Raw genomic sequence first — 144,179 nt, 5'->3', positions numbered from 1 at the left:
TTTCTCAACATCACATAGAACTTTTATAAAAATTCACCAGGTATCAGGGCAGATTCAAGTGTTTCTCTTTTGCTCATTATTTTTGTGGTGCAGGCCATAAATTCTACTCTCATAATCCTCATTTCCTTTAAACTAGTCAGGAACAGCATGTTGTGGTTCCATGTTCTCAAATTCCACAGGGTCTTTTGTCTTATCAAATGTTAGATCGTCTTTTGTTTTCAAGGATCTATTTATAAATGTCTTAACTTATTTTTTAGATCTAGAGGCCATATTTCCTTTTGCAATGTTTTTCTGTTGATTTTACGCTGAACAGTACAATATCCTTCCTATGGAATCTCACCCCTATGCTGCATCTCTGGGTTTTATAACTGTAATTCAAGTCCCAAAGCCCATATGTATAGGACTCTCTTCATTGGTGAAGATCAGTGTCTCTTTCCTGCAGAGACAGAGCAGAGCTGGAAGGAGAGTGCAAGAGAAGAGGGTTCTGGTCCCTTCATCCTCTCAAGTCGAACCTCTTCAGTCTCTTGGGTTTTCTCCAGGCCTTGTAGTTACTTAGGGTGAGCCCTGAGAGACAGAAGATAGATGATACCAATCTTCAGATTGCTGAAGGGAGAATAAGATACTTGGAAGAAAATAACACAAGAGGGACTGGCAGCCTCCATTATATCCCCAGCTTGCTACACCTGAGACTTTGGGGAATTTTCCCTTGGGTGAGATTTAGGACTTTTTTCTGGTTGAGCTGAGTTACCTCATTCCCAATGGGGAAACTTCTTGAATTTGTATTGATTAATGTGTATTCTCCTATGTATACTGTTTCTGATTTCTGTTTTTATTATCAACTTGGATAAATGTATTCCTTTGCTGCTTATATGAATGTTCATTGTGGAACTAATATTTGGTGGGAAGGTTATACCCTTGGGTATGAAGTTTAGGTCCTTCTTTTCCCATTAATAAACAAGGGTCAGGGATTTAGCCTGAACAACCACATCCTCTATACTAACAATATATAAGGAAGCAGACAGATGTAATTCTAGCCTGGCACCCCTTTTCTCTAAGGAGAGCAAAGTGGCCAAGCTTCTGTCCTCAAACTTCTACTTCCCCTCCTGGCAGGAATTAAAGTCTCCCTTAGAGAAGGTTGAGGATAGAAAGGGAAAACACACACACACACACACACACACACACACTCACACACACACTCACACCCATTGTTCAATGCATTTGCTGACCTCGCCTGAACCTAGACCAACAAATTGCCTGAGGGTGGTGGAAATCAGTTAAAGGAGGACTATCCAAACCACTTTGAAAAAAGAAGGTGGAATGCAGACATCAGAAGGGGCTACCTGGTTTTGATCCCAACTGACCCCATGATTGGAGCAGGTTCAAACTAATTTCCCCATTGCTGCACCTGGAGCCCAAGCCTGCTATTCTGACCAGATGTTGCCCCTTTCCCCTAGCCTTCCCTATGGACTTTGGTTACCATGCAGAACAACTTACATAACAGCTTCTTGAAGCTGTACCTCCAATGAGTCTCCTTCTCTGTTGAAATGTATTTAATTCTACTCACTCCTCCCCACCCCCATACATACCTTGGCGCTCCAGTACCTTGGTGCGGTCTGGTGACCCCGAATTGCAATTCCCTTGGCTTGATTAACGATTCTAGTTTTTGCTATTTTGGTAGCTTTATTTCAGTTTGAATACATATATGTGCATGCACATATGTGTATATATGTATGCACACACATACATGTGCACACGTACATATATTTTGACCCCCTTCAAGCTATACAATGATGCTGCCATGCAGAGGTACAGCCTAGCTGCATAAACTTTTTAAGCTATTTTTACAAACATGATTCTAGGCTGTGAGACCTTTATGTCTAGTACAAAGCCAATCAACTCTTTCTATTTCTGATGCCCACTAGAGCTGTAATGTTATAGCATGCGGGTTAGTCCAAGTCTCTCATTGTTGTTTTCTTGGAAGTATGTTCTGAGAAAATCCCTAACTTGGATCTCTCTTTATTTTCCCTTCAATTTTATTTTATTAAATTTGTTTATCTACTTTTAGTTTACAACATTCAGTTTCACAGTCCCTTGAGTTTCAAATTTTCTCCCCCCCCCCAGCATGCAATCAAATATAGGATCTACAAATACCTTCACGTTAAGCATTAGGCAGGTTGTAAAGAAGAATTATAACCAATGGAGTGAACAACGAGAAAGAAGGAATGAAACAAAACTAAACACAAGAGAGAAAGCAGGTAGTTTGCTTCAGTCTGCATTCAGATGCTATGGTTCTTTCTCTGGATGTGGATATCTCTTTCCATCATGGATCTTTTGGAGTTGTCTTATAACCTTGCATTGCTGAGAGGAGCCCAGTCTATCAGAGTTAGTCATCACACATATAATGTGTCTGTAATTGTGTACAAATTTCCCCTGGTTCTGCTCTCCTCACTCAGCATCAGTTTATATAAGTTTCTCCAGGTTATTATGGAGTCCGTCAGCTCCTCATTTCTTATAGCACAATAGCATTCCATTACATGCATATACCACAACTTGTTCAGCCATTCCCCAATTGATGGGCATCTCCTTGATTTCTAATTCTTTGCCACCACAAAAAGAGCTGCTATAGATATTTTTGTACATATGGGTCCTCACACTTCTATGATCTCTTTGGGATACAGCCCTAGAAGTGGTATTGATGGGTTAAAGGGTATGCATTTTTTTATAGCCCTTTGGGCATAGTTCCAAATTGTTCTCCAGAATGATTTAATCGGTTCACAACTCCACCAATAATGCATTAGTGTTACATTTTTTCCACATCATCTCCAGCATTTATCATTTTCCTGTTTTGTCATCTTAGCCAATCTGACTGGTGAGGTGTGGTACCTCAGCATTGTTTTGATTTGGGTTTCTCTAATCAATGGTGATTTAAAGCATTTTTTTCATATTCTTATAGATATCTTTAATTTCTTCCTGTGAAAACTGTTCATATCCTTTGACCATATATGAATTGGGGAAAACTTAGATCCCTCTTACAAAAGAGAACTGGCCTTGGCCTTACATACAAAGGAAGTCTGTTTTTCAGAGTTAAGTATGGCTCTCAATTTCTCTACGGGCAAGTGTTCTTTTCTTATAAAAGCTTCTATATATTTTTTTCAAAGCAATTCCTCCTCTTCCTCAGAGAATGGATTGAAGATAATTCTCAGGTATAATGACTTATTGTCATTATATCAGGAACATTTGAATGCTCAAATGAGTTTGGTAATTTACTGAGTACTTCCCAAAGTTGTCTCCCTTGGTTTAGCTTTACTAAACATTATTTTGTAATTGTCCAACTTCTTTCTTTTCAATGTTTTCAAAATGTCAGCAGACTCATGCACCTATCTATTCTCAATACCAGGAGAATTCTATATATTTCTATTTTTGTAATACTACAATACTTTTAAATCAATTTAGCACTCATCATTTCAAGAGTTGTTTGTGTTTAATATATTCAACAAAACTAGTAATATTAACTGAAGTAGTAAATAGGTTAAATGGTACTACTGTTAATTGGGTGGTGAAGAAATGAACTTTTTTTTCCTTTTTCTTTTCTTGAGGGGGTAAGGCAGGGCAATTGGGATTAAGTGACTTGCCCAAGGTCACATGACTAGTAAGTGTTAAGTGTCTGAGGCTGGATTTGAACTCAGGTCCTCCTGACTCCAGGGCTGGTGATCTATTCACTGTGCCACCTAGCCGTCCCAGAAATGAATTTTTGATTGGTTGCTGATCCAAAAAAGCACATTCCCAGTAATCTGAGTTCTAAAGATCTCACCATCTGGTAAACTATGGGAGTCTCTTACCTGTCTAATAAAGATACCTGATCTGGGACCACAGAATCCAAGAGCTACACAAACTTTAGCTAGGTTTGGAGAGCTGGGGAGGAAATTACTTTGACTTCAAATGAGAAAGTACAAAAGGCAACTTAAAACAAGCCAAAGTCAAAAAGCTTGCTTTTCATTTCTCCCTAGACCAGAGGTTCTTAACCATTTTTGTGTCATGGATCATTTTGGCAGTCTAGTGAAATCCACACATCCCTACTCAGAATAATGTTCTTAAATGCATAAAATAAAATACATAGAATTACAAAGGAAACCAGTTATATTGAAATATAGTTGTCAACATAAAAAAAAACCAAGTTTCTGATGTCTGTTTTGTTCTCAACTTGAATAAGTGGGTTCCTTTGCTGCTATATGTGTGTTAAGACTCCAAGTTAAGAACCCCTGTTCAGTTAAGTTTGTGTGGAGTTGGGAAAGTATTGGTGAATGGTTATACAGAGGATCATATAAACAGCAGAAAAAGACCTACTTTGCAAATCATAAAAGACAATATTTCATAAAGGGACCATTTCTGAAATTTGTATTCCTTTGTTCAAGATATCTCATTGTATCACTAATGGTGTTAAGACCATCAAAAATTGGCTTTTTTCCTTTCTTGCCCAGGCCTCTAGGCTACATTCTTTCTCATACTATATCACCTGGTAGTGATTTGTAGAACAGCTCTACTTTGGGACAAATTAATCTCAAATTTTTCTTACATAGGAAGAGAAATTGAACCCTGGGTATGTATACCGTTGACTAGGGGTTCCCGAGGCCTGGGTTTCTGTTTTGTCTCTGACACTTTTAGAGTAGTGTGACCTTGGTCAAGTTACTTAATCTCCCTGGCACTCATCAGTAAAATGAATTGATTATTCTAGATGAACTCTAAGGCTTCTTCTAGCACTGACATTTTACACTGCTATGATTCCATATTGGTTGGATTCCTATCCTCGCTTCCTCTTCTGATTTTTTTATGTTTTTAAATTTCTCTTTGCCATACATTTCTGTGTAGGGGATCTGGATCAAGACAGTGAGATAGTAGATAAGAAATAGGAAATACATATTTAAGAAAACTGAAGAGTAGCCATAATTAAGATTTTAACTGGAAAAGTACATGAAAATAAATTGTGAAGTTTTATTGATAGATAACTAAACTGCATGCTGATTTTATAACGTATGCATTTTATACCAGTTTTCATGCAAATTGTATATTTGGGTCTCGTATTTCATATAACTGCCCCCAGTCTTTAGGAAAAGCTAGCAGAATCCACAGTTGTAAAAGGTGTAATATTTCAAAAAAACATATGCACATATTTGTACCAAAATGCCCTGATTCTGAATAGCTTGAGCATGACTGTCATCCAGATTTTTATTTTAAGGTGGTGATGTTTAACTTAAAATCAGAAAGTCTGCACAATTCTTTGTAGAGTCATTTAAGCAGAACCAGTTACCCCCTACACTAGAATAGTGGTCCCCAGTGCTAATTTTGCAATATTCCTTGGTGTTTGTCTCTCCAGAGATATTTTTAATTTTTAGACAAAGCTAATTTATTTCATTTTTTAAAAAAATAATTAGCATAGAGCGTTGGAGTTTGGAGATGAAGAACATAACTGGAGAACGAGAGCCATAGATGAATCCTCATGCTTCTGTCCACTTCAGTCTAGCTGAAGAAGCTAGAGACAATTGGCATCATGTGCCTGGGAAGTCAAAACATTACCAGCACTTTAACCCTCTTCTCCCCCCACATCCTGGTGAAAACAGCCCAAGACCCTGAACCTAAGGGTCTTGGGAATAGCCTTGTCCCACAAGCCCCTAGACCTGTTTCCAGACTATTCCCTACAGCCATCATTGAGGGGAGAAATCATTATGGACAAGGGTCTCACTTTGACCACCAGAGATGATTACTGAGCAACTTCCATTAACAGTAGGATAAGCAAATGAGCCCTGGGAGTGGCAGCATCACCCCCCCCCTTCCCCCATGCTCCCCACCCACTCCACCCCCACCCCCGCCCCAACACCAGTCCTGCTTCTAGCCCAACCCTCATAGCCATTGTTTGGGGAGGCTATTCTGGTGGACCAGCATCCAATTATCCCTACCAATTTCCAACCAATTGCCACTCACAGAGCATGCCAATCAAGCTACTTGAAGCAGCAAGTCACCCTGACGGAGAGACGAGGCAATGTGCATCAGTTAAATCAAACTACCACCACCACCACTTTGACCACTGGACTCTGATGGAGAAAGCTCAGGTCCTTGAATCCAAGAGCCTTTGGAATAACAATGGTTCTATGCTGGTGCCCTCAGCTGTCACTCTGAGAAGCAACTCCTGGGGCTATGTAGCCCGCAACTGCTTCTACAGGGCTACAACCACAGCTGCTGAAGACCCAAGGAAGAAAGGCTCATTATCAAAACTTGATAGGATGTTTTCAGTGGAAATGATGTTAAAGAAGAAGTATTATGAGATTTGCCACGGCGTCCTCAGGACCCTGGGACTTTTCCATCTGACAGGAAGCTGAAACCTTCCATATTTGTTGCCTCTACCATTAGACAGTGAGTTCCTTGAGAGCAAAGACTGTCTCACTTTTCTATCTCTATCCTCAGGGCTTAGCACAGTGCTTTGCACAGCGTAGGTTCTTAATTAATGCTTCATTCATCCATTCATTCATTCATTCAATAATTCATTCATCCTTACCAGGACCATTGCCCTGAGTATTGACAAATGCAAATACCATTCAGAGAACTGTGCTAGATTTTGGGGAAGAAGCAGACTTTGGACAAGATTTAGCTAGTTTCATTCAGATACAAGAAGCAGGAGAAGCATGAGAAGGTAAACAGGGAAAAGAAATTATAAGGAACTTATCAAAGTTGAACTATTTACATCCCTGCATGGAAAAATGATAATTGTAACTTAATGAAACTTTTCTAAGTATGAGAATAGTTGAAGGGAATAGAAATGTGTGGACCAGTTTAATAGGAAGGATATTCAAAAGGTGAAATTAAGAGATGAGAGAGGAATATGATGAGAGGAGATGGGGAGAGACAGAATGTTGTAAACTATCTTATATAGAAGAGGCAAGGGAGAATGGTCACAGTGGGGGGGAGGAAGAACAGGAAGGCAAAAGGGAATGGGTCAACCTTATTCTCATTGAATTTGGCTCAGGGAAGGAATGACATACGCACTAAATAGGGTATCTCACCCTTCAGGAGAGTAGGGGGGGAAGGGATAAGACAGGGGATGATGGAAGGGAGGGCAGGCTGGGGGGGAGGAAAGTTGGAAGCACCCACTTTTAAAAAGGGACAGGATCAAAGTAGAGAATAGAACGAGTGAGAGGGGGGATAGGAGGGAGGGAAATATAGTCAGTCTTTCACAATGTATCCACTATGGAAATGTTTTGCATAGCTACACATGTACAACCCATATTGAATTGCTTATCTTCCCAGTAAGGGTGGGTGGCAAGGGAGGAAGGGAATGAATCTGGAATTCAAAGTTTTAAAATCAAATTTTAATATATATATTTATATACTATTATTAATATTATTTTACATGTAACTGGGAAATAAGATATACAGGCACTGGGGCATAGAGATCCACCATGCCCTACTGGAAAAGTCGAAGGGGGTATGGGAGAAGATATGGGAGAGAGCAGATTGGGGGAGGGGATATCCTGTGGGACTGTTATTTTGGGGCGGTGGGTAGGGGAAAAACAGGGAGAAAATTTGTAACTCAAAATCTGGCAGAAATGAATGATGTAAACCAGAAGTTAATAAAGCATTTGATTAAAAAAACAAAACAAAACTGAGAAGAGCCTTACACATCATCTTCTTCAATTTCTTCATTTTACAGATAAGGAAACTGAGGCCATAAAAGGTTAAGTGACTTATCCACAGACAAGTATAAGTAGCAAAGTCTGGATTTGAACCCAGATTCTCTGACGCCAAACCCAAGGCTTGTTCCATTGCTTATTATTTATGTTGTTCCTATTAATTTACATGGCAGTCCTAATCTCTAATGCTTTACTATAGCACTATCCCTTTGTCATAAGTCGCCAAATAAATCTTTTAATACCCAAGAGGTATGGCTCCAAATTAAGTGATGCAGTGGATAGATCGCCAGGCCTTGAGTCAGGAAGACTGGAGTTCAAATCCAGCCTTACCCACTTACTAGCTGTGTGACCTTGGGTAAATCAATTAACCTCAGTTTCCTTATCTGTAAAATGGAGAAAACAACAGCACTTACCTACCTCCCAGTGTTGCTGTGAGATTCGAGTGAGATAGTAATTGTCAAGCACTTGGCACGGTGCCTAAGTGATATATAAATGTTAGTTATTGTTACTCAAGTTATTGTAGAGCATCATTCATTAAACAAAGCATAGCTCTACACACACAAAAACAACAACAGAAAGATTTAGCTAGTCTCTGCCATGGTGCTTATCGTCTAGTAGGAGCTCACAGTGACTAGGCAGTCACAGGCAGGATTGGAAGAAGCAATGGTAAATCATCAGTTAGCTATAATATTGTTGGAATATAGGTTCCCATGTGTGAGCAGATTCTGGAACATCCAAAGCAGAGAGGTACATGAGGAGGGGTCTCTTGGTTATCTTGGCATCCTCCTCTTCTGTCTTTGCTGTGTACATGCCTGGACACTAACCCTCTGGGAGAAGTGATCAGAAGCATACGTGGTGTGTGCATGTTTTCTAGATATCTCTGTGGGTTCATATTTGTATGTTTAAATTGTTCCATAACCAAGACACGATACATCCTAACGTAAAGGCATGGGACAGCATGGAGAGAAAGCCCATTTGGACTTTGATTAGGCCTGTTCTAACTTTGAATGGAGCTGGAGAGGTACTATCCCCCCCTCTCTGGGCACTACTCTAGAAAGGGGAGTTGAGTCACCTTGACTTTTGTGTCACATACTCAGCCTAAAGTCTGAATCTTATTTTTCTAATTGAGTCCGCCTGCCTGTGAGCACTAAGAGGTACATGGCCGTAGATCCTGGGACATGATGAAAGAAAACACCTGTCATGCAGCGCTGTCAGAGAACATGGGAAGGGATACGTCATCAATCACATGAGCAAAGCGCGTCCACTCCAGAGTTTAGCGATCCTTGCCCTCCATACTGCTTTTCTGTTTCGGTTTTGCATCCAAACGTAGCTAGATGTGAAGAGGATTAGAGGCGAGAGAAGCAAAAATCGCTCCCGATACCTGTTGGTGGAAATCAGAAATTTGAACAGATTCTTTACGGTTTTTCCTGATGTACATCAATCAATTAATATACATTAATCAGCACCTGCTTTATGCCACACACTATGCTAAGCATTGAGTACTTCATTTAATCCATGTGAAAACAACCTATGGTAACACAAATTAGGGCTCAGCCAATTCTGTGCTATTCAACAACTGCCTGCCCGTGTTGGGGATTGTTTCTGCCTTGCTTTCCTCTAGGAGCTGTGGTTTTTTTTTTTTTGGGGGGGGGGAAGGCAGGGGGAGGACATTTGACTGTTACTCAATAGAAGGAGCCTGAAGAAGTAAAAAGAGGGAAATTATAATTAGTTCTATGCAATTCTGCTAATAGGTTTGATGTGTGAAGGAGATTGGATCTCTGAATTAAATTTTTTTAAATTAATTGATTTGTTTACTTTTAGTTTACAAGCTTCAATTCCACAATCCCTTGAGTTTCAAATTTTCTCCCCCTCCCTCTCCTCCTTCCTCTCCCACCCATGGCAGCATGCAATCAAATATAGGATCTGCAAATACCTTCACATTAAACATTAGGTTGTAAAGAAGGATTATAGTCGAAGGAATGAATAATGGGAAAGAGGAAACAAAACACAACAAGAAGAAGAAAGACAGCAGGTAGTTTGCTTTAATCTGTGTTCAAACTCTGTCGTTCTTTCTCTGGATGTGGACATCTCTTTCCATCGTGAGTCTTTTGGAGTTGTCTTATAACCCTGCATTGCTGAGAAGAGTCCAGTCCATCAAAGGTGGTCATCACACATACGTTGTGTCTATAATTGTGTACAAATTTCTCCTGGTTCTGCTCTTCTCACTCAGCATCAGTTTGTATAAGTTTCTCCAGGTTATTATGAAGTCCATCTGCTCCTCGTTTCTTATAGCACAATAGCATTCCATTACATCTGAATTAAATTTTTGATATTGTCTATGGTTTTCATTTATCTGTGCTGGGATTCTTAACCTGAGATCTGTGAACTTTTTTTTCATTATTATATTCATTATTATTATATTAATTTTCATTTATATTTCAATGTAAATTATTTTATTTGTAATCCCATGTATTTTATTTTATGCATTTAAAAACATTATTTTGAGAAGGTTCATAGGCTTCATCAGAATGCCAAAGAGGGTCTATGTCACAAAAGTCTGAAAACCACTGATGTATGCTATTAGAAGCCTGCCTGCTTAGATATTAGCAAATGAAACTTCTTTTCATGGTAAATATTTAGAAGGTCAAGGAAGGGTACATGAAGGTCCTTTTCCTTCTATCACAGGCACGCCCAGAAGGGGGGACGGAGGCTCAGAAGGTGTTACAGAAACAGCTGTTGCTATCTTTGTGATGTGGAATCCTCATCTACCAACCCTCTGCTGTTTCCTGTGTCTAAGATCTCCGGCAGTTTGCTGTGTGCATTAGACGTTTCCCAGGGATACATACAGCAAGATGTAATGACTATGTATCACCATCTACGCATTCTATTTGCTACATTATATAAGTATTGCATATTATATATGCATTTCTATGTATGTGTGTATGTGTGTATATGTGTGTGTGATATATGTGTTTGTAAATCACTACTACCCCATAGGCATTTCTCAGGGATGCCTGCAGCAGGAAAACACAGGGAAAGCACCAGGGAAAGACAAACAAACAAACTAGGACAGACAGCCCAGGTACCCTCTCTTCATGGCTGCCCTACCCTACCAGCGGAAGGGTCCTCTATCTTTCTGGCTCTCCTTCCAATCAACACAGTAACACAGCGTAAGACCTGCCAGTCCGGAGGCTTGGACTCTCTCTGCTTTACAATTCTGTCTATAGGCCCCCTTAGAGAGATAAAGACAAAGATCCTCTCTTAGGACTAAGGAGAGCAATTACTTTATCCTAGCTCTCAATTCAGTCCAATTAAATCCAATGAGAATGAATCAAGTACGTCCTATGGGCCAGGCAGTATGCTTGATGTTGGGATTTCAGAGAAGAGAATATAACAGTTCTTGCCGACAAGGCATTCACATTCTATTGGAAGGGCAAATATGTATATAGAAAAATACAAAATATGTACAAGTTAGTTTCTAGGGAGAGGTAGTCACAGGCCTGATTAGAAGGACAGTGTATTAGCAATGGAGTGGGGTTTCTACAAGGCACAGTAGAAGGGTGGGGTAGAATGGCTAGGAATGTAGGAAGGATGAGGGAGCACAGATGGATATCAGGGAGTCGGTGGTGGTGGCCAGGGAAGCCTACACCTAATCACAGAGATTCTGAATGGAGCCAGAGGATAGATCTAGATGGCCGCAAACCTGCTGTTATTGGGAATGTCTACCCCAAACATGTGAATACTTTCCCCAGTGCAATGAGTGAATGACAACCATTTATTCCAATGGCCATGAAGGCAGCTGAAGCAGGCATTATGGAGTGCTTAGAGCTTGGTCAGGCCTTGAAGGTCATCCACCACATCCTGTGTCCTAAGTTTTGTTTTGCCACTGGACTTCAATGACTCAGGAAGAGAGAGTGAGGCTGATGACTGTGCAGCTCCACGTCACTTAAAGCTGGTTCATATGCAAGTCATGATGGCACCTATCATCACACTGTCATGTCATTGGTCCTCTTGAAAGTGAAGGACGAGTAACAGTTTTTCAATAATAGCTTGCTGGAAACTTCATCTTCAGTATTTAGTGATATATTTTTTATTTACTTCTGGTAAATAAAGTAAAAAATTTAGTAAATAAGTAAAAAACTTTTAGTTCCACGATCCCTTGAGTTTCACATTTTCTCCCCCTCCCTATGCCCCTCCCCATGGCGGCATGCAGTCAAATATAGGATTTACAAATATCTTCACATTAAACATTAGCAGTGACTTATTGATGTGCTAAAAGTCTGTCACTGAGAAAAGAGAAGCAATGGGGCAAGATCTATTCATGATTAGCAAATCTGGAATATTTTACTTATTGAAGTTTCATGTATACTACTATTTATAGAGATATCAGTGTCTTTTGAAATTCCTATCTGACTAGAGAACAATACCACCTGGGGAGGAATGGGCACTATGCCTCCAGCTTGACTGATTGCCAGGGTTTGCAACGACAGCAACATTGCATGAGAAGTCCTCCCCAAGCACATTTTAATAGTCAGATACCTGTGAAAAAGGGAATAAATAAACATGGAGAATTTATTTATGAACATTCTGCTCAAAGAGGCATTTGTTATCTATGATAAGACTGTCAAAACAAGAAATGTTCTAAAGTTCATTGGACTTTTGATGTTTGAGTCAGCAGACCACCTATGTGAAGACACTTGGAAAACATATTAAGACAAAAATGTCAGCAATTTCCAACCTTCAAGGAAAATATTGATGGAATTGTACATGCCTACTGATTAGCAAATACAAAATGTATAAACAGGAAACACAAAGTAATTTTGATGGGAGAAGGTGTAGGGAGTAGGGATCCAGAAAGGCTGCCTAAGGGTTATGGCCCTTGAGTTGAGGTGAGCCATGAAACAATGTGGGGTAAAAATGAAGAAAAAGAGTTCAAGAATGGGGCACAGCCTAAGCAAAGGCATAGAGATGGGAGAGGGAATATTAAGTACATGTTATATTAAGTAGGCCACTTCAGTTGAAGCATAGAGTGTGTGAGTGGAGATAAGGTGAAATTGGTCTGTTAACTAGGCTGGAGCCTGGCTCTGAAGGTCTCCATATGGCAAAGAAAACTATTTGTATTTTAGTTAAGAGGAAATAGAGAGCCATTGAACGGTTAGGTGGCACAGTGGATAGAGTGCCAGACCTGGAGTCAGGAAGACTCATCCATCTTTCTGAGCTCAAATCTGGCCTCAGACACTTGCTAGTTATGTGACCCTGGGCAACTCACTTAACCCTGTTTGCTTCAGTTTCCTCATCTGTAAAATGATCTGGAGAAGGAAATGTCAAACCACTCTAATATCTCTATGAAGAAAACCCCAAATGGGCTCATCCTTAGGCATATCTTAGGACAGAGTGAAAAAGGGAAAGAAAGACATGATTGTGAGCAATGTTGGGGAGATAGAAGGCTTGGCAGGTGCTCTGGGGAAGAAAGAAGCTTATTACTTTTATCAAAGTTAATTGAATATTATTAGTGCTGTACATAAAGCAGTAGGTTCTCAACGCTGCTATAATGTCTTAAGCCTGGAGGATTCAGTGGTTTTAGCCACACTTCAAAAAAAATCCAAGTTGAGCATCTTTTGGATAGTGAATTAGGGCCTTATTTGGAAAAGCTTGTCCTAGAGGCTCCATAGCTCAAACAGCAGATATTGAATTTGTGCGTATATTAAAGCCCTTTGTTATCAGAGCTACAAGTTGAAGTAGAAAACTTCCTCAAAGCACACCTATGTGATTTGTTTTTTAAAATTACACGTATGTAGAAGTTTCAAAAAGACAGTTGATAAAATGCTTGATGCCATTTCCAGATTCCCTCACCCCCAGGGATATAAATGACCATGAAGTAATTGTTATCATTGGGATAAGTTTTAACTAACCTTAATATTTAAGGTCAATATGTGGGAAAATGAGTACTTCCATGCAGAAGAGTTTGTCCAGAATACTGTCAGTTCCCTAGAAGAAAAATGATCACCTATATTTATTGCAGCTGTTTCATTATTTTCTCAAAATAATGTAAAGCTTATTTAATAAATAGAAGAATTTTTTAATCAAGTCACAAGACAGGAAGTATAAACTTTATTATTGATTTATAAAAGATTTCTCAATAAAGCAACCAACATTTACTTCTCTCTCTTGCGTTTCTATTAGGTAATTTAATATGTCTAACTCTTACTTTATATTGTTTTTCTTTTTATTACTTTATATTACAGTACATCTTTGTGGCCACAAATTGAATAGCATAATTGTTTGCCTGAGACAAAATGTGCTTTTCGTTCAAGCAGGTAATAATTTTAGACAAACCTTATTGTTTTTATTGGAAAAAAAGTTGTACCAAAAACTTATAGCAGACATTTATTTTCTTTTTTGATCTAAAACTTGAGGACTTCATGTTAGTAACAGTCAGTTTTGGAAATAATAAAACCAGGACTCTGTAAACAAAGTAGCATTCTTAAAGTCTGCATTTTGTAGCCCATAGTTTCCATCACCTCTAGACCTCTGGGATTCAGGTTTAAATTCTGAGGAATCCGTCAGGATTCACTCCCCCCTCCAGTTTTCAGTTGAAAACTGAGAACTTCTGGAGTTATTTCAGGGCTAGGTATTCAACTACTCACTAGACCAGCAGACTAAAGTGAAGAATGGGTTTGAAAGTATAGAACACTGAAATGGGACAGAAATGATTGTCGAAGAAACCTTTCCTGCTACCCCAGAGCAGTAATGGCTTTCTGCATAGGATCTTACATTATTCTGGGCATTTCTAATATTATCATATAGGATATTTTATTTGCTTTACTGGGCAATATGTTCCTTGATGGAAAGGATTCTGCCTTACTTAGACTATGGTGATGGTATTGATTACATTATTACAAAATTTTCCACCTTTCTTGGTCTGTATAACATGACTTTCAAGGTACCTGATAAAGTACCATCCCCAGGGGTTGACCACCTTTAAAAAATTAAAATTTTCATTCTGAACTTAATAAACACCCAATATAACAGACATTTCTAAATACTCAATAGAACAACCAAAAAAGGAGATCGTACATGAAGCTACACGTATGTATACATGTATACCTATATGATGTATGTCTTGCTTTTCTTTTAAAGCATACAATAAATTCACTCTATAGCTTTCCAACTTGTATGCTTGTCTGCCGTTTCAGGGCCTCACTGTGTTTTCTTATCTTTTTTAAAAAAGACTTCTCAATAGCATTCTTTCCTTCTTGTTCCTCTTTTTTTTTTTTTTTTAAAGCAATAGGGGTAAAGTAACTTGCTCAAGGTTACACGGCCAGTTATTTCTGGGTGGGTGCTAAGTGTCTGAGCCCGGGATTCGATCTCCAGGTCATCCCGACATTGGAGCCGGTGTTCTTACTCGCTGTGCTACCTGGCTGCCCCTATTCATCTTTTTTCTATCTTATTCCCGTTCCCTATCCCTACACTGATAAAAGAAAAAAGACAAACAAAGCCTTTGCAATAAATATAACTAATCAATAAAGACTAATTTCCATATTAGCTATTTGCAAAAATATGTCTTATTCTGGTGTATGGCTGGTATGCTGTGTCATCAATCCTTTGGAATTGTAGTTCTACTAAACCACTTAGAAAACATCTGAAAAAAGTCTGGCATTCAAAACATAAAAAAGGTAGGATGTAATAAAGTAAGCATTGTTATATAAATTGTAGACATTTTCCACAGCATGGATACTGTCCTCCACACTCACTGTCATTAGTTATCACAAGTCTCCTCTTTATTTCCTGTTCCCTTTGCATCTCGGGTGAGCTTGTCATCACAGACTTGGCTTAACTTACAAAGCAACATTGTGGGTCATGAGAAGAGGAAAGTTCAGCCATTAGCTCGATTTTTATCTGAAGGGAGTCTGGTGTATTGGATAGAGCACAGGCCTTGGAATCAGGAAGGCCTGGGTTCATTCCCTACCTCTGATACCTATTCTTGCATGACTTGGCAAATCATTTCACCTCTTAGTGTTAGTTAGGTAACTCTCATAGGCTATAAATTATAGAACAGTTGTTGATCTGAATTGCTAATAGGAAGGGGGAAAAGAAAATAAGGGAAGAAACATTGACTTAGCACCTACTATGAGCCAGGCGCTGCACTAAGTGCTTTAAAAATAGATAATTTGGTCCTCACAACAACCCTGTGATGCAGAGGCTATGATCATTCCCATTTTACAGATGAGGAAATGGAGGCAAACAGAGGTTACATAATTTGCCCAGGGTCACATAGGTAGTAAGTTTCTGAGGCCAGATTAGGGACTCAGGTTTTCCTGACTCCAGGTTCAGTACACTATCCACTGAGTCATCCAGCTCCTAGAAGATGATTCCTTACCATGAGTTTCCCATATGAATGAAATCAGACACCTAGATTTTTAAAAATTTGGATAACTCAATTCATGGAGATAATTTGATTGAAGAGAATTCGTTTTATAAATGGTAGATCACAAATTATTCAAGACGTGGTACTTTTATCCACCTCATTCAGGTAATTGAGCCTATTCAACTGGTTTGACCTAATCTCCTTGGGCATGTCCTTTTTGGCTCAATCCTGCCTCATTTAAATCTGATTAAATAGTAAGAACCAGGGGATAGGTAGATATTTAGGAAGTACAGAGTGATTTTTTTTTTGTTGTTCTATGGAGTATTTGATTGGAAGAAGTGCGCTTGCAATTTCTAGTACAGTGGGAAGAGATCTGGATATGGGTTTTTATCTTCACTCTGCAACTTGCTGGATGTATGACTTTGGGTAAGCCACTTCACTGAATCTGGGACTCAGTTTCCTCATCTAAGGAAGTAAGGGGTTAGATTAGAAGATCTTTAAGGTCATTTCCATCTCCAAATCTATGACCCCATGATTCTAGAACAAATTATTCCACTGGAAGTGGAAAATTCTCTAATGAGAGGGGATTTTATAGGGTTTTTGACAGAAAAATGTTTTACCTTGGTTCTTGCCTGTTTGACTGAGGGCAAAGAAATCCAACTTGTTCCTATGGAACAAACATCTTAAGACAAGGGGGTATATTGTCAATGTGATATCCACAGTGGCTGCTATGAATGTGCAGGTGTATTTCCAGGTTTGAATCACAGGATATAACAGACTTTCTTCTTCAAAGACAAAACCAAGACATTTATTCATATACCAGAAAGCCAAATCCTCTATGGTAATAACGAAGTTGGTACACATTACCAATGCAGGAAGCACTGCCATCCCCAAGCCTTCCCTCCATCAGGCCTCCCCCCAAACAAGCTCCCTTAGGCAAAATGCCCTTCTCTCACCTGAGCTACCTGCTCTGCCTCTCTGCCTCCTCTCTCTCTCAAATCCACTTCCCTCTCCCACTTCCTTCTCCACCCCTTCCTGCTTCACTCATTCGGCAAGCTTCTCCCACCACAAGTTCTATGTGACTCATGCTCAAAGCAGGTCATAGAGGCCTATTAATAGGCAAGAAAGATCTTCCCATTCAATTAACAATACATTAACAACACAGGCGATAACAGAGACAGGTGCCACTTTAAGTATTTAGGATTTATTTATTGTAAAAGGTCCTTGATAATAATCTATTGTTCATGATAGATGACTAAATTCTCAAAATAGCCACTAAATAAAAATTGTCCAAATAAGCCAAAGTGTAACATATACTATTCTAATATCTTCTCTGAAGTGAGCTCAGTGTTAGAAAAATGCTTTTTTTACAATGAGAACAATTTTTACATAATTCAGTCCTTCTCCCTTCCTTTTCTTTTCTGATTTCCTACCTAAAATGAACTTCACAACTCCCTTTTCTCAGGGTGGCTAGGTGGCGCAGTGAATAGAGCACCAGCCCTGGAGTCAGGAGGACCTGAGTTCAAATCCAGCCTTAGATACTTAAAACACACACACAAAACTAGCTGTGTGACCTTGGGCAAGTCACTTAACCCCAATTGCCCTCCAAAAAGCAAAAAAACAAAAAACCCCACAAGTCTCTTTTCTGTTGTCCAGAGGAAAAAGAAGTCCTTCATGATGCTTAGAGTCACAGATTTTAAAGCCAAGAGTTCACTGCCAGGTTCAAACATGTCCAGGTCTGCCTAAACCAATATATCTGACTGATTTTTTTCTGAAAGAATCCAAAAGAAGGCCGAGAGGAGCTTTTCACTTTAGCTATCTGAACCCTTATGAGCGAGAGGAAAAGAATTTGAGCAAAAAGTAACACAAAGGTGGTTCATTTAAGAAAAATTGATGCGAAAACAATTAGAGAAATGTAATACCAAATGCTAGCAAAGAAAAAAAAATATCCTGAGGAAAGAGGAGGGACTTTATAAACAAGACATTGTCCTAAGGATTTTGTTGGCCATCTATATTGAGTCCTTTTCAAATGCCAGTTATGATACATTTACAGAAGTCTTCTTTGGACTCCACTGGATGAAATATTTCATTGTCCTAGCATTGATCCGGAATGTTGGCATCCAGCATGGAAGTGTGGTGGAGTAGCATCGGCCAAGGAATCTGAAAAATTAAATGCTAGCCTGGATTCCCCAATAACTGGTTAAATAAAGCTGAACAAGTCCATGTCACCCCTCTGGGTCTCAGTTTCTTCATTTAGAAAGTGGTCAAAGATTATCTTAAAGGTCTGTTCCAGCTCTAATATCACAGGAGTTGATGAAACGTTAAACTCCTGGTATTTGGGATTATATTCTGGGCAAGGAAAGAAATACAAATCTTTCTTCTCTGTCCTATGAAATTACAAACGATCCTACTCAACAAATTTTTATTAAGCACATGGTACTGTGTTAAGCACTGAGTAATACAGGAATAAATAGGTCAATGGCCCTGACCTCAAGCAATATGCAATATGGTACTGGGGTTAAGAAAGGTAAACAGATAATTCTAATACAATCGAGAGTAGGATAGGTAACTAGAACATATACAATTAAAGTGCCCCAAGATTGCTGAGGAGAGAGAGATGACTAGGGGATCAGGCAGGGTGTCATGGCACTTGATCTTGAAGGATGTATGGAATTCCCCATATGGATGGGAGGTATTGTGATTAGGGGAAGGGTGAGAGAAATGAGGAGGGGAGAAAGGAATTCTAGATACAGGGTATGTTATGAGGAAAGAATTCTTTTATATGATTATTGGTATTAGGGTCAATGTGTAAAGTGGATATGGCTGTGGACTCAAAAATTTGAGTTCCAATCTTACCTCTGACACTTGCTGGTTGCAGAACACTGGGTAACTAATTTACTTAACTTCTCTGGGCCTTGGTTTCCCTCCCTTGCAAAATGGGGAGCATAATACTTTGTACCGATGGCACATGTTTATTGTGAGGATAAAATGAGAAAACATATGTAAAGCATTTTGCAAAGTGCTACCCAAATGTCAGTTACTATTATTTATTATTATTATCAGTTTGCTATGCCAAGTTCCATGTGGTACCTCGTATCAATTGCTCTTCTTTGCTGTGATCACATGGTAATAGAGGAAGAGAGGGACAAGGAACTCTCAGTATGAGACAGGAACAAAGTTTCTTTGTTTTAAAATCCTCTGATCTTAAAGTTTAAAGTGTTTTACAGCCTGACTCCTTCCTTTCATTCTCACCCCTCACCTCCAAATTCTCTTTTCCAGCAACAGCGGCTTCCTTGTGGCCACTTGTACGCTAACTACACTCTGTCTCCCGACTCCGTTCCATTTCATTGACTGACCCCCACGGCTGGTATGCTCTCCCTTCGCACCTTTGCCTGTTTACTTCATTAGCTGCCTTTTAAATTCACTCAACTTCCACCTTCTGCAAAAATCCTTTCGTTAACCTCCCTTACTGCTGGTGTCTTCCCCTTGAATTACCTCCCATTTACCCTGTAACGTCTTATATAATTTTCTAAATGTTGTTTCCCCAATTAGAACATGAGCGCCTTGAGGGTAGGGATCAAGTTTTTTTCTTTCCTTTGTTTCCCTAGAGCTTAGCATATAGTATACCCCTAATAAATGCTTGTTGATTGACTGACTAAACAGAAATTTGTAGTCTAATACAGAAAGGGGGGAAAAGTCTGCAGGGGTGCTATTGAAGGTATGCTGTAGAAAGGAACAGAGGGCAGGCCCAACTACAAGGCATGGAAGCTTAACCATTCACAGACATTAATCCTGTTGGTCATGCCTGATAGCCCTCAGAGGCAGAAAATAGGATCTGATCCATTCCTGTTCATCAGATGAATCAGCTTCCTCTCAATACACTAATTTCCAAATATGTGGATTTCCAGAATTTCCATCTGTAATATCTCCTGCTGTTACCTGACATATGAAGCTGTCACTTGCATGACAGATTGACTAACCAAAAATGACTGCTTCTCCCATCAAGGTTTTAAATTTTTTTTAAAAGCCAAATCGGAATTTGATGTAGCTTATGATCAATTCAAAATATGTCAAGATAATCAAAACATTTTAGACTCTTTTACCAATAGGTTATCACCAATTACTCTCATTACCAATTCCTGGATTAAGGTCCTACTCTAAGGAGTCACACAATATTTTATTATGCCACATGGAGTTACCACAGATAGATTAGACCGAACAGCTAATATTTAATAGCTCTTTAGTCACTTTTATGCCCTTTATAACTGCTTGCCATCAGTGTCTCAGCCTAGAAGCTGCCAGACAGCAAGGGACCATCTCCATACACAGGTATAGTTAATAAATACTCTTGAATAATTATCATAAGAAAGAAAGGTAACAGAAATTAACTCCACTTTTCCTGACTCTTTGAAAATAATTCCTCTTTACTTTTGAGGGAAATCTGCACTTTTTTATGCACAATCTGAAGTAAATGCCCAGACATGTGTGGTAATCTGAGAGTAGTTCCCTGATAAATTTACATGGTCAGAGTGCCTCTCCTGTCTATGGGAAAACATCAGTATCTTCCAAGTCTTTTAGAAGACATTGATGGGGTGGTAGAAGAATCTGATTATTCTGTATAATCATATGAAACAACTGAAATTCATACAAGAATATGTAGGTATATATGTACACACACATGAATAAACGCATGTTAATACATTCTTAGATACTGAATAAGACAACTATATCCCATAAAACATTTTAGTTGCAACAAAAGGAAAGATCATTGCATGTAGTAGGTGCCACCTAGTGGACAAGAGGAAAATAAATAGCCGAGACCAGGTATGCCAACAAGTTGTAATTTTTCTTCTGACAATTGGGACTTATTATACCTTATAGTTTAAAAACTTTGAAGGGATTTTTTTTCGGGGGGGGGGCAGTATTTTCCATGAACACCAAAGCTTGTTTTCACATTTGATCATCTATGTTAAAACTGAAATTATTTCAGTGAAATAATCAACCTCAAACATTTATTATCATTCAACTATTCAAAAAGCATTTATTAAGAGCCTATATGTATCAGACACTGGGGATATAAATACAAAAAGTGAGGCAGTACCTGTCCTTAAGGCACTTATATTTCATTGGATGTCAATTTGATTTGATGGCCAAATGGCTTTGCTACCATGAGTGCCCGACAAATGTTTATTTTTTAAAATATCAAATTGATTGTAAGAAAAATGGGATACTAACCTAAGATAGACCTTAAAGTAGCTTTTCTTAAAGCATGGGTCATGACCCCCAGTGGGATTGGAAAGATTGTCGGTAAGTTCCAAAGGATATCTCTGAACAGCTGTTCAGGGACAGTGGCAGCTGTTCTCAAAACTTTCTTAGCAAACTTTTCCCCCAATAGTGATGGCCTCTGTTCTCCTCCCTCTTGTCAACAGTCAGTCAACAGCATTTATTCCTCTCTGTGCAGAGTTGTTTATCATCTCCCCTTTTTGTCACCTGTTATGGCCTGCCGTTTTCCCCTTCAAGCCCTGCTACTTTCCTGAGCTAAAAAAAGAAAGGTGGTTACTATCTGTTCATCTTCAGATATGGAAATCCTGTTGCAGTGTATTTGTTTTAGGAAAGGAGACGTACAGGATAGGAAGAGATCAAAGGCGCCCTCAGTGAATTGGCATATTTAAAAGTTTGGAAGCTGTAGCCTCGGATAAACAATTTAAGATGGAAAGCATCAGAATACTTACTGAAACAGAATTCTCAAACTGGAAGGATCTTGATAAATAGCTAGTCCAATCCTCATTTTAGAGATGAAAAAAAAAATGAGGCCACAGAGAATTGATCATTTGCCCATGGTCACCCATTCAATTATGGGTGGCAGATGAAAGTTTAGATACTAGGTGTCTAATTCCCAATCTATTGTCCGATTGACTACCTAGCCTGCCTATTATTAATTCTTTTGTTGTTCACTTCATTCTGGGTAATTTTTTTTATATAGCTCTTTTTTTTTCTAACTATAAATTTAACAGAGGTAACTAGAGTATCATGAAGTAGTTAACCGGAAAAATAAACCAACAAACCAAATTGTCTTTCAGGCCACTATTATTATGCCTGGGATTTTGTATAATGAGCTGAAACCACACTGTCCCTTTTGCCCTCAGAACTCAGGAAAGAAGGATATAGTCAGGGTTGTGGGTAAATACTAGAAAGTCTCAATCATAGACATACACCATTAAGAGAGGGAAATGAGGTCATGGCCTGTCCTAACTAAAGCTATCACAACCTTGAACAATTTCTACCTGGGGGGCTCTCCAAGGTTGCCTCTAGTAAGTGGCAAGGCAATTATCTCAACCAGCAGGATTCGAAGCAGACTTCTGGCTGTAGAAGAGATCTCCCATGGCACCTTTCTAGTTTCTGAGAGCTACTGTTCTCAGTCTTGTAAATAACGTCAGAAAAAAAAAAGCCTCAAGTCTGCATCCAAGTCACTGGACTAGAAATGGACCATCTTAGAAACTGGCTCCGTCTGGTGATATTTTTGATAACGTCCCTTCCCCCAGTTTTTCCTTTCATTCTCCTTTTTATTTCTTTCTCTTCCCTTTGCTTATAGGGAAACTGTGGTTAGAGTACTATTTGCTGAAGGAAATACTCTGTAGAGGAGGTTTTGCAATATTGAAGAGAAGAGAGTATTTGAGATAAAGAAAGTGGGGTGGAAGGAGGGAATTGGAAGTCAGTCATCAAGCGTTTATTGGGTGTGCTAGAAACTTGGCTAAGTGCTGGGGTGATAAAGAATGGCAAAAAACATATTGCCTGCCCTCAAGTAGCTTACATTTTAATGGGGGAGACAAAGTATAAAAAATTGTATATGTAAGCTATATATACAGTATAAGTGGAAGGCAGTCTCAGGGGGGGAGTCCCTAGCAAGGGGGAAAGAGATACAAAGGGCAATTATGCTATAAATATATAGTGTATACTTTATATATATGTGTGTGTGTGTAACTATATACTCTATATAGTATATATAACTGTATACTACATATAACATACCATATTATATGAAAATAATTATATTGTAAATATATAGTATATAAATACATATAATATATAAAACACAGTTATGCTGTATATTAGCATAGATCTATAGGTTTAGGGACTGAGATTATATGAGAATTAGAAGGAAAAAAAAGACTGCTAGCAAGTAAGAATTTTATAAAAATGGAAAATACATCGAACAGCACTAGACCTCTGCTTCTTTCAATTGCTGATGCTTATCAGTATCAGAAATTTCATTACTATTATTCTGGTGAGTGTAGAATGATGTGGGGAAACTTTTATAGGCTAGTACAATATTTTTTTAAGGGGGAGGGCAGCCATAGATATGTTAGAACTATGAAAAATGACAATGGGTAGGGATAGATTTGGGGGAGTGAAATATATAGATATGCCATCATTATTTTAAAAATGGCAATGGATAAGAATAGCTTTGGGGAGTGAAATATGAAGAGGAATGAACTTAGTTTCCCTGGCAAGTGCAATTTTTTTGCAATTTCAACATATAGGAGATTAACATTTTAAAAAGGATTGAACAACGGTGAAGGAGAGGAGCAGGAATGAGGATGGGAGCTTTTGGTATAGCTGTTTGCTCTTTAAATGTTACATGTTTTGACATATTTTGAAGGCAGAGGCGATGCCCTGCTATACTTGCTTGGTGGCACTTCAAGTAAGAATGAAACATTTTTCTTCTTCAGTTTGAACCAGGTTATTAAAAGTGAAACCTGGAAGCCAAGTTTCTTTCTCTTTTACAATTCCCAACTGCCCTGAAGGCTATGCCATTAGGACAGTCTTGTCAAAGGATGACCTCTCCAGCAGAGGACATTGAAGATCTGTGAATGACTTCTCTTATCACAAGCCAACCTTTGTCTCAGTCCCAGGAGAATGTATCACTCTCAGATTTAGAATGGAATTGGATCCCACCTACAGAAAAAGCCTCTCCCCCCTTCCGCCACAGTTGCTGCTCTCTCAGTCTGTTGATGGCTGTGTCCACTGGCAGCTGAATATCAGCCAGAGGAAAGCTGTATGCTTTTGGTTCGAGACTTGAGGAGTCTCCTAGAAAAGTTAGCATAACATCCTCCTTAGACGTGCTGCTGGAATAACAGGCTCTTGCTCTATTTTGGGCACTTAATTCTCAGTTCCTGGACATATCTTGATAAAAAGAAGAAACATGCTTTTAAGAATCTGTCTGGACTCACTTGTCCTCATCTGTTATGGTAATTGTCTGTTTGTGCTATTGTTGCTATGGAAATACTTATGAAATCATAAATAGGAGAGTATAACTTGAAGACAAAAATAGGGAGCAGATGCAAATCACCTCTTGAGAAACAAAGGTAACTCATGTAAACAGCAACACCTTACCCTTTCCTGCTGCATAGGATAGACTCTGTTATCATGGAAAATGGTTTCAAAATGGGATGCTTTCTAACTTTTCTGAGAAATTCAATAAAGTAAGCAATAAACACAACAATCCTGTTAATGATAATCACAACAAAATGACTATCAAACCAGAAAATTTTAGAGAGCTTTGTACTCTGTAGCAGTAAAGTATATGAAAAATGTGGATGTAGTCTAATAGATTGAAAACTTGAAGGGACCTTAGAGGTGATCTAGTCCTAGCCTCTCATTTGACAGCTGAGGAAAGTGATGCTTCCAGAAGTTGTAACTTGCCTAAGTTCCTAAAGGTAGGACATATCAGAGTCAGGATTTGAATTCAGATCATGTGACTCTAAAGCTGTCATCATGTCCATTGTACCATGCTTTCTTTGCCAGTGACCAATCTACTTTTCATTTCTATAGTAAATAACTTTAATTCAATTCTTGGGTCTAAAGTTATTATGAGAAAGTTTGGTAGAAGAGTTAGTTAAATTGAAATGATTTTTATAAAGTTTATTATTTATATCTCACTTAATTTCTCTTCTGAATTAAATATGTATTAGCTCTTGGTATTTCTTCTTGGGAGAGAAATTTTTTTGCAGAAAAGCAGGGAAATGGATATTCATCTGTGTTGTTGCAGCTTAGATAATTTTCTCCTAATTCTTAGGACCATGACATTACAAATTGATCTTTAAACTTCAACAATTTAGGTTTCAAATGCACTTTATGACAAGCAAATACACTGTTCTAGAGGTAAATAAAATACTTTCAGCTCATTTTGGAATTTCAAAAGAATCTAAGAGGAAGCCTGATGTAGCAAATCCTGCCTGTCTATCCTCCGTGCTGTAGTAAATGCTTCATAAATACTTATTTTCAATGTTTTGATTTTTTTTGCTAGATACATGTTGAATTTATTACATATTTAAAAGCAAAAGCATTTTGTATATAATAGAGACTTACAGCTTCAAGTACAGTCCCCTTTTCTGTTCTGCTTTGTATAATATGGACATTTTCATTTTATTCACTGTTGGTAAAGTACTCAATAAGAAAATGAAAAATTTAAAAAAATAAAATAAATGTTTTGATGGGAAAAAAAAGCAAGACCTCATAATAGTCAGACAAAGGTTAACAATGTGTTGATTGATAGAGAACTGACCTTGAAGTCAGGAAGATTTCTTATCATTGATTAATTCATTCACTTCTATCTATCTATCTATCTATCTATCTATCTATCTATCTATCTATCTATCTATCTATCTATCTATCTATCTATCTGCAGGGCAATTGGGGTTAAGTGACTTGCCCAAGGTCACATGTCTAGTTTTTTGTGTTAAGTGTCTGAGGCTGATTTGAACTCAGGTCCTCCTGACTCCAGGGCCGGTGCTCTATTCACTAGCTGCCTCATGGGAAGATTTCTTCATCTGATGCATATTAACTCTGTGATCATGGGCAAGTACCTTAACCTCATGATTTACTGGGCAACTTTTAAAGATAATAAATTATAGAGGAGTTGCCAATCTGTGTTGGCAAAGAATATTTCTACATACAGAGTTCCCTATGTTGAATAAATTGGAGTCTAGGTAAAGGGAAAAAATAAAAATAAAATTAGAAAAGAAAAGGATTTGTCAGGGCTTTTTTCAAATACTGAACTTTTTGCCATTTAATTAACAGTGAATATCAAACTGTTATCTCTGCTTCAGGATTAGGATTAATTACTAGTTGCCCAACTATGGACAAGTCACTTAACTTTTACTCTTCAATTTTCTCATTTGTGAAATGGGGATAATACCTGCAATATTTACTTCACAGGGTTGTTATAAGGAAAGTGCTTTGGAAATCTCAACACTATACAAATATTAATTATCATAATTAACAATAATATAATTTGGAGAACGTGCAATTGAAAAATACCTTGGATAAGGTAGGTGGTGCAGTGAATAGAGCACTGGCCCTGGAGTCAGGAGGACCTGAGTTCAAATATGGCCTCAGACATTAGCACTTACTAGCTGTGTGACCTTGAGCAAGTCACTTATCCCCCATTGCCCTACCTTTCCCCCTCCAAAAAGCAATAATACAATTATTAATAAAATAAAATAAAAAATACCCTGATGTTCAGTTCTGGTTGGCATGTTTCTGGGAAGTCAGTGACAATTGTGACCAAGAAGGGTCTTGAGAACATCTCATAAGAGAAATAGGTAATAAATCTATTTACTCTGAATGACTGGTATGAAAATATTAAAAGAAAACTTAATTGGATTGCAAAAATAAAATTATAATAATGGAGGATCTCTATGTACCCCTTTTAGACCTAAGAATAATTTAACAAATTTATAAATAAAGTTAAAGTCCTAAAGAGAACTTTAAAAAACTTAGATATGACAAATCTCTGGTGATAACTGAATGAGAGCGAAAAGGAGTTTACATATTTCTCAGATTGGTAAGGGACCTTTACAAAAATTGGTCATGGGCACAGAAATTTCACAAATAAAGTCAGAAAAGCAGAAATAATAAAGAAACCATGTATTGACCATAAGGCAATAAATTATATTGAATAAAAAGCCTTTGGAGAAAGGATTGAAAATTAGAGACTAAATAATTTAATACTAAAGAATTGGTGGGACAAAGAACAAGTCATGGAAACAATAGAATTTCATCAATTTCATCATTGAGGTAACATATGGAATGTATGTAAAGTAGTCAATAGAGGAAAATTTATATTTCTAAATGCTATGATTAAGAAAAGAGAAAAGCACAGATTAATGAATTGGGTATGCAATTTAAAAAATTTCTAGAAAAACATCAAATAAAAAACCACCAACTTGGCACCAAAATTAAAATTCTGAAAATCAAAGTGAAAGCAAAATGATCAATGAATTAATAAATAAAACTCAGTGCTATCATGTTTATTATTTTTTTCTCTCTGGTTTAATAATGTATTTTTAAAAATTAAAATGATTTTTCTCCCTCCCACCACCATAATTAAAAAAAAACCCTTTGAAACAAATATGCATAGTCAAGTGAAACAAATTCCTTTATTAGCCAAAAATTTTAGATTAAATTTTATTTTTTCATTTATAGAATTTATTTTTCCCTCCTTCCTCCCCCTAAATACACACACACACAATCCTTTTTATAAATAAGCATAGTCAAACAAAACAAATTTCCATACAAGCCAAGTTCAAAAATGTGTGTCTCATTCTGCATATCAGTCAGGATATTTGTGTCACAGATTGTACGTTAGTCACGTTTTCATCAGTAGTCTTATGGGATCATGGTAGATCATTGCATTGATAAAAATTCGTGTATCTTTCAGAATTATTCATTTTTATAATATTAATATTATAGTATTTTTTCCTCCTCTTTCTGCTTGTTTCATTCCGTATCAGGTCATAAAAGTTTCCCCAGGTTTTTTGGAAACTGTCTTTTTTCTTCATTTCTTATAGAACAATAATATTCCATTATATTCACACATTCTAATTTGTTTAACCTCTTCCCAATTGATGGACATTCTTTTATTTTCTAGTTCTTTGACACTAAAAAAAAGCTGGTATAAATATTTTTGGTACATATTTTCCTTTTCCTATTTTTTTAAAATATATTTGGGGAGCTGGGGTGGCTAGGTGGCACAGTTAATAGAGCAACAGCCTTGGAGTCAGGAGGACCTGAGTTCAAATCTAGTCTCAGACACAACAAAAACTAGCTGTGTGACCTTGAGCAAGTCACTTAAGCCCAATTGCCCTACCTTCCCCCATTAATAATATATATATATATATGTATATGTGTGTGTGTGTATGTTTACATATATATATATATATATATATATTTTGGGGGGTATAGACCCAGTAGTAATATAGCTGGATTAAAGATTATGTACAGTTTAACTTGGGGGGCATAGTTCCAAATGGCTTTCTTTTTTAAAAATTTAATTTTTTTGGTTACATTTTAAGTTCCAAGTTGTCTTCCTTTCCTTCTTCTCCCCCCTCCGTCACTAGAGAAAGCCATCATTTCTCTCTGTCTTTCTGTCTGTCTGTATGTCTCTCTCTCACACACACATACACATATGTAAAACCATACTGTCCATACTTCTATTTATCAGTTTTCTCTGAAAGTGGTCAACAGCAACCACACTGGCATACCCAGGATGGCTGCTAGCACAGGTTCTTAGATCTGCTTTACTAGGAAAGACTGCTCAAAAAGGTGTCAATAATCTTCTTTTAATTACATTCACTAATTCAAGGGAACTTCAGAGAAAATATAAGCAGAGAAATAAAGACCAACAGACAGGGCTCTCTTGCCGGAATCAAAGCAATATTGCTATACACTTTACATGCACCACTGGACCAAGAGAGCTTTTACCTCTGAGCAGTCGGGGAGTCTGAACATATGGCCACTCAGAGTCTTGACCACAAGATCCTTCTCATAAGCGAGCCCCCAAAGCAAAATACCAACTCAGAATATATTTACACTTCTCAGAGCCAGAAGGCATCACAACCCTTGTGACTCAGAGCCTAATTAAAAATTAGCAAAAGCTGTGAAAGCCTTCCTACAAGCAAGCCTCCCCTAAGCAAGCTTCCCTTAATGGGCTCCATGTGAGGCCTGCTAATAGGCAGGGAAGATCTTACATCTCATTAACATTACAAATGGACATCATCTTCCTTCATAGGTCCTTTGTAGTTGATTTGAATATTTATAATACTAAAAATAGCTTAATTGTTCAAAGTTATTCCTTGAAAAATTTTGCTGTTACTATATATGACGTCTTGGTTCTGCTTATTTCACTCTTCATTATTTCTTGCTAGTCTTTCCATATTTTTCTAAAATCAGTCTGCTCGTCATTTCTTGTATCACAGTAGTATTCCATCACAATCATATATCACAACTTGTTTACCCATTCCCATCAATTTCCAGGTCTTTGCCACTACAAAGAGTGCTGCTATAATATTTTAGAACATATATGTTCTTTTCCTTTTTCCCTGATCACTTTGGGAAATGTATCTAATAGTGCTATTGCTGGGTCAAAGGGTATACACAGTTTTAGAACTCTTTGGGCATAATTCCAGATTGCTCTCCAAAATGGTTGGATCAGTTCACAGTTCCACCAACTATGTATTGCTTTCTAGAATGTCTGTAACAATTAATAGCTCCATCAATAGTGCATCTTATTTCTGTTTTTCCACAACTCCTCCCACATTTGTCATTTTCCTTTCTTTTTTCAACTTTGACAATCTGATGGTTGTGAGGTCAAACCCCAGAGTAGCTTTAATTTGTATTTCTATAATTATCAGTGCTATGTAGTATTTTTTCTTATGACTATAGATAGCTTGATTTCTTCTTTTTAGATTTGTTCATGTCTTTTGATCATTTATATCAATTAGTGATTGGATTTTATTTTTATTTCTCATATATCTTGGAAATAAGATTATTAGAGGAATTTGCTCCAATTTTTTTTCTAATTACCTGTTTCCCATCTAATTTTAGCTCTATTGGATTTGTTTGCATAAAAACTTGAAAATTTTAGGTAATCAAAATTATATACTTTATCTTCTGTGATCCTCTCTGTCCTTTGGTCATACATGCTTCCTGTCCATATATCTGAATGGTCATTTTTTAATTCTTTTAAGTTGTTTAAGATGTGACCTTTCTATATCTAGATCAAGTTTATATTTGGAGCTTATCCTGGTATATGGTATGAGTTGTTCATTTAAACCTAATTTCTGCCAGGTCGCTGTCTAGTTTTTGCAGGAGGTTTTTTTTTTTTTTTAAAGTAAATAGTGTATCTTTTTTCTTTTATTCTTCAATCATTTTAGTTATGTCCAATTCTTCATGATCCCATCTGGGGTTTTCTTGGTAAAGATACTAGAGTGGTTTGACATTTTCTTCTCCAGCTCATTTTACAAACGAGTGACTGAAGTAAACAGAATTAAGTGACTTGCTCAGGGTCACACAGCTAGCAAATGTTTGAGGTCAGATTTGAATTTAGGAAGATGAGTCTTCCTGACAGCAGGCCCCTTACTCTATGCACTATGGCACCACCTAGCTGCTCCTAAATCTTTACTCTAGTACCTGGAGTTTTGGGGTTTATTGAACACTATGCTACTGTTTTTGGTTTTCTATGCTGTATGTCTAAACTGATCCACAGCTCGAATTCAATGTTTTTTTAACCAGTAATTGTTTTGATTATTGCTTTGTAGTAGAGTTTGAGATCTGATGACACTAGGTCCCATTCTTTCCCATTTTTCTTTCATTGTTTTGTGTGAGATTTTTCACATGTGTTCCTCCAGATAAATTTTGTTATTTTCTTCTAGTTATCTAAAGTGATATTTTGGTAGTTTGGTATGCTACTGCATAAATGAACTAATTTAGGTATTATTATTATTATTATTGTATTGGCTCAGTCTGCCCGTAAGCAATTAATATGTCTTCAATTATTTAGATCTGTTGTTATTTGGGTAAAGAGTATTTTGTAGTTTGTATTCATTTAGTTCCTGTGTGTATCTTTTTCTTTTTCTTTTTGCTTTTGGAGGGGGCAATGCAGGGCAATTGGGGTCAAGTGACTTGCCCAAGGTCACAGAACTAGTAAGTGTTAAATGTCTGAGGCCGGATTTGAACTCAGGTCCTCCTGACTTCAGGGTTGGTGCTCTATTCACTGCACCACTTAGACGCTGCTACTTTATGTTATCTTATAACACAAACCTAAGTAAGGTGAAAGTGAATAATCCTCCTAAGTCTAAAAGGTAATATCATTAAAACAATTAGAAAAGAACAATATCATCTACTTTTCACAGCTGCTGGCTAATGGAAGAATTCTTATCTGAGAGAGACATAGAAGTGATCCCCCAAATAAAAGAGCTTATCAGGAACAAACCACGCCAGACTAACTTTATTTCCTTTTTCTTTTTTTTTTTTTTTGACAAGATCACTAAACTAGTCAAGGAAATACTGTGGATATAGTTTACCTTGAATTTTATCAAAACTTTTGATAATGCATCTCATATTATTCTTGTGAGAAAAAGAGAAATATGGATTAAATGAAAATAAAATCGTATGGATTCAGAACAAGTTGGCTGACTGGGAAGTAGTAGTTGTTACTGAATGACTGAGTATTGATGTGGTACGAGGCATTCATTGGCGTAACCCAGAGATCTGTGCTTGCCCTATGCTGGTTAATATTTTTCTCAATGACTTGGATAAAGTCATATATGGTAAGCTCATTAAATTTATATAAAGCAGGGTAGGATTGTTAACACACTGTATGACAGAGTCATGATTCAAAAGGATTTTGACAGGGTAGAGCATTGATCTGAATCTAATAAGATAGAATTCAATTGTAAGAGGTGATAACCCCATACTTCCTTTTGAAGTCCTATATTTAATTCTAGACATCATGGTTTAAGATGGACATTAATAAGCTGGAGGTCATCTAGGAGGGTACCTAGGATGGTGAAGAGCCTTGAGTTTACGGAAAGAACTAAGAATAGTTAGCCTGGACAAAAGAAGATTCAGAAAGTACATGAAAGCTGTGTTCAAGTATTTGAAAAGCTATCATGGGAGGAAAGATTAAACTTATGTTTGGCTTCAGAATACAGAATGAGGAACAGTGGGTAGGAGTTGAAAACAGGTCATTTAGATTTGTTGTCAGGAAAAAAAAAACAATTAACGTTGTCCAAAAGGGGAATGGTTTGCCTTAAAAGATGATGAAAGTCTTCCTCACCCCTTCTTTGAAGTCTTCAAGGAGAGGATAGCCAACTACTTGCTGGATATTTTGTAGTGAGGATTCCTTTGTGTATGGGTTGGACTAGGTGGCTGCCGAGGAGCCCTTCCAAATCTCAAATCCTTTTGTTGAAGAGATGGAGTGTGCAATGTTGTATACATTGTTATAAAAAGTCACTGTTTTGCTCAATTGCTTTTCTTTGTGGTGAGAAGATTCATTGCAGGGTGGAAGGAAGGGGGTGATATATCCAAAAACAAAGGTTATCAACAATCCTTTTTTTAACAAAAGGAAATGACATATTTGATTTGTTATGACAATAAGAACATAGATTTGTAGCTGAAAAGGGTTTCAGAGATCATCTGATCCAATCTTATTTTATACATTGAACAAACCAAGACTCAGTACGGCAAATGATTTTCTCCAGGTCTTTAGGTATTAAGTGATAGATATTAGGATTTGAATCTTGGGTTTTTGGCTCCAGATACAATGCTTTCCCCATTGCACCAAAAAGTGTATCTTAAAATAGTTTAACCTACTGGATAAAGAACTACCAAAAATATTGGTGTAATTAATGTGAAGTTGTTTTTTTTTTTCTAGCAATAGCTAACCAAAAAATATCTAGCTGTATCTACAAAATGCTTCTAGAAAAAGCAGTAGAACCTATCATCTGCCTAAAAAAGGAGCATAATAATGATTTTATTTCCTATAACAGGAAGATGAGCCTCTAATTCCCTTACCAACTGTGCCAAGTTGTTAAAACACGGACTAAAGAGGAGGACTGTCCAGGCACTGCTGTCTTTGACACCATTTAAAACTGGTCTGTCATAAGACTATTCTTGATAACTAAGTTCTTCCATTGGCATTTTGATTTATTCTGTAAAGAATTATTAATACTCTAGAGTCTATACCAAGGCTCTACACTTTGTTTATTGATTCAAAAGCTGATGATAAATTAATAAACATTACAAATAGCTTTCCCCACCAATTTAGAAAAAAAAAACATTTTTATGTAAAGTTTTGAGTTCCAAATTCTATCTATTCCTCCCTTCCTACGTTTCTTCTCCCCTCCCTCCCTGAGATGGTAAGCAATCAGATATAGTTTACACATGTGCAATTATGTAAAATATTTCCATGTAAGTAATTTTGTACAAGAAGACTCAAATAAAAGAAAAAAATTAAAGAAGGTAAAAAATAGCATGCTTCAATTTATATCCAATCAATATCAGTTCTTTGTCTGGAGGCAGATAGAACACTTCATCATTAGTCCTTTGGGATTGTCTTGGATCATTGTATTGATGGGAATAGCTAAGTCATTCACAGTTCTTCATCGAACAATATGTTCTATGTTACTAAGTTACTACGTACAACATTCACCTGGTTCTGTTCACTTCACTATGCATCACTTCATGTAAGTCCAGGTTTTTCTGAAATCATCTTGCTTGTAATTTCTTATAGTATAATAATATTCCATTACAATCATGTAACACAGCTTGTTTAACCATTCGCCAATTGATGAGCATCCCTTTGATTTCCAATTTTTAGCCACCACAAAAAGAGCTGCTGTAAATATTTTTGTACAAATAAGTCTTTTCTCTTTTTTGGGGGGGAGATGTTTTTGGGGTATAGACCTAGCATTGGTATTGCTGGATCAAAGGCTGTACACAGTTTTACGGTCCTTTGGCCATAGCTCCAAGTTGCTCCCCAGAATGGTTGGATCAGTTCACAATTCCACCAACTGTGCATTAGTGTCCCAGTTTTCCCACATCCCCTCCAACGTCCAACATTTTCTTTTCTTTGTCATATTAGCCACTCTAATAGATATGAGGTGGTACCTTAGATTTGTTTTAATTTTCATTTCTCTGATTAATACAGAGCATATTTTCACATGACTATAGGTAACTTTGACTTTTTTTTTTTTTGCCTTTTTGAGGGCAATTGGGGTTAAGTAACTTGCCCAAGGTTACATGGCTAGTTTTTTTATGTGGGTGTTAAGTGTCTGAGGCTGGAACTGAACTCAGGTCCTCCTGACTCTGGGGCCAGCACTTTACTCACTGTGCCACCTAGCCACCCCAATAATTTTGATTTCTTTGTCTGAAAACTTCCTGTTCTTATCCTTTGACCATTTATCAATTGGAGAATGACTTGAATTTTTATAAATTTGACTGAATTCCCTATATATTTGAGAAATGAAGCCTTTATCAGAAATTCTTGTTGCAAAATTTCTCCCCAGTTTTCTGCTTTCCTTATAATTTTGGTTGTACTGGTTGTGTTTGTACAAAACCTTTTAAATTTTATATAATAAAAATTACTTATTTTGCATTTTGTAATGTTCTCTATGTCTTCTTTGGTCCTAAATTCTAAACTGTTCCATGCTCTTTTAATTTCCTTAAGGTATCACTCTTTATGTGTAAATCATATACCCATTTTGGTCTTATCTTGGTATATTGTGTGAAGTGTTGATCTATAGCTAGTTTCTGCAATACTTTTTCCTAGTTTTCCCAGCAGTTTTTGTCAAATAATGAGTTTTTGTTCTAAAAGTTTGGATCTTTGGGTTTATGATATACTAGATTACTATGATCATTTGCTAAAATTTATTCTGGTACTAATCTATTCCACTGACCTACCACTCTATTTCTTAGCCAGTATCAAATTGTTTTGATAATTACCAATTTATAATATAGTTTCAGATCAGGTATGGATAGACCTCCTTCTTTCAATTTTTTTTTTCATTGATTCCCTTGATATCCCTGAGCTTTTATTCTTCTAGATGAATTTTATTATTAGTTTTTCTAGATCTATCAAATAATTTTTTGGTAGTTTGATTTGGTAGCACTGAATAAATAGATTAATTTAGGTAGAATTGTCATTTTTATTATACTGCCTTGGCCTACCTATGAGCAATTAATATTTTTCCAGCTGTTCAGATATGACTTTATTTGTGTGAAAAGTGTTTTATAGTTGTGTTCAGATAGTTCCTGGGTTTGTCTTGGCAGGTAGACCTGCAAGTATTTTATATTGTCTGTAGTTATATTAAATGGAATTTCTCTTTTTCTCTCTTGCTCCTGGACTTTGTTGGTAATATATAGAAATGCTGATGATTTATGTTTGTATCATGCAACTTTGTTAAAAGTTGTTAATTTTTTAAAGTAGTTTTTTTATTTGATTCTCTAGGATTTTCTAAGTATGCCATCATATCATCTGCTGAGTTTTGTTTCCTTGTTGTCTTTTCTAATTCCTTTAATTTCTTTTTCTTCTCTTATAGCTAACAGTTTTAGTACAATATTAAATAATAGTGGTGAGAATGGGCATCCTTGCTTCAGCCCTTGTACTGGGAAGGCTTCTGGTTTATCTCCATTACAGATAATGCTTGCTGATAATTTTAGATAAATATTACTTATAATTTTAAGGTGAGCTCCATTTATTCTTATGTTCTCTAGTGTTTTTTAATGTGAATGGGTGCTGTATTTTGTCAAAAGCTTTTTCTGCATCTATTGAGATAATCACATGATTTCTGTTGGCTTTGTTATTGATATGTTCAATTACGCTGATAGTTTTCCTAATATTGAACCAGCTCTGCATTCCTGGTATAAATCCCATCTGGTTGTGGTTTATGATCCTTGTAATATATTGCTGTAATCTCTTTGCTAATGTTTTATTTCAAAATTTTCCCTCAATATTCATTAGGGAAATTGGTATATAATTTTCTTTCTCTGTTTTGGCTCTTCCTGGTATGGGTATCAGCACCATATGTGTCACAAAAAGAAGTTGGTAAAAACTCTTTTTTTTTTCTAATAGTTTATATAGTATTGGAATTATTTGTTCTTTTAATGTTTGGTAGAATTTGCTTGTGAATCCTTCTGGTCCTGGGGATTTTTTCTTAGGAAGTTTATTGATGGCTTGTTCAGTTTCTTTTTCTAAGATTGGATTATTTAAATATTTTATTTCTTCTTTTGTTAATCTGGGTATAAAAACAGCTTTGATTAGTTATGAACTATTTTCTTGATGAGATGGGATGGGACATTATGGTGATAAATAGTAGTACTCTGGTTGCTCCAAATATAAAATATTTTCTGGAGGGCATTAAATGACTACTTATATGAATGTATTCATAAGTAAAAACTATTCAAGTGATTTAGTCAACTTTAAAAAAGAAACAGTAATAGAGCTGGTAAAGTCTCACTAACTTCCTGGAGCTTACTAAATCAACAGAATACAGAAAACCATATTTTATTTTTGAATGGGGGCCTGGGAGAATTGAATACAATGTTCTGGGAGATTTTAGTATCTTCAATTAAGCCATTTATTTGGTCCAGATGGTGGATAAACTATTCTAATAACTAATAACTATTCAAAAAAGTATAGGACAATGGAATTCAATACTTTTTCAGTCATTTGAATGAAAACATAGATGGCATGCTTACAGATATCATTGAGGTGAGAGGGATAGTTAGCTTGTGAGATGATGGAATCAGACTCCAAAAGGCACTAACAAGTTATAATTATGTGGTTGAATCTAGTAAGATGAAATTTAATAGGGATAAATATAAATAATAAATAAATATAAATAAAGTTTCCTACTTGAGTTCAAAGAATCGATTGTTCAAGAACAAGATGAGTGAGTCATGGCTAAATAGTTGATCATGGGAAAAATGAATAAATGCATTGGATAAAAGGCCACAAATTCAGTGGGAATTATCAGGGTGACAAAAAAAGCCAATGGCTACTTTATACATTCCCAGAATCCTCCAAATCCCAAAATTAGAATGTACCTCATAGACTATCTTGTCCAATGTGAACTCAGACAAAATCTCCTCTCTGACACAGCTCACAAATGGTCATTTGGCCTTTTCTTGAAGAGAAACTGATGCAACATATTCCACTTTTAAATAGTTCTAATTATTTGTCTTCACCTTGGTTCCAAATTATGTTCCTTGTAACTTCTACCCAGTAGCTCCCAGTTCTGCCCTCTGGGGACACATACAATAACTTCTTCAACAATAACTCTCCCAAGAATCTGATCTCTCTTGTGCAAGGGAACCCTTTGAAAACTTAGACTTAAAAGTATTTGCTTCCTTTCCATTCCAAACCCATTTTTCATTCTTCTCTTTTCTAGATTAAATATCTCCAATTTCTCTAAACAGTTCTCATGGAGGGTCCTTAATCGTACTATTTTTCTTCCTCTGGATGCTCTTCAATGTTTTTCAATGTCCTTTCAAAAATGGTATACCAAGAACATTATAGAATTTTCTAGATGTGGCCTGACCAGAAAAAAGTGCAATAATACATTCACTTCCTTAATCCTGAGTACTATCTCTCTTCTGATTTAGCTCAAGATTGTATAAGCTTTTGGGCCACCATCCAATATTGACTCATACTGAGTTTGTAGTCCCTACTTCTCCAGAAAGACTAGCTAGACTTATGAAATCCTAAACTCTTAAAATTGATTTTTAAAAAAATGTATGAATATAATATTATACATTTGACTCCATGAAATTTCAATTAATCAATCCTATATCATCAAAAAATGTTTGTAATTTGACTCTGTCATTCAACTTGTTGGCTAACCCTTCCAGCTTTGTGTCATCTGCAAAGCTGCTGAGCATGCCACCTCTATCTTTATTCAAGTAATTGATAAAAATGTTAAATAGCACAAAGTCCCTAGAGTACTATAGCTAATAAATGTTTGAGGTAGGTTGTTGTTATGGGAATGGGAATTTCAAAATCTTCCCTGCCCCTTAATAGCCCTGGGGGGAATTTGAAAGCCTTCCCTTCTTTGAAAGTAAACTCTTCCCCCTAATAGGCTGAATGTAATTACATGGAGCCTATGATGGAGGGAATTGGCTAAAGAGTGGAGCAGAAGCCACAGGAAGCTTCTCTGCTGTGAAGATAAACTGTGCTCCCTGATAAACTGAATGCAGTGACATGGAATCTGTTGTGGGATTAGTTTGCTGAAGTGAAGCAGAGCCCATATACTGGTGGTCAGAGCCAGAGAGATGGTGGGAAGGAGAGGTGCACAAGCAAGGAGTCTCAGAGAGAGAGGTTTGTGAGTAAATATTGATTGATCTTGCATTGGTTTGTGGGAAGGCTGAAGGATGCTGTGGCTCTTAGTGTTATTAAGGCTTCTGAATATCTTTGGTATTATGATGGAATTGGCTTACTGGTTTTGGGATTTGGTTTTCTGGTGTCTAAATAAATGCTTCAGTTCTGTCCTCTATATGGAGAGTTTGGTATATTTTACTATCAACTGTCATACAATATTTATAGTCACGGTCTTCATTGTGATCATGGGTGCTGTAAATATTGCATTGGCACTACAGTTGTGAATTCAGGTTTTCCTGATTCCAAATCCTATTCTCTAATCACAATCCCACCTTGCAGCCTATTTTTCCATCTGGTCCACAAGAATTGTAAGAGAGACCCAAGTACGCTGTAATATTTATAGCAGCATTTTTTTCTTTTGTGGGAGCAAAGGACTGAAAATAAAATAGATGCCTGTTGATTGGGTAATGGCTAAACAAACTGTGGCACATGAATATAATGGAGTATTACTGCTCTGTAAGAAAAACAAACCAAATATAATGAATGTAAAGAAGCATGGGAAGATTGACATGATCTGATGAAGAGAGAAACAAGCAGAACCAAGAAAACAATATGCTCAATGACTAAACAGTGCACATGGAAGGGACAACTATGAAACAAACCAAAGTTAATGTTGCAAAGTGACCAAGAACAAGCATGGCCTCAAAGAAGATATATAAGAAGACACCCCCACTTCACTCTTTTGCAGACATGAAAGGCTCATAGATGAGACACATTTTCTATGCCTTCAGATTTTTTTCAAAGTAATGATTGGCTTTGCTGACTTTTCTTACTTTTTTTTCTTTAAAAACTGTCATTTATTATATGGGATGGCTCTCTGGGAGGAAAAGGGGAAGGAAACTGGGAGAAATTCTAGTGATATCAAGAAGATTTTAATAAAATTTTATTTAAAAGAAAATTGCGTGAGAGATATTTTTAAATCTTTTGCTAAAATCTAGTTAAGTTTCATCTACTGTATTCCTTAAAACTTCATGTCAAAAAAAGAAATTGAGGTTAATCTGTCACTTTAAAAAACTTTAAAGTACATTTTTTTTTTTAAAGAAATCAGGGTTAAATAACTTGCTCAAGGTTACATGGCCAGGTGTTTCTGGATGGGTGTTAAGTGTCTGAGCCCGGATTCGGATTCGATCCCCAGGTCATCCTGACACTGGAGCTGGTGCTCTTACTTGCTGTGCTACCTGGCTGCCCCCCAAAATAAATTATTTAAAAAAATTTGATATAAAATTTTGAATATAATAGACACATCTCAACCAACATATATTATTCAAAAGAAGTTAGGAAAATAGTTTAAAACAGTGGTCATAGTTGATAATACACATCAATTTCCATTTTTGCAGTTTATTATTTCTAACAGAAAGGAGAGATTTGTGCTTTAACTTTGAGCATTTGGCACTGACTTTTGCAGCATGGCTTCTTCTTATTATCACTGCTTCCTTTTCTGAATTTTCACTAAAACATTCTAGATGTTAATAATATAGTTTTACCAGGAATATAAGTCAAGTTGGCTTTTAGTTTGTAGACTACTCTTTTTTCACTTTTGAAAATTTGAAAATCCTTTGCCCTGTTTTAGTTCTATGGCATTAGTTTCATTCTGTATAATCTTTCAAATATGTCTGAGAGTGGTTTAGTAAATATATCTTCTAAGTCCTAAGGTATTGAGATTTAGCTTATCTAATCCTAGTTACTTGAATTCATCACATCCAATTAAGTGCTTTCTTGCTTATCTCCCTACTAATTTTGTATTTTAACTCCCTATTAACCATTTTTCATTCTTTTAAGTCCAACGATCATTTTTAGCAGAGAAAAAAAATAGAATTGAATAACTCTGTCATCTATGGTCATTGTCCCATCCTTTCTTTGACCATCCTCTTTTCCTGATTATAGCTTTAAAATTCCCCATTTAGTGAACTTAGCTTTGCTTGTCAATCTCAGTTCATTCTGACCTCTGCCATTTCCGACACTATTCTTACAGGACCATGCTAAGCTTTTGTCTTCATCCTTCATTACTGGTCTTTGCTGCCATCTTCTATATATAGAGCTGATGAAAGAACTGTAACCACTTTATCCATAGTGATGTTGATTGGGGTATTTAGTGATACTGAAGACAGCTGAAGTTGATGACCAGCTGGGCCACAGAGCAGCATCTGTTGGGAGATCTGATGATCTCAGTAGAAGACAGAGGCTATTTCGCAGTGCAGAGACATGAATTACTCCTTCATTGTGTGTGCCCTGGCTACAGGTATTGCCCATGCATGTATACCCCCTACATATCATCTATGATGATCTACTCTTCCCATTGAGAGTGTATATATTGGTGGGAGAGTAATTTCAAGATTTATGGGAGAAGGTTGTTCTGTTCTTTATTTACATTGCTTTTTAATTAAAATGCCTTTGTTATGAACTGTTTGTCTTCCGGCTGATTGGTTAAAAAAAATTATAACATAGTGGCAACTCTTAAAATGTTTTAGAGTGAATTTTTTTCTCACCAAATACCTAGAACATGGGATACAAAACTGGACATCAAGGCCAGAGTAAGGTGGCCCTGTGGGCTGGAAGGGAACTTATTATAGTAATAATTTAGTCCCATATCCTCATTTTATGGGTGATGGAATTGAGGGCCAAAGAGGTAAAGTAACTTAATAAATTCATATAATTAATAAGTTGAAGAGCTGGTGTTCATATGTAGGTCATTCAGCCCCAAGTTCAGTGTTCTTTCTACTATATCACATTGCTTCAAATATTTTGGAATTTAATTGTATTTGCTGCCTTGCATTATTATTTAACTGCTTCATTTATCTATGTCTTATCTCCCTGAACTGCTTCTATTTATCTGGAGGGAAAAAACAAATCAAATAAAGAAACAAAAAGATGCTTCATATTTCTTTCTTTTAAAAAAGACAAGTTTAAATTAATGTCTTTTTCATATCACCACCATTTCCTTCAGTATCCTCTCTCCCTAAAGCTAGAGAGCTATCCCATTTAACAAGTAATATTTTTAATGATTAAAAAAAGGAAAAAAAAATCAAAACTGGCCATTACATTGAAAAAAAATTGGAAAATATGTGCAATGTAATGAATTTGTGGACTTTTTGCCTCTGCAAAGGGATGGGGTAGTGATACCTTCTCATATTTATTCTTTGTAATTTCCCAATATTCAATTATATTTATTGATTTATTTTTGCTCTTTCCATTTGAATTATTGTAATCATCATATAGGGCAGCTAGGTGGCCCAGTGGATAGATCACCAGACCTAGATTTAGGAAGACATATTCCTGAATTCAAATTTGGCCTCAGATACTAGCTGTGTGACCCTGGGCAAGTCACTGAACCATGTTTGCCTCAATTTCCTCAGCTGCAAAATGAACTGTAGAAGGAAATGGCAAACCACTCCAGTATCTTTGCTAAGAAAGCCCCAGGTGGGGTCACAGAGTGAGACATGACTGAAAAAAAAAGTTACTGTGTGTATTGTTTCCTCTGGTGTATTGTTGGCTCTGCTTACTTCAATTTTCAATATATCCTACATTTAAACAAAGTTCCCCAATGGTGCTATGTGCATGGTAGTTTGCTTAATGAATGCTTATTGAATGTGTTGACTCAAATGCTATACTCTACTGATGGGAAGAGGGTGGAGAATTGTTGTTTATAGACTGAGATTCCCCTGGACTTTCCCAGTACTCCTAGCAAGCACTCCAGAACTTTGCAATTTCTACTCTTATTCTATTTAATCCCATCCTAACTCTGCCTTGGGGCTATGAAGCTCCTCTTTTCAGAGAAACAGTATCCAGAAAACAAGGAATGACATCCCCTCTGTACTCTACCACAACATTACATCTGAAGTATTGCATTCTGGCACCACCTCTTAGCAAGAACACTGAAAGACTATCCTAGGATATCCTATATGCTGGGATAATGAAAGTCCTTGAGATCAAGTCATATGGTTGGGTTTTTTTTTTTTTGTCTTTTTTTTTTGGAGGGGGGAAAGCAGGACAATTGGGGTTAAGTGACTTGTCCAAGGTCACACAGCTAGCAAGTGTTAAGTGTCTGAGGTTGGATTTGAACTCAGGTCCTCCCAACTCCAGGGCTGGTGCTCTATTCACTGTGCCACCTAGCTGCTCCCAAGATCAAGTCATATGGGAATCAGTGGGGACCATCACCACTTGTCCTGACCTGTGTCTTGCCATTGGACTCAGATGACTCTAGAGGAGAGAGTGAGGCTGATGACTTTGTACAGCTCTTCCTCACTTAAATACAATTCACTTGCAAGTCAAAACATCACCCTCCAGATGCTATTGGTCTTCTTCGAGAAGGAAGGACAAACAACAACGTGGGAATCAATCTAAGAAATTGAAGCTGTTTAGCCTGAAGAAGTAAATTCTTGTGGGACAGGGAAGGAAATGGGATACTTGTCTTCAAGCATTTGAAAGATTATCATATGTAAGAGAGACTAATTTGCCCTGCTTGGACCCAGAGGGGTCAAGTGTTAGAAGAAAGGATGGAAGTTTTATACAGGCAGAGTTAGGGAAACTTTCAGACATGGAAGGACTGTTCAAAGTGGGAAGGGGCTGCTTTAGAATGTAGTGAGTCTCCTCTAACTACTGTAGATGACTTCAGGCTTGTTAGAAATGCTTATGAAGCATTTCCTGAATAGGGCTCGTGGGGTGGAGGACATGGTTTCCAAGTTCCTTCCACTGCTGAGAATCCTGGTAATGACTTGCTGAGGGAAAATGTGGGGTGCTACTTTCTATGACCCCATAGAAATATGGGAAGTATATACACATATAGTGTGTATGTGATGAAAACCACAGAGGAGAGTAGAATATATTGATATCTATATACTACATATATCTATGTAAGCATGTATTTATCTACATATCTACATATGCATGCACGTATGTATCTATCCACATATCTATCTACATATGTATGTATGTATGTATCTGTCTACACATCTATGTATGTATGTATCTATCTAAGTAAGTATGTATGTATATATCTATCTGTCTACATATGTATGTATGTATGTATGTATGTATCTACCTACCTACCTAGCTATCTAGCTATTGACGTATCTATCTATTTTCTACTCTTCTCTGTGGCTTTCCTCTGGTCAATGGGGAAAGGTTTACCTTTTGGTGCCAAAGATTCTAGAGTACAGGTTCTTCATTTAAGGTCCATGAACTTATTTTAAAAAAATATTTTAATAACCATGTATGAATGCAATTAGTTTCCTTTGTCATTCCAAATATTTACGTGTATATTATACATTTTATGTAGTCTATATGTATTACAATTTTTTTTGAAAAGGCTTCACCAGATTGCCAGAGGGGCCCAAGGGACAAAAAAGATTACTCAGATTCCAGGAGCTCAATCTAAACTCTGTTTCTTAAAATTTTGTGTTTGAGTATAAAAAAGCCATAGAGAGGAGATCTGATAGAGTGAGGAGAGAGCTGGCATTCATCCAGGGAGGCCTGGGGGTAGGTCCTCTCCCTCTGGACAAATCACTTAGCGTCTTGGTGCTCTCGGCAGTTCTCTAAGTCTAGAGTTTGCAGAGAAGATATTGACCTACGTTGGTAAAGGGAGTTTCCTTACCTGGCAGTTGCCTATAGTAATGAAATCACAGGCCTATTTTTTTTCCTTATGAAAAGCCATGCTGTTAAATATAATAAATTTGACCAATAACCCAGTCCCCTTGCAGTTGCAAAATAATAATTACTATGCCACTCTAAATGCTATAATAAAAGTTAGGTAGTTAGCTGCTCACATGCTAATAAATGTTTGTAGCTTTCTCTGTATAAGCTTGATTATGTACTGGAAACTTACTAATATTTTATTGGACCATAAAACTGCTCAGAAAGATACTTCCTCTCACCAAGAGCTCAGAGAAAGATACATTGAGCTACCTTCCCCTACTCATTTTCAGAATCCATTAGCTACTTACTAAATCGGCCACGAGCATTGGCTTTTAAGATATATAACCACATTGAGAAGAATTTCTCATCTCCGAAAGATTGAGGCGATGTGATGAGAATCTATGGCATCAATGTGGTTCCTGGGCATATCAATTCGGTCCTCATGACTACAGTACGCGAAGGGTGCATCTGAGCACAAGATTGCCACTTTGTATAGAGAGTGTTCTCAATATGTCCTCTGAGAAATTCATTAGCACTTTGACAGGGACATTGCATAGAGGGGTCATTCAAGAAGCATTATCTTTGATACACGTTTGTTAATGATGTGGTCACATTGTACTCTCTGCTTTAGGATGCAAACCTGAGAACAATTCAGGCTTCTTCCCTGAGAGGCCGTGATCATCATCTTTAAGTGCATTTTTCTCCACTTTTCTCAGTTGCCACTTCTGCTTTACCGTTCCGTTTTAAGAAGTCCCAGGGCAAGTCAAACCTTAGAGATACTTTATCGTGAAGTAACCTTTAAATAAACAACAATAATGCAAGTATATTTGCAATGGGTATTGTATTCTTTGACTTTAACCACAACCATTCCTTTTCGCAAAAGTCGTGAAGGCCAAATAAAAACCAAGTGGCTTGGAAATTATTTTTCTATTCCTCCTGTGAGAATAGAATTAAATGTCACGGCAACTCTCCTTTACGTTTTCAACAGTCTCAAAACTTTTGAACTTCCTGAAATAAAGATGAATTTTTTATCTAAGTTGGAAGGTGGGGTCAGCTAGGTGGGACAGTTCTGGGCTTGAAGTCATCTTCCTAGGTTTAAATTTGGCCTTAGACACTTACTAGCTGGGTGATCCTGAGCAAGTCACTTAACCCTGTTTGGCTTAATTTCCTCATCTATGAAATGAACTGGAGAAGGAAATGGCAAACTACTCTAGTATCTTTGACAAGAAAAACCCCAATTGGGGTCATGAAGAATTGGACGTGAAATCATTAAATAACAAATCAGAGGAAGAGAGACAGCATGGTGAAGTAGATAGAAGGCCGGTCTTAGAATCAAATACTGCATAAAAGACAGAAAGTCTTGGATTCAGGAGTCAGGAAGACCTGAATTCAAACATTCTCTGACACATACTGTGTTACCATGGAATGATCACTTTATCTCTCAGTGCCCTAGGTAGTCCTCTAAAGCTCTTCAGTTATAATTCAATCTGCATTGGTGCCCATGGGATAGGTCAGGCAATTCCACTTCTCCCCCCTCCAAAAAAAAGAGATGGCAAATAAATTTTTCTCTGATCAAATGTTTTCTCACTAGATTCTTCTTCCCCTCTATTCCTACAGTTCTTTTTACTATGATAGAATAGAATTTTTAGTCACAAAATATGTTATGATGTAATATAAATCTAAAAAATAAGCAAATTAAGTGAAATGTTTTAACTTATACTTGCCTATGTTTGCAAAAGCAGAAATTCGTTGTGTATGCAACAAAACCTCTTTTTTGGGGGGAGGGAGGAGGATGCCACCGAATTAACCTTGTTGTGTACAGTGTCAATAATTGTGAAAATGATGAGTTGACAAAATTATACAATATGACCATGTTTGGAATTCTAACTAGCATTGATCGGTATTTGCTATTTTTGTTAGCTAAAGAAAAATGCAAAATCCTTTTGAAAAATCTTAATTTTTATTGTGGAATTATATTATAAAGAAGTAACACCTGAATGACATTAGATCCCATGGAAACAGCGTTATTTGAGTGATCTTTGATTCACTGTTCTTTCTCCTCAACTTGGCTGTGATAGTATTTGACATATAGTCAATAATTAAGAGACTACAAAAAATGATACTTTTGCTTAAAAACTAATGTAAATGAAGTAAAGAACTCCGATGGGTTTCTATCGATTTTGGCTTATGAATTACACATTTCTTCCTCTCACATTCAAGAATAGTCTTAAATATGCTTTATAATCATTTTTCTATTTAAGACTATTTCCTACCAGTCATCCTATAACTAAGGAAATTTACGATTTAAAAATCAAGAAACCCCTTTGTATTAACTTTCTAAGCTGCAGTTACAATTGCTTTTGGGTTGCCCACAGTTACATTACTTAATGTAATATAATTAACAGTGGCTTAATAAGTATTTTCATGACCTATTGATTCACATATAATTTAACTGTAAATCATGTCTTAAACTTCATTCCTTTTCCTATCCTGTTTCTGAATTCAACAGATCATTTCTCCTTTTGTATATTTATTTATTGATGTACCCAGCATCGTTAAAAGTATAATGACAGTTCTGGAGATAGATCCCCCCCCCTTTTATTTACTTTTTCAAAAATTGAGAACAGTGTGGCCCAAAGGAAACACAGTATCTAATGGTACCATTTCATTATTAATTGTCCAGTAGTTAACATGGCTATTGAAAAAATCCTTCTAAAATTAATTTCTCCCATTAGATTGCAAAAAGTTGCAAATGTTGAAAAATGTATTCATTTTACCTGTTTTTAATTTACTGGACTTAGGTACATTATTTGGTGCATGTCCTTACAACAAAAACTAAGTAAGGTTTATATTACCTAAGATGCTGGGGAATTTAAATTAACACAGGGGTAATATGAGGCACAGATAAAAGAGATAACCAATTTTCTCTAATTGATTTTCATTCCTAAATCCAACACTGCAGGTAGGGAAGATTCACATGGACCTCAAGTCAAATAAGTAGTTTTAGAATTGTCCAAAGTATTTGGCTGCAAGTAATTATATGGCCAAAGAAAAATAAATGAAATTTGACCCATCTGTCTGAAGAATGCTATTTAATTCTTGCTATTTATTTCAATAGTGAAAATGAACATGCCTGGGGATTTAAAAAAATTGGACTACATCTGAAAAAAAGTAGGCAGTGAGACTAAAATATATGAGGCAGTGTCACTAAAATAATTTTTAATAAACTGTACCTATCACTTTGCTTACTTAACTTTTTCTTTTTTTTCACAAGTCCTGTCTTTGCCACTCTTCCTCTTCATGTTGAAGTATATCAGTTGGAAATGCATTTGTCTAATCTCGCATCTTCTTTTCTCTCTTAGCACTGTTCTATTAGCTTTTCAAGGAAATATACATCTGTGGATATACTGAGCATACTTCACTGTAGACAGATGCTAATGTTTTCCTTGTCGAGGGATGTGAGAGAAAGAGGAGGGGATGGGTGGGATAGAAGTGTATGTGTGTATGTATGTATGTATGTATGTGTGTAGGGGCATCACTGGTAAGTATGGGTGGACTGGTAAAATTTTTATATGGGTAGGTGAAATAAAAAAACACACACACACAGAAATATTCTGAACCTATTTTTGGCCTTTCCTGCAATTACTCTTTGTGCCCTGATTGCTTGTCAGTATTTCCTGAGTGTGACTAGCAGCCTCTGAATGGAGCCCTATTATTTATCCTTTATTAAGTGCCCATAGAATGCTGAGGGCTGTGTCTGACACAGGGAACGAACCCTTCCCCCAAGGATAGAAGTGTTTTAAATTAATTCTGAATAAATTCTCCTGGGCATCAACACAAAAATAGATCCCAGAGTTTTCCTAATAGCTGGGCTTGAGAAGAAAGTGACGAAAATCATAACAGTATTCGATCCCAATTTCCCTTCTGACTTCCTGGGCTCTAGCTTCAGAAATTCATACTTCTCTGACCAACCCATAAGAGAGCGAACCATCCACTTAGAGGCTGTTGAAGACAATAACTGCCATTCCAATATTAAGTTGCTTTCTTCTACTTGGCAGGGCTCACTTGGAAGCTTTTTGGCATCCCAAACTTTGCTCGCTCACCCTCCTTAATACCCCGACTCTGTTCCCTCCTATTCTACCCTGCCATATCCAACCCTCATATTTGACTGAGAAAACTGAGGCCAGATCATAGAACCATAGGATTATAATATTAGGTCTAGAAGGAAACTCTGAGACCAATGAATCTATCCCTTCCCTCTCACTCATTTAAAGATGAGGAAACTGAGACTAAGAGAAAGGAAGGAAACAAGTATTTATTAAGTAAACACTTATGTGCCAGGTGTGCTAAGTGATTTAAAAATATCTCATTTCATCCTTGTAACAACTTGGGGAGGTAGATGCTTTTATTATCTCCATTTTACAATTGAGGAAACTGAGGCAAAAGTTAAGTGACTTACTCAGAGCCACATGGCTACCAAGTGTTTAAGGCTGAATTTGAACTTAGATCTTGACTCCGAGTGCAGCTTCTATCTACTAAACCATGGTATCTCTCAAGGGAACTCCTTGAAGCTCACCCCTCCTCCACCCTGGCCTTCTGCTACTCCAAATTTCTTAGCATCTTTTCCCATTTTCTTTTAGCTCCTTCATGTCTCTGGGGCAGACACATTCCTATTTTCAGAGACTAACACTTTCATTTCTACAAACTGATTTCATCCTATCCTCCTCTAGGATCTTGTTCCAGAAATCTCCAGTCCTCTATAGCTTCTTACACTTTCATCACCTTAGATTTATCCCTCTGCACTGTCTCCCATCTCTCTATAAATGTCTTCCTACCCTTTACTACCAAATTTTTGGAAGGTATTTGCCCCACATTCCTTTGCTTTACTATCATCCATTCCTTATTCAAACCCTTGTAATCTATTTTCCATCTCCACAATTCTTCTTTTCCTGCATATTCTTCTTTTGTGTTCTATGACAAAACATGTTTCTTCTACTTCTCTAGTCACTTAGCTTTTTGCCTCGTTCTTTCTTTGTCCTTGTGTGGTGCCCAAAGTCTATGAATTCCATTTTCCCTTACCTCTCATATCCAGTCCTCTATAAAGTTGTGAATTATACTTCCAAACTATATCTTTCCTCTATACCCCTGACCTTGATTCCTGACTATTTAAATCACCTCCCAGTAGACTGTCGTGGCTCTGCTCTCTCCCCATCCTTCACTGCTTCCCTCACCTTATTGCCAGACTAATTATCCTTATGCACACAAGTCACTGCTCAAAACTTTTTGATGGTTTCTGACTGCCTACTGAGTAAACTCTTAGCTGAATACCCTACCTTTCTTACTTTATCTCATGCTCCTCTGATTTATGACTAAATGCTCTAGCCAAACTGAGCTACCCACCATACCTTAATCCTGCCCTGTGTTTTCTTCTATGCCTGGAAAACCATCCCTTCTTCCCTCTATAGACTTTCTACCCTCTCTTACTTTCTACCCATTGTTTAAGGCCTGAACCAAATGTTATATTTTCCAGGAAGCCATCCCTGACCCTCCTCTCACTTCCTTCCCAACTGGCAAAGACCTCAGCTTGTTGAATATTATGAAACACTTTGGTTGCTTCTCATTTATGTACTAATGGTGTATTATTATATTTTATAGTATTTATGATTATGGTCAGGCGTGTGTATGAGCATATATTGTGTTTGTAATAACCTCGTTCTGGAATGTGAGCTCCATGAGATGTTATCTTATTATGTCTAGCAAAGTGCCCTGCACACAGCATAAGCTTAAGAATGCATGTTAAATTTTAATGTAAGTCCACTGGTTGTTGCTTTTTAATCTAAATACACAACTTTACAATTAACCTTATTTAAATTCATTTTACTAGATTCAAGTAGTCCCTCCAGTTTATTGTAATATTTTTGGATCTCAGTTCTTTTATCCAATGTTAATTATTCCTCCTAGCTTCCTGTCAAATGCACATTTGATAAACATGTCATTGACACCTCCATTGATATAATCCAAGGAGCCCAATCCTCTGCACACAGTAGCTACTAAACTCATGTTTGCTTAATACAATTAATCGTTGGAGTGAGATTATAGATGGATACTATCAACCCAGTAATAACTTTGACCACTTTGAGTTTTATCTTTTCTCTGGTGGAGTTTTTCACAAGGAAAGTCCAAAAGGTAGGTAAGAGGAAGAAGAAATGAATCCACAAAATGAATAGCCAACTACTGATTAAAAGAGAAGTAACTAGATTTCGCTTCACTATTCACTTCTAGAGTCTGAGGGAAATAACAATGGCTTCAGCAATTCTGCAGTAATTTCCACCACACATTGTGTGGAGACCAGAGCACCAGATGGGCTCAATCAGTCATCCCTCCTTACTCTTATTGCCACTTTAAATTATGCCATCTTTGAAGAGTGCTATACAAACATCATAAATCCTGTTAAATCACTATATTCCTGACAGACAAAGTCTGTGGTCTTTATTTAGAATCCTTTGAATACTGAGAAAACAAATAGCTCCTGCTCTTAGAAAAAATATTGTTCGTGAAATGCATGTCTCCTAAAATAAATAACATCTTTATTCCTATGTCAGAGTGTTTTTGTTTAAAAAAAGCAAAACGCTTCTTTTCTAGGCCAGGGGAGTAAGAAGAGCTTTTACATAGGCCCTCCCACACTTACATTGTGGCACATTAACTTTCTTTCCTTCTATTTAGTCCTCTGCACCATGTAGGATGTCTGTGGTTTACTTGGGGTTTATGTTCTGAAGTCCTTGGGCAGAGACCGTATCTCTATGCTATTTGCAATATTGAGCACAGAAGAGGGGCTTACCCCATCAATCATTCTACTGTCTCTCCACCATTTCTCTTTCATGTTTTAGGCATTAATTCTTAGATAAACCAGTCTTTATTGGATTGTGAACACAGGGTACAAACCAACCTAGAATGAGACTAAAAGATAAAACCAGACTTTACAGTCTTAAAGTTGGAGACCTTATAGTGGCAGCATCTGGGCATTCCTTCATATGTGGGCCCCCAAGAAAGGTCTCCCATGTTTGGGTGTTAGAACATTTAAGGGACACTATGGGGTCAGCACTCACCTAAAAATCATAGTTCAAGAGCCTGCCAAAAAGGACATATTAATTAATTAATTAATTATTTTTTTGGGATGGGGGAAGGCAGGGCAATTGGGGTTGTGACTTGCTGTAAGGGTTATGGGATTTAAAGATCTTCCATGCCTCATTGGACTTGCTGATGTAGTAGGAAGGGGCAGAGCAAGAGGAAGCGGAAGCCAAGCTAGAGTTCCTGCGGTGGCTAGCAGTGGTGGCGACGGCTGTGGCAGCAGCAGCAGAGGCAGCGGCAGCGGCAGCACGAACCCCTTTTTGAGTCAGCCAGAATTTCTGCTAAGGACTCCTGCTGAGGACTGCCAGGGGCCGGAGCTGCTGGGAGCACGCTTCCTGGATGCTGGGTGGTTGCTGTGAGTGGGGAGAGGAGGACCTTTGCCTGAGGTAGCCTGTTCTGTTTTAAAGGCTTGAGAATGTGGCTGCTTTCTACTTTATTTGCCTGTGCCAATGTCATAACTACTCTGATGGCTTTGACTTTCTGGTTTTGGGACTCAGTCTTTTGGTATTTTAATAAAGTATCTAGCTTATTCTCCCATAGAGCAGGCCTGATATATTTTGTGATGGATAATTACATCAGCATATCTGTAATTTCCATAGGCATTGTGAATATTGCATTGCTGATACACTTGCCCAAGGTTACATGGCTAGTAAGTGTTAAGTGTCTGAGGTCACATTTGAACTCAGGTCCTCCTGACTCCAGGGCCAGTGCTCTATTCAATGTGCCACCTAGCCACCCCAACAGGCATATTAATTTTAAAAGACATTCAAACAAATGGCACCAAAAAGCCAAGATTGTCCCTTTTTCTCATGCACACATGGTCTCCCGCAGGTTGCCTTACTATGATCTTTGGAAGAGTTTACATATGCAAGGAACACATATAGAGGTCATGCACGTCCAGAGAACATGTATGATGGATTAACCATGTGGAAGGAACAGTCAGGAGACTGTGTGATGCAGGATAAACAGATGGAGGGAACACATATGAGGCTATGTCTGGTCAGGACACATCCATGGCCAAGGCAGCTTAAATCTTCAATGCTCCCACACAATGTTCAAATGCATGTTTTCTTTTTTTTTTTTTTTTGCTTTTTGGAGGGCAATTGGGGTTAAGTGACTTGCTCAAGGTCATACAGCTAGTTTCAAATGTATGTTTTCGAAAGTATCTGACATCTTTATTCTTATGTCAGAGTGCTTATGTTTAAAAACAAAACAAAGATAAACAAAACCAAATGTTTTTCCTGGGCCGGGAGAATCAGAGGAACTTCTCCATAGGTTGCCTTTACGTTTGCTCATATTGTGGCATATTAACCTTATTTTCTTGCTTCTGTGACCCTCTGCACAAACAGGATGTCTGTGGTTTACTTGGGGTCCTGACGTTCTAAGGTTCATACTTTTCTCTTCTACTGTCCTGCCTTAAGTCTCCACTCTCTGCTGGGCAGTGAATGATTTCAGATGGTTATGATGTCTCTGTACTCGGTAGGTCCGTGGGCCTTGTGGTTGCTGAATTCTCTCTGCTGGGCTTAAGAAACCTGGCTTCTTCCGAGCTGGCTGCTACTCTCTACTGCCATCTTCTGGGCTGCACAAACGAGGACTATGAGCCATCATACCCAGCCAGGCAGGCAATCGAATTCCCCAGAATCTGAAAATTCCTTTTTAAACTTCTGGCCCATTGCTGATTGGAATTCTGTGTCCCATTCTATCGACTATTCCAGAAAATCCCACGGGAACTGAAATACAATGAAGATTTAAATAAATCAGTCTTTACTGAAATAAATTAAAACAATTGAAGAGATATTAATTATTCATAGCTAAGCTGTGCCAGTGCAACTATATAATAAAATGATCATGCTCAAATTAATTTTTAAGTTGAGTGCTATACTGACCAAATCACCAAAGGGCTTCAAAACTACAAAAAAATTCATCTGGAGGAAGAAAAAGTAAAAAATCTGAAGGAAAATATGCTAGAAATGTGAGGATGAAGAAGATAAAATATTATCAGATCACAAATTATACAACAAAGCAGTTGTTGTCAAAGCAATTTGGTATTGTTTTTAAAAAAGTAGATCAGTAGAACATAATAGACCAACGTGATCCAGGAGAAATGGAACATACTAGCCTGGTGTTTGATGAACCTAAGAATGCAAGTGAATAAGGCAAATAATTTCTATTCAAGAGGAACTATTGGGAAAACTGGAAGGCAATTTGGCAGAAAATCTCATCATATTCACTAAGTTCTACCTGGATATAAATGTAAAATTAACCTAAGCAGTTCAGGCAGCTAAGTGTCTCAGTGAGTGGAGTGTCAGACACAGAGTCAGGAAGACCTGATTTCAAGACTTATACTAACTGTGTGACCTTGTTCAAAGTCACTTACATTATGTTTGCCTCGGTTTCCTCATCTGTAAAATGGGGATAATAATAGCACTACCTCCCTGTGTTGTTGTAAAAATCAAATGAGATAATAATTGGAAAATGTTTAGAACGGTGCCTGGAACATAATAAGCACAACATAATTATCATTTATTATTATTAAACATTAAAGGTCAAATCATAAAAAAGAGAAGACTGCACCTTGTCCAACTATGACCAAGTGAAGAATTCTTAAGCAAATAGTGTACAGAGAAAATAAAAAAGATTTACTGATTTTACTGATAAAAACCTAATTTCTAAAATAAAGAATTGCCACAAATATACATCAAAGAGCCTTCCCCAAGAGTGAAATGGTCAAAGAATAGAAACAAATGCTTTTAAAAAGAAGAAATTCGCATGAAAATATGCTCCAAAAATGCTAACAATTAGTGAAGTAAAAATCAAAACAACTCTGAGATTTACCTCTTGATGAAATTAGCAAAAATGAGAAATGATGTCATCACTCAAATGAGCTTTGGATAAAAGAGTCAGTGCTTGAAGGGCTTTGGAAAGTCTGACACACAAATATAATGTCAGTAGACTTGTGGACTGGTCCAAAATAATTTGGAATTATTTGAGAAAAGTGACTAAACTATTCATAACTTTTGACCTTGTAATCCCTCAGTGCATCATGTATGCCAAGAAAGAAAAATGCAAAAATAAAAGTCACATATATCCAAAAATTATCCAAAGCAGCAATATCTGTGGCAGCAAAAACCTAGAAACAAAGTGGGCACCCATTGATTGGAGAGTAGTTGAACACACTGTGAAATTATTCTGAAAGTAACAGGATATTCTTGTGCTATAATTTGAGGAATTCAGAGAAACATGGGAAGACTTCTGTGAAGTGATAGTGAAGTAAGCAGAAACAGAAGAAGGATATACACATAGGGAAAGAGGGGGCCTTACACGTATAGAGAGATCCCCTTGTGGTAAGGGATTTGTCCTTGTGTATATGTGTATCAAAGGAAGGTAGAATAGACATCTCTAGTCTCCTCTTTCCCAACCGTTTTCCAAAGGAGACTTTCATTCCTTCCAGGAGAAGCAAGTGGTTGAGACTGGAGGACACCACTCTATCCTCCTGATGGGGTGGGGGGCGGAGATGCTAGGCTACAAATATCTCTATCTGCTCCCTTAAATATTGTTCAAATATTGTGATGGCTTTGACATTTGGGCAGGGTGGGGAAGGGAACCCCAAGCTCTGTATTTAAGACTTGAACCCTTCCCCACCTCACCAGTTCAACAGTGAACACACATAGCAAATAGCAAAGAACCCTATTCAAATCATAGCAAAACAGAAATCAGAGAAAGTATTCCTAGTAGAATGTATACCAGAAAATATAGAATGAAGGAGCTCTTTCCCTGGAAGTGAGGTAACTCAAATCAACCAAGAGAGGGGTGCTGGATCTCACCCAATCTCTAGAGTAGCAAGCTTGGAATGCGGACATGATAGAGATTGCCCACTCCTGTCACATCTTTCCAAATTCTTTTTCTTCAGCAACCTGAAGTGGGGTTGACCTCTTCTATCTTCTTTCTCAAAGCTGGAAGCCAGGAGTGCCTGAAGTTGGTCAAAGCTTGAAGAGGAAGCTTGAAGTTGATCGATCTTTGAAGAGCACCTAAGGGAGACTAGCAAGGACTGGAGCTCTGTGGCCTCTCACCAATTCTGTCCCATTTCTCACACAGGGCAGGGCATTCATCTCTACCAATAAGGAGGGTCCATACCAATGGCCTTTGGGACAGGGGTTAACAAGGAGATTACCTAAAATCTCATCACCAGCGTTGCATGACTCAGTTTTTGACACCCCACACTTTCCCTCAGTTGCTTCTCCCATCAGATCGGAGAGCAGAAGTTAAAGCAATAAACTCCTTCCAAAGCCTTCCTTTATTGAGAGCTCAGAACTTTCTGAACTTTTCAGGTTAATCTCTGTTTTCCATCATCAGCTCTGCTTGTTTTGATTCCATGGAACATTATTCCTCCTCTACCCTCTAACTCTACCCTCACTCTTCTCCCCCTTTTCAGCTTCCTTTTGTGTGTTGTCTCCTGGCATCGGATTGTAAGCTCCTTCAGGCAGTGGCTGTCTCTTTTTCTTGTCTGTATACCCTATGTTTAGTGCACATAGTAAGAACTTAATAAATGTTTAACTGAATTGGAAAAAGACCTCCTAAATACTGGCATACAGTGACAAAATGACCTTAAGGAGCTTACATTTATTTAAATTTTTTTTTAAACTTTTTGGAGTAGGAAAGGCAGGGCGATTGGAGTTAATTGACTTGTTCAAGGTCTCATAGTTAGTGTTAAGTGTCTGAGGCCAGATTTGAACTCAGGTCCTCCTAACTCCAGGGCCAGTGTTCTATTCATTGCACCACCTAGCCACATCAGGAACTTACATTTAAAGGATAATATTTGCAAAAGGTAGACAGAGAGAGTTTTCTACTCTCTGGGTGTGGTAGGTCATGTTTCTACTTTCTTCCCAGATACAAAATGTCAGGAGCAAGTGTGGGCTCCTTGGCATTTTTAAAAATCAAATTTGCAGATGACAAGAAGGTAGGAGGGAGAGATAATTTGTTGGATAAGAGAATTAACACTTAACTACATCTCCATCAGCTAGAGTGGTGAATTGAATCCAATAAGAGGAGCTTGAACAAGGACCATTGTTCCATGCTTGGATTAAAAAATGAAAAAGCCTGCTCAAGTACATTATGTGTATGTGTGGTGTGTTTAGATAGTTGTTTGGGGGAAGGAAAAACGATCGAGGATTTAGCGGACTGAAATTACAATGTGAGCCAACAGCATGATGTAGCACCGAAAAAAATTAATGTTATCTTCGGCTATATTAATAGAAAGTCAATATCTAGAGTGAAGGAGTCAGTTGTCCTGTGCTCTGTCCTGGTCAGATTAAATCTGTACTGATATGTCTAGTTCTGAACATCGCATTTTGGGAAGGTTATTGACAAGTTGGAATAAATCCAGAGAAGGGCAATCAAGATGGTGAGGGAATCGAAGATTTCATACAGAGTATTCCCAAAGTCTTTGTTTGAAGCTTAGCACAAGCTTACTTAACTAAGCTTACTTAAATAAACTTACCTAAGGAAGTAAGCTTAAGCTATTAAAGCTTAAAACTTACTTAAGTAAGCTTAAGTATAAAGACATCTTATATGAGGTAATGGGAATATTTGTCCTAGAGAAGATGACTCAGGGCAGACAAACATCGTGAACAGAGAGTATGTTTGTTTTGCTTTTCCCTGGATAGGATTCTAGGATCAATACATGAAAAGTTAGAAAAAAAAGTAGATTTTGGCTCAGAAGATACCGAGACAGAAAAAAGGCAAAATAAAAATATGAGTGGACTGATCAGTAGTAAGAGGAATGAAGAGAAAGGAAGAAGTCAGGAATATTAGGACTCATCTTGTAGCCAAGAGCATATTTTCATGAGAAGGACCTAATAGCCACACCTGAGGGGACAAGTGGCATCATACAGCAAGAAGAGGTAGGGAAAGTCCCAGAAAATGGCCAAAAAGCCACGTGTAGTAAAACTTTGCTCAAGGCTCCTGGTATGGCCATGGCCTGCCGATGGTCTGCCCTAGAATTTAGCCACAAACGCTGAACATAAAAGTTAGTAATGAGAGCAACAGAAACGGGAGGATTTGAGCTCCAGCAAGTATAGAGAGCGAGAGAAATCCGCCAACGACCCCAACAGAGTGTACAATGTTCATATTTCTGTCCGTAGCAAGTAGTAACAACTATGTACAGAATTCAGGTTGGTCTATCAGCTAGAAAGGGAGGTGAAAAGACTAGAGGAACAAGGCTCAGCTTTCAAGTTATAGGGAAAATGAATTGCTCCTTGAAAGAATGGAAGATTGTACTTCAAAAGAAAAATGGAGGGAAATGAAATCTGAAGAAGCAGAGAGATATCCTAATTCATGTCAGGAGGCTGGGAAATAAAAGAATGTCAAACAGAAGGAAGGAAAGAAAAAGGACTGTTGAACTCACGAAGTGAGGAGGCAGGGTATTTTCTAGAGCTGACTGCTTGTCTGATTCACCTTGCCTCCTCATAGCTTTGGAATGTTGTTGTGATTGTTTGTGTTCTAAGTGACAGGGATAGAGTGCCAGTCCTGGATCCAGGAAGACCTGAGTTCAAATCTGGCTTCAGATACTTCCGAGCTGTGTGACTCTGGGCAAGTCACTTAACCCTGTTTGCCTGAGTTTCTTCATTTGTAAATAAGCTGGAAAAGAAAATGGCAAACCACTCCAGTATCTCTGCCAAGAAAACCCCAAATATGGTCATGAAGAGTCAGACGTAATTGAAAAGTAACTCAAAAATAACTATGTTCCAAACCCATACTTCAAACTAATGTGTTGGTGTGTGATGTATTGCTCATGTTTATCAAGTTTTTCAAGATCCACCTGCATCAGAAATTCCAGGAGCAGATAGATGACAGTATAGTTAGGAAGATTCTGAATTAATTGAATGTCTAGATTCCCCCAAATAATGATTAATGGATCAACGTCTACCTAGAGGGATGTTTTCTACAGAGAGCCCTTGGGGATCAATCCTTTGTCCTATTCTCTTCAGCATCTTTGTCAATCCCTTAAATGAAGGCACAAATAGCATGTTTATTCAATCTGAGATCTAGGAGAGATAGTTAATATATTAGATGATACTGTTGGGCTCCACAAAGGTCTCAGTAGACTATAAAAATAAATTGCATCTGTTAAAATTGAATGTGAACAATTGCAAAGCCCTACACTTGGGTTCAAAAATAATTTTAACAAGTAAAGTCACTTCCTCTTATAGTTAAGAGACCAACCTGAATTTTGTACAAACACAGCTATTACTTGTTGAGAGATGATTATTAATAACCAATGATCTGGGGAGGTCCGGAGATTCCCGTTTTTCTGTTCTACTCATTTCAGAGCCTCAGGCTTTGAAGGTTGACCTAACTTTTCACCTATCTGATCCCACCCAACCTTATAAGGAATCTCTAGGCTAAGATGAATTCCATTCACTCAAGGTTGGGTGGAGATAGATCCTTTTGTCTAGATTGCTCAAGGCTGGGTATTGTCTGGGTGTAGGATAGTCTCTCTGTCCAAAGAGTAACATGACATTACTTTCAGCCCCTCATTGGAGTGAGCTCACTTCTATGATGTCTCTCTCTGCTCCTCCTTGGAATGAGCTTACTTCTTTTTGTAAAGTCCACCTCTCACTAATTGTTAACCAGAGGTGATCTCAGTCTTCTGGATCGCCTATCATGCAAGGGCATATAAACCTTAAGAAGTGGCCACGCTTCCTGTTTGACCATTGAGAGGATGAAGGAACCCCTTTTTGTCCATCATTTGATGGCAGTGATTGACAAAATGGAGTACAATTTACCCCAGAACTTTGTCTCTCGAAGTTATTTTATTTGCCATATGCTGCCAACAGAAACATAACTGCAGTCAACTCTGTAAGGATGGCTGGAAAATTTCCCTTGCTCTCTCTACTTGCTGGAATGCAAGTCCTCAGTTTTCTATTGCTCAGACTGCTCAGTTCTCATGTTTACCTCTTATGGCAAATTTCCAGGGCAAACTCCTATGGCCGTACCTGTTTTTTGCGCTGAAGGCTACGTTGCTAGGGATCCTTGATCAGTTTTACTACGAAAAGCTAGGCTGTAATTTTCTTAGAAGGCATAACTCTGCAAAATTGAAAAAAGATATAGCCAGTTCTTGTCAGAGCACATCTGGAGCATTGTTTTCACTTAGGGGCATCACATTTTAGGAAAGACTCGGGTAAATTTAGTGTCCGAGAAGGGGGTTTTCAGGATGTTGTGGGGATCTGAGACAATGTCACTGCCCTTACTCATTGTTTGGGTTCTGATGCTTCAGAATGAGATGGTTCAGAATAGCAATTGTTTCTGTTCTGTTCGGAAATTCTGGGGATCTTCCCCTGCCAGACTGATTCTTTCATGAAGGCAAACTAAGCTGTCTTCTGCCCCAATTCCTGCATAGCCTTTAACTACTGAATGGGTGTTGTGTCAGATAAACTTAAAGACCTCAGTTTAAAAAGGCCAAGGTCTCCCACTGCATCCTGGTCCATCACCAGTTGTCCTGACCTATGTCTTGCCACTGGACTGTGATGACTCTGGAGGAGAAAGTGAGGCTACTGACTTAGCACAGCTCTGCCTCTCTTAAATCCAATTCACTTGTAAGTCATGACATCACCCTTGTGATGTCATCGGTCCTCTTTGAGAATGGGGAATGAATGAAAACAACAACAGTAAGTCTAGAAGAGGAAAGACTTGGGTGGAAGGTGATATCAGTCTTCCATCATTGGGAAGGTTGACATATCAATCTGTTCTGAATGGTCCCCAAAGGCAGAATGAATACCAATGGATGATCTCTCCTGGCTCAGATTTTTGTAGAACCTGCATCAGGATCTTTCCTTTTCTTATTCCATTTTACCTTGTGTCATATTGTGTGTCTGCATGTTTTGTATTTATTACTATTTAACTGCCCTCCTTTAAGGGCTCAGACTGTCTCCTGTCTTTGTGTCCCAACACTTAGCATAATGCTTTTACACAGTAATTGATGTTTAATCAGTTTCTATTAAAGTGAATGAATGAGTGAATGAATGAATGAATGAATTGAAGTGAATTCTATTTTGACTTCATGTCAGGAAGATCTTACTAATAGAGTTGTCCCAAATTAGAATGGGCTGCCTCTAGAGATAGTATTTTTTTTCCATTTTAAAGGAGGTCTTTAAGTGGAGGCTAGATGGAATGTTGTAGGAGGATCACTATTTAACGATGAGCTTTAATCTTCTTTCCAATTAAAAAATTATGTGATTGTCTCCAAAATGTATATCTCAGGCTTAGTCTTTGTAGTAAGCCAAGAGGTTATATGATAAATCGTGTGTGGAATGTAGGAATTGAAGAGGATAATCTAATACAGCATCCTAATTTTAAAACTGAGCATACTCTAGCTCAGAGATGTTAAGTGACTGATTTAATGTCATGCCAGTTACTCAGTGGCAAAGCCTGGAAAAGAACCCAAGTCCCTTCACTTCTAGTCTGTGTTTACTTCTTATCTACCCAAGGAGAGGCACAAAAGTACAAGATGATATTATAAGGAGCAGTGCCAAAATCCATGTTGTCCAGGGGTGGGGAACCTGCAGTCTCAAATTCACATATGGCTTTCTAGGTCCGTGGGTGCACTCTTTTGACTGAATCCAAGTTTCACAGAACAATGTTTTGTGAAGTTTGGATTCAGTCAAAGGGCCACACTTGAGGACATATAGGGTACATGTGGACTCAAGGCTGCAGGTTCCCCCTTCCCAGCACTATACCATAACCTTACCAAGTTAGACATATTACAGGAAAAAATACTGTGATGTCCCAAACAGGCTTTCTATTTCCAGCTCTCTCAAACACATTTTAAGGTAGGGAATTCTATTATTAAAAAGTTTACTGAGCTTTTAAGGGCAAACTCATGAGCATATGACATCTGTTGGGAATTTCTTTTTCAGGGGTGTCCAGTTATTTGAAAAGAAGACCATTACTACTTAGCATTAGCTAAGGGGATAAAATGATAACAGAACACTACAATGATGAGAACTAAGATTCAAAGTAATACACATGGATAAACTTGTGCTTCTGGCATTTAATTCTTAACTCTCACCTATTAATAGTTGATGAGTCTTCTGTATGGAAGATTCAGACCACATTTGCTATCTGGTCAAGGCAATATCTGCTTTGAAATTAATTTTCATACAACTGGAGAGAAGAAAGTTCTGCGATCAGCATAATGACAGAAAAAGTAGGAACCAACTTTTCCCTCAATTAAAAATTACTCAGAAGTCCCTAAATCAATACAAGTTTGACTCATGGCTATTAAAATTCATGTGGGCTGGCTCTGTTTCTTACAATAGAGCTTAGCTAACATGTGACTTTGACGACAATGGACAACAGCAGATAGATGAGCTGTGATCTATGGCAATGAGTTGTTGGATATTAAAAAAAATTGAATGCTTTCCAAATCAGGCTGGACATTAATCATTTTAGAGGCATTAGTTTGGATATTATTCTTATTTTTTTTTCCTGAAGGGTCATTTGCAGGGTTGAGTGCCAGGAAAAAGAGGATATCCAAAAATCCTTACCTCACAATTCAAAAGCACCCAAGGGCTGCAGACAAAGTACATAGGTCAAAAGAGCCAGAGATGGTTATTCCAGCAACTATGGAAGCTCAGTGTTGAGAAACATAGAGAACAATGACAAAAAACAATCAGTATACTTAAGCACGCAGGACTAGTCTTGGACATGGCTATGAAGTAGGTAAAGTTTGCTTTTGTTTTTCCTCTATTCTTTTTTTATTTGTAAATTTTTTTTTTTTTACATTTTGGAGGGCAATTGGGGTTAAGTGACTTGCCCAAGGTCACACAGCTAGTTTTTGTGTTAAGTGTCTAAAGTGGGATTTGAACTCAGGTCCTCCTGACTCCACGACCAGTGCTCTATTCTCTGCGCCACCCAGCCGCCCCTCCTCTATTCTTTAAATCATCAGTTCTCCCACGTCATTTTTGATTTTCTTACTCCCTGATTACCTTGCCCAGTGCCTCCATGCTGCCCTGTCTATACTGAACTCTTTCACTATGGATCTAGGAAAGCCTTAGTCAGTCTTTCATGCTCTGTACTTTTCCCTATCTGTGTCAAAACTTGTCTTGGGTCTCATTTATTTTAATTAAGCCCAACTGGGTGGCAGGCTAACTAACCTGATAAATCTGTGCCCATGTCTTAATTGCCAATAATGACTTAATGTGTCTTACTTTCCAGGTAACTTTGTATTTTTGCAATTGCCTTTAATGCCTTACATCAAACCAGGGATAATTGTAATTGCAGACAGGGCTATTTAGATAGACAGACCTTTCTTGGTGCCACTTAAATAATATCTTGAAGCTGGCTATCATTCCACTTATGTTAGACATCCTGCCTTCTCCACTCATGAATCCCCAGAATACTACCCCAGTTTTCAGCTATTTTCTAGATCAGAAACCTCTCTGAACCATAGATCATGAGCCCCCACGAATGTGTTTACTTTTACTTGTCAATCAGAAGGTACACTCAGTTCAAAGCAAAGGCATTCAATGAAATAGCATAGTAATAAAAGTAAAAATACAATGTTCCCCCCACCCTCATAAATCTAGAGCATACTCTCCAACAAATATATATACTCTCAAGAAAAGTGGATATGCAAAGGAATCACATGTAATACACATATATGGTGAACATATATGGTTAGGGCGTACATGTTTATAGGCAACTCACATCTTCATTATTACAGGGATGCAGACACGATGAGGTCATCATTCTGCTTACAGATGGGTTTGTTCTCTCATGCACATTGTGTCTTTGCTGCTCTCCACCAGATGTCATATCTGTTGGTGTTGTTTAATGGTGCCAACTCTTCATGATCCTGTTTGGTGTTTTCTTGGCAAAGACACTGGAGTGGTTTGACATTTTCATCTCCAGTTCATTTTACAGATGAGGAACTGAGGCAAACAGGGTTAAGCGACTTGTTCAGAGTCATAGATAGTGAGTGTCTGGGGCTAGATTTGAATTTAGAAAAATGATTCTTCTTGTCTCCAGTCCCAGCACTCTATCCATTGTGTCACCCAGCTGCTACAATTGTTCTTTGTAATCCAGCTATCTTCAGGGTCACCTAATTCTCTACCTATCATCAACAATGGGTGATGTAGTTAGTAAGCCTCTCACCTGCAGGGGAAGGCTGTTGATGTTTAGTCATTTTCAGTCATGTCCAACTCTTTGTAATACCATTATGTTACCTGAAGAGTCAGCCTCTTTTGTTGTTGTTACAAGTATAAAATATTGGCCCTTTTGTGCATGAATAGTTTGATTTCTGAAAGGGGGAGAACAATAAGTTTTGTGCACTAAAACTGTTAAAAATCCATATGTGAAGAAGCACAGCCTTTCCATTAACATTTGAGGAGAGATGCACATTTCTGAGAGGATCATATGGAGAGAGCATCTCTTCATATGAATGAACTATGAGGACCTGTTTGAGCAGGAGGAAATAATTGAGGCTGTAGGGCATTGTTATCTCTCAGCTCATTTGCATGTGAGAGGTCAAAACTAGTAAATAAATAATTATTTGGAAACTATGGGATTAAATGAGACTTTGGTTTCATAACTGACAGAAAGGCATATTTCTTGAGTTTCATCTCATAGATGAAAGATGACTACCAGGAGACTCTTTTTGGGTCATGGAGAATGGTGAAGAAATCAGAAGGTGAAAAAAGTCATCCGTGAGGGAGCTAAGTTAACAAGCCCAGAAAGAACACTGTGAACATAGCAGGAGAGTCAGTTGATGAGAAGACTTCGATTGTTGTGCCAGGAGACTACTGATTGGAAGAGAGCAGAACTCTGTTGCAATTGGAGCTATTGATTTTTATTTCTTCCTCTGGTACGAGAAAGAGAAACTTAGGGGGAAATGCTTATTTTGCATTTGTTTTGCTATAACAAGGTGTTGAGAGATGATTGGATAATTCAAAATCCTATTGGGTGAAGGGCTAGCTGGGCCTGAATTCTCCAGGGAGCCAACGGGAGGAATTTTGTAGTTTGCTGACTTAAAGAGAACAGGATTTTTATTATTAGAGAATTGGCATAATTATAGAATAATGCTATCAGCACCCTGACAAGGGTGCTTGTAAAATGAAAGAGCTTGTCTGCTTAATCAGTTCAAGAGTAGAAAAGGAGGGGATTTGCAGTGAGAACCAGATGAACAATTGGCAGAGAGGTGACCTTATGTAGTTCAGATAGTTTCTGACGGGACCAAGGATATTCAAAGTCTACAGTACAGAATCGTGAATTGCCTTAAGCCCATTGATTTCCCTACCTACTTATCTTTCTATAAGTGTATGCTAAGGATGAGATGGACAGATAGTGTCATGGAAATAAAAAACATGTTCTCAGAAAGACTTTGAGAGATAGTGGAAGATAGAAGGACTTGGAGTGCTATGGTCCATGGGGTCATTGGACATGACTGAGTGTCTGAATAACAAACAACACTTTACCCTACAGATATTGGATGTGTGTGTGTGTGTGTGTGTGTGTGTGTGTGTGTGTGTGTGTGTGTGTGTGTGTAGGAAGTGACTCAGGCTTATGGGTGGGCTGTGATTTAAAGATTATTCTTCCTTTTTTATTATTAAGTACATGTTTTATGTTTAAGAATTAATACGACTCACAGATTTTATGTATTTGGGAAACACATTGATGGGGATTCAGGAACTCTAGTGGTCAGTAGGAGAAGTATATACCACCAACTCCCCTGAACCCAACAGATACAAACATATAAGAGGTTAACTCCCAGGATCCTGAGAGAATTCGAGTTCTAGTAGTACCTGTTCTTGGGGAACCCCAGAATTGCCAAAGTGAGGGCAGATTGATTGAGTGAGCCAGCCCAGAAATAGAGGTGGCAATGAATCCTCCAGGTGCTCCATAAGGAAGTAAAGTCTAGAAGAGCAGGAACTGAGACATGGGTCTAGAATTTGTTTTGGCACAAGTGTGGGGTATTAGAGAATCTGTGCAATAAAATGTTCTGCCTTTTGTCACTGTCTCTACTGATGCTATTTCCTCATATTACCCTTTATATCTGACCTTAGTCATCTAGAATGTCTGTAACTTTAGGGTATTTTGAATGAAGTTTTAAACTTATGATTATGTAATATCTTGATTCTTCTCTATTTAGCACAACAAGGAAGCCATCAGATTCATCTGTGGAGGCTGTCAGCCTACATATCAAATGATCATCTGTCTTGAGAAGAAAAAGAAAGATTACTTTTGGGGGACCAACAGGCAATCTCTATTTTTTTTTAGTATGTTGGATGATAATGCAGGCATATTTTAGGGATGTAGGGTAGGAAAAAGTGGGGCAAGTGCCGTTAAGCCACAATGATGACTTTTTCTATTTGTACACACCAATCTTTTAAATCCGTTCCTTCATGTTTTATGCTTTTCGATGGCTCAGTTTTCCTAGTTAGAGGCAGCACAACTCTGAGGTGAAGAAAGCTGCTAAATTCAGGTCCTCACTCCTCATTTTGTGATCTTTTGTTTTAATGTTTTCCCTCGAGAGCTCAGTAAATGGACTCTCATTGCCATAATTGCTCATTTAGTTTGAGGTATTATTTTTCTTTTTTTTAATTATTAGCAATTATAGTCTAATGTTGATGAGTTTACATCATTAAATCCTGCTTTTCAAATGCCTCACATATTTGACACTTGCTGGATATGAAGAGACAGCTTCTTTGCCCTCAAGTTGCTTATTTTCTAGGTGTGTGTGTATCCAAATAGGAGAAATCCATTTCTATCTGGGAGGCATTAGCCACTCTCCTTCCTGAAGGCAGAGCATCAGCCTGGATGACCTCATGTCTCCTTTGGGCTCCATGGAATGAATTTGAGTTGAATTAAAAAGAATGCTGTTGCTAAAGTGATCTTTCTTTTCTCTTCTGGATAATTTCATTTACAGAAATATATAAAAGCACTAGTATGGACAAATTGGAGGGTACCATGGTAACTCGTTAGTGACAGGTGGAACAACAAATGTTTAATTAAGAATAATATCTTTCCATTAGGTGTCAGTTCCAGAGGCAGCTTGATGCCTGCCTCTTACACTTACATCTAGGTTAACACATCAACTCCAGTGCATAGCAGTCAAATATAGAGTCATTGTTGCTTGGATAAATGCATCTGGCAACAAGGAGGGGACAATTATTTTGACCGGGGATAAAACAACAAATTGGACTGAGCTGCAGGAGTCATATGCCCATGATATCTCATCGCTGCCCACTAATCACATCATAACTCTTTTATGCATACCTATAAATGGCAAATCACTCCAGTATCTTTGCCAAGAAAATGCCAAATGGAGTCATGAAGAACTGAGCATGACTGAGATGACTGAATAACAGCAAATATATATGCAGAAAATCAGTGTGGTGAAGTGGACAGAGAGCTGACTCTCCGAGAGTCAGAAAGATCTGGGTTCTAGTTCCAACTCTGCCACGTAACTTCTGTTAGCGAATTCCACACTGGTGACTTTTGGTTACTTATTTATTCAATCAATAAGCTTTTATTAAGAGGCTTGCCATATTAATGTCTCTCTCAGCTTCTTTATATGTATAATGGGGATAACGATAGCACCTTCCTCTCAGGGCTATTGTGAGGATCAATGAGAAAACATATGTAAAGCACTTTGTAAACCTTAAGGTTCTTTAAATGCTAGTTATTACTACTATTTCTACTACTACTATTAATTACTGCTTCTGCTAACATTACTACTACTTAACTACCACCACCACCACCACCACCACCACCACCACCACCACCACCACTACTACTACTACTACTACTACTACTACTACTACTACTACTACTACTACTACTACTACTAGAAAGTGCTAACTTGCCTTGTGGAGGAAGTTTTCTCATCTAGGAATTCCTTACACCAATGAAATCATAGGTACAATCCTTAAAACTATCTATATATGTACATGTTATCTTCCCTGAAAGAATGTAAGCCCCTTGAGGACAGGCAGGCAAATGGCATTATTAGTAGAAGACTAGATTTGGAATCAGGGCAACTAAGTGGTACAGAGGATAGAGTGCTGGACCTGGGGTCAGGAAGATCTGGGTTCAAATCCTAAAATTCTAGCTAAAAGATTATATACATTATGATCAAGTGGGATTTATACCAGGAATGCAGGGATGGTTTAACATAAGGAAAAGTATAAACATAACTGATTATATCAATAATAAAAGTTAAAAAATAACAATTATATCAATAGATGCACAAAAAGCTTTTGATAAAGTTCAGCATTCATTTTTATTAAAAACACTTGAAAATATTGGTATAAATGCATTTTCCTTAAATTGATAAAAAAAAACCATTTATCTGAAACCATCAGCAAATGTTATTTGTAATGAGGATAAACTAGAAGACTTCCCAGTAACATCAGGTGTGGAAGAAGGATGCCCAATGTCAGCAATATTATCCATATTGTATTAGAAATCCTAGCAATAGCAATAAGAAAATCAAATAGAAGGAATCAGAATGGGTAATGAGGTAATAAAACTATCTCTTTTTGTGGATGATATGATGATATACTTGGAAAATGCCAAAGATTACAAAGTTACTTGAAAGGATATTCAATTATCTGAATTCAGATTTGTATCAACTAAAAATTTACTTGAAACAATGAATAATTTTAGCAAAATAGCAGGATTTAAAGTAAATCCGCACGAATCATCAGCATTCCTATATATCACATACAAAACTCTGCAAGAAGTTAGTAGAAAATACTCCATTTAAAATAACTTGAGCATGAAATACCTGGGAGTATACCTGCCAAGCAAACCTAGGAACTATATAAACAAAATTATAAAAAGCCTTTAAAAAATACAAATCTGACTTCAGATACTTACTAGATGTTTGATTCTGGACAAATCTCTTAACTCTGTTTGCCTCATTTGTAAAATGAGCTGGAGAAGGAAATGGCAAAGTTCTCTAGCATCCTTGCCACGAAAACCTTAAATGGAGCCACAAAGAATTAGACACAATTGAAAACAAGTGAACAACAGATTTGGAATCAGGAAGATGAATTTGAATCCTGTCTCGGATACTTATTATCTGAATGTCCATGGGTAACTCAACTTCTGCCTTATTTTCCTCTTCTGTAAAATGGGGATGATAATAAAATAATGGGGAGACTGGCTAACTGGAAGTCCAATCTTCAGAGCACATGCTGATAATGCAGATAACTTCACCAGAAGGACTGGTGAAGCTTCTTCTGGAAGTGTATCATGATATGTAGCTATGGGACCCTGCCTTTGATTCAGAGCATGTACAGATATTCTATGACTATTTCCTGTCTACTTACTACGGGGTGAAATTCCTTTTCATTGGATGCTGAGCTAGACTGAGTGAATATGAAAGGTTTCAATAGAGAAAGTCTTTCCTTCCTTATGTCCGTGAGGTGTAAGTGTAACTCCCTGAGTTCACTGGCGGGAGATGGGGGTGCCCTTCCCCTACTAGGCTGGCCTGTGAATGCCTGGCTTCCTATACAAGCCTGTGTCTGAGATGGGACCACCTTCGGTTTGTATCTCTTTTCTTTTGGAACAGGGTCTTGGGAGATTTCCAAAGGATGGAAGAGTTTCCGGTAGCTAAGCGCCACAGGGAGCCAGCCCTGAAGACCAACCAGTTTAATCCAGTCCAGCAATGTATTGCTCAGGCAGCTAAGATGTCCTAGAGGTAAGGGAGTGACTTATGTTGCATGCAGAAGTAAACTCTGTAGTGGGAAGAATGCCTGAGGTTGCTGCTTTAAGTCTGGACCACTCTCCCAGGGACCAAAGTATGGAGGAGAGAGCAGACTCCATTCTGGTGAAGGTGGAGGGAAGGAGGGAATGTTTTTCTACTTTGGTTCTTCTTATTTTTCAATAAATATACTTTTCTCAAAGCTAATTGATATTCGTTATAATCAATATTTAGAAATCAATGGATAAAATTGATAGAAGGGCACTAATCACTGGTATTGATAATATAGAAGAGATAGTAATTGGCACTGGCAAATGATATTGGAGAAAATGCACCAAAATAGGGGTTCAAGCTGATAGAATGAGAGAAAATCCCATATTCCCTTTAGGGTTCTAGCAGTAACTCTGGTGAACTGGGTCAACAGTATTAGCAGGGCTCGAGTGTGTTAATGCAGAGCTTATGTGGCCTTCAGTAACATCACAGAGGCAAATGACTGGATTGCCTTGGAAACATTCAGGAGCAGGAAGCAATCTTAGCATAGGTATTGTATCTCATTTGGAGGGGAGAGGTTTAAATCTGTTTTTATCTGTTATCATTTCTCCCAGCATAACCTTGGCTACTTCATCTCATTTCTCTGAGCTTCATAAAATGAAAGGACTGATGATTCCTAAGGTACCTTCCTATTCTAAATCTTAAGAAAGGCAGAGAGTGGGGTTAGATAACTTTTGAATCTCCGTAAAAGCCTATCTCACTACTATGTACATAGTAGGTATTTAAGTGGGTGTTTGGTGAATGAAGAATGAATGAATATTGTAATTGTAATCTGTAATTCTGTACAGTTGAATAAACCTTGCAGAAAGGTCCCAATTTAAAGAGGCAGCATGGTATATGGATGGAGAGTTGGCTTCAGTGTCTAGAAGACTTTCGTTCAAGTTCTCCCTCTAAGACAGGCTGTAGGACTCTGGCAACTCTTTAAGACTTTGAGTTGCAGAGAAGATGACAAAATGACTTGGTGGAGGGAGTTTTACCTTCACAAAACCTTTCATATTTGTTCCTTTCTTTGCACTCATACAGCCTCTAATTGAGGCCTTCATCTCCTCTTACCTGGATGTTTGCAGTAGCTTTCTAATTGGACTTGAGGGTAGGGATTATTTCATTTTTGTCTTTGTTTTCCTAGTGCCTGGGATAGAGTAGATTTTTAATAAATGCTTGTTGATTGACTGATTGATTGATAGAGAACTACACAAATGAATCTAGTTTATGGTAGCCTCTATTAAATGAGATTCTGACATGGATGGAAATGGAGGGAGGAATAGAGTTAGTAATGAAAAAATAAGAGAAAGAAAAAAAGCTTCAGTGAAACACATAGAAAAATACATAGAAGGCACCAAAGGATATTTAAAAGGGGTCACAGACAAGGACAGTACTGGTGTTTTCATGTTAGAATTCATATATACTTAAATAAAACTAATCTGTACATAGTAGATTAATAGTTTCACATGCAATCTTTTTTTTTCTTTTACATATTGTAAAGCCAAGTACAAGCAGCTTTCCAGAGGACTGCTGCTGTGAACAGCTTAAAGATTCTAATTACACATTATAGTAAACTTTCTATTTATTCAGTAACAAAGACAAAACATTCACAGAAATCAAAGTACATCATTCACAATGTTATGGCATAACTTATCACTAAAATGGCCACATGGTTTTCACCAAAGTGGTCACATAGTTCTAAACAAAGTACATTCATTTAGTAACTCAATCATTTAATAAGTCCTTAATTCAGTCATCCTTAAGGAGGCTTGTCTCCTTAATGGAGACAAACAAAGTACAAAGGTCAAAGTTCTCCACCCCTAGGTCACATTGTCTTAACCTCTCCAATCAAAAAGTCTTCTTTCTTCATCATTGTCTTCTTCTTCTTCATTTTGCTTTTTGGAGGGGGGAAGGCAAGGCAATTAGGGTTAAGTGACTTGCCCAAGGTCACACAGCTAAGTAAGCATTAAGTGTCTGAGGCTGGATTTGAACTCAGGTCCTCCTGATTCCAGGGCCAGTGCTCTATTCACTGTGCCACCTAGCCACCCCAAGTCTTCTTTCCTCTTAATTGGAGAAGTCCTTAACTCAATCATCTAAATATAAAAGTCAAAGTTCTCCACCCCTAGGCCATAGTAAATCATAATCTTCTCAATTTGCATTAAATACCCAAGGAGAGGTCTTTTCATCTTGACTCAAGGTGGACTCTCAGCTTCCATGGTTCCTATTCCATGTTCCCAGCTCCTGGCCAAATCTATCCGACTGTCACCTGAATTCAAAAGCAGACATCTCTCAGTTCTTTGTCCAGCTCCTTGTGCAGCTCCTGTTCCATATTGAAGCTCACTGTGTCTAGTCTACCTCAAGTCCTTCACAGTTTCTGTCCCCGGGAAGACAAAGCTTAACAAAGCCACAACAACATTCACTCACATTGCCAGCATCCTCATCAATTCACATTCTGTCTGTGAAATCAATATAGACCCAACAATAAGGTCTGAGAAATCAACACAAGCCATAAGTATAGTCCCAGGTCTTCTGAAAACATCAGTAAGACCCTCCTCCAGGATTTCTGTAAACATACAACAAGAAAATCCTCTTTCAGGGCTTCTGAACCAGCAGCAAGGTCCCAGGGCTTCTGTAACAACAGCAACATCCTCTATCAACAGATGAATCTGACAAAGTACCGTCAAAACAGACAGACAAAGTACCAGCACCACAGCCTTGCTTCCTCCCAATTCTCTTCTGTTTTCATTCCTCAGTTCTTCTCAATTCTCCTCTCAGTTCTTCCCTCTTCTTGGTTCAGCTCTCAGTTCTCCATTCTGCCACCACAAGTTCTATTCTGCATTCTGTTCTCAATTCGTAGTAGTCCTTAGGATCCTAGCAGCTGTCTCTTCTCAGCAGTTCTGGCTCTGAAGCTTGGGCTTGTCCTTATATATGGTATCCACTCCTCCCTGTTCTGCCCCTTCCTTCAGCAACTTCCTCCCACTGTGAGATTCACAAGTTCTGTATCTTAATACCTGATACAATCATGAACTGAAACAAGGTGCTAAATACCTGTTTGATTGCCAATATAAGGGGCAGGGAAGATCTTCAAGCCCCCATTACCATTACAACATTCAATCTTGACATTTCTGCTCCAGCTTTTTATCTTTACTCTGTAAGTATCCCTCTGCTTCAAATGTGTTTCTTGTAAAAAACATATTATAGGATTATGGTTCTTAATTCACTGTGCTATCTGATTCCATTTTATGGGAGAGTTCATCCTTTTCACATTCACAGTTAAGATTACTATCTATGTTTTTCCCTCCACCCTCTTTTTGCTCCTGTATGCTTTTCCCTATCTTTTCTCCTTTCCCCTCCTCACTAGAGTTTTGCTTTAGCCACTACCTCCCTCAGTCTCCCTTATATCAGCCCCCTCCCTTTTCTTTCCCTTTTCTTCTACTTCCTATAGGGTAAGTTAGATTTCTATACCTAACTGATGATGTTATTCACTCTTTAAGATAAATCTGATGAGAGTAGGGTTCAAATAATGCGTATCTCCCTCCCTTCTTTCCCTCTACTTTAATAGGATTTCGAGCCTTTTCATGTAATGTAATTTATCCTTGTTTGTCTCCTTCTTTTGTCTTCTCCCAGTACAAGCCATTTTCACCACTTAGATTTTTTTTTATTGTCACATCAAGGTCAACTTATACTCACACTCTCTGTCTATGTATACCCCCTTTAAATGGTGTAACATTAATATAATTTTCAAGAGTTACAAGTATCATCTTCTCTTGTAGGGATAGAAACAGTTTGTCCTTATTAATAAAATGTTTTTTTTGTTTCCCTTTTTATGTTTCTTTTTAGTCTTGTATTTGAAGATCAGATTTTCAGTTGAGTTCTGGTCTTTACATCAGGAAGGTTTGTAAAGTCCCCTATTTAGCTGAATATCCATCTCCTCCCCTGCAAGATTATGCTCAGTTTTTCTGGGTAGTTGATCCTTGGTTGTAATCCAAGCTCCTTTGCCTTATGGAATATCTTATTCCATGCCCTCTGGTCTTTGAATGTTGAAGCTACAAGGTCTTTTGTAAACCTGACTGTGGTCAAACCCACATTCTTAAAATATAGAGCTGTCATTCCTCCTACTCAAGCATCTTTACTGGCTCCTCATTGACTTTTGGATACATTATGAAGTTGTCAGTCTGGCTTTTGACGTTCTTTGCAGTCTAGCTCCCTTCTATTTTTTCTAGTTCTATTTCATTCTACTCCTAATTCACACTAATCTAAGTAACTTCTCGGCTGTTCCTTATACATGTTATTCCATCTTTTTTCTCTGTGTTTTTGCATGGAGCAATTCCTGATGTCCAGAGTGCGTCTTCTCATTCTCGAACTGGTAGAATCCAAAGCTTCTTTAAAAATACAGATCATGAGACCTAAACTAGTGACTCAGTGAGTAAGAGTGCTAGACTCGGAATCAGGATGACTTGAGTACAAATCCTGCTTCAGACATTCACTAGCTGTGTGACCCTGGGGAAGTCACTTAACTTCTCACAGGCTCAGTTTCCCCATCCATAAAACTGGGATGATGATGATAGCACTGACCTCCTAGTGTCATTGTGAGAATCCAACTAGATAACGTGTGTACAGTACTTGGCAAAGCGTAAAGCCATAGAAACGTACTAGCAGTTGTTAGTGATACTCGTCCCTCTTGAAACTGTTATATATTAAATAGTTATTTACTTAGGTACATGTGCTTTCTTCCTACTAGAAAGCAAATTCCTGGAGGTAGGCCTTTGTCTCCCTAGCATCCAGCACATTTTAAATTCTTAATATACATTTTAGTTGAAATTAATTCTAACCTTTTTGCTCATCTCCCCACCATCCTAGATTTTCAGAGGGAAACCCCAAAGATCCAACTTATTATTTTTATTTGACCCACAGCTTTGCTTTATGGGTAGGCTGTTGCTACAACCACTTGAACTTTTTTTTTCGTCAGTTAGTAGCCTTTGGCCTTCCTTCTTTCCTTCCTCCCTCCCTCCCTCCCTCCCTTCCTCCCTCTCTTCCTTCCTTCCTTCCTTCCTTCCTTCCTTCCTTCCTTCCTTCCTTCCTCTATTTCTTTCTTTCTCTCTTTCTTTCCCTCTCTTTCTTTCTCTTTCTTCCTCTCTCTCTTTCTTCCCCTCTCTCTTTCTTTGTTTCTCTTTCTCTCTCTCTCTCTTTCTTTCTTTTTGCTTTTTTGAGGGGAGAATGCAGGGCAATTGAGATTAAGTGACTTGCCCAAGGTCACACTGCTCTAAGTGTTAAATGTCTAAGGCCCGACTTGAACTCAGGTCCTCCTGACTCCAGGGCTGGTGGTCTATTCACTGAGCCACTTACCTGCTCCAAGCTGCATTTACTTCAATGCCACCTGATACTACCATTCAGTAAGATGGCCACCTTGACTACATCTTTAGCCTAGACCCTGGAATGGATAGAACAGCATATGTCTTGAATAATGTATTTTTGCCATGAGTGCAGCTAATTTTTTTCTTAATTGGTAGAGTTTTCTGTCTTTGCTGCATATAGCATCCTCTGTGGCCCTTTAATCCATTGATTTTTTTCAGTGACCCTTGTCACACATGACATATTGGCAAGGAATATGTCCCAAGTGGTAGGAATTTTTTTTGAATGAATATTTTAGCTGTTTCAAGTTGTGGCAGCTTGTCAGGAAGATTTGGACTTTGATTCATTGATATATAACTCAGTTTTTGAATCTTTGTCTTTTTCTCATCCCTACCCCCTTATCTTTTTTTTTTAATCAACCAGTGGGGGAACAAAACGAGGCAGAGATTCTAGGTGCTGGTGTCTGACTCCCCCATCCACCCTACTTCCAATTGTGATTCACATCATCAGTCTTTTTTATGACCTGGGTTTATTGCTGCTCAATTGGTACAGTCCTAGTACTTGGTCTTGATCATGAATCCTGAACATTATCATGAATTGATTATGACACAACACAATGAATAGGTGATCGATGCCATGGTTTAGCTCCTTCTTTGTGTATAATAACATCAGTTCTTATTAACTTTGGTAGTCAAGAATTCCTTGCCTTGTGTTTTATGTTTCTTAATGTTACAAGGCTCAGCTCAAATGCTACTTTTTCCATGTGACCTTCTTTGATAACCACAGCCAGAAATAATTCATCCCTTTCTGAACTCTTGTAGCATTTTGTGCCAATCATGCACATCCATACTCTGCTTTGTATTTCAGATACTTGTCTATGTGTCTTATATCCCCTACTAGACTGTAAACTTCTTGAAGAAAGGCCCACAGTTTATTGTTCTTAGTACCTCTCCCCCCAATCAGGTCCTTACACAGGTGCTATCAAATTAAATAAAGATTGGTAAACAAAGCAAAACATAAAATTTATTAAAGAGATCTGATAACTTTATCCCTGAAACAAAAAGTCTATTGCTGTACCATTCTGGCTATTTCCCCCTCTTGATTCATCAGTTTCATCAAACTAGATTTTTAAAAATCATACATTATTAATTACTGCATTATCATTATCATTCTCAGCACCATTTCTTTCAAAGCCATATAATTAGTATTTTCATTATCATCATATTTGATGCTGGTTTGAATATTCCTGTAAGTACTTCCCATGCTCAGACCATTATTTTCCAATACTCTTGTGTGTTTCTGACCTAAAGCAATTGTCCAAGGTGACTGCATTCTTTGATTGTTCAATGTTTTCATTCCTTTGTTTGCATAATGATACTTACAAGTGGCCCTTAAATTCCCTGTTTTCCTATGTATAAAACTATTTATCCCACTTTTTTTGACCCTCAAGATGGGCTTCCTCTATTACCTACTGAGTTGATATGCATTGCTTATGAGGAGGAGAGAATCACAGATGTGAAGAACACAGTACTGAGATTGAAAGGACCTTCCATTAGGTCATCTTGCCCATCCCCTGAGGTCCTACTGCAGGACTATATCCTACAGAATATATTTTCTAGTGCATTTTCATTAAAGCGTCAAGCATTGGGGAATCACAGTTGGCTTAGTTGTTTTCTCTGAATGCTAATGCTATGGCAGAAGACCTCAAATGACAAGAAGGTAGCAGTACCTGAATTTGGCCCGTGTTGACTCAAGCGGTTTATTTTGCATAACAGCACTCTGGGGGCTGTGGGAGTGGGAGTGAGAGAATCGCTAGTCCCTGAGACAGTCTAGCTTTTGGACACAAGCCAGGGTTGGACATATTCCAGGGACCACCAGGACTAAGCCACTTTTGGTTGAAGAAACAACACAAGGAATGCCCATGATGGGAAGCGGAAACAAATGGAAGCATGGGGCCAGCTGAGCTCCCTTCTTGATCCAGCTGATCCTGTTTGAACTCTTTTAAATGTTACCCTGATGAGATACCTTATCTCATGTGAGTTAAAAATGCATCTGTCCTGTAAGAAAACAGTCTATTAGAGATCCTACCAGCTGGTGGCAGTATAGGGAGATGACAGAAAATCCTTTATGTTCTTCAGCTCCTAGGAATAAACTGTGAAAATGTTAATAAGGAAAGGCCTCCCCGTTTGTTGGCTAAAATTATTGTTTCTGGGATGAGATTGGTTTAGATTTCACTGATATGCTCTAGGCCACCATAGGAAGGAAAAAACAGTGGAAAAACTGAATTTGCTTTGTCATATCATGTTAATGTTTGCTTGTCCTTAAAAAGAATATAAAATGCTTTTTGTTTCTGAAAATGAAAGTCCAGACATGGTGACCACATCTAGTCTAAGTTAAATAGTAGGGAGGAGGGCTAAGAGAGAAGGGGAAAAACTTCCTCCTCTGTTCCTGGCTTCTACCTGTAAACCTTCTCCCTTGACCTCTTCATCATCCATCAGGTACCTCAGCGGGGTTTCTGGTATTTGAACTCCTTCAAAATCTCACCTTGACCCATTCCTTTATCCCTTCTCCTCTTCCTCCCTCACTGTCCATCTGTTTGTTGTACCCATAGGTGCCAAATGCCCTAAGAACAGAAAACAGAGGATGCAGAAGCCAAGTGTTTTTCTATGCACGTTTGTTCAATTAGAGATGTTCCATGCTAGATTTATGCCTACTGTCATTCCTTTTTTCTGACTTCCACCTCTCTACTAGAGTATTTATCCTTATCTTTCTCTCAATTACATATATATGCATGCATATATGTATGTATCCAGCTATCCAGCTATCTTTCTGACCCACCTTTACTCTGAATACTTTTCTACCTGCTACCATGAAAGAACCACAATATCCATCCTGAGATGGACACCTCTTATCATTTTATAGCTATTACTATTCATTCCCATCAGTAGGAGCTGATATTTCATTAAAATGAAAGGATATGCCTGTAATCTTTGACCCAAACCCAGAAGTTCACACTATATCTCTAAAATTAATTCCAATCAGAAGCCCAAATATCAGAATCTAGGAAACACACATATTTGACATCCTTCTCCTCATGCTAGTATGTTTTTTTAAGCATAGCAAACTAATTAGGAATAAATATTGTTCAAGTATAGAAAACTCCTATGCAGCAAGTTCTGTGCCCCTGCCTGTAGAATGTGAGTCTTGCTGTGTGTCTTGAAGGGAAGCAGAATACATATATCTATCCTCTTCTCCCAGGGAGACTTTCTTTCCTGCCAGGAGGGGAAGCAGAAGGTTGGGGCCAGAGGCAACTTTGCTTTCCTCAGAGGAATGGGATACAAGGCCAGAATTTTTTCTATCTGCTCCCTTATATGATTAGTATATGAGATATGATTGGCTTCAATCAAACTTCTGATTATTGTGTCTCGCTTTTATTTGGAAGGGAGTAAAGGATCCCCTAAACTCTAGATCCAAGGTTACATAGGACATACTGGCACATGACTGTCTAGCATGGAGTACCCTCATCAAAGAAGGTTCTATGCTCTATGAGTAAAGCAGAACTTCAGTAACTCAAAAGAAACATGAGATGCACAAATTTAGAGACATTCCCATTCTAAGTATTCATATGGCCTATTTGCAGCTGACCTGTGGTAGAGCCTTCTGAGCTCATATTAGTCTGACCAGCCACAGTTGGACACACTGTACATTGACCCTGACATAGTGATGTTATTTTGGTTGTCTTTGACTATGAAGGATGACAACCACCAATCAATATTCAAGGTTTAATCCCTTTTCCATCAAGTACCAATGAACACACAGAAAATAGCAAAGAAACCCATTTATCTAAATTACAGCAAAACAAGTTAGAGAAAACCTATGTAGGCAGATATACAGCATGAAACAGCTCTCATGGGCTTGAGATCACTCAGCTAACCTGAGAATCCTTGACCTCTCTGACCCAAGGGGAGTCCCCTGTAGTCTCTAGTGCAGCAATAGAATAGGGGCATTAAGGGGATGAGACTGCTGGCTCCTTTGAGGGCTTCTCTGAGTCTTTTCCTTCAGCATCCTGAAGTGGGGTTGGCCTTGGCCATTTTCCCTCTCAAAGCTCCAGAAGTACCTGGAGTAACTCAGAGTTTGAAAATGACCTGGAGCTTTAAGGATTCCTGCAGAGGACTTCAAGATGAAGAATGTCAAAGGTGAATCAAAGCTTTTTAAAGAGTCCCAAAGGGAACTGGGGAAGGTTGGGGTTCTCTCCCTCTCACACACTCCACTCTCCCCCTCCTGCAGGGCAGGGCATTCAGATCTCCCAAGGAGAGAGACCCATATCAATGGGCTTTGGGACTGAAGTTATGTGAGTATTAAAATACAGTTACTGCCCCCAAATTCCTTAACAGAGCAATGCCTGGTAAACAGGTTGTTGTCGTGGTTTGTCTTGTTCTCGAAGAGGACCATGGTGATGACATGACTTGCAGATGACTTTGATTTGAGGGAGGGAGGGGTGTGCAAGGTCACCAGCCTCACTTTCTCCTCCAGGGACATCTATCTGGGTCCAGTAGCCTGAGATGCATCAGGATGACTGGAGATAGCTCAAGATGCAATGGGAGACCCTGGCTCTTGTAGGCTAAGTTTTTTTTCAGGTTCTCACTTTGAGTGAGGTAACGCCCATTCAGTGAATAGGCCTCTTTAAGGAGTGAGTCAAGGGATGGCCCCTTTAATCAAGAAAGAAAGGAAAAAAAAAACGAGAGAAAAAAATTAAACTGGGAAGGGAAAACCCTCAGGCTTCCTGGCCAAAAGAGAAAGAGTTACTGTTTAGTATTCACATTCATTCTTGGCGAGGAGGGCTGGGACCTATATAGATCGGACCTAGTAAATCAACACAGCGGAAGGAGCATCAGATTTGGGTTAGAAGACCAGCTTTGGGGCTTATGAAATTCAAGCTTGTGTGAAATTCATGTAAGTGATGCGACTTCTCTGGGAATTTCCTCATCTGTGAAATCTATGAGGGTTGGTCTAGATGACCTTCCAGCTTGAAATCCATGACCTTGTAACTCTAAGGACATTACGATCACAGAATGGACAGCTCTTTGTGAATACTTGTATTTAGAGAGACCCCAAGTACCTAGTTTCCTTGCATATGCTCCTTACTCAATAAGTAAGAGAAGTGACTTTCTCATTTAATAAACTTCATTCCCTGTCAGTATCCCTATGGACATTTGGTTAGGATATAAGGATAGCCTCATTATATCAAACTGTATCCTCTCTAATGAATTTGAGAAAATGGAAAATTACTGTGTTATTTCAAACTCAGTATGTTATTTGAAACTGCTTTCTCCTCCCTCCCCTTCATTCTCCCCTGTCTTAAAAAAAAAGGGCTCTCATTCTTGGAAACTTCAAAGCTTTATTCTTCCTCTGATAAACAAGCAAGAAGAATCAGGGCAAAGAGATGAGTCAGGGTCCTTAAGTCCCTGAGTCAGGAAACTGCAGTCGTTCAGGACTCTGGTACTTGTAAGGATACCATGTGACATGCATTTCCACCCAGAGGGCTGCCAGGTCTCATTGGCACGAACATGTCTCCTCTGAGAGTCTGCTGTTACCTTTGCTTCATGTTCTTGATTATTTTCCCCAAGTGGATGGTGGATCAGCCGACCACATCTGGTTTCCCGTACAGATACCAGCTTTAATTATAATTTAGGGATCAGAATAACATTGTACTCAAATATTTGTGGTTGGAAGTTTGTTTCGCTGCCACAAGATGGCGGTGTAATCTGCTGATACAACACTGGAATTTGCACAGCAGATCGGGATATTTCTCTCTGCCAGGTTGTTTTAATAGTGTAATAGTGTGATTGGAGACTTTTTGAGTACAACAAACAAATGCATGCATCAGACAAGAGGAAGAAGAAAGGAAGGTAGAAAATGAGAGAAGAAAAAGCAGAAGGATGAAGAAGAAAGAGGAAGAGGAGAAATAAGAAGGAAATAGGGAAAAGATGATAAAGCAAGAGAAAAACATAAAAAACCCAAATAGAACAAACAAACAAAAAAACAACCTTGCCAGCCTCTTCTCCACTCCATCTAGTTAAGATGTACCTTTAAGGGTTGTAGTGTTTGCACTCTGTATTGATATCAAAAAGCCAGGAAGATCATATTGGATTTTGCTTATGCAACATGGTGGGTGGTAGAGATGGGGCAAAATGACCAATGAAGTGGCGCCCTTGCATTGGCAGCAAGCAGAATATATTGCACATGCTCTTAGGTTATCGGCCCCTCCGCCCCTGCCTCCCCCCCCACCCCCATGAGAAACAGTAATTTGAATCTTCGGAGATTGTAAACTCTATTAGGGCAGGGACAGTTTAATTTTTGTTCTTGTATTCCCAGCACCCAAGAACACTGTCTGGCCTCTAGAACGTGCTCAATAAATACTTGTTGATTTGTTGAATTATTTCTTTCCTTCTTCAGAACATCACAAGTAATTGAACTCTCTCCACAGGTCTGTCATATTAGATCAGCTTATTTATGCTTTCTTTCTTCAGTTTACTTCATATTAAACATATTAAGTGACTATAGATGCATCAGATAGGAAAAAACGATGTCCACCTTCAAAGAGATGTCTCTCAATGTCTCTGTCTCTCTCCATCTCTTTGTCTCTGTCTCTGAATCAGATTAAGAAACCGAGTTTTTTTTTTCTTTTTTCCCCTTTTGGAGTTTGTGTTGTGTCAGAAAACACGTTAGTTCCTATTTTTACATCACTCTCTCTCTCTCTTTTTTTTTTTTTTAGTGTTATGACTAGAAAGTTATCTTTTTTTTCTTTTTGGAGAGAGGAGGGCAGGGCAATTGGGGTTAAGTGACTTGCCCAAGGTCGCATGGCTAGTAAGTGTTAAGTGTCTGAGGCCGTATTTGAACTCAGGTCCTCCTGACTCCCATGGCCGGTGCTCTATTCACTGTGCCACCTGACCGCCCCTCAAGTTACTATTTTAAGAGGTTAATTTAGAGAGCAATTTATAATCTGTGTGCACAGCGATATGACTAGCAAGCAGGAAAATCGAGTTATATTAGTGCCCTATTTCCTAATAGTTTCTGGTATAAACTACTTTTTCACGGATTTTCAATGGCTAAACAGTATTATTTTTGTGGCTTTTCTCAGTGAGACTTCAGTGTAATCATTTGGTGGTGGTAGAAGCTTGTGGAGCACACTTCATGATACACTTTTATTTCTTTCTTTGACTTCCATGTGAGCCTGCTTGTATTTCTGTTGGCATGGTGGTTGGTGGATTGGTCTTATAGTTTAGGCTTCTGTTTGGACACGCCACTTATTGAATCCAGCTAATTCTTATTTGGGTTATTTTTAGACACTTAGACAACGATGGTTCTGAAAGCTCCAGATAGATGTGCCTCTGGCATTAGTGTAAATGATAATAAAACTTGGCAAAAGAGACTAAGTATGTAGCATTCAACACAACTGATGCACAATATGTAGTACACGATACAGCTGATACATAATGTCTGAACCTCATTTACATAGCTAATCTGCTACAGTGTAATCTTCGTTTCTGTCTAGCTACCCACATGTTAGTTCCACAAACCTAGGCATCTGACAGCTCACCATCTCCAAGAAACATTCATCTTTTTTTTTTTTTTTTGGTATGGAAACCAGTCTCCTAAAGCTATTTAAATAATGATCTCAGCATGAAGCTATTCCAATACTTTAACTACTTGCAAAGAGCATGTATAAAATATGTACATGTCCTTGTCTTTTGAATTTATTTGTATTAGCAAATGCTTATAAATTGTAGAGTCCATTACAATTCACTGAGTTTAAAGACCAGATTTAGTTATGGGGATGATAATGATTTTGTTTTCCTTCCTTCCTTCCTTCCTTCCTTCCTTCCTTCCTTCCTTCCTTCCTTCCTTCCTTCCTTCCTTCCTTCCTTCCTTCCTTCCTTCCTTCTTCTCTCCCTCGTGTTTTCCTTCTTTTCCTCTGTTAGGAAATAAGAACCCCACACACTTGAATTAGTCATTTAGTCACATGCCTGGGCAAATGCAGTGATGAACCAAGGATCCTAGTTGATGCAAATTTGCTAAGTTAAACCTAGACTGCAGAAGAGTTAAATAGAAAGCAGACATCCTGCCACAGTGTTAAGACCCTTCCATGTGCCATGTGTATTAAAGAAGGTGAAGGGCCATTGTGAGGCTGGCCTTCTGCCAGACTTCAAGGCAATGACTGGGGTTTGGTGCCATAGAAAAAGACTGGTTTCAGTATGGAACCTTGGCAGTTTAAAAATACAAACAAGGCACAGACATATGCCTAGTCTTCATACTTCAAATGGTATAAATCTGTGAACAGTGAGCTTCAACATTCTCATCCTGGACTCTGTTTACATTTTGCCTGTGTTTAAAAATCACCTTGTCAAACCAGCAATCTTAACAACTACCTTGAAAAAAGACATCGCAAACCACCCCCCATTTGGAACAAATAACCAAGTCTACAGGGGTGTGTGTGGGGAAAGAGATGGAAAGGGTTCTGCTGGAGGTTTTTGTTGACATGAATTGTGTGGCTCTCCAAAGTGTATTGCCTTTTAAAAATAAAAAAAATATGCTTAGCCTAACCTAACACCCAGGACCAGCCTCCCAACTGGCATTTAGGCAACTTTTCTTCCTATTTGTTCCAATAAGGTACTTTTTTCTAATCCAGTCTTCCCCGGGACTCCCTTAATTCAGACTCTATCTGCAATCCAGGTGCCCCTGGGTTTGTGGTACCGGGCACCACTTGCTTGTGAATTGGGTTCAGCAGAAGCGGCAATTGGGGTATTTGTTGTGGTGTGTGGGTGCCTTCAGGTAAGCTTGTGTATATGTGGCAGTGCTCTTTCGGGATGGAGCGTAGGGGAGGCAGGAGGGAGAGGTGCCTCCTTCACTTAAGATTTCTGTACTCTAGGTTATCAGTGGGAAAATAAGCAAGGCAGAATTTTAAGTCCCATTCAGATTTCTGCCTCCCCTGTTTTCATTCAAGGAAACTTCCTGCTTTCCTTCTTAGCGGAATTGTTGATTTTCTGACTCTTTTCTTCCACACTCAGGTCTTTGAACAAATACCATTCACACCTCCTTACGTCCTTAAGCAGGCTCCCAGAGAGCTGAGTTCCTAACACATCCTACATTTCCCTCACTGCTTCTTGAGGAAAGAAATGGAAAAGGAAGGCAAGAAAAAAATCCCACAGCAATATCCATTGCCTTTCCCAAACTGACATTGAAACTAAATGATCTTCCAAGCGTTGTTTTGGCTCTCAGCGTGAAGGGGGCTGTGAGGTGGGTCAAGGGAGTGATGGTATATGAAGCTATAAAAATGCTTTGAGCTGCCTTTCATATTTTGTTTAGAATTCCTTTTTTAAAAGAATTTTTGCTCTTATGAGCAGTAAATGGAGATAATAAAGCCCCTAAGAAAAGGCATCATGGTACAGTTGAATAAGCTCTTATTCTGGAAAGGAATCTGGCTTCAAATACTGCCTGCAAGAACTTGGATGAGACACCTAATTTACCTAGACCAGGGGTGAAGAACCTATGCCTTGAGATGACAGATGTTCTTCTAGGTCCTTGGGTATAGCCTTTTGACTGAGTCTATGTTTTACAGAACAAATCCTTTTATTAAGGGAATTTGTTCTGTGAAGTTTGGATTTAGTCAGAGGGCGGTACTTGAGGACCTCTAGGGCCACTTGTAGGCTGGAGGACTTGGCTGCAGCTTGGAGGCTGCAGGTTCCCCACGTCTGATCTAGACCCTTATTTCCTTACCTGTAAAATGAGGGAGTTGTAGGAAATGATCTCTGAGGTTCCATCCAGCTTCAGATCTATGATTCTAAAACAAAAGTCAGCACTCCTAAGAGAAGAAGCCTATGGTAGTTTTCAATGTAAACCCATATTTAAAGGGGAAAAAGTAATTTATACTTTATTTAAAAGGTGTTTTTGAGAGCTTTATTGGTCAGAACTAAATGCACTTAAAAAGTTTCATTCATTCATTTTTCTAAACCTAGGATTATAAAACTAAGAATTGGAAGGGACCTCAGAAACCATTTAGTCCAACCCCCTCATTTTACAGGTGAGGAAACTGGCATAGAGATATTAAATACTTTGCTCAGGTGTGCACAGGTAATAAGTGTCCAAGGCAGGATTTGAACTCAGGTTTCCTGACATTCTGCCTCATAACATAGGCATATCTGGAGGTATTTCTCCCCTTCTATCCCATTCCCAACCTAGTAACAAATAAAAAAATGCAAAGCAAAACCAAACACAACATAGCAACTGTGTCTGACAGCTTAGGCACTCTTCTACACCCATTTCAGTCTCTTTTTTCAGTCCTCTCTGACTCTTCATAACCCCATTTGAGATTTTCTTGGCAAAGATGCTGGAGTGATTTTCCTTTCCTTTCCACTTCCTTCTCCAGGTTATTTTACAGATGAGGAAACTGAGGCAAAAGGGTTAAGTGACTTGCCCAGGGTCACACAGCTAGTAAGTGTCTGAGGCTGTATTTGAACTCAGGTTTCCTGTCTTCAGATCCAGTGTTCCACCCAATAAGCCACCTAGTTGCCCTACTTCTCCAAGGAAAGACAAGAGGTACATTTGTTTATCTCTTCTCTGGGTCCAAGGTTGGTTACTAGAGTTACATATTATTCACCTTTTTATTTACATTACTGTACTTACTGTGCATATTGCTTCCCAAGAGACATTTTAAAAGGCAATTTTTATATAGTTACAAGACAAAAAGAGAAAATTCATGCCACTGTCATCATAGACAATACAATAATGTACATGTTTCATCAGCTTCAAGCAATGCTGACCTGACTCTATTTTTTTCTAAACTTAAAATCTGAAATCTGGGGACCAGGCTGTGATCAAGATCTGGATGCCAGAGAGGAAAACACCTATTCTATAACAGAGCACTCCATGCAATAGTGTTAAAAAAAAAAGTCAGCTTGCTGTCACATGATCCTGACAGGCCAAGTGTACAAGTGGGTCAGAAATGATTGAATATCCCATAGTGCTGGTTGTCATGTCCCATTTTCTTGGTGAATTTCGACAGAAACTTGCTGATCTCAGAGGTGTACAAAAACAACCCTGGCTGATGCTGACATGCCTATCCCCCATTTGAAGAAAGCATCATAATGCAAAGAAGAGACACCTCCCCCCTTTAAAAAAGGTAAATAACATTTCATATGGTGTTGCTTGTACAACCCGATTCCTTTTTCATAAGAATGAGAACTCCAAGATAGGTGGAGCGGTGGAAGAGAGGAAATAAAACTTCTAGAATTATCAGTGATTTATGATGGGATTCAGAAGATGCCCTCACAAAGACATTTTGAAAAAGACTTTACTTTGGAGAAAAAGCAAGGATGGAAGCAAAGCCAAGTTCATAACTTAGAAACAAGAGATTTTCAGAAATTCACTTTTAAAATCAATTGTAGCAGGGAATTTTTTTAAGTTAGTAAATAGAAATGCTTTCCTATACAATATATAGTACAAATATATGTATATATGTCACACACATGTGTTTGTGTATATATGTGTATATCACACATGTACACAGCTATATATCTATATCTACAAACCTGACCAGAATTTTAAATACATGTAATGCTGCTATAAATAGTCTCTCTCCATATAATATATTAGTACCACAATTGCTACTAAATAGCATAGAATCATTAGATCATAGGTTTAGACCTGCAAGGAATCTTATTGAATATTACTTTCCCTCTTACTCTGTAATCTACCCAAATTAGCCATCTCTTGATATCTCACACATAATACTCCATCTCCTGGGCTGCTAGGTGGTATAATGGATAGAGTGCTGAGCATGGAGTTAGGAAGACATGGATTCAAATTCATCCTTAGATTTTTACTAGCTGTGTGACCCTGGGGAAGTCACTTAACCTCTGTTTGCCTCAGCTTCATCAATTGTAAAATGGAGATAATAATAGCACCTATCTCCCAAGGTTGTTGTAAGGATCAAATGAGATAATATTTGTAAAGTGCCTAGTACATAGGATTATATAAATTCTAGCTATCATTATTATATTATTAAAGCTTAGAACAATATCTAGCATATAGTAGGTACTTAATAAACACTAATTTCCTAGTAGCTGTAATTAAAGGAAAATTTTGTGCTCAGGTGAAGAGCTTTGGTAACAGACATGTGTAAGAGAACTGGACTAAGAGTTAGAAAATTTGGATTGTAGCTGCAGTTTTGCCATCCACTAATTAATGTAGCTCAGACCTTGGGTAAATCATGTGAAATCTTGGAATTTCAGCTCCTGATCTGTAAAATGAGGGTTAGGTGCTATCTAAGATCCTTTCTGCTTCTGAAATGAGATGATTAGTTAATTAACAAATTTGCTAATTGTCTTCATGGACCCTAGTCTAGGGCTGGGAGACGGGATGACAAATAGATTGAGACCCTGGAGGTGGCTTCTGCTTTCCCCCCGGGGTCCAGATCAAAGTACCAGGAAGGCCAGGGTGGCTCGGTTCTGTCTCCCTTAGTGGTCTGATGGGTGCCATGGTTAAGCCCAAGTTCAAGGCCAAGAATAAGATCAAGTCTGAAACCCAGCAATCTAGTAACTGATGCCAACCCTTGTAGCAGAAACCACAGTTAAATAATAGATAAAATGAAATGAGATTGGGTGGGGATGTGTGTGTGTGTGTTTGTGTCTCTGTGTATGTATGTGTGTTTCAGTTGGGAAAAAAGGAAGAAAAAAAATTCTTGAAATCGAGTTTCCAGTGAAGTTATACTTTGCAGTACTTGGCATATAGAAGATGATTACTAAATGCTAGTTGACTGACTGTTGAATTGTGACTTTGTGTCTGAGGCTTTGAGTACTTCTGGAGGGAAATGGGGGCCTTATATGGTGCTGATCTGTGTCATATAGGGCTTTGTTGCCATGTTGTCCAGTGTTCTTCAAGGATTTCAGGAGCAGTTCAAGACCAGGGAGTCACAAATTTTTAGCCAACTCTGAGTAATCTGATAAAGTATAGTCTGTTGGCTGCTCTGCCAGTCTGAGTTTGCAAGGTCTCTGTTTAGGTCTGAGCAATAGAGTGAGCACTTGCCTTTGGTAGTTAACTCTAGTAGCCTTTGTAAGCTAACTATAGCCATCCCTTCCACATTGTGACTTTCCCCAATGTGGTTTTGGTATCAGCATAAGAAATTAAATGGGAGTTTTGAGAAGTTTTGCAGAAGCCGCAGACGACATGTGAAGGCCCACAGGTGACGCAGAAAAAGTTTAGAAACTCAGAAATGTATACAATATGTGTATAGTATTGTATAATCTCCACATATTTTGTCTTTTAATACCATAGCAATTCAGACTTCTTCTTTGGTACAAAGGGAGGGCCAAACAATTTCACGCAGATTTTCCAGATCTTGTCCCTAACCCCTGCCACGTGGAAGGAATTCAGAATGACTTTGGTATAGTCCCATCCCTGCAGTCTTTGTCCTAGTTACTTGCCTGAGTCAAAGTTCTTCAAGTTCTTCCATGGTCCATGCCCTTGGGTTGATTGAATCCATGACCTTAGTCTGGAAAAATGATCCATTCTGGTTTCACCTTGCTTTTCCACTTGCTATTTGGTCCTCAATCTTTGTTGGAAGAGTTCTGAAAGTGATCTAGTCTAGCCTACTTTTTTCCCACCATGATAACTTTCTTTCTCAGTCTTCCTCCTGCTTGTTCTTCCCTGCTACAAGTATGGAATTTTTAATCTTTACTCAGGATCTCTATTTGTGGTTTGCTTTGCTTTGCATGAGGGAATGAATGGTGACTCTCTTAAGATTTGGAGGCACCTTCATGCTTGAACAATTTTAAGCATCTCATCTGAACTTTTTGAACTTCCAGGGTCTGCAAAACAGTCCTGAAACATGAAGGGGGTAAAGAGAATTTATGAATTTAATAGATCTTTCTTATGGTTTCTTGATTCTGGCCATGCCTGGAGGCAGACACTGCAGAGCACATCCAGGAATATGAATATTGTCTTACATACACACAGATACCCACAGACACACAGACACAAACACATACTTTCCATAATGACTTTTCAGAAGTTGGATCAAATTTTAGAAAAAGGTCAGCCCTTATTTTATCTAAATCAGTTCATCCACCTTAAGTTTGGGCACCTGGGAGGGCAGATTTAATGCATGTTAAAGAGTCTCTGGAAGTGGGAAATGACTGTATGAATTGAAATTAAAAAGTGAAAATAAAAAAGTCTGCTTATATCTCCTGGTCTGCCTTTCTGTCCAAATAAAAACTCATCTTTTATGTAAGTTTTTCCTTCTTTTTTTTTTAAACAACAAAACACAAATACATTTACTATTACTGATTTCACTTTTAACCACATCAAACAATGGAAACAGTAATTTCTCTTGGGAGAACTAATTAATTTAATTAATAATAAAATTAATTATTTTGAAAAACATAGGAAATTACCACGTTGACTATCTTCTTTGTCTTTAAACTCCAGGTGAATAGGGTTATTGATTTCTTAATGTCTTCCTTATAATGCCCACTAATTCGAAGAGCTTATTCTTGAATTGTCTATGTTGCTCTCTACCTATAAGTTAGACATCTTTGGAAACTCCATTAACTCTATCAGACCACTGGACATTATTCAGTCATCCAAGTGAATACTTCCATGATGAAAAGCAGTAGGTTATCAGACTCTTGTGGAAAGAGTTCCCCCCTTGAGCAGAGGATATTTCTTTTCTCTGACTCAAAGCCCAGCAATATCAGCATATGAAACACTCAATGAAATAGTCAAACAGCCAAAAAGCATTTGTTAAGTACCAACAGGTGCCAGACACTGTGATAGGTGATAGATCTGCAAATATTAAAGTAAAAAACTATGTCCTCAAGGAGCTTACATTCTGTTAGTTATCAAGAGTACATAGGACTGGCAAAGTTAGGGAGAAGAGATCGATACTGAAATAATCTGGTCAATTCATGGTTTTGACAGTTTGACAATTGCCCAATTGATGTTTTCAGATAAGTCCATAAATGATGATCTGAGGAAAGAGAGAATATCAAGGACCAGGAAAGACCTTAGTGGTCACATATGAGCTGAGGCTGAAAGCAAGCTGAAGATCCTAAACTGTGGAGGTGAGAAAGATAGTTCAGTGGTGTATATGTGAGGTGATGAGAGCCTGAACTAGGAATGTGGAGTGGAGACAAGGGGACAAATGTGAGAGAGACTGACAAGATTTGGAAACCAATTAGAAATGGCAATTGAAGGAAAAAGGAGTCAAGGATAATGCCAAGTTTTGGACCCTGGATAATTAGAATAGTGGTATCTTCAACAGAAAGAGAAAAGTCTGGAGGAAAGACGAGTATTGGGTGGGGATGAGTAGGGAGGATATAAGCACTCTTTCAGACATAGTTTGAGATGCCAATAGGACATTTATCTGGAGATTTCTAACAGACATTTGGTGATGCAGGGGCTAGAAGCTCAGGGGAGAAATTGGGGATGGATATAAAGATCTGGGAGTCATCTGCAAAAAGATGATAATTGAACCCACTGGAGCTAATATGATCATTGGTAAAGTTCAGAATGGAAAGAAAAAAGATCCAAGGACAGAATCCAAGATGATTTCTATGGTTAGGGGTTAGGGAAAATGATGTAGCAAAGGAAACTGAGGAGTGGTCAGATGGGAAGAAAGAGAATGAAAAGACAGCAGTGTTATAGCAACCCAGGGAAAATAGAATCTAAGAAAAAGGGTGGCCAAGAATGTCAATTGCTTCAGAGAGCTCAAAAAAAGATGAGAACTGAGAAAAAGCCATTGGGTTCAGTGATTAAAGGATTCTTGATAACCTCGGAAAGAAGTTTCATATGACTGGTGAAATCAGAAAGCATATTGAAAGGAGTTGAGAAGTGAGTGGGAGGGGAGAAATTGAAGGCTTGGAGCACAGAAGGCTTCATCTAGGAGTTTAACTGTAAAAGGGAGGCTAAATTTCTATTTTAAATATTCATTCTTGATAATTAGATACTTGTTAGCCCATTCAGATTGGAAGGCATGGGAAAAAAAGCCTGACAGGCTTCTGTATCCACCTTTCTCTCACCTTTACCATTATTTTTTTGCATCTAGGCATAGCCTCACATAACTTCTTTGTCATGATGGTTGATGAATTCTGACACTAATCAGGGGATAACAAAGTACCAGGACCCTCCAACAAGGAGTGAGGTTTGTGGGAGTGGAAACCTGCTTACTAAACCAATCCAGCACCAGTAGATTCATAACAAGTTGATCTCATCCCTATCAAGTGTATGCAGAGATGGATGAAGAGAGAACCATAAAGGCTGCATGGACACCTGCCCTTACCAAACTGGGAACCTATACTCTCACTTTCTTGGAGAGGGATGGATTTAGAAGCAGTATTAAAGAGTCTGGGTGGGAAGAGGTAGGAACTTTTGGGGACAACACCCATTGACAATAAGGTACTCCTTTTTACCTTGACCCAGTATGCTTTGGTCAGTCATTCAGGTGTGCTGCTCTTTGAGTATTCTGGGCTTGGTTCTCAATCTTTAACCAGTCCTACCCTTTGCCTGGTGGGAAGGTGACATGAATTGGTGATGGAAGGAATGACAGTGATTGAAGACTGGGCACCTAGTCACTGACTTAGGGGCGGAAAAAACCCATGTCTTTTTCCTTCCTTTTCTGGATATCCAGCTCATCAGCAACTGGGAATTTTAAACACTGGTAGCTTCCTGACATTCCCAGCTTGTGTAGGGCACATCCATAGAAATGCTTAGCTCCAAATTCCCCAGACTGTAGTAGACAGCTTCCATTGAGAGGTTGGTCTCTTACTTCATTCTCCTCATATAGTACTGGTCCCCTACTGAGACCTAGCCTATTCTTCCGATGCCTGTGGTGTCAACCTGGTGTACTTTAAATTCAACCTTGCCTGGAGCAAAGCCTCACTTTCCCTGATTTGTTTACTACTATTCTGACTCCTTTAGAAAACAAAAAGTGGTGAGTGCAAAGGAATCAGAGGAAAATGTTCACATATTTGATCAGGATCTTTTTCAATGCTGGGCAGTTGAATAGCTTAGCTTGTGTTTACATAATGGCCAAATAATTGAAGGAGTTCATAAAATAAATTCAGTAGTCTGTAGGTAAACTAATAAGTTGACTTGATCTTTTACTTTTCTATTATTTTGACATTGTGTGGACATAGCCAAAGTTTTAGAGGTATAGTAGTAAGAATCATAATTATTAGAATGTCAATAAATTTTTTATTTTAACTCTTTGTACTATAAATGTGAGATCTTTGACTCACTGACCAATATTTGACTCAAAGACCAATGTATTGATATAATGTTAGAACAACTGAATCACATTCATATTTGCATTCTTGTGATAATAAAAACTGGATGACAAAAGAAAGCTGTCGCTAAATAGTAGAACGTTTCAAAGGTTCTCCTTGGAGAGGCAAACAAAGGAACCTATAAGGTGACACGATTTATTCTACCAATTGAATATTTTCTTTATTTTAATAATCAAATAATAACCACCATGGTACATTTATATCTTTCATTCAATTGTGAGATGATAAAGATGCAATACATTCTTTTATATATCACTTACATAAGCCTACTTCACTACTGATAATCCTCATCAACAATGCCTTCAATTAATGTATAGATAACCCTTATAAATATTTTGTATAAAAGGAGGGAGTTGGTATAGTGGTAAATAAGTATTGATGTTCTCTAGGCTACTTTTTGAGTATTAACAAGGTTCAATATCTTTCCATGTCTTTTGTTATATCTTCATGTATTTCAGTACTTTCTGTATCAGTCCCTCAATGCCCTCAATAAAGTGCCAACTTTAGTAACTCCTTGAAGTATATATTATCCAAATGCCCTGGTTTTCCCATTCCCCTCCTCTTAAGTGCTATTTTAGCTTCCTCTGTAAGAACCTCAGGAACTGTGATGCTAGGGTCTGGAGGTAGTAGTTCCACTGTCTCTGTTGATTTTTTAAAAATAATTTTCATTTTTCTTCTGTTTGTAGTCCTCTTTCCATTTTTATCCTTGAATTTCCTTATGATGACTTTGCCCGGTTAAATATCTTGATAAGCTTGCTTTCAACTTATTTGACCCTTCTCCTTCCTTTATGAAATGATAATCCTCATAATATTCCACCATCATTCTTTGTAAAATTTTATTTTAACCTAGCATTGCCATCTTTCTCCATTTAGTAACTGTCACATATTTACTGATTAAGGCAATGGTCTCTTCTATAGATTAGGCAGGGAGATGTGGGAAGCATGATAGAAAACCCTTATCTCTATATCTCTATTCTTTTGACTGGAGACCAGGCAGGAGAAGAGGCATGGAGATCAGGAAAAAAACAGAATATAACATTATGTTGTCACAAGAATAGAAACTTGAAATACAAAGATTCATATAGAGCTAAAATGAAGGACTGGGGTGAAAAATTGATCATGCTTCAGCTAAGCTCAGAAAAGCAGGGTAGCAGTCAGGGTAGCAAAAATAATTTCAGATAAGGCTATGATAATTATAGACATGGTTAAAAGAGAAAAGCAGGGCCGTTATATTATGCTGAAAAGCACAATAAATAATGAGCTCATACCAATATTTTATAGATATGTAAATAGATCAAATAGTGTAGTATTTAAATACTTAAAGGAAAAATTAATTTAGTTGGAGGAAGAAGTAGATATTGAAACGAAAATAATCCCTTAATATACCCTTTTCAGACCTAGACTTGTGAAAATAGTCTTTTAGGTAATCGTGCATTTGCATTGAGGTTATGTCGTCAACCCGCCAGAGTTGCACTCTCTGCAGTAGAGTTCAAAGGCTTTGCAGTTCAGCTTGAGAGAGGACTTCAGTGTTCAGGACCTTACCTTGCCAGGTAATCTTTAGAATCTTACTAAGATAATTTGAGTAAAGTAGCTCAGTTTTCTGGCATGGTCCTTATAGACTGTCTAGGTTTCACAGGCATCCAACAATGAAATCAACACAATGATGCTGCAGACATTCAGTTTGGTATGCAGCCTAATGTTGAACTAGCTCTGGCAATGCATGCCTCAAGCTCATCATCCATCTGGATATCCTTGGAAAGTATACTGCCAAGATAAGTGAATTTATTCACAACTTTCCAAGTTTTTCCATTTACTGTAATTAATGGTTCCAAGTATGAATGGTGTGGTGTTGGCTGGTGGAAGATCTCTGTTTCCTTGGTGTTGTCAGGTCAAAATTATCACAAGTAGCACAGAACTGAGCCTCACTATGTTGCATCTCAGCTGAAGAGGTTGCATTGAATGCACAGTCTTTGCATACAAGAGGTCACACAACCAACTCCCCGTCTACTTTATTCTTGGTTTGTAGCCTTTTCAAATTAAAGTATTTACTGTCAGTGTGATAGTTGACCTTGATGCAATTTTTATTCTTATAGAAGGAGTCTGATAACATCATTGAAAACATTATGCTAAAAGGCATGGGAAAAAACACATAATCCTGCTTCACTCCATTGGTGACTGGGAAAGTGTGAAAGCATTGCCCTTCATCCAAAACCTTTGAGATCATGTAATCATGAAATTGGTGTACAATACTGATGAATCAGTCAACAAAACTTTACTATGATTTTACATAAACCTGCATAATCAACAGTATCAAAGGCCTTGTTGGGTTGATGAACATTGTGTACAGACCTTTGTTTTTCTCCTGGAATTTCCCCTGGAGTTGTCAGGCAAGCAAACTCTATGTCAACCATTCTTTGGCCCCTTCTGGAACCATGCTAGCTCTCAGGCAGATGGTCATCTTCCACCTGAAAGAACAGACAGGTAAGGAGGACCCTGGGCAAGAATCTAGCTGGTAGTGACTAAGAGAGAGACCCCACCCCATAAGTATCACAGGACAGCCTGTTTCCTTTTCCTTTATAGAAATGAACAATGGAGTCACTCTTGATCTCCTGGGGGATAACTTCATCTTGCCATGGAAGATTTTAGTTGCTTCTGTATGAGCAGTAGATCTTTTGCCTTCCAATTCTCTGATGGGATAGAATCAGAGGTAGGTACTTTGCCATTCTATAGGAGTCTGAAGACATTCAATATGTCTTGTTCAGTTGCAGGTTTTGTATAGAGAAGGATTGATTACAACCTGAGGCTTCAGCATTGGTTGAAGTGTTTAGCCTTTCTCTCCAGGATCATGTCCTTATTACTGATCAGTGTGTGTCCATCAGTACTAAGTAGTTGGAGTGCACCAAAGGTCTTTGGCCCATAAATAGTTTTCAGGCATTGTAGAAATGCTTTGGATTATTGCTATTGGTATAAAATTGAATTTCATCTGCTTTCTTATTAAGCCAAGAATCCCACATCTTTCTAAGCGTCACTTGCACTTTACTTTTGATGGAATTAAATACTGCCTTATTGGAGATGGATGAGCTGTCCAGCTGGAAAACCCTGTGGAGTTCTCATTCCTCATTTAGCAGTCTCTGAATTTCTCCATCATTTTCATCACACCAATCCTGATGTTTGTGACTGTTCTAGCCTAGATGAAAAAATGCAGTGCTGTACATGATGTCTCTGAAAGCTTCCCACTCCTTCTCTGCTCCATTGTTGCTAACTCTGTGCTGATTCAGTTTTCTCTTCAGGTCAGCAATGAATTGTTAATGTTAATCTGTTGATGTTCAGTATCTCTATAGTCATCTTGCCTTGAGGTTGCAGCTTTTGTTGAATGTGGATGTTTAGCTTGGATAAGTCTGTGATTTATCTAGCATTCTGCAACACACATCTCCTTCATCACCCTCATATCCTGCCTATCTCTTCTCTTTACAATAATAAAATCTATTAAAGGCCATTGCTTGTTGTGAAATTGCATCCATGGCTATATCCCAAAGAGATAATTCAAATGGGAAAAGGACCTGTATGTACAAAAATATTTATATCAGATCTTTTTGTGGTGACAAAGAATTGTAAATCAAGGGGATATCCATCAATTGGGGAATAGCTAAACAAGTTGTGGTATATGAATGTAATGGAATACTACTGTGCTATAAGAAATGAGGCGCTGACAGACTTCATAATAACATGGAGACTTCTATAAACTGATGCTGAGTGAGAAGAGCAGAACCAGGAGAAATTTGTACACAATTACAGACACATTATATGTGTGATGACTAACGAATAGACTGGGATCTTCTCAGCAATGCAAGATTATAAGACAGCTCCAGGGGACTTATGATGGAGGGGGTTATCCACATCCAGAGAAAGAACTAGAGTCTGAATGCAGATTGAAGCAAATGACTTGCTATCTTTTGTTTTGTTCTTGTTGTTCATTCTTTATGGTTATAATTCTTCACAACTTGACTAATGTTTAGTGTGAAGGTATTTGTATAAGCTGTATCTGATTGCATGTCACCACAGGAGGGAAAGGGGGAGGAGAAGTAGGGGGAGAAAATTTGGAACTCAAGGGGTTGTGGAACTGAATGTTGTAAACTAAAAGTAAATAAATACATTTTTTTAAAAAAGAAAGTGTATCCAGGACACTTTATTGCAGTTAGATAAGTAGAAGACAATATTGGTGATGAGAAGGTCATGAGATACACAAGGCTTCAGTAGTAAGTGACCATTGCTGTTGCTTTTTCCAACTCTATTCCTCCTAGGAATTCTGCCATATCTGATAGTCTGTGCCTACTCTGGCATTAAAGTCATCCAGAATTCCAAGTTTTTCCTCTTTTGGCACATTGATGATAAGGGTCTCCAGTTCTTCATAGAGCTTTTCTTTGACTTTGTTAGGGTTCATCATGGTGGAAGCATAAGCACTATCGATGGTGGCATGGCAGTTTCCTGCAAATGGCAGTTGCTTTGTCAGGAACCTGTCATTTGCTCCTTTTGGGAGGCTTGTTGACTAGATTAGATTTGATTGCTAACATACATCAGCTTCATTGTGCTCCTAATCACGGAGGTCACTAGAAAAATGTCAGTCTAGCTCTGACTTCAGGAAACTTCCCTACATTTGCCAACCTTGGTTCACTAAGGACTAGCATTTAGATGCAGTGCCCGCTGGGTTCTCTTGCAACAAGAGCTGTTTGTCTCTTGGGTGTACTAGATTTTCTGTTGTCCATGAACATGTACATATTCCATGTACAAATGATGAGTATAATTATATCAAGAGATTCTAAAAGGGTGTTTTTTTTAGTTTTATAAAATCCAACACTCATCTCTTTTATAAAACAACAGAAATTGTAGAAATAAATTGATATTTCCTTAATGTAGTAAATCATATCTTTCTAAATCCAAGGCAAACATTATGTATAGTAAAGAAAAGTTAGAAAGCTTTCCAATAAAATTAAGGATAAAGCAAAGATATCCATTATCACCACTACTATTAAACTTATTGTTAGAAATTCTAGCTGTCACAATAATGCAGGAAAGAAAAATGAAGGGAATAAATATTGTCAAAGAGGAAAAAAAAGATCATTGCTTATTCCAGATATAATGAATTTCCCCCCAGAAAATCCTAGAGTCAAACAAAAATTAATCAAAAGAATTAATAGGGGTCAGCCAGGTGGTACAGTGGATAGGACACTAGCTCTGGAGTCAAGAGGACCCGAGTTCAAGTCTATCCCCAGACACTTATTAGCTGTGTGACCCTGGTCAAGTCACTTAACCCTGATTGCCTCAAAAAAAGAAAAGAAGAGAAAGAACAAATAGATTCAGCAAAGTTTTGGAATATAAAATAAATCCACACAAATTATCAGCAACAAAAACAAAATAAGAAGAGCCTGAAAGAAATTTCATTCAAAATAATTACAGAAGTAATAACATTTTTAACACTGAATCTATCAAGATGCTCCCAGGAACTATATAAATCTAATCATAAAATTCCCTTTTTGTAAATAAATACAGACCTAAATAATTGGAAAATCACTAATTACTCATAGATCAAGTTAATACAAAAAATGACAATACTACCTGAGTTAATTAACTTATTCAGTTATGTACCTTTACTTATTTAGTACAAACCAAGGATTATTGTTTTAGAGGTAGAAAAATAATAAAACTCACTTGGAGAAACACATGGTCAAGAATGTCATGGGTGATAATGAAATATAAAAGAGTGGGAAGGAAGGAGATTTGTCATTACCAGAGCCCAACTGTAATATAAACCAGGACTCAGTAAAAAGATTTGGTACTGGTTAAAAAAAAAAAGAGAGAGAAGTTGATCAGTGAAACATATTAGATACATAATACACAGTTCAGAGTAAAGAATACATGTAGGGAAGTAGTAGCCAAGGAAGGTTTATTTTGTTTGGGGCAGTTACAATGATGGTTCATAGAGCCACAGGGGAGTTGATTGACATGTCCTTTCTAGTAGCAATGACAGTGATGATTTGATTACAGTTTCACAACTAGAAGGGGAGAGAAGAAGGCTATAAAGGAAGACAAATTTATGGGGGAAGTGTGTACGATGGGGAATTATGAGAATGAAAGTTGGAAATGTAGGTTGAAACTATATTGCTGATGCTACCATACTAAATTAGCCAGGGCAGCTTATCTGTGGGGCTAGCAATAGCCCTGAAGATTATGTGAAATTCTTTTCTAGAATGTAGCCAGCAGATAAAAAAAAGAAGTAAAACTTTTGGGCTGGTATCTTAAGCTGATCCATCACATTGCTTCTTATAAAATAATAGTCTGTGAGAAAGGGAAAGGGAGGGATCAAGCAAAGTGAAAAGTTTTCAAGGTGCAGCAGTGAGACTGTGGGATTCAGGTGTTCCTGGGTGGTGTTCCTTTTTTGTCTCTGTGTTTCTGAGGGAATCCGTGTGATATACCTGTGATCTTTGGCACAGAAAGCACTTTGGATTATAGAGTTGGATTAAGATGACTTTAAGTCATTAATTCAGTAACTGCTGAATTGATCTGACTGAGGTTGTCTATTTTATCAAGTACTGGAGATTGTGGGAGTCCTTGATGATGGAAAATATAGTGTACTGATATGAGGAATTTTTATTTTATCTTATATAGTAGGGAGGCAATGGTTTTTTTTTTTTTTAAAGCAATCGGGGTTAAGTAACTTGCTCAAGGTTACATGGCCAGTTATTTTTGGGTGTGGTGCTAAGTATCTGAGCCCGGATTTGATCCCCAGGTCATGCCAACACTGGGGCTGGTGCGCTTGCTCGCTGAGCCACCTGGCCGCCCCTGGCAGTGGTTTTTGACCAGAAGAATGACATGATTATATCTATGTATTAGAAAGATGACTGGCACAAGTGTGAAGTATTGATTCAAGAGAGGAAAGACTGCAGGCAGGCAGACCTAATGAAGAGACTATTTTGCAAACAGCTTTAGACATTCCCTTGCAGTGACAAAGAGGCTGACTAACTGCATGTGGGCAATCTCCTCCCTTGTGCATACTGGCCTCTACTCTCTTTTCTTTTTAAAGCAAAATAAAGATGATGTGCTAGCCTTTATTTGGGAAAGGCAACATCTCCCTGAGAATTTTAGATGACTGCCTAGGTTACTCTTTCATTTATTCATTGAACAGTTTTTTAATTGGATAGGAAGCTAGCTTTTGCCTTGTAAAATGAAAGGTGGTAGCTGCAGTCCTTGCTCTTCATTTGTTTCAGATTTCATGGTAATAAAGATTTCTTGAACAGAATCTTAACTGAAAAATTGCTAGCTGAATTTTGGCCAAAGTCCAAAGTCTTCTGAATTGCTGATCAACAATCAGCTTTATCACAGTTGGTTCTGTGACACTTGAAAAAGAAAAGTAAAACAGATGGAATTTGGTTCTCATGTTTTGGTTGACTCGGGCTGGGTTGTTTTTATCTTCCTACAAGGAAGAAAAGTGAGTGTTCTAATTTTTATGAAATGAAAAGAGAATTCTGAAAGTGAAAATTATTTTGATTCACAAAGTCTTGGTGTTCTTATGTGCATGTTTTAGACATATAAGGAAGACTAGAAGATGACTTTTTAAACACCGAATAATTTGCTTAGAACCAGGGAGCTGTTTCTAGCACGTGAAACCAGCGTCAGACTCTAGATATGGTAGAATGTCAAAGAAAGATATTACCATTACAATAGTTGACTAGAGAATCATCACTAGAATATAGCAATTTTCAAAGGTATTCAGGGCAGATTCTGCCCTGGTTCAGAATAAATACCTTTCCCTGGCTTCGAATCCAATGCTGGCTACCATACTCTGTTTCTTAGAGTGACCTAAGTTAAGAGGAAGTCAAATCAGAGGAGTGAGGTCAGGATTTGATTTTTGATGTTTAAATGTATTGTGAAGCATGTGATTTTGACTCGAGATATAGATCTTGATGAAATCTGCAATAACATAATTTAATCATGATGATGATGGTGATAGTAGTAACACCATTTATATAGCAGCTTAAAATTTACTCACAGGGCAGCTAGGTGGCACAGTGAATAGAGCACCAGCCCTGGAGTCAGAAGGACCTGAGTTCAAATCCAGCCTCAGACACTTGACACACTTACTGTGTGACCTTGGGCAAGTCTCTTAACCCAAATTGCCTTGCCTTCCCCCCTCCAAAATTTTTTTTTGCTCACAAGAGCCTTGTGAGGGAGGTAGTATGACTATCATTATCCCCATTTTACTGATGAAAAGATTGAGGCTTAGAAAGGTTAAGTAATTTTCTCAGTCACTTGGCAGATCTATGTTCAAGCCATGACTTCGAGTTGGGTCTTCTGATTCCAAGTCCTGTGTTCTTTCTATTCAAAATCAGAATAATATTAATTCAACAACTCTCTGGATACAGTGTTTTACTTGGAGTAATGTGTGTTGTTTATGTTGTGTGCAATTCAAAGAAGACACAGTTTCTTCCCTTTAGGGACCCGCTATTTAAACTAGTTAAGTTAGATATATAGTAATAGATACAGAGGAATGTTTTGGAGGTTAACCAGATGTCTAATCTTGCAATTTTTTAAACCAGAGTATAATTTCATTGGTTTAAAAAACTCATGGAGAGGAAATCCTTTCTATTAGAGCAGATCAGTAAATGCTCTACAGTGTATAGACTTACAGAGATGCTTGGGGCACTGAGAGGTTAAATGCCTTGCCTAGAGTGACATAGCCAATTTGTGTCAGCATCAGAATTAGAACCCAAGGCTTCTTGATTCTTAGGCTTTCCTGCTTCTCAAGAAGTCATTAGTCACATAACAATTCTAGAATCTGTATTGGCCCCACAAATTCAACATAGATATTCTACTGCATTTGAAACTCAATATATTAAAAACTTGAACTCCTCATCCTTCCAAAGACCTTCCCTTCCTCCAAGATTTCCCATTGCCACTGATGGTGCCAAAAGTAGAGGCTGTGGAAGGACTGAATTAATAAATATGAATGGGGAAGGGAGGGAAAGAGATAACTATTTATTAAACACCAACCACCGTAAATTAAGAAATTTACAAATATCTCATTTGATCCTTATAAGATCCACCTTGTGAGGTAGGTGCTATTATTACCCTGTAATGGCAAGCAAAGAAGTACTTAGTGCCTTGTTTCAGCTATTTAATTATTTATCACCTTGTTTCAGTTCAAGTTTCTTTTGAGCCTTCCTCATAATTATATCAAGTCTTTGTTAAGGGACAGAACTTGTGAAACCCGTAGGGGGAGGGACTTGCCAACAACAGGAACAGGAAAGACATAAGAGGTGGGCAGAACTGGGAGGAGCTAATGACCAGATAAAAAGTTGAGCCCAAGCTGGGAGAGAGCACAACTGAGAAGGGAACCCTTGTGGTGGCGGAGTTGAGAAGGAGAAAACGTGTGGTATCCCAGCACTCTGTTTGTCTGTTCTGTCTGTGCTGATTTGTGTTTGTAATATTTTGTATAGAAGCCCTCAAACCTTATTGGAAGCCCTGAAAGAGGATTTTCTTGTTGTCTATTTATGGAAGTCCTGGGACTATACTGACAATTTGTTTTGAGTCCTCAGATTTTGTTTTAGGTCTGTGTTGATTTCACAGGCAGAAAATGAATTGGTGAGGGTGCTGGCAATGTGCATGAATGTTGTTTTGTCTCTGTTAAGCTTTGTCTTCTCAGAAACAGAAACTGTGAAGGACTTGAGGTGGATTGGACACTGTGAGCTTCAATATGGAATGGGAACTGAATGAGGAACTGACAAGGAGCTGGATGAGGAGCTGAGAGATGCCCTCCTTTGAATCCAGGTGACAGTTGGGTAAATTCAGGCAAAAGCTGGGGCCATGGAAAAAGAACCATGGAATCTGAGAGCCAGCCTTGAGTCAAGGTGAAAAGACCTCTCCTTGGGTACTTAGTGCTGACTGAGAAGATCATGATTTACTCTGGCTTACGGGTAGGAGAACTTTGTACTCTGTAGCTTGTACCTTATAAGGATGATTGGAAACTAATTTCCAATCAAGAAGAAAGAAGACTTTTTGACTGAGAGATCAAGACAATGTGACCTAGGGGTGGAGAACTTTGACCTTTGTATTTTGTGTCCCTTAAGGAGTCATGGTCCTTAAGGGTGATTGAGTTAAGGACTTACTGAATGATATTTTTTGTTTAAAACTATGTGGCCACTTTAGTGACAAGTTATGTTATAACATTGTGAATCTGTACTTTGGTTTCTGTGAATGTTTTGCTTTAGTTTACTGCTGAATAAATAGAGAGTTTACTATCCTATGTCATCAGAACCTTAAAGATGTTCGCAGCAGCAGTCCTCTAGAAAGCTGCTCATGCTTGGCTTTGCACATCCTCATTTTACAGTTGAGAAAACTGAAGAAAACAGAAGTTAAATGATTTATCCAGGGTCACCCGGTTCATCTGAGGCTGGTTTTGAACTCAGGTCTTCCTGATTCCAAGTCCAATGCTATATCTAACCAACTACTTGCCATTAGACTTAGACTCATGGATTAGAGTTAGAGGGAACCTCAGAGTTATTCTTTTCAAATCTTACCATTTTACAGATTTGAAAATTTTGACTAAAATTTGATTATTGAGAGAGATTAATAGGCTTTCAATGACTTTTGTGATTCAAATCAAACTTCTCTGACTCCAAACCCAAAGCTTTTTATACGAATTAGTCTATTTTCCTTCTTGGTTACAAAAAGCAGACATGAGACCAATAGAATGAAGTTAAACAGGAAGATTTATTTTGATTTAGTATAAAGAAAAATCTAATAATTGGAGCTATTCAGGAAAGGAATGAAATGGTAAATCAACTTTTTGTAAATTTTATAAATTGAATTCTATTTTGAATAAATATGTAAGAACAGTTGATTAATTTCAATTTTTCAGTCAACTTGATGAGATTACAGGGCTGGAGTTCTTTTTTTTCCCTTTCTCCTTAGGGATATATTCCCATATAGGCATGCTCAGTGGCACTTTAGTGAGAAGACTCGGAACTCTTCATTGGTTCCTAGTGACTGGAGTTGCCTCCAAGATTATTGACTGGCTGCTACTCAGGAGGATGGGCTCTCCTACAAGAATCACTTCCCCCTCCCCATGGTTTATAAAAATGAGAGCACCTTTCAGTATTCTTCTCTGGGCTTCTGTTTCATTTCCTCGTGTTTAAATGACATAAGAATAGATGTCACAGTGGGACAAACTAGTGGGTTACTAAGTTCAAAACTTTAGGGATTAGATCTTTGAATCAAAGAATGACAATTCCTGTTACACTGTACTCATTGAAGAAAGAAGAGCCTCACTGATGTAGTCATTGAATAGCTTCTTACTTGGAAAGTAAAGCCAGTGAGTTATTCAGACAGTCTAAGTCCAACAGGAGAGGGATTGCTTGTGCAGCGATCCCAAGGTGTGTTTGACTTCTCAGGAGAATCCAAACTACAGGGTGATACTCTAAACGTGGAAGGAACTGTATAGGATATTGTAGGAAGACTAGGGATCTACCAGAATGTCAAAAGGTTGTATTGTTTTTCTTCAGTCATTTTTCAGTAATGTCTTACTCTTCATGACCTCATTTGGTGTTCTCTTGGCAAAGATGCCATGTCCTTCTCTAGCTAATTGTACAAATGAGAAAACTGAGGGAAACAGGGTTAAGTGACTTTCCCAGGGTGACAGAGCTAATAAGTGTCTGAAGCTGTATTTGAACTCAGTTCTTCCTGGCTCCAGGCCTGTCCCTTTCTCCACTGTGTGCCCTCACTGTGCCAAAAAGTTACCCTAATAGTAACTAGACATTCAATTTCCTTCTGAGGGGAGTTGTTGAGATATTTACATGGAATATGTGCTTCTGTTCTGTTATTGATTCCCCTGAGTCTTCTGCAACTTTTGGTATTTTTGTGAGGTGAAATAAAGACTGTCTTCCCCATATGCATCACTACCTTGAGTGCTTGCTACCCTCATTTGGGAAAACCTAGATGTGAGCCAAACAGAACATTTTCCCAGAGCGATTTCAGGTTGGGGTAATGGGCCAAAATGAGAAAATGGTCCTCTTAGGGTCAACCTCCATGATCAAAGCCAGTCCATGTGAATCCAGAAACCAGGGGTGGGGTTAGATGTTAAGATACTGGCTATATTTAGGGAAACTGGTTATTTGCATTTATATGATGAATCCTCTTATAACATGAACTATTCGAACCCTAGTTTATTTTTCATATGATGATTTTACTTAATTCAAGGTACACTTTTAGTTCACTTCCACCATGGCAAAACTTGGATTTTATGAAGCTGTGTACAATGATTCATTAGAAGGAGAGATCTGGAAATGCGGTTTCCTCTTAATCATATGTAATTTTATAGAAAAACAGCTTACGAGACCTTATTAAGATTTTGCCTGGAGAACACAACTTGGACTCCCCCACAAAACACAGATTCTTATGAAAGCCAGAGGGAATCAGCTCCTACATTTCTATGGTCTGCAGCCTGCCTCGTCATAAATTGGTTCTTTCTAAATCCTTATCTGTACATGTCACGATGCAAGGTCTTTTGGATAACGAATCAAACATTTCCTATATATGCCCCATCAGACTATGACCCCTAGTCAGATGATCAGTAACTCAGGAATATTGCCAAAGTAGCTGTTAATGGCGTCTTGACATGGGTGAAAAAAATGCCCAAAGCACTTTGAAATGGTAGAACTGGGTATTACAGTAGCCTACCTCTCATCATCTAGCAAATAATTAATTTCTTTAGTGATTGAGAGCAGCAAAATGCTTCATTATACCTCTGTGGAGAAAGTAGTAGATGAGAGAATTGTTGTTATTGAGTCCTTTGAGCCTGGCCCAACTGTCTGTAACCCCACTGGCGTTTTGTTGGTGAAGACATCGGAGTGGTTGGCCATTTCCCTCTCCAGCTCATTTTGTATATGAGGTAACCAAGGCAAATAGGTTTAAGTGAATTGCCCAGGATCAGCCAGCTAGTGTCTGAGGCCAGATCTGAACTCAGGAAAAAGAGTCTTTCTGACTTCAGGACTGACACTATCCATGATGCCATCTAACTGCCCCAGAAGAGGGTATTATGGTACCCATTTAAAAGATGAAGACACTGAGGATCAACGACTAAATGAAGCGTTTGAAGTCTTTTACCTACTAAGTGTCTGAGCTGACATTCAAACCCAAGTGCCACTCAATTCTCCCTAAACCCTACACTCTGGTATCTACGGCAAAGATTATTCAGTTGTTGAAATTCTTTCTAAATGAAGTTGAGGCCTCTGAAAGCGGCTATCCCTTTAGCAGAGGTGGGGTATAATTAAACTCTATCCACCATCACATCTGCATTAGGGGTGTACGGCCAGATTGCTATTGGCTCTATCCTTCCTGTAGGTTTTTCATCACTCTCTGGGTCAAGCAGCATCTATTGAGTTTTCTGCTTTTGTCTCATATCCCCAGTGCCTAGGACAGTGCCTGGCAGACACCTAACAAATGCTTACTGAATTAAGTTGAGTGGAATTTTTTGATTTAATCTTTTGGTCAATTCAAGCTCATGAGGTGTTGGCATGGCTGGGTAGCAGCAGATCTCCTTGATTTTTAATGCAAGAAGAAAGCACTTGCTCACAGAACTGAAAGTCTGAGAGATGAAATGAAGTTTCTTTGTTGTGTTTTGACTAAAAAACTGTTTACTGACATGTCCCTTAAGCTTCTTACCTCTGGAGTACAATGAAAACCCAAGCCAATACTAAACTGTTTACCCATTGGTCCCTCTCATCAATCATTAGTGATTCAGAGGGAGCAAAGTGAGCCTCTCCCCTGCCCCCAGCATTTACCATTCTTTTCAGCAGTCCTGGTTGCCCTAATTGACTTATGAGTGAGAAGAAAACCACAAGCTCTTTCATCAGAAGAGCGAGCCCTTAGTACGGCCATCCCCAGAGTGTGTGGGGTCAGAGCAAATCACAGTGTCCCATCAACATTTTTATGCAGAAGAGATAAAGGTATAAAGGATACTGTGACCAGTTGGGCCTAAGGATGTGCAGAGGGGCCTGGGCAGGCCTAATAGATGTGCCTTTGTCAATGGGGAGATGTGATGGGTATATTCATGAAGGTAGCCCTTAAGTCTTTTGGTTTTTGGAGGGGGGAAGGCAGGGCAATTGGGTTTAAGTGACTTGCCCAAGGTCACACAGCCAGTAAGTGTTAAGTGTCTGAGGCCAGATTTGAACTCAGGTCCTCCTGACTGCAGGGCCAGTGCTCTATTCACTCTGCCACCTAGCTGCCCTTGCCTTTACGTCTTGAACAGCTACTGAAGCATCCCCTTTTTTCTTCAGCAGCTACTTCTATGAGAGACTTCCTGGCTACTAGGGGGGGCTGATATTCTGCAGCAGAGAGGGCTTGCTAGACCATCCTGATTTGCTTTATTATAGGGATAGTTCTGAACCCTAACTACAGACTCCATCCTGATTAAAACAATATCTTCTTTTATGCTATTCTGTTACTACCTATGTGATGTTTGGCAAATCACTTCTTTCCTCTGGGGTTTACTTATCTAAAGGATTAGATCAGATGAGGTCCAAGATTTACTGTAACACTCAATTCATGGTTCTGTGACTGTACTTCGCACCTTTAGAGTCCAGAGACCTGGGTTTGATTCTGTTATTTACCACTTGTTTGACTGTGGGCAATTCACTTGTTGCTCTTCAGTTTCTTTATCTATACAATGGGGATTTTGACAATTTTGCTACCTGTCCCATGTAGTTGTTGTGAGAAAAGTGCTTTTTAACTCTAAAGTTTTACATAACTGTGAACTGTTTTTTATTGTAGGTGCTGTGATACTCTGGATAGAATATATCTAAATGGGGTGTGAAAGAGCTATCAAGGCAACTCTGAAACATTTTCACTCTGATTGATATGAATGACGTGCTTTAGTGAGGATGTGATCACAGGAAGACAACATTTCTCAGCATATTGGAGCGTTCTAGTCAGATGGTGGAATCATGGAATCCCTCATTTCCTTCAAGGTTCACCTCATGTGTCATCTTCTACATGACGGATTTCCTTCAACTTCTAGAATATTTTTAGCAGTTGGTGACAATGTATTATAGAGTCTGAGGCCTTGAGTCAGGAAGACCTGAGTCTAAAACCAGTCTCAGACACTTACTAGCTATGTGACCTTGAGCAAGTCACTTAACCTTTGTCTGCCTCATTTTCTTCAATTGTAAAATGGGGATAATAATAGCACCTACCTCCCAGGGTTATTGTGTAGAGCAGATGATAGAACATTTGTAAAGTGCTTAACATAGTGCCTGGTGTGTAGTAAAAGCTTAATGATTCTTTCCTTTTTTCTTCCTCCCTCCCTCCCTCCCTAACTGCTGTTGTTTGTCCTTCATTTTTGAAGAGGACCAGTGGCATTATGGGGTCATGTCTTGATTCGTGCGTGAATTGGCTTTAAGTCAGGCAGAGCTGCACAAAGTTGTCAGCCCTTCTCTATTTTTCAGTCATCAGAGTCAAGCGGTGAGACAAAAGTCAGGACAACTGATGATGGCTTGGGATGTAGCGGCTGACCTTGGCATCTTTCTGTCTGACCAAGCTCTAAGTGCTCCACAGCACCTGCTTCAACTGCCTTTATGACCCATTTGAACAAATTGTTCTCTTCTGCCTACTCCACCAGGGGAAATCTTCACATACTTGGGGTAGACACCTTATCCCCACCTCCCATAATTCGCCATTGGTTACCTCAAACTGACTTAGCCTGTCTACTGAGATAGTTTACTGGGATGTGGCTGCTGTGCATGTTACAGCTTTGTGGAACTGCAGATGAAAGTTGAGTGCCAGGCAGACACCAAAGGTGGATAAGCAGCCCTTGGAAAGCCCTCACACCAGAGATACAAGTCCTCCTTCAATACCCCATATGCTCTCCCCCCTAACTACCTTGCACTTGAGTATTTCAAATTCATTTTCTATTTGTTATGTACACATATATATGTATATATTATGATCATCAACTCAAAAATAGAGCTGAAAGAGATGTCAGAAATCATCTAGTCAAACCCTTTAATTTTACAAATGAAGAAACTGAGGCAAAGGGAGGTTAAATGACTTGCCCAATGTCACAGAATAAGCATGAAATGAAGGATAAATCAAGACTCAGTTTAAGTATCACTTTCTTCATGAAGTTTCTCCTCCTTCCTCCAACTGCCAGTGCCCTCCCTCTCTACCTATGTTTTTGTATCATTTCTACTTATTTTATGTGTGTGTATGTATGTATGTTCTGTATACATATAAGTCTATGGACATATACTTATAAATATATCTTCTCTAATATAATGCAAGCTAATTGAGAGCAAGAAGGGTTTCAATTTTTGTCTTTGTCTCTCTAGTACCTACTTGTAACTCTAATCATGGCAGCACACCTGAGGACTGCTGTTGTGAAAAATTTTAAGAGTCTAATTGTATAGTATAATGAACTCTTTATTCAAAACTAAACATTGTTCAGTGAAGTAAAGCCTAACATTCATAGCAACATCCTTAAGCAAAACATATCATTCAGTATATATGTGTATATATATATATCTATATATACTTATCAATCTATCGATCTATCTATATGTAACAACACTCAGTACATCATATGGCACATAGCATATATATCATTGTATACAGTAGCATTCCCCAAAATACTTGTTTACACAATCAGGGGTCCCAGGCTAAGGTCTTCCCTACCACAACACATCCTTAAAGGGTAGCAGAAATTACCACACCATCCACCCCAAGTCACAGTAAAAACAGCACACTACATAGCATGTATCATTGAATCCCTAAAATCAAGGGGTCCCAGACTAGGGTCTTCCCTAGCATGACACATCCTTAAGGAGTAGCAGAAAACACCTCACCATTCACCTTTAGGTCACTGTAAGAACAATCTTCTTAATCAATACCAAGTGTCCAAGTAAAGTCCTCTTTCGTCTTAACTCAAGGTTGACTTCCAAGTCCCATGGCTCTTCCTCTGTGGGCTGACCATTTCCAACTCTTGCCTGGATTCACACATAGGCAGCTCTCCTCTCCTGCTCCATATCTCAGTGGGGACTACTCCATTCCAAGGTCTTCCTGCTCCTGTCTGACAGGCTCCAGGGGATCCTGCCCACAGCTTCTGCCTCTGGGAAAACAAAGTTTAACAGGACAGCAACAATACTGACACACAACTAGCACCATCATCTTAATTCACCTCCAAAGTCTAGAGGCTCTGTATTAACAGCTCAATTCACTTTAAAGCTTTCAAAAGGTGTGTAAGGTAAACCTCCTTTCCATGGGCATGTTTCTGCTCTACAGCTCTATTTGCTTTCAAAGTTCAGAGGCTCCCTCAGCAAGTCTCTGCCATCAGAGGTCTCCTCTCCACTCTCAGAGGTCTCTTCCCAGTTCTCAGAGGTCTCCTCTCCACTCTCCGAGGTTTCCTCTCTACTCTCAGTGGTCTCCTCCCTGCTCTTAGAAGTCTCTTCTCTCCTCCCACTCAAGTTTCTTCTCTCTCTGAGCACTGTGTTGCTCTCTCAAAGCTGGCTCCCTTAATGCCTGCTTTCTCAACACTGGCTCTCTTTATATACAGTTCTACTCAGCATCTGATTGTCTAGAGCCCGCATGTATGTATCTGATTGGTTAAAGCCCCCTTGTACATGTCTGATTAGCTTAGTGCAGAGGCATGTAAGACTCAGGCTGGGAAACCAAATAACACACACAGCAAAAAAAAAATCCCACTTTGCTTGCCATTACATTCCACCCTTCCAGGAATCTAGCCTCTACAATCTCAATAAGAGATTGTTTTGACCATGGATCCTGGAACAAATAGAGGCTTTATACTTTGCAATCCCATCCTCATCACCAAAATGTAATGGAAACCATGGTAGCATACGTGAGGACTGTTGCTGTGAATAATTTTAAGGGTCTGATCACATAGTATAATGAACTCTATTTATTTAAAACTAAACATTGTTTACTAAAATAAAGGGTAACATTTATAGTAACATCCTGAAGCAAAACATATCATTCAACAGTGCTTGGCATATAGTAAGCATTTAACTGCTTGTGGAGGAGCTGATTGATGGTAATCAGTATATTTGGTCCAGGTTTTTATATGACTAGCTGTGAGTGGTGTCAGGGTCCACTGACAGGTATAACCACTGACTGCAAAATTTTTACAACCTCTAACACAGGCATGCCTGAGAAGATAAGAAAGGGGTCTAAAAATGTCAAGGATGAAGCTATTACTGACCTGACACAGAATTATCATTGCTAAACCTTTTACTGTTCTAGATGACCAAAATTTTAGATAGCCTAAAACATGGCTGAAAGGCAGGTCAGCACACGTTAATTAAGCATGTGCCAGGCACTGTGCTGAGTTAAACACTGGTGATAAAAATCCAAACAAAAAGAAAGATACTAGGGAGTGGCTAGGTGGTGCAGTGAATAGAGCACTGGCCCTGGAGTCAGGAGGACCTGAGTTCAAATCCAGCCTCAGACACTTAACAAGAAAACTAGCTGTGTGACCTTGGACAAGTCACTTAACCCCAATTGCCCTCCAAAAAGCCAAAAAAAAAAAAAGAAAGATAGCTTTTGCCCTCAAGGCAAAGACAAGACACAAAAGAGAACTGAGGAGCTGGAAATGGGACCCATGTGAGGCTACAATTTTGATGTCCAGAAGTCAAAAGCAAAGCCAGGAGGGGAATGAAGACCTGGTCTTCTCCCCAAAATAGAGGCTTTGGAGGAAAATTTACTAATGAGAGAAGGAGAATAACATGGTAGACAGATATTCCAGGCAGGGGTGGCTAACCTGTGGCCTCAAGGTCACATGTGGTCCTCTAGGTCCTCAAGTATGGATCTTTGACTGAATCCAAGCTTCACAGAACAAATACCCTTAATAAAAGAATTTGTTCTGTAAAACTTGGATTCAAACAAAAGGCTGTACCAAAGGACCTAGAAGGTTACATGTAGCCTTGAGGCCACAGGTTCCCCACCTGAGTTCTAGGCCATAGGCATTGAGGAAGGTAAAGATTTCAATAGTCAATATTCAATGAACCTAATCTAATAAACAGTTACTGAACACCTACTATGTTCCAGACACTGTCCTAAACTCTGGCAGTACAAATAAGAAAAATAAAGATAGTTGTATTCTCAAGGAGCTTATAATCTAATGGGGAAAGACAATACACAAAAGGAAGCTGAGGAAAGAAGTACCAGGGGTACAGAAGCATGATGGAATTGAAATTAATCAGAGTAGCCAATGGGAAATGTGGAGTTGACTATAAATTCTGAGTGCTGTAGAAGGGGAGGCTTTGGAAAGAATTTTTTTGGTCCCCTCTCCATCCATCTAAACAGAGGGGAGAGACAACTAAGTGTAATGAGGAGGTTTTGGGTACCAAAGTTGAAGCAATCTCCATGATGAGCTTATCCTGACCACAGCATGATGTTTATGGAGCTGAAACTAAGCAGAATAGCTAGTGGGAAGTAAACATTCTCCACAGAAACATAGGGAAAGTTACTTAGAAGCAATAGATCTCCAGAACTATTGCACAGTTATATCAACATAGGCTTTGCCAGAATCATTGCTTCTTTATTTCACTAAAAAGGGTGCTGAAACAACTGTATGATGGACCACTTTTTAAAATCAGACTAGACAGGAAGATGGTGGAGTAGGTCAGAAAATTCCAAGCTTTCAAGATTTTCTCCCACAAAAGAGTTAAAATAGCACCTTAGGGAGAACAAAATGTGGGTGGAGATAAATAAGAATAGGGGCATAAACAGGGTCCTCCTGGGACAATTTGAGAAGATCAGAAGAAAAATCCCAGGAGGAGGTTTGGTCCGGGTGAAGAATAAACACCTCCAGGCTAGGTTCCATTTTAACAACAAGTGGCAAGTCCTGGGGTTAGTTGGTTTGAGAGGCTGCCTTAGCCCAAACCACCAGGACTTTTACCCCTGGATAGTGAGGGGAGTTGGGTGTTTGAGACTGGGAAGATTGAGGGAACCTCTGCTGACCAGGAAAGTCAGACCTAGCTGTGCTGCAAAGAGTGGAAGCAGGGGGAGAAGAAACCAGTGTAATCTGGTGAGTGTAGAAGCAGTGGGGCAAAAAGCTCCTGGCTGTGGGCACTTATAGGAGGTTGGAGGCTTGGCTTTGATTCTACATGTGCCACAATTAGAGTTACGCAAGACCTAGAGGTAGAGTCATTAAAGGACCATAGGTCTTGGAACACAGCATATTGCAGAACAAAAGAACTGTGGCTCCAGTCAAAAATATCATACTTTGCAAAGTTAAGTATTATTCTGAATGAAAAAAAATGGACTTTTGATAAACTTTCTGACTTTCAAGAGTTTGTTAAAAAAATTCAGAACTTAATAGAAGACAACATAATAGAACCAAGAGAATTATAAGGCATATAACAAAGACTGATTGTAAGGGGAGAATTGAAGATGTGGGCCAAGAGGCATCATTTCCCACACCCCAGGACTAGAGATGATTACAAAAATTAAGCTATTACCACAAAAAAAATGCACTGGCAAAAGAGAAAGAATCCAACCATAGAAAGCTATTATGGAAATAGAAATGACCAGGGTTCATCTTTAGAGGAGGATATTGAAGTAAAGAAACCCCCAAAGAGTATTGTAAAATGGTCACCTGCCCAAAAGGAATTCATAGAACATCTGAAAAAAGACTTCAGAAATCAAATGATGAGGATGGAGGAAAAGCCTTTAAAAAAATAACCCAAGAAGACCTTGAAGGGTATGAAAGGAAAGTCAACCACCTAGAACAGGAGATCCCGAATCTTAGGGAAGAAAATGACACCTTGAAAATTAGAACTGACAAAGTGAAGCCAATTAAATTATGAGATCAGGAAATAATAAACAAAGTATGATTAATGAACAAATAGAAGAGAAAGTGAAACATCATACAAGAAAAACAACAGATGTGGAGAATAGATCAAGAAGAGAAAGTATATTGGGGCAGCCAAGTAGCACAGCAAGTAAGAGCACCCGCCCCAGTGTTGGGATGACCTGGGGATCGAATCCAGGCTCAGACACTTAGCACCCACCCAGAAACACCTGGCCATGTAACCTTGAGCAAGTTACTTAACCCCAATTGCTTAGGGGCAGCCAGGTGGCTCAGCGAGTAAGAGCACCCGCCCCAGTGTCGGGATGACCTGGGGATCGAATCCAGGCTCAGACACTTAGCACCCACCCAGAAATAGCTGGCCGTGTAACCTTGAGCAAGTTACTTAGCCCCGATTGCTTTAAAAAAAATTAAAAAAAGAAGAGAAAGTATAAAAATAATCACACTGATTGAAAGTTATGATAAAAAAGAATCTTGATAAAATAATAAAAGAAACAATTAAATTGTTCTGAAACTTTAGAACAAGGGGGGAAAGTAGAAATAGAAAAAAAAATCCATTGATCACCACTTAAAAGAGGTCCTATGAGGAAAACTCACAGGAATATCATAGTAAAATTCCAAAACTTCCAACTCAAGGAAAAAAATATTAAAGCATCAAGATTAAAGCAATTTAAATATGATGGTGCCACAATTAGAGTTACGCAAGACCTAGAGGTAGAGTCATTAAAGGACCACAGGTCTTGGAACACAGCATATTGCAGAACAAAAGAACTGTGGCTCCAGTCAAAAATATCATACTTTGCAAAGTTAAGTATTATTCTGAATGAAAAAAAATGGACTTTTGATAAACTTTCTGACTTTCAAGAGTTTGTTAAAAAAAAATTCAGAACTTAATAGAAGACAACATAATAGAACCAAGAGAATTATAAGGCATATAACAAAGACTGATTGTAAGGGATCCTTAAGGACAGACTATTTACTTTTTCTGTATGTAAAATGTATGTCTGATAGAGCCAAGATGGAAGAGTAGAGACAGAACGTCTGTGCGTCTCCCAGTTCCACCTCCTCCAGTTCATGTAAAAAATGACTCTAAACAAACTTTGGAGCTACATAACCCACAAAGTGACAGGAGAAAGCTAACTTCCTACTGAAGACAGTCTGGCAGGCTGGCAGAAAGGGGCTAGCACAGTGCTCTGGGAGCCAAGCCCAGCCCTGTGTGAACCAGAAGTTTTAGCTTCAGAGTGGCCATGACCGGGCACTGGCTGGAGGGACTTCAGATCACCAGCAACTGTGGTGATTTCCAGAATTATCAACCCATAGATGCTTAGGACAAAGTGAGAGGTCAGTGCAGACTCTGGGAACAGGGAGTTCTGGAGTACAGTATGGCCTTTGCATCCTAGAGGGAGAAGTGGCTGAACTGCAGCCACTGTGCAGCTGCCGCCACTTGGATGCTTCAGACCTCCTGGACTACAGATTGTAGGGGGACCAAGCAACCATTCTGAGGGGTAATTGCTCTTGCTTTAACCTGCTTGGATCTGGATCACTGTCTAGGGTGGAGGTCCTGGGGTGTGTGACCAGTTTGCCAGAGCTTGTGGAGGCTTCAGAGAGTGCAGCCAACTAACAGCTCCAGCAGCTGAGAAAACCCTGATGATTGGGACAAAGCTCCTCTCTCTGGTAGCAGAGTTCTACTGTGGCAAAAAGCTCAAAAGTCAAATAATCGAGTGGCAACATGAGCAATCAAAGAAGACAAAGCAAGCACAGCAATCTGACTTTACACTCCTATTTAGGGGACAAAAAGGATCAAAGAATGAAACAGGAAGAAGACAGTGAAGTCAGAACTCCTGCACCAAAAGCTTCCAAGAAAAATATGAGTTGGTTACAGGCCATAGAGGAGCTTAATAAGGATTTTGAAAACCAAATAAGAGAAGTGGAGGAAAAATTGGGAAGAGAAATGATAATGATGCAAGAAAATTATGAAATGAGAATCAATAATTAGACTGAAAAAAATAACACCTTAAAAATAGACTAACTCAAATGGTAAAAGAGGCTCAAAAAGGCAATGAGGAGAAGAATGCCTTAAAAAGCCAAATTTGCCGGACAGAAAAAGAATCTCAAAAGCTCATGGAAGAGAATCATTCCTTCAGAATTATATTGGAGCAAATGGAAGCTAGTGACTTTATGAGAAAAAAAGATACTATTAAACAGATCCAAACAAATGAAAAAATAGAAGGCAATGTGAAATATCTCGTTGGAAAAACCACTGATCTGGAAAATAGATCCAGGGGAGATAATTTAAAAATTATTGGACTACCTGAAAGCCATGATCAAAGTAAGAACCTAGAAATCATCCTCCAGGAAGTTCTCAAGGAAAACTGTCCTGATGTTTTAGAACCAGAGGGCAAAATAGAGGTTGAAAGAATCTACCAATCACCTCCTGGAAATGATCCCCAAAAGAAAACTCCTAGGAATATTATAGCCAGGTTCTGGAATTCCCAGATCAAGGAGAGAATATTACAAGCAGCCAGGAAGGAACAATTTGAATATTGTGAAAATACAATCAGGATAACACTTGATCTGGCAGCTTCTACACTGAGAGATCGAAGGGCTTGGAATGTAATATTCCAGAGGTCAAAGGAGCTGGGATTAAAACCAAGAATAACCTACCCAGTAAAACTGAGTATCATGTTTCAGCATCATATAATCATTCAATGGAATAGAGGACTTTCAAGCATTCTTGCTGAAAAAAAAAACAGAGTTGAAGAGAAAATTTGACATTCAGATACAAGAAGCAAGAGAAGCATGAGAAGGTAAACAGGGAAAAGAAATCATAAGGAACTTATCAAAGTTGAACTATTTATATTCCTACATAGAAAAGTGATAATTGTAATTTATGAAACTTTTCTCAGTATGTGGATAGTTGAAGGGAATATAAATGGATATATATGTGTATACATACATATATATGTCTATATAGGAGGGTATATCGGCATATGAATACATATGTGAGTGTGTATATATGTGTACAGGTATGCATAGATAGAAGGCACAGGACCTATTGAATAGGAAGGGATGATACTTAAAAGGTGAAATTGAGAGGTGATAGAAGAATGTAATGAGAGGAGATGGGTAGAGACAGGATGGGGTAAATTATCTCATATAGAAGATGCAAGGAAAAACTGTTACAATGGAGGAGAAGAACAGGAAAGCAAAAGGGAATGAGTCAACCTTACTCATTGAATTTGGCTTAGGGAGGGAATGACATACACACTAAATAGGGTATCACTGTACAGGAGAGTAGGGGGGAAGGGGATGAGAGGGAGCATGATGGAAGGGAGGGCAGGCTGGGGGGAAGGGAAGTTGGAAGCACCCACTTTTTTTTTTTTTAAAGCAATCAGGGTTAAGTAACTTGCTCAAGGTTACACGGCCAGTTATTTCTGGGTGTGGTGCTGAGTATCTGAGCCCGGATTTGATCCAGGTCATCCCGACACTGGAGCCGATGCTCTTACTCCCTGAGCCACCTGGCCGCCCTTAAGCAATTGGGGTTAAGTAACTTGCTCAAGGTTACGCGGCCAGGTGTTTCTGGGTGGGTGCTAAGTGTCTGAGCCTGGGATTCGACCTCCAGGTCTTCTCAACACTGGAGCCAATGCTCTTACTCGCTGTGCTACCTGGCTGCCCCAGGAAGCACCCACAGGATCAAAGTAGATATAGAACAAGTGGTCATGGGATAGGATGGATGGAAATATAGTCAGTGTTCCACAATATATCCACTATGGAAATACTTTGCATAGCTACACATGTGCAACCTATATTGAGTTGCTTATCTTCCCAGTAAGGGTGGGTGAAAAGGGAGGAAGGGAAAGAATCTGGAATTCAAAGTTTTAAAATCAAATGTTTAAATATATCATTATTATTATTATTTTACATGCAATTGGGAAATAAGATATACAGGTACTGGAGCATGGAGATCCACCATGCCCTACTGGAAAGTCGGAGGGGGGATGAGGGAAGATATAGGAGAGAGCAGATTGGGGGAGGGGATCTTCAGTGGGATCACTGTTTTAGGGTAGTGAGTAGGGGAAAATGGGGAGAAAATTTGTAACTCAAAATCTTGTGGAGGGATGGCTAGGTGGCGCAGTGAATAGAGCACCAGCCTTGGAGTAAGGAGCACCTGAGTTCAATTCCGGCCACAGACACTTAACACAAAACCTAGCTGTGTGACCTTGGGCAAGTCACTTAATCCCAACTGCCCTCCAAAAAGCAAAAAAAAAAAAACCCTTCCGCTTCCTCTTCCCAGGATTCTCCCAGCCCTATTCATGTGCTGAATTGGCCAATTCTCAAGACAGACATGTTATGTCCTGGTCTCAGATCCAGGAATTCAGCCTGATATTCCAAGAGAGGGAGCCCCTGATCCTGATCACCTTGATGGATCACCATATATTTGTGCTATGTAAATTGGAAGTGCTCCCAGATTCCTATCCTCAACGAACTGAAAAAAAAAAGTAAATTCTTCAAACATTTGTGAAGGCCTAGATGTGTGTGGTAGGCACTACAGAGGAAAAAAAAATGTCCTGAATCATCCTTTCCATTTTCCCATCCAAAAGACATCTGCAAAACTAATTTTTGAGGAAAATTGTATCACCTGCACCTCAGCATCTAGTGCAGTGCCTGACACATAGCACCAATCAAGCAATGAATCAACAAGCATTTATTAAACCCTTACTATGTTCCTATGATATGTACTGTGATAAGCACTGGGTATACACAAAAGAAGCCAAAGTTTCCCATACCTTCAAAGGACTTAGATTCTAATATAAGTGAGAAAGTGTCTATATATGAGACCATTCAAGATAAATACAGAGTAGGTAGAAGTGATTTAGAACTTAGAACAGAGTGCACCAGCAGGTTGGGAGTGGCATGGAAAGCATCCTGCAGGAGGTAGCCCTTAATTGTATCTTGAAGCAAGGGATTCTAAATATCAGCATTAAGGATGGAAAATGTTCCTGGCCTAGGAAACACTCATGTGAGCACATAACAAATTTTTGTTGAATTGTATTGAATTGAAGGATTAAAGAAGGGTAATTCAAATCAATGATATTAAAAAAATATAGCAAGTGCCTACTAAGTGTAAAACATTTCACTAGGAATAAAAATAAAATACAATATCTTCCCTAAAGCACTTATAGCTAATGGGAGGAGGGAGAGAAATACCATATACACAAATAAGTGTAATATAAAGTAGAATATGATGGAAGCAAGACATGATCCAGGAAAAGTGCTTTAGGAAAGGATAAGGAGGAAGAGAAGAAATTTTCTGATAGTGAAATTGGAGAAAACTTCAGAAAGAGGAGACCAAAAATGAAGATAAATTGAAAATATATTAGCCAATGAGCATTCGCTACATGCTTACTATGTGACAAATACTATGCTAAGGATTGGGAATACAATAAAAGACAAAAACAATCTCTACCCTTAAAAAATCTTGTGGAAATAAATGATGTAAACTAAAAATAAACCTAAAATTTAATTTAAAAAATTAGAAAAAGTATTTCTAAGATTCTTATCAATAATTGGGTAGCTCATAAGAAAGATTGGGGTAAAGCTGAGTATGATATGAATTTAAAAAGTAAAACCATTTGGAGTAACTTAAAAGAGTAATTATTTTATACAAATGAGGTGCAAGAGGAAAAAATGATACAGAGGAATTAGATGGGGGTGGAGGACTGGTAGTTCTGGTAACTTACTTTCATCAGGAATGGGTTTAAGAGGAAACAATACACATATATTTAGAAGAGTTAAAAAGTTTTCTAAATTCAGAAGAAATAAAATGGTAGGTGCATAGGTGGGGTGGAGAGGACAAGGGAGGGATCTTTATTTATTTATTTATTTATTTATTTATTTATTTATTTTTAAAAAGCAATTGGGGTTAATTAACTTGCTCAAGGTAACATGGCCAGGTGTTTCTGGGTGGGTGCTAAGTGTCTGAGCCCGGATTCGATCCCAGGTCATTCAGACACTGGGGCCGGTGATCTTACTCGCTGTGCTACCTGGCCACCCCAAGGGAGGGATCTTTAGAGGGGAGGGTGAGAGAATAGGTACATAGGGGTATGGAAGAGTGTTTAGATTTATGGGAATGGGAGGATAGGGGAAAGTTCCTTAGAGGGGGGTAGATAGGTAATAGGAGGGCAAGGTATTGTATAGAAGTAAAGTAGAAGAGGCAGGAGGCAAACAAGAGATACACACATACACAAAAACAAAGATCAGGCGTAGAATAAATTTGGGAAAGTATATGTCTATAAATGTATGTATATATGTATATATCTATAGGTATAGAGAAACACATCTCAACTTTATTGTAGTCTTCTGGGGGTAGTTGGGGGTAGGAGAAACAAAGAACAAAATAAAAAAGTGCACAGCAGAGAACAAAAGAAAATGCACAAGGAAGCAAAGATAGACCATTCTCAGCACAAGTATTATTTATTATATAGACTTTCTTGAAATGAAAATTTATTGATACATATTTTGAATCCTCTCTTATGTTCTGCTATGCACATGACATACTTTTTTTCTTTCTAACTTTGTATTTAAGTTCCAATATTTAAGTTTATGATATATTTTTGTTTCTTTTCTCTATTCTGTATTTGTATTCTGGCATTTGAGTCTAAAATAAAATTTTGGAAAAAAAAACCCAAACCCAAAACCAGACTAGAGGTTCTAGCTCTTCCCGATTCTGTCTGCTGGGGTGTATGAAGTAGTCATGGAGGATTAGCACCATTGGTGTGAGGGGTGCTGAGCTCTTTTCAGGCTGCTCATCCACCTTCAGTGTCCATCCATCACCTGACTTACACCTGTGACTCCAAGAAATTATAGTATGTGCAGTGGTCACACCCTGGTTAAAGCATCTCTTGCATATAGGCTAAAGCAAGTTGAGAGTCACTGGTGGGCCTCAGACCTCTTAGTGAATTAGGGGAATGTCTACCCCAAGAATGTGAAGACTTCCCCTAGTATTGGTAGATGAGAACAATTTATTCAAATGGGCCATAGAGGCACTGAAGCAGGTGCTGTGGAGTGATTAGAGCTTGGTCAGACATTGAAGATGGCAAAGTCATCCACTACATCCCAAACCTCTGCCTGCCATCTTGACTTTTGTCTTGCCACTGGGCTCTGATGTGAGTTAGTGAAGCTGACAACCTTATACAACTCTGCCTCACTTAAATCTATTTTACATGTGAGTCAAAAGACATTACCCATATCATCTTACTATTTTACTATTTCCTTATTTTATTATTTTGCTATGTTACTATTTTACCTACCTCGAAGTTCTGTGGTAATGGGCTAGTGATGAAGGAGCAGGTACAGATGCACTGGGTGCTGTAGTCACAGCTCTGCACACAGGTGGCCCAGGCCTTAGGTTTGTCTTCTAATTGGACTGAAGTTGCAGTGAGATTTGAGAGTCCCCTGGGTTTCTGACCAGCCTTTTAAAGGACTGTACTACTCACGTCATGGCATGAAGAAAAGGCAAAAAGAGGTGTCCTAAAAATTGTCTGCTTCACCTAACCCTGGCCTGTTTATTGCAGCAGGTGGGGATCCCACCCTGTGGTCAAAACACACAAAAAATTGGCAAAATTTATGCAAAGGTGATTCCACTCACCATTGGTACATGGAATGTGCTCATTCTTATGGATAATATGAAATCCATGAACATGAAAGATGAATGGCTCTTGTTGAGAGAGAACTCAACAGATACTGTGTCCAAATAGCAGCCCTGAGGAAAGTAAGGCTGGAAAACAAAGGCCAACTTACTGAAGTTGAGCTGGTTATACTTTTTTCCAAAGAGACCTGCATATTGAAGAGCTGATGTAGGTTAGCACTCCAATCTAATTTATTTAGCAAGCTTGTATGCCTCCCAAAAGGAGTGAATGACAGGATCTTGACAATGCAACTGCCATTTGCAGGAATTCCACCATGATGAATCCTAATGATGTAGAGAACAGACTTGTAATTCTGGATGACTTTATGCAAAAGTAGGCATAGTCTATCAGACATGGCAGGGGGTTTCTGGGAGGAATGCAGTTTGGAAACAGCAACAGCAATGGTCACTTACTGCTGAAAACTTATGTGTTACATGATCTCATCACCAACACTGTTTTCTGTTTACCTAAAGGCACTAAAACTTTGAGGATGCAGCCTTGTGGCAAACATTGGCATTTAAGAGAGTGTGTCATTATAAGAAGAGACAGGTCATGAGAGTCACAAAGGTTATGTGTGGCATAAAATGCTGGGCAAATCATAGACTTATCCTCTCCAAGTTAAACATTCACTTTCAACAAAAGTGGCAGCCCCAAGGCAGCATGGCTATCAGAAGACTCAATGTCAGCAGATTAGAGTGCTTCTCCATGCATGAACAAGCTGTTGCTGACTTGGAGGGAAAGCTGAGCCAGCACATGACTGGCAATGGTGAAGCAGAAACAGAATGGGCATCTTTCAGAGATTTGCTGTATGGCACTGCATTCACCCATCTGGGCTGGAACACTTGCAGCCATCAAAATTGGTTTGATGAAAAATGACTGGGAAATTCGGAAGCTGCTGAATGAAAAACAAGAACTCCACAGGGTTGATCAGCAAGATAGCTCATCTATATTTAATATTTAATCAGATGGAATTAGTATTTAAGTCTATCAAAAGCAAAGTGCAAATGAAACTTAGAGAAATGCAGGATTTTGGGCTCAGTAAGAAGGCAGATGAGATTCAGTTTTACACTGATAGTAACAATCTAAAGTGCTTCTGTGATGCACTGAAGGCTATTTTTAGGCCAAGGAACCATGATATATCTCAGCTAGTCAACTACAAAGGAGCCACATTGATCAGTGATAAGGACATGATCCTGGAGAGATGGGCTGGATATCTCTGTAGTGTTCTCCACAGACTGTCATCAGTCAATCCTGAAGCCACTGATGTTATGCCTCAGGTTGAAGTCAATCCCTCTTTGGCTGAGCTTCCAAGAGAAGAAGAGGTTTTGAAAGCTAGAGCAGGATTAATGAGGTTGAGGCATGCATTGTCATAGCTAGCTCAGCATTTGGGAGGCTCTAAAAGAACGTGTGGGTAAGAGGAGGTATTAAACCTCATACCAAATTGAAGGTTTACAGAATCATTGTGCTGCCTTGACTGTTGTGTGTCTGGGAAATCTGGACAGTCTATTAGCACCATGCCAAAAAATGGAATCTCTTTCATTTGAATGGTTTTAAGAAGATTCTGAAGATCACCTGACAAGAAGTACTGGATACTGATGTCCTTTCTTGAACTGAACTGCCAAACATTCATCCTCTACTGCAGAGAGTGCAGATCTGATGGACCAGCCACATTGTTTGAATGCTGAATGTACATTTGCCTAAAAGACAATATTGTGAAAAACTCACACAAGACAAGTATTCACATGGAGGTTAGAAAAAGTGATATAAGGACACTCTCAAGGCCTATCTGAAGAACTTTCATATCGACTGTGAGATGTGGAAGACATTGTCCCAGGACCATCCTACATGGTATGACCATTTTAAAGAAAGTGCTGTTCTCCATGAGCAAAGCAGAATTATAGTAACTCAAAAGAATTGTGAGATGCACAAATTTGGAGACATGTCTATCCCAAATGTTCACCTGGACTATTTCTGCCTGATGTGTAATAGTCTTCTGAGCTCATACTGATCTGATCAGCCACAGTCTGACATTCTGCACATTGACCCCACCCTCATGATATTATATTGTTCCTCTTCAAGTATGAAGGACAACAATGAACAAATTCCATCTTCCACTTAGAGATATTGTGAGAGAGCCCCTAGTGAAGCTTTTAGGGTTGCATACCTGGTCCTATTTTGAGTGCAGGAATACGTGGATAAAGTTGATAAATTAGTAATTAAGACAAAGTACTGGTACTTTTAAAAAATACTGTTAACAAAATATCCAAACAAAATGAGTCCAAGAACAGGTGATTTATTCAAGTATAGGTGTAGTGCTAATAAGTTATTTGTGGAGGGTCAAATACGCAAAAGTGTATAGTAGCAGTTATTAGTGATTAATTACAGGAAGAGATGGGTTGAGGGGAAAGAACTGAGTTACTGGACTGAGATTTGGAGATCCACTTAGGAAATTCTGCCTCTAAAAAGAAAAATAACTCAAGAATCATTAGTCATTGAAAAACTTAAAAAAACCTATTTAATGGGGAATAGAGTAGACATTAGAGACTTGGTCATAAGGAGCAAGAGTTACTAAGGGACATCAAAGTGAGACCAGTGGTAAGCTTGAATCAAAGCTGAGGGATTAACCTAATTATCTTTATATTCCTCCCTCTTAAATTTAGGTTTGCTCCCTGAGTCTGTAACAGGGTTGACTATAGAGTTTGAGGGTTAAGTTGTCCCAGCTGTGACTACTGGGGAGGTGGCATACACAGGAAACCAGGCAGAGAATATAAATGAAAGTTCTCCTTTGAGCTACCAGGGTAGCTAACAGTGTTATTTAAAGAAGCTGTCAGCACCATGGTCAGAGGAGATAGCTAAGCTGGAAGCCCCTGGTTCTCTCAGCACTATGTTTATGAAATGCAACAAAGCTGCTTCCAGATGAATGTTTTGGGTCACTCTTATGGCAGTACGAAGTAGCAGCATTAGCTAAAGAGAAAGTTCAGTTGCCAGAAGATAATTAAACTAGCTGACTATACTGCCTTTAAACAGTTTAGGTTTTCTGCAGAGCAAATGAAACCCAGGTAAACTTCTGGGGCTTGGCACGAGCACTACTATATATTTTTTGTTTCCTAAGGAGTTTTCTTGGCAAATGTGTATCTTTATGTTTCTTCCTTATTGTGCTGACTGATAGGAAAGCAGTTTGGAAAGAATGTGTATCCTCTCCCTGGAAGTATGTCTTTTCAGAGCGCTTGGTGGTATTCCTCTGGTAAGTAGTAATTTTTTGGGCAAGGACTGACTCTGTGATGATAAGACCATTAAGAAACAATCTAGGCTGCATCACTGATAAGTTGAATATCTAAGACTACATCACTCTGGGTGTGTGTGAACCCAAATGTAAAAGAAAATCTATTTGAGGTAAAATAAATGCTGGTGTTTATTAAAAAGGGAGAGTTTTGTAGAGCAAATGGGGAACTATAATTTCTGGCATTGGCTATTGCTGCTGCTGGCAGGCCTTGGTGATGGTGATGGGTGGTTTAGGTTAGTTGACAGCAGCATTTGGTTGGTTTGGGTCGACTTCCTTTTAGACACCTGGGTCTTCCTCTGAATCCATGTATTTACTGAACAGACTTCTGATCTTAATTTTGTTTCCCAAATTGGTTTTCTTACTGGAAAGATATTTTTCATCTTAAATTGATAAGTTGTTTTTTGATATGAATAAGTCTTTTGGCATTTTGAATAGTAACAGCTCTCTCACATTTATAAGGTGTTTTAAGGTTTTGAAATCACCTTATGTGAATGTTCTCATTTCAGTAATTAGCATGACTCATTTGTCCAGTGGCTTGATCAGTTTTGGAATTGAAGATCTAGATATGTGAAACTGGGAGGACAAATTAGGCATTTTAGAGTTTGAGGGGTCTTCAGAGATCATATTGTTGAACACAAATTTTAAAAAGTGTCATTCATAGCTTTTGTTTTTACACATCTTAGTTATTTATGGAAATACTCTCTTCCCCCAACCAACGAAAGAATTAAAACTCCTTTCCAACAAACAAGCAAAAAACCCAGTTAATCAAAAAACACTCAATATGGTGACCATGTCTAATAATGTATTCAACATTCTGTTGTAGCAGTCTCCCACTTCTCTACTGAGAGGAGAGAGGTACATTTTATTATTTGTTTACCAGGACAATCATAGGTTTTCCCCGTTATTCAAAGTCCAGCTTCTTTTTTAGTGATCTTGTTATTTACATTGTTGTAGTCATTGTGCAAATTGTCAAGTCCTCGACTTTCATAGCTAATGAGTAATGAATCACAATTTGATGAAATTACTCACCCAAAGTCATGTAACTAATTAGTGAAGGAGTCAGGACTTAGCTAACCATCAACCTCTCCCTATTTCTATAAGTAGATATTCAGCCAAAAAACCAAACACACTTTTTCCAATGATGCTCTGATGATATAGAAAAATAGCCTTTAGATTCCATGCCAAAATACCAGAATAAAAGCGGGCCTAGACATGGTGCTCTAGCCTCAGTGCATGAAGGTAAATCCTAACTGTCGTTTTGGAAATACATTTTGTAAGCCCAAAGAAGTACTTATCTTTGGGAAGGTTATTATTTTTAAGCTTTTTAATTCACTGACTCACAGGCTGTAGTAATTCATGCAAAGGAAGCTCTGAACTCTTTTGCAATATGCAGATTTGTGTGCAAATGAGCATTACCTATGGTGTTCTACTGAAGCGTTTTTCTTTGATGTACGTTTCTGACACTCTGAGATTGTAAAGAAGAAAATAACTTTAAAAATTTTAAGAAACCTTAATTGAAGTTAACATAAAAGAAGATACATGGTGTTAATTGGTCTGTTTCAGGCATAATTTGGGCCTTTGAGACCATGTCCCTTACCCCCTGCCAAAGTGTCAAGACTCACATCTTTAATTCAACAATCTTTGTATTAATTACCTCTGGATAAGGTAAGCTTTGATTGTGAGTCCTTTATTGTAAAATTGCAGTACATTGCCTGCTTTAAGATAAATAAATTAGGGCTGAACTAAAAAAAAATCTCCATCCAACTGTGAACGCGAAAGTGCATTTGTGCATCAAATGACAGATGAAAGAACAGGTTTCATCAGACTTGCTTAATAGGAGAAAAATGTTTTCATTTTCTTCCTCTTTCTCCATTATTTTGGTACACTTACATATGAAATTTTGGTGGGTTACCAGAGACAATGTGGTAGAGTGTATACAGGGCTAGAGTTGGTGTCAGGAAAGTTTGGGTTCAGATCCCACATCTGAAATACACCAGTTGTATGACCAAGGAGAAGTCACCTAACCTTTCTCAGCCCCAGGCAACTCTCTAGGACTATAAGACAGACCAGTTGCTATCTGTTTTGTGGAAGGATTTCTTATACATGTGAAATCCTATTGATGTATTGACCAAACATTTCCAGTAAGCCAGAAGTTGTGTTACTAATATATTCTGATCTAAAGATTCTTTCTTGGGGAGGGGGAAAGAGTAATTTTCGGGCTGTCATTGAAAATTTTCCCTAGGGTATGTATCCGCCCTTGTTTCCTTTGGAGATAGCTTAGTATATATGACCAAATAATGAATTCTTTTAATTTAATTGAAATAAGTGAGAATGTTGTTTTAAAAATTCTGTAAAATATTTTTCAGACATACCAGAAAGAACACTGGGTTTGGAATTGAGAAAAAGTTAAAAGTTTGCTAATTAAAATTAAAGTTAAAAGTCCACTAATTATTGACTGCGTGACCCTGGGCATGTTGCTTCACCTCTCTAGAATGAAAAAAGATTACAATTCCTTAAAAAAATCCCCTCATTTGCTGTTGACTTTAGAAATATAATTATCCAACTCCAAATTGATAATCCTGCTGTCCTGCTGGTCAGACCACATCTGTGGTATAATATTCAACTCTTGGCATCATATTTTAGGAAGACTCTGACAAATAGAATGTAGGTATAGGATGGTTACTGGGGTGGTGAGGGGACTGGAACTTGTATCTTATGATGATGGGTTAAAGGAACAGGGGAAGTTTAGTTTGAAGGAGGCTCAGGGAGATATTACAGTTGCCTTCCATTATTTTGAAGCATGTCACATGGAAGAGGGAGTAGACTTATTTTCCTTAATCCCACTGAACAGAACTAGAATCAAGGAGGAGAAATTGCTGAAAGACTATTTCTACTTGATATAAGGAATAATTTTAACAATGTCAGCTAACAACGTCAAAAAGTTGCATGGGCTCCCTTGGTAGGTAATGAACTATCCATCTCTGGAAGTCATGCTAGATGCAATGAATTGTATAGAGGATACTCCTGCTCAGGTCTGGGATAGACTGATGAGTCCTGATATCCCCTTCAATTCTGAGACTTTTCAGTTCTTAGGAAAAGTTGATTAGCACGAGGAAAGACAAATGGATTTTAACACAGTTTATTTCTTTAGCATTTTACCTAGTTAGCATTACCAATCATGCTCAACTTAATTTGGTGAATATTTATTAAGTTCCTACTCTGTGCAGAGAAGTAAGCCAGGCACTGGATGGACAAAAACAACTAAGTTTCCCCCTTAAAGAATCTGCTAGTCAGCAAACATTTATTAAACTCTTACCATGTGCCAGTCAATTTACATTGATAGTAATACTCTATTCATTCATGAGCTTATTCAACCAAGGGTTTACTATGTGCTTCAGTCATTTGATGGATAAAAATATGCAGAACATGCTGTCTCTAGACACCAGGATCTTCCACTTTAGAAGGAGTCAGAAGATAAAATGAGATAACAGATGTACAGCACTTTGCATATTTAAAGTGCTCTGTAAGTGGAACGCCATGTATGTGTATAATTAACCATCACACAAAGTGCTATGTGATAAGGACTCTTGGAAGCTGAATGGCTGGTGGGAGCTTCCCTTTTCCAATTTAGTCAATGGAAATTCCTTTTCCTGGAGTAAGAGCCTTAGGTTCTGCAAAGACCACATTCCCTAATTCTCATGAGATTATTCAGGTGCAGCTGCCACATTTGCTCCCTTTTATTCAAAGGATTGGGTGCAAATCCTCCTTATGTCTGGCTAAGGGCCCGACCAGAACCAGCAGTTGCTTGTTCAATGCTCAGAATTCCACCACTGGCAGAACATGAAGCTGATGACATTTAATTGCTAAAACTTATCCTTGGTCAGCTGAGCAGCCCTCATTTTCTTTTGCAGAGTGTAAATGAGACCCTAATGCAGTGTGAACCCCTCTTAAACTCTAAATGTATGCTATCCATGTAATCATTAGGCTCTTCTGATTAGATACAGATGTATGGCAGGTCATCATCATTTGCTTTTGACTTCTAATCATTTGTAATATAATGATCATGCATCTCTATTAAATGATTCCTGTTAGTCATTACAGTCGTATAACTGTTGACTAACTTTCTTTGTTGACTTGCACAATGCTTTGAATTTTGCTCATTATAGAAATGATTGCTAGAGCCCACCTGAGTCCCCTTTAGCCTTTCCCTACACAGCTGCTAATTCAATTATTTCTATGCTCTTGGTAATCTGGGTCACAGTACGGCATTTAATTCAAACTCTTTTAAGAAATGTTTAAGCATTTGCTGAGTGTAAAATACTGTGCTAAGTAATGGTGGAGATATAAAATTTGGATAAGGAAGAATTCTTGTCCCCACAGGGCAGCTGTTTTAGTAGGAGGCTAAGTGGAGCGATTATGGGCTCTAGAGTCAATGAATCTGGGTTAGAATCCTGTCTCTGATGTCTCTCCCTTGCCCTCTCTGAGTCCTAGTTTTCTTAATGTAAAATGAGGATATTGGACTAGATGGCTTCTAAGGCTTATTCAGACTCTACACCCTTATTCCAAGGGGGATAAAAGGAACAACACATGCCAACATATTTAATCATACCATCTCCACTCGGGTTATAATCTTCGTTCCTTTCTCATTGGAAGATTGGCCTCAGCCCCTGGAACTTTTCTAGGCTGCAAGTGGCCTTATCTTGCTCGGTTCTAGGCTTCCACAGAACTTCTTGGACATCTCCTGAAATGCCACCACCTCATTCATATTCTTCTCTCCTAACACTATCATACACCTGGTCCAAAAAAAGTAATACTTAATATAATCAGGTCTGTGAAAGATTTAATTCAGTTTGAAAAATTGCTAAATGTCTATAGTGCATGTGCAATGAACTGTATGAACCTTGGGATATAAAGACAAGAAATGAAAATAGTTCCTGCCCTCAAGGTGCTTCCATTGTATTGGAGGATGCTGTTAGCAACCTTATTAAGGGTCCAGGAGTATACAAAATCAGAATTATAACAAAGGAGGAAACTAGAACCCAGAAAGCTGAAGTGACTTGTCTGAGGACACAAAGGTTGTGAGTAGATCGAGGTCCCCCAATTCTCCAAAGCCAGCACTATTTCCATTATGCCACTCTGTCTGCCTGTCCTCCATCATTCTATTGACATCTGACACCAAGGATCCACATACAAGGTCTGATTATCATCAGTGGCCCTGTTCATGATTTGTAAGATGTTGGAATTTGCAGTGTCCTTGCTGAATGGAAGAAGAAATTAGGAGCAAGGTGCAGAGAGGCATTTCAGTTACTGCCGCTTCTGCCATCATTTGACACTGAATGCACTTGCAAACCTGACTGGTAAAGTTAAATGAGCTCAAAAAGGAAGAGAAAAGTATTCTTGGATCTAAGCACAGCTCCAATCAGCGTAAGGCACAATACAGAGGCCTTTTGTGTCAGACTGCTAATCAGCAGAGGTGAGTGTTTTAGCATATTTAAACAAGTACAGGGCACCCATTAATCAAATAGCTGAACCAGAGGACCAGAGAAAGCAAATGAAATGAAATTTTTTTTAAACTTTTTAGTCCAGGCGTGAATTTTTTTTCTCTGTGATGATACACATTTAAGATGGAGGCTTGTAAGTAGAAGAGAGGGAGAGACAAAAGGATTAGACATTTAAAATCCCCAATAACAAATATGACCTGCTGGAAGTACAAATCTAAAATAATTCTACAGGAACAACTTTTTAAGGCTTCTATTTCCTGTGATAAATGAGAGCATGTGGCTGAAAAATGTATTTACAGTTCAGCTAAGTCTTGAGTGTCTGTGACAATGTCACCAGACAAACAGATTCAGAATCATGAAGTCCTATTTTATTCCTTTATCTTCTCATTCCCTACAACCAATGAGTCAATAAAGCCTATCATTATTTTCCCCTGTAAAATGTTTCTCTTGGTCATTTTTTTCTCTCAATTTCAACAGCCAATACCATAGGCCAGATCCTTACCACCTCACATCTGAATTACTGCACTGGTCACCACTGATTTGCCCTCTGTACCCAGTTTCTCCTTATTCCAATTCATCTTAGATATTCTATTAGAATGATATTCTTTAAAATTTCTCATCACCTTATTCCCCCTTGCACCAAACCTTCCACAGAAATCAAATAACTGTGGCCTAAAATTTAGAAGACTCCAGCTTAATTTTTAAGGTCTTCTATAATTTTGTCCTATCCCGTTATTACAACTTTCTTTCTCATTATTCTTCAAAATAAACTTTATGTTTCAGTATCCTCAATGGTCTCGTGAACATGCCATGCTCAGTTGTTTCTCTGTTCTTTCATTTTATCTCTCTTGCTTAGATAGACACTGACTTCTCTACTGCCATCAAAATAATATTCATCTGAGGGGCGGCTAGGTGGTGCAGTGAACAGAGAGCACTGGCCCTGTAGTTAAGAGGACCTGAGTTCAAATCTGGCCTCAGACACTTAACACTTACTAGCTGTGTGACCTTGGGCAAGTCACTTAATCCCAATTGCCCCTGCCAAAAAAAAATAATACTCATGTGTTAAGCCTAGTTTAAGTCCCACTTCATTCAGTCCTATATATTAAGGCTTCCCTTACCCCACCAGACCTGAAAAGCTTAAGGAAAGCTTTGGTGACTGGAATGGTCAGATCCTTCACCCTCAATCAACAATAAATATAATTTTGTGTTATCCTTAGTCATCTCTTGCAGTGTTCACAAATGAACTTCAGTGAAAGGACCATCATCATGCTTACTGCTTATGTGCAAATGTCCATTGAAGAGTATGAAGAAATAGATAAATTATAGGGAAAAACAGACCAAGTCTTCCAAACTAAGTTAATCTCTCTTGTGATACTCAGTGAAACAGCAAAATGGGAATAAGGGAAGATCATGAAAATGATGTTGAAAACTTGGGTCATGAACAAGGAATGACAGGGGCCAAACACTTGTAGACTGCTTAGAAGTCTCTTGCCTGTGTATGAGAAATTCTTTCTTCAAGAAGATAGAATGCTTTGGACTTGTTGAGTAAATAGCAATATTCATAAAAATGGAACTGTCTATAGAGAGGAAATAGCTGGTTACAGATGTAGTTTTAACTTCAGATCCAGATATCTGTGTGCAGTTAAACAATTGATGGGTTGGAGTAAATAATGGCCAAAGCAAAGTCCAAATTAAAAGAATAAAGATGAGAAGATGTTATGTATGATTATAGGAGATCTAAGCCAACCTGTCAAAGCAAGCTGTCAACTCTGAAAATGGGGAAATGGTTAGAACAAGAGACATTGACTCTGGCGATCACTGCTTCTTAGGACAGTTTAAGTGATTCAAAATTAAGCGCGATGAGGAGTCTGGAAGAGCTCAGAAACTACTTCAGACAGTTGACACTTGATTTCCTTTCCCAGTGGAGAGACATAGCAGCCAAGAGCAGGACCAATTTAAAGTACAAACTCATTTAAAAAAATAGGGAGAAAGATGATGAAACAAGACAGAAAATTATTTCATAAAACAGCAAAAAAAAAAAAAAGCGGTTTAGGAGAAATAAGCTTTTAGCAAGGTTGGCATAAGCAAAGCCAGATCATTCTTAGATGATTTGTAGATGAAACCCAAAGGAGAATAATGAACAGATGTGATAATTGATCATGGTCTGCTGGCATTTCTAGTGTTTTATTTTCATCTTTAATAACAGTATAATTACTGCATTTGTATTTTATCTATCAGTTATGACCTGGGGAAGTGGCAATGGTACCTAAGAAGATGAAATTGGAAGAGATTCTGGATTGTCCGCATATACACAGAAGAAATCCCTTTGGAGGTAATGATTTTAAGGCTGCTTAGGGAACAATTTTCAAAATATCTCAAATGGGACATTTGTAAGGAATGGAAAAGATCACAGTTGATGCTTTTACTAAACAAAAGGTAACCCAGAATATGTTAGCAACTGCTGGCCTTTCTGTCTACTTTCTTAGTTCTTAAAAATATTTATAGTTCTCCAAAATAATCTATGTGTATACAGAGGGTATGTGAGAAATGAATAGGCAGTTGGGTTTTCTATAATAGACCACACATTTATAGCTCTACAATAGAAAACGAATGATCCTGTGGTGTCTACTTTTGCTGATTTTTTTTAAAGCAATCGGGGTTAAGTAACTTGCTCAAGGTCACATGGCCAGTTATTTCTGGGTGTGGTGCTAAGTATCTGAGCCTGGATTTGATCCCCAGGTCATCCCGACACTGGAGCCAGTGCTCTTACTCACTGAGCCATCTGACCACCCCTTTTTGCTGATTTTTCTAAAGGCATTTAACTTGGTAGAACAAACTGTTACTTTGAAAGTGCTTCTCAAACACATATCTTCCAAAAGATTTAATAGATACGTAGATGAAAATATGTTGATTATTTTGTTTTGTAAATTACTGGGTATCAGCATCAAGAAAGGAATAAGGAGGGGTGGCCAGGTGGCTCAGTGAGTAAAAGCACCGGCTCCAGTGTCGGGATGACCTGGGGATCAAATCTGGGCTCAGATACTTAGCACCACACCCAGAAGTAACTGGCCGTGTAGCCTTGAGCAAGTTACTTAATTAACCCCGATTGCTCTAAAAAAAAAAGAAAGGAATAAGGAATGTAGATTTATGCCCACTCACTTCAGTATTTATCTGTAGATGTCAGGGTCTAAACAGAAAAATTCTCTGCTGATGGTGATATTTTTCAAATGCCATTCTACACTGATGATGAGGTTCTGGTTCAATAATGCCCTGGAAACTCTATAAAGCCTCCACAATGGAATTTTCTCACTTTGACTTCTTACAGTCTCTCGTTTCCTTTAAAACTCAGTTTATGGACAATCTTCTATAGGAAACCTATTTTGCTCTCTCCAGATGCTAGTAATCTTCTGGTGCTGATTATTTTCTTTGAATATTGTCTTTTAGCTGTGTGACCCTGGGCAAGCTATTTAACCCTGTTTGCCTCAGTTTCCTCATCTGTAAAATGAGCTGGAAAAGGAAATGGCAAACTACTTCAGTATCTTTGCCAAGAAAACTCTAAATGGGATCCCAATCAGACAAGACTGAAACAACTAAAAAACAACAACAAATACTTATAAGCACATCTCCCTTGATAGGATGTAAGATCCTTGTTGGCAAGGGTGGTTTAATTTGTTTTCTTTGTACCTCAAGGCCTAATAATAATAATAATAATAATAACTAGTATTATTGTAGCAGCTACTATGTTCTAGGCATTGTGCTAAGCAATCTACAAATATTTCATTTGATTCTCACAACAACCCTATGAGTTAGAGGCTCTTAATATCCCCATTTTTTATAGATGAGGAACTTGGGTGAAGAGTGGCTAAGTGACTTGCCCAGGGTCACACAGCTAATAAGTGTTTGAGGTTGGATTTGAAGTCAGATCTTCCTGACTCCAGGTCTAGTACTTTATCCACTGCCACCTAGCCTAGCATAGTACCTGATATGTAGTAAGTGTTTAATTAATGTTTATTGGTTATTTGATCCACAATTATTCAGAAGAGGTTACTTTGACCATCAATACTGAAAAATGAAGTGGCTGGATGATGCATACTTCTCAACCTGTGACTCACAGCTGGGTATAGAGCTCAGAGAATTAGTTCCTCTATGTAGGGTGTCCCAACAGTTTTATTTTTCTCATAAGTTATTAAAACTTTAGACTGCACTACACCTTTTGAGACATCCCATATCCATATGTTGGACAGATGCTGTATACAGATGGATAATATGCTAGACCTGAAGTTGAGTAGAAGGGGCCAGTTGAACTGAATGGCTTTTGAGAAATTGTGAACTTTTTTGAAAGAAACTAAGCTGCTCTCACTGCAGCTGAAGTCCTTAATTCTTTGACACCTGTATTCTCCCATATGCTATCCAGCTGCAAATGACGGAACATTGTTTTCTCAGATGAATCATAATTTCTGGTGACCCAAAGGCAATGGAAAGATATATGGAGGGTATAAGTAGCCGGCAACACATTTCTAGTGACGATTTGTGCACACGAGGTGGAATAAAATACATTAGTAAGTACATGAATAACTAGAAAAGAAGGTGTTCTGCTCACGTAACCACTAGCCAGACACCTGAGTCCCACACAGATACCCTCGCGATATTAAAAAAGCAACAGGAGGGGCGGCTAGGCGGCACAGTGAGTAGAGTGCTGGCCCTGGAGTCAGGAGGACCTGGAGTTCGGATCCAGCCTCAGACACAACATGCACACACACACACACAACTAGCTGTGTGACATCGGGCAAGTTACTTAACCCTAATTGCCCTCCAAAAAAAAGTAACAGGAGAGTTTCCAGTATTGTGGAGGGAAACTATGGAAAGACTTGAATGAGAAGCACAGGCAGAGGAGAAATGGATAGATTGAGATCTGCCCCAGGCTCAGCAATACCCACACTGATGAGATAGCAGATCAAAAATGTCATCTTTGTATCTTCAAGCCTTGCCTTGTTGATGCCCAGGTTTGTTTTGGGGATGCTGACCCCAGGCTCTCTACTGTGAGTAGAGTGCTCTGAAAACCACAAGTACATTTTCTTCACTCTTCCTAGGCCAGCAGGCTGACATATTGGCCCATTGCTTCTATTTAGTGAGACCTGGATGTTCCTTAAGTATTAGTTTCAGAACATCATCGCCAAGGGAAACAGCTATTCAATCACTCTGAATCAAACGTCTGTCTGATGAGATTAGCTGGGACTTAACTTCAATGAGTTTTCTGGGATTCACTCAGTCCTCTCTTGCATATTAAGAGTAGCCTGACATTGTGCATTTTATGACACGATGGAGCTGGCACACACGATCACTGTAGCTTATTTAATCTGATTTAGCTTGCTGTCAGAGATGAACCTGCAAGTCTCTGCAGAACTGCAAAGCCCTGGACTTCTTTCTCAAGCTGAGTTTGGATGCCAGGACAGAGTTTCCACAACAGGCTTGTCTCAACCCAGATGGTTTTGCCATCCACTTAAAGGGTAGACATTTGAAGACTGTGAAGGTTCACTGTGGGATATATGGAATATTTTTTAAGGCCCCTAGTATTCCTCAGGGCTGTTAGCTTGCCTCTCTCTCTATTCCTGAGCTTGAATATTCTTGACCCTGTGGGAATGCGAAAAATTTCTCTGTTTTTAATGGGCATAGTGAAACAGATCTAGATATTTTTGTGCATGAGGAAAATGGGAATGTGTCTCTGCTTTTGGTAGGACCTAAAACTTCAGATTTGCCACACTTCAAAAGTCTGTCTTGTAAAGTGACCATTCAATTACTACCTACTCTACCTTCCTTGAGTTACTCCATTATCAGGAGAGTGTTGTCCATAGTCTCCCAGACCTTGTTTTAGCGATGTTATTTGTCCACTTACTGTTGTGATGTGTCTCTCTGAGCCCTTTCAGGTTAAGTCAGGTGGTTCACTCATCCATGCTGGCATTTTGTTTGGGGCAGGTGTTATTTTTAAAGAGGCCCTTTAGGTACTCTCCAAGATAAGTGAATGCTTCCTTCATTCTCTATGCATCTGCAGTACACATGGGACATTTTAAATCTCGCCTAGCTTGAATATTATCAAGACTAGGTCTTCCCCATTGTTATCTATGACATGGCCTGAGAAATTTAAGTGGTTCTTTTGCATGACTCACTTCTTTTGATTCCGCTCCAGCCCTGAGGCTTGAATGATTTTTAATACATTATTTAGGCACCTATCATGCCCTTCCATGAATGAGGAAACACTAAAATATCACTCATCTAGCTCAGAACCTGATCCATTCCCCATAGTGCCTCCGTAATTTTTCTTTGCAATATTTTGGGAGCATGTGTAATTCTGAAAAGCAAGAGTTGAAAGCAATATCTCTTCTATGGTCTAATGAATGTTGGCAGCTTAACAGTTTTACCATATGCAGGAGTCTGCCATAAACCACTAGCAATGTTAAGTGTAGAGAACATCTTGGCTCCTACAGGCTTGGTATTAGTGATAGCTGCAGGTTTTGGCATTGCTTCTCTTGTAGTTAGACTTTTCAAATTGACCTGAATTATAAATGCAAAGACCATTTTTCCACCTTTAAAAGTAGCCTTATGGTCTTCATGAACTACTTCATGTTCTTAACTAGTTCCTTGCTTTCAACAAGATGGGGCCAAAAATCTTTCAGCAGATTCTAAGCTCATACCTTTCTCCCTAGCCTTTGCTCATTTTTCAAAGCAGCTGCATAATTCAATCAACAACGTATGAGGATTTCATATTGGATACAACATGGCTTCAACATAGCCCTTGGTACTGGCAACCAGTTTTTGGAGAATATAGCACGTGCCATCTCATATCACAGAGACCTGCACTATAGTTTTAGCTTCGGTCTAGCTAAGTGGGAGACTGTTACCAGCCATTTCCTTTCCTTGAGACTCAGTAGAATGGTAGCTTCTTTATCTATAAAATGAAGAGGTTGTCTTAAATAATCTTTAAATTCCTTCCAGATTTAGTCTTCTATGTGTGCTCCTAGATTGGGCCTTAGACTTAATATTTTTAAAAATACATTTTATTCATATATTTGGTTCTTATATCACTAGAATTTTCCCCAGATCCTTTCCCTCTTCTTATCCCAGAGAATTGCCCATTTTAGGAAAGAATTTTAAATACCATATTTCACTGCATAATTGTGGCCATTGCGTAATCATTGCACCCTGTTTTTTTTTAGTCCAAAAATCGGTTTATAATCTTTCATCACATAATTGTTTCATGGTATAATTTTGTTCTTCATGCTGCTTAAAAAGTAAGCAAAGTGACAATGTATTCACCAGTGACATATGAACATGCATTTATCTCTCACATATGGCAAACCTCCAGCCTATAATTCTCAGAACAGGAGCATGGCTAATATATTTCTGAAAGCCGGCTTGCATGGTTTGTCTTGAATGCTGCATTACTAATGGTATTGTCTCCTTATTTATTTATTTTAAAAATTTCTTTGTTTCCTTTTAGTTTACAGGATTTAATTCCACAATTCCTTGAGTTTCACATTTTGTCTCCCTCTCTCCCCTCCCCCCATGGTGGCATATAGTCAAATATAGGATCTGTAAATACTTTCACATTATACATTAGTCAGGTTATAAAGACAGATTATATGAAAGGAATGAAAAATGGTAAAGAGGACAGAAAACCAAACAAGAAAAGGAAAAAGATCAGGTATTTTGCTTCCACCTGGATATAAGCTCAGTTCTTTCTAGTTCTTTCTCTGGATGTACACATTTCTCTCCATCATGAGTATTTTGGGGTTGACTTATATCACTGCATTTCTGAGAAGAGTCCAGTCTATCAAAGTTGGTCATCACACATACGTTGTGTCTGTAATTGTGTACAAATTTCTCCTGGTTCTACTCTTCTCACTCAGCATCAGTTCTTATAAGCCTCTCCACATAAATATGAAGTCCATTTGCTCCTCGTTTCTTATAGCACAATAGTATTCCATAACATGCATATACCACAACTTGTTCAGCCATTCCCCAATTGATGGGTACCCCCTTAATTTCCAATTCTTTGCCACCACAAAAAGAGCTGCTATAAACATTTTTGTACATATGGGTCTTCCTCCCACTTCTATGATCTCTTTGGGATATAACCCTAGGAGTGGTATTGCTGGGTCAAAGGATATGAAATTATTTATAGCCCTTTGGGCATAATTCCAGATTGCTCTCCAGAAAGGCTGGATCAGTTCACAACTCCACCAGCAATGCATTAGTGTTTCAATTTGCCCACATCCTCTGCAGCATTTGTCATTTTCCTGTTTTGTCATCTTAGCCAATATGACTGATGAGATGTGGTACCTCAGAGTTGTTTTGATTTGCATTTCTCTAATCAATAGTGAGTTAGAGCATTTCTTCATGTGCTTATAGATAGCTTTAATTTCTTTCTCTGAAAACTGCCTGTTCATATCCTTTGACCATTTATCAATTGGAGAATGACTTGTATTCTTACAAATTTGACTCAATTCTCTGTATATTTTAGAAATGAGTCCTTTGTCAGAGACATAGGTTATAAAGATTCTTTCCCAATTTCCCACCTCCCTCTTAATCTTGGTTACATTGGCTTTGTTTGTACAGAAGCTTTTCAATTTCATGTAGTCAAAATTATCCATTTTACATTTTATAATGTTCTCTAATTCTTGTTTAGTCATAAAGTCTTTCCCTCTCCACAAATATGACAGGTAAACTATTCCTTGTTTTCTGAGACTGCTTACAGTATCAACCTTTATACCTAGATCATGCACCCATTTAGACTTGATTTTGGTATGTGGTGTTAGATAATGGTATATGCCCAGTTTCTGCCATACTATATTCCAGTTTCCCAGCAGGTTTTGTCAAATAGTGAGTTCTACTAATGGTATTGTCACTCAATCCAATAAAGATCCATAGGCACAAGGGGAGTAGATGGGCAGGCAAAGCTGCCATGAGTAAGTCACATGATATGCTAAGACTTGCATCTTCCCAATCTTAACATACATTCACAAGTATTATGTGCATCCTAATCTTGCACCAAAGACAATTTATTAATAAATGATTTTAAAATAATACCAGCCCAATTAAAAATTTCATATAATGATCACACCCTATTTTTTTGCCAAAAAAATTTGGCATAAAATCTACGATGACGAGATGGCAAAATATGCTATTTCTTGATATAGGGCTTTTAAAACCAAATTTGATATAATTATGAGTTGGTAATAGATTGGAGGCCTAGTCTTTTAATACTTTGATATTTTGGGGGACTTTTGACCTCACACATGTGGCCACTCCTTCTCTCTGGTGTAGATCACAGCCCATCTATTCCTTCTCAATCCCTGCTATCCTTGTCTTGTCTTTCCAGAAATCATTTGTAGAGAATTTACCCAATTCATTGGAGAGCCTCCTTTGGGCCTTTTAATGTTCCATGGTTACTAGTTTAACCCTTGGGCTGTCCACCAAGGAGGCAGTGTGGTATAGTAGAAAGAGCTCACTTCCTTTTTATTAGAATATTATATGTAGTTTGAGGCAGCTGGATGGTGCAGTGGATAGAATGCAGGGCCTGGAGTTGAGAAGACCTGAGTTCAAATCCAGTCTCAGACACTTACTAGCTGTATAAATACTAGGCAATCTCATTTTATCCTCACAATGACTCTGTGAAGTAGGGGCTGTTATTATCTCCATTTTATAAATAAGGAAACTAAGGTAAATAGGGTGACTTGCCCAGGGTCACAAAGCTAGTAAGTGTCTGAAGCCAGATTTGAACTCATGAGGATGAATCTTCCTGGTTTCCAGCTTGGCACTCTATCTACTGAGCCACCTTGGTACTGTCAGGTAATTTCTGCTTACATATTAAATTCACAGGATCACAGAATCTAGATCCACAGAGAGTCTTCAGCTGACAGGTAATACAACCCATTCCTGAAAATGAACCCTCACAATAAAATACCGAATAGGTGAACACCTAGTATGTGATTGAAGATCTCTAATCTCTATCATCTCGTGGGCAGCTCACTCCACTTCTAGGCACCTCTAATTGTTAGGAAGTCTTTTCCAACCCAAGCCTAATTTTTTCTTTATAACCACTACTTTTTGTTCCTTGTTCTGTTCTCTAGTGTCAAACAGAAACCATGGGTGGGGAATTGTATAGTCAATCATGAACAACTTTCCTGGGGGTTACTTCTGTGAATAATTTTAAGTATCTAATCACATAGTACAGTGAACTCTCTATTCAACATTAACTAAAGCAAAACATTCAAGAAACTAAAGCACAATTGTTGGTTGAGTTGTGAATTAATTCAATCATTCTGGAGAGCAATCTGGAACTATGCCCAAATATGCCCAACTCTACTATAAAAAAATGCATACCCTTTGACCCAGCAATACCACTTCTGGAGCTGTATCCCAAAGAAATTACAGAAGTGGCAAAAAGACCTGTATGTTCAAAAATATTTATAGCAGCTCTATTTGTGGTGGCAAAGAACTGGAAATCAAGGGGATGCCCATCCATTGGGGAATGGCTAAACAAGTTGTAGTATATGAATGTAATGGAATACTACTGTGCTATAAGAAATAAGGAGCAGACAGACTTCATAATAACTTGGAGAGACTTATATCAACTGATGCTGAGTGAGGAGAGCAGAACTAGGAGAATTTTATACACAATTATAGACACATCATATATGTGATGACTCACTTTGATAGACTGGACTCCTCTCAGCAATACAAGGGCAGAAGACAACTACAAAATACTCATGATGGAAAGGGATGTCCACATCCAGGAAAGAACTACGGAGTCTGCAGATTGAAGCCAACTATTTGCTCTCTCTCTTTTGTGTTTTGTTTTATCCCTTCTTTCTCATTGTTCAGCCCATTGGTTATAATCTTTTATAGACTGACTAACTTTCAACATGAAGGTATTTGTAGAACCTATATTTGATTACATGCTGCTATGAGGGGAAGGAGGGAGGAGAGGCAAGGGAGAAAACTTGAAACTTAGATTGGGGAACTGAATGTTGTAAACTAAAAGTAAGTAAAAAAAAAGAAACTAAAGCACAACATTCACCACAATATAACATAACAACTTATTACTGAGGTGGCCATATATTTTAAACAAAGCATATCATTCAGTAAGGCACAATCTTCCCATTCAATATGGAGTACCTAAGTAAATTCTTCTTTCCTCTTTACTTGAGGCTGGCTTTCAATCACCCTTAAGAGGTACCAGAGAGTACAAACACCATCCACCCCTGGGTCACAGTAAGTTACAATATCGTCAGTCACCACTGAGTACCCAAGTAAAGTCTCCTTTCATCTTAACTCAAGACTGCCTTCCAATACCCATGGCTCCTCTTCCACACTCTCAGCTTTTGCCTGGATTTGCCTGCAGACAGCTCTCTCCTCTGGTTCTATATCTCAGCCAATGGGAACTATTCCACTCCAAGCCCTTCACAGTCTCTGTTTCTAGAAAGACAAAGCTTAACATAGCTACAACAATATTTACACACATTAAACTTAACAGAGCTACTGGAATATTTATGCACATTGCCAACACACTCATTTCAATTCACCTTGTGTCTGACAAAGTAACACAAACCAATAAACAAAGCTTCTGTCTGAGAAATCAAGCACAAATCAACAGTAAAGTCCCAGAACTTCTGTTAATAGCAGGAAGGCCCTCTTTCAGGGTTTCTGTATCAGCAGTAAAGTCCTCTTTCAGTACTTCTGTTTTAGCAATAACATCCTCTTTCAGCAAACAGAATGCTTCATTCTGACAAAGTAACATCAACACAGACAGAATTCTCCCTCTCAGTTCTGCTCGGTCCCAGATCCTGCTTGAGCTTTTCTCTGCTCTGCTCTTTCCTGTTCCACCCTTCTTGTTCTACCCTTCCTGTTCCACTCTTTCGGCAACCTCTGCCCACTGTGGGCTCCATGTGATTGTGTTAGGCCTAGTAAAGGCAGGGAAGGTCTCCAAACTCCCTTAGGCCTATTAAGGGCAACACTATATATACTGTTTCCAACAAAGACTTGACACAATCAAAGGTGAGGCTCAAAAGGCACTTGAATAGCTGAAACAAGCAGCTAAGTACTACTTTGCTTGACATTACAGGAACGTGTGGCCTTAAGGCCACATGTGGCCTTCTAGGTCCTCGGGTGCAGCCTTTTGTCTGAGTACAAGTTTTATAAAAACAGATCCTTTTATTAAGGGGACTAGTTCTGTGAAATTTGGATTCAGTTAAAGGGCTGCACTTGACGACCTAGAGAACCACACGTGGCCTTGAGGTTGTAGTTTCCCCACCCCTGGCTCTAGGTAGCTAAGACGTTTAGTGGATAGAGGGTGAAACTTGGAGTCAGGAAGATTTGAGTTCACATCCTGCTTTGGACATTTACCAACTGTGTGACCTGCAGCAAATCAGTTAACCTCTCTCTGTCTCAGTTTCCTCATCTGTAAAATGGTAATAATAGCACCTATCTCAGGATCTTAGGATCCAGTAAGACAGCATATGTACAGTGCTTTGCAAACCTTGAAATGCAATATAAATCTTGACTATTATTGTGAATGCTAGTCTCTGTTTCATGTGGTAGTGCTTCAAAAATATGATGAGAATTGTCATGACCCCATTTCCTTCCAAATATTTTCTCCTTTGGGTTAGACAACCTTGTTTCTTCAACTGGTCCACGTGACATGGACTCAAGGCCTCTATCCATCTTGGATTCTCTAGGTCCTCATAAAGTTATTCTGAAGCTCTGATGCCCAGAACTAGTCATTTATAAGCCAATTGCTTAAAATAACTCAAATATGCAGTAGTTTAAGAAATTTGGTATTTGTTCTTCTCTTTGAAAGAGGGAGAGAAGAAGTAACTCATTTTCTGTACAGTGAGGATCATGAAAGTGGAAACTATTTTCCGTTTGGTGAAATCTTTGTGCAATCCAAGGAAGATGATTTATTCTTGTTACCTGGTATTGATACTGGATGATGAATGTATGGAGAACTTTATGATAGATTATGCTGGGTGGACGAATGCGTTTGCCGAGGAGTACTTGCTTACTAAAAGGTGAGAATGCCCAGCACAGTGGAAAAAAGAACACGCTAATACTGAGCAGGGAGAACTCATGCTTGGGGGAAAGCTCATTGAAGGTTTTTGGCAGGATTTGGGAGAGTTTTTGGCAGGAAAAGGAGATTCTTGGCACTTGGTCATCGGATGGACATTTCAAAACACTTCTGAATTGAGATAAGTATTAAATTTGTTAATATTATGTTACCAAAAAGTACATTATAGGATCTGAATTTACAAAATTATTTCTTACTTCAATTCATCACACATGACTGTACTGTTAACCAGTAACACGTACGCTCTTGTTACACTTTGTCCCCATTGTTTTAAATAGTTTATCTTTATTTTTTAAGTAACTAATTTTTTTTATCAATCTGTCTCTTCTACTACTCTTTTCCCCCTTTATGCAAACTTAAAGAAAAAAAACCTTCTAAAAACCAAAATCTCCAATACATATCTACATAGTTCAGCAAAACAAATTCCCTCATTAGCCGTTTCTGAAAATGTATTTCTCTTTTTGCAGTTTAGGTTCATCACCTCTCTGGCAGGAGGTGAGTGTCATGGTTAATCTTCATTCCTTTGAATTCATGGGTTATCATTGCATTAATCATGGTTCTAAAGGCTTTCCAAGCTGTCTTTATGTTATCACTGTATAAATTGTTTGCATAGTTCTGCTCACATCATTCTGCATCAATTCATTGGGCTTCCCGATTTCCTCAGAAATTGTCCATTTCATCATTTCCTATTGAGTGATGATATTCCATTCCATTACTCTGACAAGATTTGTTTAGCTATTCCCCAAAAGGAGGACACCTCCTTAGTTTCCAGTTTTTGGCTAACACAAAAAGAACTGCTACAAATAGTTTTGTACATGTAGATCCTTTAACTTATCCTTTGATTTCTTTGGGCTATAGGCCTGGTGGTAGTACAGCTCAGTCGAAGGATACTCAGAGTTTGGTAATATTCTGGTCATAGTTTATTTTCAGGGCCCCCACTTCATCTCCCTTCCTCCCATCCTATATTTACTGTGTCCTCTGCTGACTCACTAGGGACTCCCATTGAAGCCATCTGTTCTGGGCCTGCCAGCCTTAGGCAATTCCTAACGATCCTTACCTTTCAGATTTTTTCTTTCACATCAGATCTCATCTACTCCATTCATTCTCCTCCCTACCAGGGCCTTGAAAAGAGACAGAGAACCCACACATCAACTAATTCCTACCAGTATGATGATGAAAGTTACTGCAGGTAATGTAAGAAGGCTTATCCTAGAGCCCACTCTTTCCTCCGTGGTCATCATGCACTTTCCATTTAACAGTGATTTTTTTTTTTTGCTTTTTGGAGGGCAATTGGGGTTAAACGACTTGCCCAAGGTCACACGGCTAGTAAGTGTTAGGTGTCTGAGACTGGATTTGAACGCAGGTCCTCCTGACTCCAGGGCTGGTGCTCTATTCACTGTGCCACCTACCCATTCCCCCCCCCCCCATATTAACAGTAATTTTAAAGAATCAGAATCTCTAACCACAATTCCAAGATGACTAGAAGCTAAGTATTTACTTACTTCCTAACAGATAAGCAATGGATCCAAGATGCAAAATGAAATAAACATTTTTAGATATGATCAATGAGGGAATGTGATTTCCTTGACTTGATTTTATAGTTATCACAAGGGTCTCCTTATACTTTTTTTTTGTTGTCCATTTTTTTGGGGGAGTGGGACATGGTGAGAGGGAAAGAAAATGACTATTAATTGAAAAAAATTTCTATTTTGGAAAAGGAGTTAACATCACTGCTTTTAAAGACAAATTCAATAGTAAGAATGTAAGATACATAAGGAGGAGAGGTTGGTGTCGTGTTAGTTAGGATCATGGGAGAGTGCTTGTTTTTGTGCAGTGGTCAGAGCCTTTTGAAACATTTTAGTAGTGTCCTTGTACTATGGAAACAAAGGAGTTTAAGAAAGTTGAGAAAAGTCTCTGCTTTTGTAGGGCTTAGAATCTAAAGAGAAGATATTAGTTGTAGTACTCAATCATTACAGTTCTGTTTGACCCTTCAGGACTCCATTTGAGGTTTTCTTCACAAAGATACTGGAGTGGTTTGCCATTTCCTTCTCTAGCCCATTTTACAGATGAGGAAACTGAGGCAAACAAGGTGAAGAGACTTGCCCCAGGTTGTACCGCTAGTAAGTATCTGAGGCTGTATTTGAATTCAAGTCTTCCTGATTCCAGGCCTGGATATCTATCCACTGCACCACCAATAACTATGCTTGCTGAAAATGCTTTTATGGAGCACTCGCTCAGATTTGTTATTCTCCAGAC

General features: G+C 38.4%; 1 long non-coding RNA gene across 1 annotated transcript; it reads left to right on the top strand.

Moving 5' to 3' along the window:
* The first annotated feature begins 40,311 nt into the window (after positions 1-40,311).
* LOC138149701 (uncharacterized) lies at positions 40,312-107,792 on the top strand. Its single transcript, XR_011165399.1, has 3 exons — positions 40,312-40,505; positions 68,601-68,729; positions 106,280-107,792. It is a non-coding gene; the product is annotated as an uncharacterized lncRNA (long non-coding RNA).
* The last annotated feature ends 36,387 nt before the right edge of the window (positions 107,793-144,179 follow it).

The sequence above is a fragment of the Petaurus breviceps genome, unplaced genomic scaffold (assembly GCF_028583685.1).
Source record: "Petaurus breviceps papuanus isolate PSGF00001 unplaced genomic scaffold, PetGlider_PUasm1.0 90849, whole genome shotgun sequence".
NCBI lineage: Eukaryota > Metazoa > Chordata > Mammalia > Diprotodontia > Petauridae > Petaurus > Petaurus breviceps.
Note: the sequence above shows the minus strand (reverse complement) of the source record. Positions and strands in the feature narration are given on the sequence as shown.